The sequence below is a fragment of the Corvus moneduloides genome, chromosome 17, assembly GCF_009650955.1.
Source record: "Corvus moneduloides isolate bCorMon1 chromosome 17, bCorMon1.pri, whole genome shotgun sequence".
Lineage (NCBI taxonomy): Eukaryota > Metazoa > Chordata > Aves > Passeriformes > Corvidae > Corvus > Corvus moneduloides.
In genome coordinates this window covers 3,071,722-3,193,617 of record NC_045492.1, presented here as the reverse complement: position 1 = coordinate 3,193,617, position 121,896 = coordinate 3,071,722, and the positions used below count along the sequence as shown (strand labels likewise).

The following is a 121,896-nucleotide window of genomic DNA, read 5'->3' as shown; positions in this document are numbered from 1 at the left end:
CAGGGATAGGTTTTAGCTGAGTTTATCAAGGAAAGGGGTGTTACTGACAACCTCACCTAAAGTGGGAATGTGGATTTTGACACCAAAGCGATTCTGGCTCACCCAGCTGGGACTTCCATTGTGGGGATGACAGCAGCAGAAGGGAAAGTGTTCAGTAATTGTCTCATTAATATCATTTCTATCAGCTAGCAGTGTTGTCGCTGTCTTCTCTTGCTCCCTAAAATTAAAAGCTTGTTTGGTGTCCATGTTGCTTTTGGTTCTCAACCCCATGGTGAGCAGTTTCCCCATGCACTGACTCCTTGTCCTTCCCTCCTGTCAGCGCTCAAGTGTCCTTCACTCTTCCTTCGCTGCTGCCAAATCTCCCTCCAGCCGGACAAGATGTCTATGCTGGACATGAGCGAGTTTGGGGAGGCTGCTCAGTACCTCCGGAAAAGCTACACGGAGCAGCTGAAGCTGCAGACAATCCCGTTCGATGGTAAGAGCCCGAGGCTGCTCAGCACAGCCCTGTGTGTGTCCCCGGGCCAGCCCCTCTGCCATGGCTCTCTTAGGAGTCCTCCCTGCCCCTTTCCCTGTGCTGCTCCTCAAGGCATCACAGACACTGCAGAATTGCCCCAGCACCCTGGAGGGCAGGAAGATCTCAAAAGTGGGAAAAGCAGGTTTTGGAATTTCCCCTGGTTTGCTGAGGTGTGGGTAGAGGTGATCCTTCATCTCCCCCGACCCTGAGGGGCAGGGGGCTGAGGGAGATGGGCTGAGGGTCTGGTGTCAAAGCCTTCTGCAGCTTTGTTTCATTTCAGAGGTGTCCTCCCTGTCCCAGCCACCCCATTTTTCCACGGCTTCCTATGCTCAGGCTCCAGGGCCCAAGTTGCTCCTCTCAGTTGGGCAATCAAGGAGAATTTTGCTTCCTCACACTGTCCTTTTCTCATGACGGTCTGAGTGCAGGCACACATGAAGCAGCAGAATCCTGTCAGGCTAGAAGTTGACTCCAGCAGAGTAAACAGCTGCCAAACACGACAAGGGCAAAGAAATCCCAGCTCCTATGACTAAGAACGTAGGAAGGAATCACTGTCCTTCCACATTATCAAACTGCATTTATGTGGCTTTCAGTTGACAATTTCAAATGGTCTCCTGCATTTCAACCTATATTATGTCTCCTTTCCTTTCCTTTCCATTTCTCCTACAGGAAAGAAGCGAGCTTGGATCCCGGACGAGAAAGAGGCCTATATTGAAGTGGAAATAAAAGAAAGCTCTGGTGGCAAAGTCACTGTGGAAACCAAAGATAAGGAAGTAAGCAAATACCTTTCCTTTTCTGAGGGAGAGCAAATGTGTGCAGAGGGGGGATACGTGTGACAAGATCACGTCTGAAGCCATGAGCTCTTGCTGATAGCCCTGTCCCGCTGATCAGTCGTGCCCCGGGGGGACACACACAGCAGTGTCAGCACACGTAGGCCAGTTGCTTGCCAAGAGTGGCCCCAGTTCAGCATCTCCCATCGAGGGGTTGCTGCCACAGCCGGGGTATCCTTCGGGACACACTGAGGGCACGGTGGGGCTGGCCCAGCACAGCTCCTGGATGGGGAAGCACCCCCCAGAACAGCCCTTTGTGATGCTGAACCAGTGCCTGGCTCATCCCGAGGGCTGAAACAACAGGTAAGGGGCCAATTGGCCAATTCCTGCTCGTTTTAGCCCAGATTTGCAGTGGGGTGAGCAGTTGGGAGGACAGGCTGTGTTGGGTGGTGAGGCTCTAACTTTCTGGCAGCAGGAGGGAGGCAAAGCAAGCAGGGACCAGCTGGTATTTGTCAAGATAATATTCAGTGCAATTAGCTGCAAATGATCTTAATTAACATTCCTTTCTTGGCTATGAGAGTCTCATGGCCCTGCAACTCCACTGCAGAGCAGAGATTCACACTGGTATGAAACTGGGGAAAAAAAACAAGGACCTCACCAGGCAGTATTTCTATTTCTTCTCTAGTCAGAATGGCACTAAGAAGGGTTCGTGCCTGCCAAATGTGAAAAAAAAAAAAGATATGTAATTGTCTTTGAAAAGTGTCAAGGCTTTGAAAATATTTTTGTCTGAATTTTGGAAAGCAAGTAAAATTTATCATAGAGGAGTTATAAATTTTAAAAGTTAATTTTGATATTTAGAACACCTTCAGATTCTGAGAACAGTTTCCAAACCCTCTTTTGCTGTTACCTCTTGAAACTGTCTTTTTCATGATTTGTCATGGATTTACAAAATCAGAAACTGTATCAGCTTTCCCTGGATCAGCATTTCCAGCAGAAAGTTTCAAGAGACATAAAGCCCACCCTTATCCTGTGTACCCTCCTACTTTTGACACCTGATGCCTTTTAACACCATGCACTTCACCCGTAAAAAAGATAAACCTCTGAAAGATTTCATTTAATCTTTATTAACAAGACCATTTGCTAAATCCAGCTTCTCCCATCCAGGCCAGATACGTAATGTGATCGTTTCCCCGTGCTTGGTCTCGTGGGATTAAATAAATCCAGTTTTAAGTGATGGGGTACAGGCTTCAGCTGTTTGCCCAAATAACCAGGGATCTCTTGGAGCAAAAGGCTGCACTGCCACAGGCTTTTAGGCTGGGAAGAAGAGCACAGGATGGGGGTGTCAAACACATTGCAGGGGAACAACCTGGTGTTGCCCAGCTTGGACCTCCCCTGGCAGGCTCAGCCACAGCCCCTCTCGCTGAGGAGGGAACAAGCTGGGCTTGCTTGTCCCAGCTGGGCTTTGTGGCTGGGTGCTGGTGGGGCTGTCCTGGGCCTGTCACCCCAAAGCGGTGGGCAGCCCTGTCAGGATGACAGCAGGCACTGGGGCCAAGGTTGTCCCCAGCACGGGACTGTCAGGAGAACTGGGGTCCCTCTGACGTGTCCCCCCTCCTCTGACAGACGCGGGTGGTGAAGGAGGACGAGGTGCAGCCCATGAACCCCCCCAAGTTCGACATGATTGAGGACATGGCCATGCTGACACACCTCAACGAGGCCTCTGTGCTCTACAACCTGAAGCGCCGCTACTCCCACTGGATGATCTACGTAAGCCCGTGGCACGCGTGGGCTGGGGAGGTGAGGGGCCATTGGGACACCCCCTTCCCTCATCCACCCATTTTCCCCCCGCAGACCTACTCGGGGCTCTTCTGTGTCACCATCAACCCCTACAAGTGGCTGCCCGTGTACACGGCGCCCGTGGTGGCAGCCTACAAGGGCAAGCGGCGCACGGAGGCACCGCCGCACATCTACTCCATCGCCGACAACGCCTACAACGACATGCTGCGCAGTAAGCCCTGCCCTGGGGGACCCCAAACGGAGGAGTCCGGGCTCCTGGGACAGGGGTGGGGTGGGCAGCGCTGCCCTAATGCCGGCTCCTTCTCTTCCAGACCGTGAAAACCAGTCCATGCTCATCACGTAAGTGCCCCTCCATCCCCTCGCCCTGCCCAGCCCCGCTATGAGCAGTCGAGACCCCCGTGCCGCGCTCCCTGGATGGGCACCCTGTGCCCAGAGGAGCCCCCCCGGCAGTGTCCCGTCCCCCCCCCATGCCGGCAGCTGTCACCCTTCCCGCCCAGGCTGCCGCCGCCACCGTGCCAGGTGACAAAGCCCGCGCGGGCCGGGCTCCCCCGCACCCCGACAGCTGCGGGAGCTGCCGTGGGGCGCCCCGAGCACCGGCACCCTCCCGGGAGCGAGGGGAAAGCAGAGATGGAGGCCAAGGCCAGAGGGAGATGGTGGCCGGAGGGGCGGCGGCGGGGGAGGAGGGTGACGTGGGAGGGTGGAGGCCAGGTTGATTTCAAGTGACATATAGATAAGGGCTATATAAAGGACTCTAAAGGACCCTTCTCCGCTGCCAGGAGCCACGGACATTTTTAGCCTCGGCCATGGCCTAATTAGGAAAGGCAGGGGCTGCGGAGAGATGCTTGGCGCGTGTCCGGTGGCGGCTCCGCTGCCCGCTGCCCCCGGCTCTTTGTGATCTGGGATTACAATGGAGAGCGGCTCACTAACTATAGGGATGAGCTCAGCGGGGCCCGCCAGCTCCCCGCAGCCCACAGCGGGCACGATCCACCTCGGCGCGGTGCCGCTGCCATCTCCGAGATGCCCCAGCAGAGCCGGGCGTGCTGAAAGCGCCCGAGCGGCCGCGGGCGAGGCCGGTCCCCGCTGACCCCGGACAGCTGCAGCCCCGCGGCCAGGGCTGGCCCGCCTCGGTGGGCGCCTCGTGCCACGCCTGCAGTGGGCAGCTGAGCCCCCGCGGCACCTCCGGAAGCCGGGCAGAGCCCGGGCTGGCAGCCGGCAGGGACACGGGGAGCCTGGAGCTGGGTGTCGCTCCAAAGGCAAGCCCTAAAGACAAGCACGTAGCCCGCCAGGCTGCGGGATTGAGAGCTCCAGCCTCTCCATCCCTCTGAGACTTCAGGGTGGCTGCGATGAGTTGTGCCTGTTCTTTGCCTCATGCCCTTGATCTGTGTATTTCTGTTACTCTAAGCGGAGAATCTGGTGCTGGTAAGACTGTAAACACCAAGCGGGTCATTCAGTACTTTGCCATTGTCGCAGCCTTGGGCGACACACCGGGCAAGAAAGTAGTAAGACCTTCTTTTGAAACAAGTTCTTGTTGTTTTCTTCCTTTCTTTCTTTGTTTAAAAGTTTTTTCCCCCTCCTTCCCCTTTCTTCTTCTTACTTTTTCTTCCCCAACTTTTTGTGTTTGGAAACTAGTTTTGGTCTGACCCGCCCAGGGCTTGGCTTTTCCCTGACTTTTGAACAAGCAAGGCTTGAAATAATTCTGCTCAAGGGGAAATGGATTTTCTTTTTTTATGTGGCTGCTCAATCCGTGCAGCCTGGAAGAGGTGTTCTTTAGTTGTTCTCCTTCTCTTCCTCCTTCAACACCCCAGTGATGTTCTTAAGCAGCATTAAAGGGATGAAGTAAACCTTCCATTTCCCACCTTGCCTCTTTTAAGCCTTGCTTTTCAGCATTTTCTCCTTTTTTCCCCTCCATTTGTTAATTTTGACCCTTTTCTACCTTGTGCTTTTCTTGCTCTTGTTTTGATTCTTGCTTTTCTTTGGTGCTGGTTATTTTTGAGCTGCCCTTGCAATTGCTTATTTCTTCTGGATACCTTGAGGCTCCAGCCTGCTTTCCCCTCGTGGAAGCAAACTGGCTGCTTTAGGTATCTGACAAGCAACACTTCAGCATTATTTTCTTTCCCCTTCTTTGAGTTTGAATTTAACTGTTCTTGCTTTTTGATGCATTTCTTTATTTTTTTGAGCTAATCTATTTAACAACTTTTTGGCCTCTCCTATAAAGTTTAATCCTCCCAGGTTTTTTTTTTCTTGGACTTTTTTTGGCACTAAATGGTCATGCCCTGCTTTTCTGACCATGCTTCTTGTGGTTCTTGCCTGACTTTTCTGGATTTCTAAAGACAATTTTCTCTCCTTTCTCTAGGCAGCTCTTGCCACTAAAACTGGGGTAAGTGTTGTGGACTCTAATGCTGAGGACAGAGTTCTGCTGCACCACAGATCTATGATGGGGTGATGTGTGGGGCTTCTACCTTAGGTCTGGGAGCAGCACCTTGGCAGTGTTTAGTTCTCCACTTGGCTTTGTATCTCCCCTCTTCCCATAGTTGGAAGCTTTGCTGTTTCATCTCTTGGTGTCTTTCTGCCTTTATGACTCCAACTTCTCCGTCAAGGGAAAATTACTCCTCAAACATTCATTCCTATCCAGTGTTTGCCTGGGGGTGGTGTGGGCTCCTCCAAAGGTGAGGTGAAGCCTCCACTCTCTGAAGATCCTCCTCAGCCTCAAAGCCCAGCTGAGGGTGGTGGTGCTGAGGGGCAGGAGAAGACCCTTTTTGCCACAGGCAGCCCTGTGCTCTGGCTGCAGATCAGTGCCCTGCTGGTGCCTGGACTTGCCACCCTCTGCAAAGCCCCAGACTGGCTCTGCCCACCACTGCAGGCAGCTGATGTCCTTGTCTGGGGGACATTTCTGAGGTGTTTGCTCCAAGGAAATCCAGCAAAGGTTCAGCCCCTGGGGCTCCCAACACATCCTTGGCCCTTGATTTCTCTGAGCCTTTAGCTGGTGCACACCCTTGGCTGGGGGATGTTTATCATCACATGAGTGACCACCTGGACAAACTCAGAGTGACACAGCTCAGGGGCTGAATCCGTGGGTCTTGGGGCTGCCCTCACTGGACCTCATAGGCCAGGTAATTTTAGGTCAGGCTGAGTTTAAAGATAAGAGATCAAGGGATACTCAGGTGATAGTGTGTTGGTAACTGTGTGATTCACAGCTGCTCCCTGTCTCTCTTGCCCTTCACACACCTGGAGCTGCAGAACTGGGGAGCAGTTGTGGTTCCAGCATTGGAAAGAGAGGGTGGCTCTGGGTGGGCAGAGCCCAGAGTTGGTGTTCCCCACCTAAGGAAAGCCCTGTGGATTGTCATGTGTCAGAGCACAGGCAAAAACTCCCGTGAAAAATCCTGCAGGTGCCTTTGCCACCAAACTCTATTGCTGATGTCAAACCCCACCGTCCTTCATGTGGTTTGGCACCAGTCTCTTGCTGCTCTCCTCAAATCCCTGTCCTGCTTTACCTGCATTAGACAGAGGCTGTCTCTTTATCTTTGAGCAGAGAAACGCATGGAAAAACAAGGTTAGGAGAGGATTAATCTTAGGGCTTGCTCAGGAGAGCTCCAGTATTCCCAGCAGATCATGCCAGCTGGGACCTGTGGTGTATTCCCATCACACTGGGACCCCGCCATGCATGTTGTTGGTGTAGGGACCTCTTGTTTCACAATATGCTGTTGGTGTGAGCTGTCCTAGACATTTGGTTTGCTGGAAGAGGAAATGCCTGATGTCAGAGAGCCTGAAATGATTCAGACTGTTGTGGTGACAACACGAGCTTGCTCTTGGTTTGCATATTGTAGCTCCTAAGAGAGGACTTCTGTGTGCAGAGGGGACAGCAGCCTGGGTCTCCAGAGGGACCAGTTTAGGCAAGGAGAAGCCCACAGAGAGCACTGCTGCAAACCCCAGCTCTGCTGATCCCTGAACTGAGCTGCATTGCCTGGGCAGGCCAGGAGGTGCCTCAAGGACAGCTAAGGAGTGCAGCAAGGAGCCCCTGGCACTGCCCCGAGTTCTTGGTGACTGATCCCCTCTGGCTGTGTGGGACCTCACACATCCTTTGGTTTTGTTTTCCAGGGCACCCTCGAGGATCAAATCATCGAGGCTAACCCAGCCATGGAAGCTTTTGGCAATGCCAAAACCATAAGAAACGACAACTCCTCGCGTTTTGTGAGTGCCTCAGCAGGACGGGGAGCTGTGGGTGTTTGTGTGGGCTGGAGGCACGGCGAGTGGCACTGTGGGTTCGTGCAGTGTGAGCCACGGGCATGTAGCAGGGATCTGCTTCCTAGTGGGAATGCACTGCCAGGGCCAAGTTTTTTCTAGTTACATCAGTGCAGTAAATGGTGGCCAGCACGAATGGCCCTGGTGTCACAGCCTGTGGCTGGAGAGACATCCCTGGCAGGACCCGAGCTGAGAGGGACGGTGAGCACAGCCCAGAGTGCTCTGGAACAGATGAGTGTGTCCCTTCCAAGATGCAGCATTGTTTTTGCTAAGCCTAGCCTGGCTCTGCTGTGGCTGCAGAGCTCCTGTGCCTTGGAGGGGAGGGAGGCACTGCTAGGGCAGACCCTGAGCCCAGCACAGAGCAGGGGCTGTGGGCAGGCTCAGTGTCACAGCGCCCTGCAGAAGTGCTTCGTGGTAAGAATAGGCCTGAGGACAGGCATTTATCTGCTGTCAGTGAAATTTCTGCCTGCCTGGTATTTAAACCCCTGGGCAATGCTGTTTGAGCTTCTGCAGGTTACAAACCAGAGAACTTCACTCCTTTACAGAGCCCAGTAACTTGCCTGGCATCAGCAGAAGCGCAAGAAGCAGGAAATTAATTCAGTTTCTAGGGCCTGTTCAGAATTGTACCTATGTAGCCAAGCCCACACTTACCTCCCGTGTGTGTTTTCAGGGCAAGTTCATCCGGATCCACTTTGGTCCCTCAGGGAAACTGGCCTCTGCAGACATTGACATCTGTGAGTAACTGCACCGGGGAGGGAATTCATCCCACTATTTGGGCTCAGCTCTGGGAAGGAACAAGCCCTCCTCTGACCCCCTCTGCCCTATTTCATTCTAGATCTTCTGGAAAAATCCAGAGTGATTTTCCAGCAACCCAAAGAGCGAAGCTACCACATCTACTACCAAATCCTCTCTGGGAAGAAACCAGAGCTGCAAGGTAAGGCAGCCAAAGATGCAGACAGCCCTTAGAGCAGGATGGCCTGAGAACAACCCCAGAGAGCTCTGCTGTCAGCTTTGGCATCCACAGGAATGAGCAAAGCCAGCTCACCATGCAGGTTCTGCCCTTGAATGCTTTGCTAGCTGCACAGGATCATAGGATTGGGGCATAATTCAGGCTGGAAGGGATTTCAAGAGGCCATCTAGCCCAGCCTCCATTATCCTCACAGGCTGAGAAGTCAAACTAAAGCCCTTTCTGCCACTGTGTAGGAGCAGAGGTCACTCAGGGTCTTTTTGCAAGGTGGGAGTGTGCTTTGCAAAGCTGCCTTGCACAGTCCTCATGGGGTGGTGGGTACAGCACTGACCTCAGCGCTTGCAGGCTGGAGATTTACTCATTTTGGGATAGAGGGAAGTGTTTTGCAGCCTGCTCCAAACTCGTTCAGCCTCCCTAGTGAGATGACGTGTTTCAGGTGAGCTTGGGAACAGCTGCACAGCTCTCTCAGGGCCTTGGAGTAGATCCCCAGGACAGCCCCCCCACCTGATTCGAGTTTGTGCTGGGGCAGCTCTGTGCTCTGAGCAGCCTCCCGGTGCCACATCACACTCAGGAAGCCATTCCCCACGCAGAAGGATGGCTGGCACAGCCCCCTGGGGTGGTCAGCTCTTGGCTGTGGGCTCCTGAGCTTGGTGCTGAACAGCACCTTATTAGGCAGGTCTGAGAGAGCAGTAATCTTATCTGGAGTCACAAGGGCATGGTGGCCACTTCTAAATCAGTCTGCAGCCAGGCCATTTCCCAAGATAGCAAGCAGGAGGCAAGCACAGAAGAGGTGGACCCATGTGGGACCTGCCTGTGCTGGAAGAGGCCATTCCTTCCCCAGCTGGTGCCCTCTAGTTGAGGCTGGGGAAGCCTTCCTGCTGCCATCTGTGTGCAGGGATGTCCCTGCCAGGCTGGCCTAACCCTCTGCATGTCACCCCCCAACAGATATGCTGCTGCTGTCCCTCAACCCCTACGACTACCACTTCTGCTCCCAGGGGGTGACGACAGTGGACAACCTGGATGATGGCGAGGAGCTCATGGCCACGGATGTACGTGCACAGCCCGGGGGCCTGGGGAGGGCACAGCCTCCTTCTGGGCAGCTCTGGGGATGTGTCCTGGCTTTTGGTGTGTCCCTCTTTAAATCAGCTGGGAATTCCCTCTGGTTTGTTGGCGGTTGTAGTGAGCCTACAAGAAGGGGCAGAGTGACTCTGGTCTCCACCAACAGCCTCATCCAGGCAGGGAAGGGAGGGTAATTCCCTGCATCAGGAAGGGCCTGTGGCACGTGAGCACTTCCCACAGTGCCCATGAGAAAGAAGATCACAGAGTCATTAAATCTGGAAAAGACCCCTAAGATCACCAAGCCCAACCTGTGCCCGATCCCCACCATGTCCCCACCCAGAGCACTGAGTGCCACTCCAGTCCTTCCTTGGACACCTCCAGGGATGGGGACTCCAAACCTCCCTGGGCAGCCTCTTCCAATGCCTGACCACCCTTTCTGGGAAGAAATCCTTCCTGATGTCCAACCTGAGCCTCCCCTGGCACAGCTTGAGGTTGTTTCCTCCCATCCTGTCCCTGTTCCCCGGGAGCAGAGCCTGACCCCACGTGGCTGTACCCTCCTGTCAGGGAGCTGTAGAGATTGGTCAGGTCTCCTCCTGAGCCCTCAGCTTGGGAAACCTCCTGCTTGTGCATGCTAGGCTATTCCTTTTGCTTTCAAATAGGTCTTGTGGGAGCTGGAGCCACATTCAAACCCCACAGACAGGTTTCCTTGGTTAGGTGCCCACCAGACAGAGCACCCTGCCCAGCCCCAGGCCAGGGAGAGCACCTTAGGAGATGGTGGGAGAAGGAACCAGCCCTCACCTCAGCGTGGTGAATTTGTTCTATCTCTACTGCTTTGTGTCTCCTCAGCACGCCATGGACATCCTGGGCTTCAGCAATGACGAGAAATATGGCTGCTATAAAATAGTGGGGGCCATCATGCACTTTGGGAACATGAAGTTCAAGCAAAAGCAGCGGGAGGAGCAGGCAGAGGCTGATGGCACTGAAAGTGAGTTGGGCTCTGTGCTCCGGACCTGCCCAGCCTGGCTGGGTGCCCACGTTCCTGCAAGGCCAAGCTGGGGTAGCTCCCCATGCCTGGCCTGTGGAGGTCAGTGACCCTGATCCCAAACACCCACACGGTCTTAGGCCCTGCTGGGGGTGCACAAAGGGCTTGTCCTTGGGCAGGAATATTTAGGACAGTCTCTCTGCAAGATGGGCTCGTCTGCATCAGACTTATCTTGGCAGCATCACAGGGTGTCACACCCTGGCTGGGCTTCATCTTGTGCAGTCTCCTCCTGCTCCTCATCTCCTGCACTTCACTGGACACCATTCCAGGCAGGGCATCCACAGAGGGTGAGCCAGGCCATGAGCACGACCTGCTCAGCTCACAGCCTCCTGAAGAGCAGCTAGAGTAGGACACAGTCACTACTTTTCTAGGTTTGTTGCTCAGGAAAATCCAATGAAAAGCACAGATCTAAGATCAGTCAGGCTGCAGAGCAAACCTGAAGGGACAGGGTGACTTTCCAGCATGTGCAAGGGTGAGAGAGGGGAGCTCTAGCCCTTACTTGGAAGGCTTGAGCAGGGATCCAGCAGAAATGACTACCTGGATCAGTCTGTGTCATGTTAACATTCATGAAGGAAAAGTTCTCTTTGCCTCAGGAATGGCAGCACAGGCATTAGCTGCTACCTGGCAGTTAATGAAGGTTTTGATCTGGCAGTGATTTCCCTACAGAGGTGTTTTTCTAGCTACAGTCTGCTATTAAGAGTTTATGAAAGACAATCACCTCTCTTCTGGTCACTTCAAATTCACTGCATGGAAATTCAAACTTCCACTGGAAAATGCATCAAGATTCCCAGACCAAGAAGACTAAAACCTGATAAGCACTTGATAAGGCGCAGCAGGTATCCAAGCAGTAACTTCTCAGGCAGGAGGTTCAGACTTTAAAGCATCATAGACTATCAAAGATGGAAAATCACATTAGACACTGGAGGAGACTCTGGAGCAGGTGGAAAAACCAGTGTGGTTAGCACTGATCATCATAAGAGCTGGTCACTTTTTATTTTGGTTCCTTTTTCCCTTCCCAGACCTCCCTCCTGCCTTTGTGCTCCTCATTCCTTTGTGCTGCTTTCCAGGTGCTGACAAAGCTGCCTATCTCATGGGGATCAGCTCAGCTGACCTCATCAAGGGGCTGCTCCATCCTCGTGTCAAAGTGGGCAACGAGTACGTGACCAAAGGTCAGAACGTGGAGCAGGTGAGTGTGACAGGACAACAGGACACGTGTCCCCTGCTCGGGGGTGCTCAGGCCCACCGCCCACTGTGCTCTGCACAGCACCACTGGTGCCTCAGTTCACTCTCTTGGGTGTAGGAAGAGACTCCAGAGGAGCAGGAGAAGGTGTATCTGCAGTTCTTGGCTTTCAGCAGCAGGGAAAGTGGGTAGCAGAGCTGACTGATAGCTTTGCACATTAACCAAGGCTGGAGATTCAGTGCAGTGCCTTTGAAATGTGGGCTGGATCCCAGCCAGAGGAGCTCCAGGCTCTATGGATCTGCTTCAGAGACAGTCACACTCCTGCAAAGAGTTCAGCCCTGAAAAGTAAAAAACTCATCTGAACACTCATCTGAACTGGGAGACTCAAATGCACCAAAAATGTGTCCTGTCAGATTCCAGCCACACCCCAGTTAGGAACCCAGACCTGGCCTGGGTCGTGCAAGCCAGCCCTCAAGTACAGTTCAAGAGGACCTCAGGAGCTGGTGTCTTATCCAAAGTGGGCTGTAGGCTCCTGCCAGGCACAAGGCTTCTGAAAATACCCCTTTAAACTGAATTTATGTCCTAAGACCTTGGAGGCAAGATAGGCTAGGTAGGCAGGAACACACTTGTGAGGAATGTAAAACTAATTTTGGAGTTTGTACTGTAACCATGAACTTCTTGGATCAGTCTGTGTGCCAGGAGGAGCTCTCTCTCAGCCTCTGGCTCCTGCAGGAGCCAGGAGAAGCTCACTGTGTGCCCTGGGGTTTGCCTTGGCAGGTGGTCTACGCTGTGGGGGCCCTGGCTAAAGCCACCTACGATCGCATGTTCAAGTGGTTGGTGACCCGAATCAACAAGACCCTGGACACCAAGCTGGCCAGGCAGTTCTTCATCGGGGTACTGGACATTGCAGGCTTCGAGATCTTTGAGGTGAGTTCTGCAGGCCCCTGCAGTGGGTTCAGGGGAGTGTTGTAGGGACAACTCAGTCCCCTGGTGTTTGGGAGCTCTATCTCCTCTAACAAACTGCTGGCCTTGATGAGGAAACGAGCTCTTGTCTGATGTTTCTGGAGCAAATGGGCAGCTCTCAGGGAATGATTTAACACTGCTGTGGGCACCTCTCCAGTGAGTGCTGGCTACCTGCTCTGGTAGCAACACAGCTGAGCATGGCAGGGATCACCCCTCACACCCAGACAAAGCACAGGAGTGAATCCCTTCGCTTCTGGAGCTCCTCCTTCTGACCCAGGTCTGCTTTGTTCTTGCAGTTCAACAGCTTCGAGCAGCTGTGCATCAACTTCACCAATGAGAAACTGCAACAGTTCTTCAACCACCACATGTTTGTCCTGGAGCAGGAGGAGTACAAGAAGGAAGGCATCGAATGGGTCTTCATTGACTTTGGCCTGGACCTGCAGGCCTGCATCGACCTGATTGAGAAGGTAAAGTGTGAGGCAGGGCACAGGGCTGGTACTGCTGGGGGATGGTTTGTTTGCAGAGGCTGCAGCAGTGAGAGGTGCTCTGCTACCAAAATTAAATGATTCCCTCCCCAGTCAGTGGCAAGTGCCCAGCTTTATTTTCTCCACACTTACAGTTCAGAGCTTCCAGCCCACTGAGACCTTTTTGACACAAATTTTGACTTTATGAAAACATGGAAATTCTGTTCCTACCCACTGGTGAGCCACAAAACCTAGTGCAGCCTTTTCCTCCAGAGAGCAATCATCTCTTCCCCTTTTCTCCTACCCACTTGCCCCTCAGTGCCTCTTACTTGAAAATATTTCCACCATTGCATGAAGGAAACTTTCTTTTTTTTTGAAATGGAGCAATCCTGGAGAGGATCCCTCCTTCTCAACAATCTGTTGGACCAGGGCAGGCTCCTAGCTCCCATGGCTTGCAGGGCTGGCCAGTCCCACATGGGCCTGGGAGGTCAGATACAGCCTGGAATATGCCAGTGACAGCTTGGCCCTATGGCCAATGTCTTGCACCTGGATTAGGATGGGATCTCCCAGGTCAAGCCTGTACTCATTGGCACAGAGAATCCCATTTTGGGATGGGACGTGGCAATGCTGAGCACAGTCCTCTTTATCCCCCCCTCTCCCTGCAGCCCCTGGGAATCCTGTCCATCCTGGAAGAGGAGTGCATGTTCCCCAAAGCCTCTGACATGACCTTCAAGTCCAAGCTCTATGACAACCACATCGGGAAGTCGCCCAACTTCCAGAAGCCGCGGCCGGATAAGAAGCGGAAATACGAGGCCCACTTTGAGGTGGTGCACTACGCTGGTGTGGTACGTCCCTGGCAGCTCTTCCCAGCATCCACACCTTCCCCTGGCAGGGACAGGGCTGTCCTGACCTTTCCTCTCTGGGGACAGGTGCCGTACAACATTGTGGGGTGGCTGGACAAGAACAAGGACCCCCTGAACGAGACAGTGGTGTCCGTCTTCCAGAAATCCCAGAACAAGCTCCTGGCCTCTCTGTATGAGAACTATGTGGGCTCTGCTTCAGGTGAGGAACACCCTCACCCCGTTTTTAGCCTCAGTCTCTCCCCTCCTCTCCTCCATGCCCAGCTGTTGGTGCAGCATCCCTGTCCCTGGCAGCCCAGGCAAAGGGAAAATCCACATTGATCCCTAAAATCCTGCCTGGCCTGAGTAGGTGGGTGCTGGTCTGAGGGCTTGTAGGGCTGTTGTGGTGGCCCTGTGACTTTGTGGGTGAAGGGGTGTCTTGCTACCAGGAGCTGAGAAGCAACACCCAGAGCTGGGTACTGTGGGAGGTGTTTTTGGTGGTCAGTGCCTTTGTTCTGCAGCAGGGCACAACCACCTATGCTTTAGAAACAGCAAGGGCTGTGAGAATTTTAGAGGTGTTTGGGGGTGCCTCTGAGTCCCTCAAGCCAGGCAGATGTTTTGCTGATGTAAATAATCGATATTTCAACCCCACAGAGGAACCTCACAAGCCAGGGACCAAGGAGAAACGTAAAAAGGCAGCTTCTTTCCAAACAGTGTCACAGCTGCACAAGGTAAGAGCCAGCCCCTCATGCAGGGCTATGAGGGAAACATGCTCTGAGAGTCCCACTGGCAGTCCCACTTCCCTGCCAAGCTTCTTGGCTTCTTGCACCTCCTGGGGCCTGAGGGACCAGCAGAGCTCCTGAAGGAGCACCAGAGCTCCTGAAGGACCACCACTAAGCCAAAGCCCCCAGCTCCCTCTCATTCCTGGGCAAGGGGCCTGTGCCTGGCAGAGTCCACCCCTGTCCCCATGCTCCTAGGGCAGGACATGAGGCTCCAGGGTCCCTTGGAGCTGGGCTCGTGCTGCTCCTGCCCACGTGACGCTTGCAGCAGCTCCTCCGCCTTTGAGAGAGCGGCAGTTAAGACTTGTAGTGATGTTTAGATAATTAATTACATGAACATCACTTTAAGTCTGTGCTACTTCTCTCCTCATTCCTGTCAGCGGGAAGGACAAGCTTTGGGCAGAAGAAAATGGAGGAGGATCTTGCAGGTCTCTGAGCAGGCAGCTCCCTGTCCTGGGGGGTGACATGACCCATTTTACAGCTCAGGATGTCACACAGCTCCATCCCATGCTCAGCACAGGAGTTACTTGTCCAACCCAGAGCTCAACCAACTGGAAAGCAGCACAGAGGGATGTGTCCTGCCATCACAGCCTCTTGGTGACAGGGCAGTGGACACGGCCCTGAGGCTGCCAGAGCTCCGGGAGTGTTTGGACAATGCTCCCAGGCACTGTTGGGGTGTCTGTGCAGGGCCAGGAGCTGGACCTGGATGATCCTTGTGGATCCCTTCCAACTCAGAACATTCTGTGATTCTGTGCCGGGGTGCTTGAAGAGGGCAGCTCTGTGGCAGAGCTCCTGCTCAGGGAGAAGTGTGACTTTCCTCCTTCTGGACAAGTCTCAGGCCTTGGGGAAAGGTGCCTGCAGTGAGGAGTTGCCCCATGGTGATGTGGAGCTGTGGGAAGGTGTTCCCTTCCCTGAACTGGTCCTGGATAGGCTGAGCCTGTAAAAGCAGGGAAAGGGAGCTGGAAAGATCAAGGATGCAGATGCCTTTCCCACAAGCAAAGGCAGGGCTGAGCCTTGGAGAGACAAGGAGGTGCAGTCTGGATCAGCAGGGCCCTCTGGCACGGCCAAAGGGGGTGAAGCGCTGTGGAGGTGCAGGGAAATCCTGCATGTCCTAGCATCCTCTGCCTGCAGGCAGTGTGGACACCAGCACTGGAATTGCAGGGCGCTGAGCACAGAGCTCTGTACCAGGAATATGCTCAGTCCTGTGTCCCTGGCTCTCCTCTGCAGCAAAACTTTCCCTACAAGTACTTGGGAAGCATCAGGCACAGCAAACCCCTCTGGCACAGCAAAACCTGCCGGTGCCATTTGGCCTGTCTGCCAGCCCCGTGCCCTCTGCCATGGCTCCCACCCTGGCACTGATCCTGCCCTGGGGCTGGAGATGTCCACTGGCAGGACAGCAAGAGGAAATTTCCCCTTTCTCATGCCATAAGGGGCTCTCAGGGTCTGCTCCCTCCCTGCCTGTGGGGGGGAAGGGGCTGGAGAGAAAGAGGAGTGTTGTAGGGAAGCAGAGCTGTCCTCTCAGCCCCTCACCCTCTGTGTCTGCCCTGCAGGAGAACCTCAACAAGCTGATGACCAACCTGCGCTCCACCCAGCCCCACTTCGTCCGCTGCATCATCCCCAACGAGACAAAGACCCCAGGTATGGGAGAGCTGAGGCAGCAGCCTGGCAGTGCCCCTGGGGACAGCCACATATGGGAGCTGGCAGGCATTCTTGCACCCACCCTCTCCCCAACCCTCTTCATGCTGCCACCGAGCCCTGACCCCATCTCAGTGTTGAAACTCCTGCAAGCCAGGTCAATCTCTACTGGGGATAGTGAGCTTTGCCACGCTCCCAATTTGGCTGTGCACTTGGCACTTGTATAACAGCAGCCGTGGATGAGTCTTTCAGGCTGAGTTCCACCATCCAAGGCCCAGGCTGCAGCACTGGTGCTCAGCACAGACCTGCAGGACAGGCTGACACCTGTGTTCAAACCACGGGATGTTCCCAGGGTTCAGGCCCAGGCTACAGCTCCATTTCCTCTGCCTTGATGGGCTGAGCATCAGCTCCATGTCTGTCCTCCCCCACAGGAGCCATGGATTCCTTCCTGGTGCTGCACCAGCTGCGCTGTAACGGTGTCCTGGAAGGGATCCGCATCTGCCGCAAGGGATTCCCCAACAGGATCCTCTATGCAGACTTCAAGCAGCGGTAACTCCTTCTTTTTCCTTTTCAGCAACTCACACATGTTTTGAGGGCAGACAGGCTTGTCCTGGCTCCAGCCTGTTCCCCCACATACCTCCAAGTGCCTGTCCAGTTTGGGATAGCTTTGCTGCTGGCTCTGGGGTGCCAGCCATGGAGAGTTTGGGATGAGATCTTCACGTTTGAGGTGCTGAATGCAGGGCTGGTGCAGGGGGATGGTGGCAAGGCTCAAGCCCTCAGATCCGGGCTCGGATTTCTCTCTGCCCTTGGGATGGATCCTTGGGGTTCTCCAGCTGGTCCCACCCATGCTGTTTAGCCCAGGTCTAGTGAGGCCAGTGGCCTCCTTGCACAGCCCCCTTGATGTTCAGGGACTAAATTCTGGCAGGGTTCCTTGGTGCCTGCAATCCTGTGCTCTGGAGCAACTGGTTCACACACAGCTTCAGCCTGTGGTGCAGCCACATGGCTCCAGTGGGAACTGGCATGACTGGGGTTCTGGGATGATGGTGGTGCTGCAATCCTCCTGCATGGTCTCCCTCTGCTTTTTCCCCACAGCTACCGTATCCTCAATCCAGCAGCCATTCCAGAAGACAAGTTTGTGGACAGCAGGAAGGCCACAGAGAAGCTGCTGAGCTCCCTGGACCTGGACCATGCACAGTACAAGTTTGGTCACACCAAGGTGAGAGCGGGCAGATGGCCCTTGGGAGGGATGAATTGTCCCTCCTGTTGCTCTCCATGCCTGTGTCTGCCTGGCCACAGCCCTGCTGTAGCCCTGCACTCTGCAGGGTGTGTGTGGCCCTTGAAGGGACTCAAGCTGGGAAGAGAAAGAAGAGCTCTGAGCAGGTCACTGCTGCCTGACCTTGTCCCACCCACCACAGCAGCTTGTCCCTGCCAGGCAGCACGATGTGCTCAGGGCAGGAGATCTGGTGCCAGATGCCTGTGCCGTGCGTGGGTGCACCTCCAGCTCTCCCTGGCAGGCTGTATTACCCCTGAGCCCTCTGTCCTTCTGCTGGTGACTCTGCTCTCTTGCCCACAGGTGTTTTTCAAGGCTGGTTTGCTGGGCTTGCTGGAGGAGATGCGAGATGAGCGTCTGGCCAAGGTCCTGACAATGCTCCAGGCCAGGATCCGTGGGTACCTCATGCGTTTGGAGTACCAGAAGATCATCAGCAGGAGGTAGAGTTGTGGGGGCAAAAGGCAGAACTTTGTGTCTCCTTGTCTCTTGTGCACATGTCAGTGGGTTTGACCTGTGGGACTTGCCTGTGTCTGGCAGGGGTTGGTCCTGAGGGATGGAGGCAGACCTGGAAGAGATCTAGCATGGCCCTGGTAGGGAGGATCTAGGTGTGGGGAGCCTCTGGTTTCCTCTGGAAGATTCAGAGGGAGGCAGAGTGAGGAGAGCTGAAATCCAGGCCACCCCACCCATCCCAGCAGGGCCAGTACAGTGTGCAGACAATGTGCCACTCATTCACCATTGTGCCATTTGTCTGGCTGGTGGAGAATGGAGCCGTGTCCAGGCCTGCAGAAGCCAAGATGGGACATGGGGAATGTACACCCTTGGTGATGCTGTGCTTGTATTCCCCCAGGGAAGCCCTCTACACCATCCAGTGGAACATCCGGGCCTTCAATGCTGTCAAGAACTGGTCCTGGATGAAGCTGTTCTTCAAGATCAAGCCTTTACTCAAGTCTGCTCAGACTGAGAAGGAAATGTCCAACCTGAAGGAGGAATTCCAGAAGCTGAAGGAGGCTCTGGAGAAGTCTGAGGCAAAGAGGAAGGAGCTGGAAGAGAAGCAGGTCTCCATGATCCAGGAGAAGAATGACCTGGCTCTCCAGCTGCAGGCAGTAAGTGCTTCACCCTCTCTCTGGAAGTGTAAAAACAGTGCAGGGCCCATGGGTCGAAGAAGGAGCAGAATGTCCTGGAGCCCTCCTTCAGCCTCTTGCAGTTCTGAGGCTCCCTCATTGCCACAGTCAGTCTGAAACACAACCTAAGGCTGTGCAGAGCTGAGGTACCATCACATCCTGGGGCTGTCACAGGGATTTGTGAGCCCCTGGCTCTGGGAAGGGTGTTCTCCTCGCAACGGGGTGGGAGGGAATGGCAATGTTTGCTTGCCAAATTTTGTGCTGTTTTTTGTGCCGGCGTGTCCTTCCTCTGGAAAGATGGAGTTGCTCTTTGGCCCTGGTTGGTGTGAGTGGTTGTCCTGCACACCTTGATTACGGGCAGTGACTGGAGCTGTAGTTTTTGTACACCTGAGCACCTTGGGTTTGCTCTGTCCCTTCCACAAGGAGAAGACCAGGGCTGTGAGTAGAGTCTGGGGGCAGAGGGTGAGCCCTGGCTCTCCTGTGCCTCTCCCAGGAGCAAGACAACCTGGCAGATGCAGAAGAACGCTGTGACCTGCTCATCAAGTCCAAGATCCAGCTGGAGGCCAAGGTGAAGGAGCTGATGGAGCGTGTGGAGGATGAGGAGGAGATGAACTCAGAGCTCACTGCCAAGAAACGCAAGCTGGAGGATGAGTGTGCAGAGCTGAAGAAGGACATCGATGACCTGGAGATCACGCTGGCCAAGGTGGAGAAGGAGAAACACGCCACGGAGAACAAGGTAACCGACCTCCCTGCAGCACCCAGCCTCGCTGCCCTGGGGCCTCAGTGCTTGTGGGGACACCAGAGAAACATCTGGGATAAGGCTGCTGGTGTGGGGGTGCTGGGGCAGGGCAGAGGGAAGAGGGGAGTGAGAGAGGGCAGAACCTTCCATGTCCTGCCTCATTGCCCAGAGGGGTATGGGCAAATGGTTCTGTGCTGTGGCAAGTGATTTGGAGCATGGAAAACCCCTGGTGGGACCAGCCTGGCCAAGGGGAGAGGGGCTGGCTGCCGGTGGGGTGCCGAGCTGCTGCTGCCTGTGGATGGACTCCAGCCTTGCAAGGATCAGACTGCTGGAGTAGCTTTGCACCTCCTCCCTCTGAGAAGATTCTCTCTATGTTTGTCCTCGCTGATCCAGGTTAAAAACCTGATTGAGGAGATGGCTGCTCTGGATGAGATCATTGCCAAGCTGACGAAGGAGAAGAAAGCCCTGCAAGAGGCCCATCAGCAAGCCCTGGATGACCTGCAGGCTGAGGAAGACAAGGTCAACACACTGACCAAAGCCAAGGTCAAACTGGAGCAGCAAGTGGATGATGTGAGTCATGGGCCAGTGAGAATAAAGCAAGAGAGGTTTGAGTCGTATCTCCAGGAGAGCCCAAAGGCTGTCCCTGAGTGGGATCTGGAGTGTGGGATTGTTACCAGATCCCTGTTTAACATGGCCAGTTGATGCATAATCCCACTGACAAACTACCCCTGAAACAAGAGGTGGTCTAGAGCCCCTCCTGGAGAGCAGTCCTGGGCTGAGGGAATGGGACTGGAGACCGGCTGGGAAACACCTCTGGCTCCCAGGGCTGGGTGAAGTTCCCACATGGGTAGTGGACATGGGTAAGGGTGGGGCTGCAGAGGGTCCTTTCCCTCCCTACCCCACCTCCCTTCATCCTCCAGCTGGAAAGCTCTCTTGAACAAGAAAAGAAGATCCGCATGGACCTGGAGAGAGCAAAAAGGAAGCTTGAAGGAGACCTGAAGCTGTCACAAGAGTCTGTAATGGATCTGGAGAATGACAAACAGCAGCTGGAGGAGAAGCTCAAGAAGTGAGTGCGTGACACCTGCCTGGGCTCTGGGCTTGCTCTGCTCCTCTAAATTTAGTGGATGTGTGGCCTCTGCAGGGGCTCTGGGCACTGCTGTGTGACCAGTCCAGGCACGATGAGGGCTGGGTTTTCCTGGGCACTTTGCAGAGAGGCTGAGGAGCTTGTGACAGACTCACAGACCAGGGCACGATGGATCTTCCTTTGGGCATGGGGTTGGAGAGGAGGGGCTTGCCTGGCAGGATCCAACACTGCTGGGGCCTCAGCTGCAAGTAGAGAGACTTCAGTCATGTCTCATTCTCATTGGGGAACTGGAGAACACCTTGGGAGCTCAGAGGGAAACCCTCAGAGCCAGTTATCTGCCTATTTGGCTGCTCCAGCCCTCCCTGTGAGCTTTCCATGAGAGTCTTCTTACCCTGCAGTCCTTTCCTGTGTGGGCTTGATTGTCCTCTGGCCTGGGTGTAACAGTGCAGGGAAATTCAGGAGCCAGAAGAAGCTGTCAGAACAGTGTTTGTCTGACCAGAGGCTCTGCCTTCTGTCTGTACAGGAAAGAGTTTGAGATAAGTCAGCTGAACTCAAGGATTGAAGATGGGCAAGTGATGGAGGCCCAGCTGCAGAAGAAGATCAAGGAGGTCCAGGTATGGTGGGAAGAACTGTTCTTACAGCCTGGGAGCCTGAAATTTCCAATAGATGTGCTGGGGAATCTGCATGGGCCAGTCCCTCTCTGAGCACAAGGGCATCTCCTTGGAAAAAGCTGGCATGGCTGGCAGGAGCCAAGCCCTCTGCCAAAACATGGTGGGTTGAAAAAGAAAGAATGAGCTATTGAGGTGAACACTATCACCAGCCTGAGGAACAGCTTCCAGGACGTAGTTCTCTGTCCAAAATAAAAACTTTAATCCAGTGCCCAAACTCTGAAAACCCAAATCTAGGACATTGGGCTTCTTCCTATCAGAGACAGATCCCCACAATCATGGAAGATCCCATGAAAAGTAGCTCATGCCAGCTGGATCATGGCAGGGATAGAGAAGACCAGGAGCTCCAAACATGCTACCAAGGAGCACCTGCCCCCCGAAACAGCCCGAGACTGGTGGCTTCTTGCTTCCCATCATCAGCAGAGACACTGCTCTGCCTGCAGAGAGCAGAGATGCTGGAGCTTCACCCAGAGTTTGGAGCATCTGCCCTTTTCTGTGTGTCCAGGCACGCGTTGAGGAGCTGGAGGAGGAGCTGGAGGCCGAGCGAGCCGCCAGGGCCAAGGTGGAGAAGCAGCGGGCGGAGGTGTCGCGGGAGCTGGAGGAGCTGAGCGAGCGGCTGGAGGAGGCCGGCGGCACCACGGCCATGCAGCTGGAGCTGAACAAGAAGCGGGAGGCGGAATTCCTGAAGCTGCGGCGAGACCTGGAGGAGGCCACGCTGCATCACGAGGCGCTGGCGGCCGCCCTGCGCAAGAAGCACGCGGACAGCGTGGCCGAGCTGGGCGAGCAGATCGACAGCCTGCAGCGCGTCAAGCAGAAGCTGGAGAAGGAGAAGAGCGAGATGAAGATGGAGATTGATGACCTGTCGTCCAACGTCGAGTACATCACCAAGAACAAGGTGGGTGCTGGTTCTCCACGGGGCTGTTTTGTCGCTCCTGTGGATGTCAGTGGAACTGGGGGTGCAGCGTGACCAGCACAGCCATGTCCATGGGATGGTGTCTCAAATAGCTCTTTGCCATGGCCAAGTCCCTGTTTGACCCACAGCTTGTCCCTATGTCACTACAGGATGCTTTACTTGTCCTAGTCAAGTTTGGAGGCTCTGGGAAGACATTTCTGGGAGTCTGACTGCAGAGAGCCCCTGTTAGCTTAGCAGGGAGCTCTGGCAGGCTCCTGCTCTCTGCCTTGTGTGCCTATAGGATCCACTGAGCGGGACAGGGAGTCCCAGGGTGGGAGAAGGGTGCTCTGTGGCCAGAGCTTGGCTCAGCCGGGCTGTGTTGGTGCCTGCAGGCCAATGCTGAGAAGCTGTGCCGCACCTACGAGGACCAGCTGAACGAGGCCAAGGCCAAAGTGGACGAGCTGCAGCGACAGCTGACGGACGTGAACGCCCAGCGGGGCCGGCTGCAGACCGAGAACGGTGCGTGGGGCACGAGCCAGGGGCATACGGCTGCCTCGGGCATGCTCTGACTCTGGGGTGTCTGCCTGGGGGAGTGGGGTTCAGCCAGGCAGTCTGTCCTCTTTCTCCCATGGAGGGAGAAGCTAGTTGTGCCTCAGGAGGGATTCCTTGCTGGCATCCTTTGCCTTTAACTGGTTGCCCATGGCCCAGCTTGCCCTGGTGGGGATACAGCTGGGACAGCTGGAGGCCACAGGCTCTGGGGGAGTGTGGGCTAGTGCAGATTGCAGCCCTACAGCCCCAAAGGAGCTGGTTTGGCTCTGTTTGAACCCAGGGGAGCTTAGTCGGCTGCTGGAGGAGAAGGAGTCCTTCATCAACCAGCTGAGCCGTGGCAAGGTCTCGTTCACACAGAACATTGAGGAGCTCAAGAGGCAGCTGGAGGAAGAGACCAAGGTGAGGTTTCAGGGCATGGCTGTGTTGTAGTGCTAGGTTTGGTTTAGCTGGCTGCAGCTTTCCCTGAGAGCTCAGTGGGGCTGCTTAAGGCAGTGTGACTGTTTTCGCCCTCCCGTAGTCCTTTTCGGACGGCTCCGCGGTTTTGCTCCAGCAGCCATCAGCTCTACAACACAGTGACAGCGAAGGAGGCGAGAAGGGTCTCCCCATGAGGGTTTCAGAGGACTTTTAATAGTTTCATCTTGTCCTGGTGACCCCCAGAGGCAGAGAGAGCTCATGGTGCGGGCGCAGGGGGGTTTTGTCAGATTGCAGGGGTGGTCCCTGGGAGGAGTTGGGGTACAGGGACCGATAGGGAGAACCCGAGGGGGTGGCCAGGGCTAGGGCAAGGGAAAGCGGGGTGAGGGGGGAAGGATGAAATACGGGATCAGAAAAGCGGTGGGTAAACAGATCACCGCATGGCTGGTCTCTGGGTGGCACTGTGGCAGTGGCTCAGACTCTCGGGCAGGGGAGGTGGGCCGTACCCTGCACACAGGGCAGCTCTTCACCTGGGAAGGACAGAAGCTCCCTGCTGCTGCTCCCAGTCCTGGCCACGGCCTGTGTCCTGGAGCTGGGGTCAGCTGCTGCTCTCCCTTCCTCAGAGCAAGAACGCCCTGGCCCATGCCCTGCAAGCCTCCCGGCACGACTGTGACCTGCTGCGGGAGCAGTACGAGGAGGAGGTGGAGGCCAAGAGCGAGCTCCAGAGGAACTTGTCCAAAGCCAATGCCGAGGTGGCCCAGTGGAGAACCAAGTACGAGACTGATGCCATCCAGAGGACTGAGGAGCTGGAGGAAGCCAAGTAAGTCCCACGGCACGAGTCAGTTCCCTGTGGGTGGCAACTTTCTGTTCAACAGTGGGGCTCTCCCAGACCCAGGGGGACACAGCACGCTCCTGCCTGGATTTGAGGCTGTGGGGCGGGATGGCGCTGGGGCAGCGAGCGCTCACCCCCGTGCCATCGGCAGGAAGAAGTTGGCCACCCGGCTGCAGGAGGCAGAGGAGGCCGTGGAGTCCGCCCACGCCAAGTGCGCCTCGCTGGAGAAGACCAAGCACCGGTTGCAGACGGAGATCGAGGACCTCTCGGTGGACCTGGAACGCGCCAACTCGGCCTGCGCTGCCCTGGACAAGAAACAGCGCAACTTCGACAGGATCCTGGCCGAGTGGAAGCAGAAGTATGAGGAGACCCAGGTGGAGCTGGAGGCGTCGCAGAAGGAGTCGCGCAGCCTGAGCACGGAGCTCTTCAAGCTCAAGAACGCCTACGAGGAGTCCCTGGACAACCTGGAGACCCTCAAGAGGGAGAACAAGAACCTGCAGGGTAGGACTGGGCTCAAGTGCTCCCCTTGGGCTCTGCCCAGACTCGTGCTCCTGCCCTGTCCTCAGACATGTGGGATTGGGTCCCGTGTTGGCCAGGAGTGAACCTTGCTGCTCAGCCCATCCCTTGGAGGGATGCAGCAGCCCTGCTGGGATGCCAGTGCGTGTCTTGCCCTCATGCTGGGGACACTCTGGGAGGACAGGCAGAGCCACTTGGCTCCTGTCCCCAAATGGCTCCTGTGCCCAAATGGCACACGATTTGCTGTGTGGCACTGCCTTGGGGGTGTTGCTCTTGGACCAAACAGGTCCTTGATGCCTCTTCTATGCTCTCTCCCAGACTGCAGAAATGTCCCCAGGCACAGCCTTGGCTGCTCTCCAAGGGGCTGTGGGGCATCAGCTGAGCCTGGGCAGGGGGACGGGGACATCACTTGCACTGGGCTGGCCCCACAAATTCCTTCCTGACCAAATTCCTTCTGTCCATGGCAGAGGAAATTTCTGATCTGACTGACCAGATCAGTCTGGGTGGCAAAACCATCCATGAGCTGGAGAAGGTGAAGAAAATGCTGGAGAATGAGAAGAGCGATATCCAGGCAGCTCTGGAGGAGGCTGAGGTGAGTCCTTGTTTCCCATATGTTCCTGCTGCCCCCAAGAGCCACTGGCCCACCCTGCAGCTCTGGCTGGATGCTGCTGGGCAATGACAGTCCTGAGCCGGGCTGTGACCCCTGGGAATCCCATTCATGGGGGTCCTGCAACCACTGCAGGCACTGGGGTGGCTCCACCTGCTCTGCCCCCATAGCAATGGGCTGGGGGGGACAAGGCCAGGCTGGGGTGGGTGGCTGGGGAGAGCCCCCTTCCCAGGAACCACCTTCCCATGGCTGAGCTGTCTCTAGGGAGCCCTGGAGCACGAGGAGAGCAAGACCCTGCGCATTCAGCTGGAGCTGAACCAGATCAAGGCTGATATGGACAGGAAGCTGGCAGAGAAGGACGAGGAGTTTGAGAACCTGAGGTGTGTGGGGTGAGGGGACAGGCTGGGACGTCACTGCGGGGGCAGAGCTGGCACTGTGGCCCCGGCAGGGCTGCCCCAGGCTGGGTGTCCCCAGGGGCCATGGCTGACGCGGGGCCTCTCCTGCAGGCGCAACCACCAGCGCGCCATGGAGTCCATGCAGGCCTCGCTCGACGCGGAGGCCCGGGCCAAGAACGAGGCCGTGCGGCTGAGGAAGAAGATGGAGGGGGACCTGAACGAGATGGAGATCCAGCTGAACCACGCCAACCGCCAGGCTGCCGAGTTCCAGAAGCTGGGCCGCCAGCTCCAGGCCCAGATCAAGGTTGGGACAGACTCGGTGCTGTCCCTGCTGCCAGCCCGGCTCTGTGCTGTCCTCACTGACCCCACGCTGCCCCACAGGACCTGCAGATCGAGCTGGATGACACCCAGCGCCACAACGACGACCTGAAGGAGCAGGCGGGTGCCCTGGAGCGCCGCAACAACCTGCTGCTGGCAGAGGTGGAGGAGCTGCGGGCAGCGCTGGAGCAGTCGGAGAGGAGCAGGAAGCTGGCGGAGCAGGAGTTGCTGGAGACCACTGAGAGGGTCACCCTGCTCCATTCCCAGGTGAGGCACTGCCAAGTCCTGTGTCTCCACTGGTGGGAGAGTCAGGAGTCTGTGTAGCAGTGGTGAATGGCCAGCCCCGGTCACAGTGAACGTGCTCTGTGTGCAGAACACGGGTCTCATCAACCAAAAGAAGAAGCTGGAGGCAGACATCTCCCAGCTGAGCAACGAGGTGGAGGATGCAGTGCAGGAGTGTCGCAATGCTGAGGAGAAGGCAAAGAAGGCCATCACGGATGTAAGAGAGTGGTGGGAACTGTGCTGCGTGGCTGGGGAGAGTCTCACGACTTCTCCACTGAGCCCCTGGTCTGGCCTGGCCTTGTGATGATGTCCCCCTGCTCTTGGCCTCGCAGGCTGCCATGATGGCTGAGGAGCTGAAGAAGGAGCAGGACACCAGCGCACACCTGGAGCGCATGAAGAAGAACATGGAGCAGACCATCAAGGACCTGCAGATGCGCCTGGACGAGGCAGAGCAGATTGCTCTCAAGGGGGGCAAGAAGCAGATCCAGAAGCTGGAGGCCAGGGTGAGAAAGCAGGGGCAGATCCCTGGCTGTGTCCTCCAGGAGCAGGCTCCTGGGGCTGCCCCAGTCCCTGCCGCACCAGACTCTGCCCCAGCCCTCTGAGGCCAGGTGGTGCCTCTGGGGGAGCAGGGCCCAGCTCAGGATGGTATTAGCCTCTGCTGTGGCTTCTCTGAGCTGGGAAAGTGGCTTGGCCTCAGCTGGGCTGGTGTTGGTGCTTGGGAGCCAGGTGCTGAGCTGGCCTGTGCCTCCTGCAGGTGCGGGAGCTGGAGGGAGAGGTGGATGCGGAGCAGAAGAAGATGGCAGAGGCCCAGAAGGGCATTCGCAAGTACGAGCGCAGGATCAAGGAGCTGAGCTACCAGGTACAGCAGCTCTGGACACAGCTCCAGCCCTGGGCCAGCAGCACCTGCCACAACTCTTGCTGCTTGGCCTCTTGTGGTACTCAACAACCCACCCACCGAGCCCAGCCCAGCCTGGGCTTGTTCTGGGCTCTGTGTAGGGAATGACAACAGCTGGACAAGCTTCTCCCTGTCACAACATCCACTCTCTGCTCTGGGTCCTTCTGCCCATTCCCCAGCACCTCCTGAGCTGGGTGTTGGGACACAGGGGGGAACCAAGGGACAGGTGCTGTGACATGGGGCTGGGGGCTCGGTTGGTGCTGTCTGTCCTGGCACCACTGGGACAAAGGTGAGGGGCAGGTGAGGGGCTGCTGGGATCTGACTAAGGGGGCTGGGGCACTTGCAGGCTGAGGAAGACCGGAAGAACCTGGCTCGGATGCAGGACCTGATTGACAAGCTGCAGAGCAAGGTCAAGAGCTACAAGCGCCAGTTTGAGGAGGCAGTAAGTGCCCATCACTGCTCTGGGACAGGGGACAGGGCTGCCCCTCCCTGGGACTAGCTGCCATGGCTGCCAGCGGCCGCAAGAGCAATGTGGGGAGCTCGGAGCTTGCTGTCGCCTGTGCTCCATGCACCCACCTCTCCCCTCCCCCTGCCCAGGAGCAGCAGGCCAACTCCAACCTGGTGAAGTACCGCAAGGTGCAGCACGAGCTGGACGACGCCGAGGAACGCGCCGACATCGCCGAGACCCAGGTCAACAAACTGCGGGCACGGACCAGGGACGTCACCATCTCCAAGGTAGGCACTCGTGGATGGGAGCATGGGGAGGTGGGCAGGGGCTCCTGCCAGCCCTGGAGCCAGAGGAATGACCACACAGCCACAGTCCCAGCCTGCTGTGGCACTGACGCCTCGCTGAAGGGTGGCTGAGCACTCCCTGCCTCCAGACCCCAGCTCTCACCAAAGCCTTTTGGGGATTTCTTCCAGCATTAGGAGCCCTGGCTGCCTGCCCTGCCCTGTCCCAGATGCTGCTGTAGGTTGGAGGCAAGTGGCTGCAACAGTCACTGTCAGCTTTGCACTGCATGAATAAACGTAGATCTGCCAGGACTGGCTCTTTTGTGTGTCACAGGGTAACCCGGGCCTTGGTCTCTTCTCCTGGGGTCTTGAGGAACATTTTTCACAGGGAGGAACAGGCAGGAGAGAAGCTCAGTCCTCCCTCTCCCATCTCTATGGCCCTGGCGTGGAATGGGCTTTGGGAAAAGAGCCCTTTCCTCATCCCTCCCCACCAAACCACATCTCAGCTGCAGGGGACCGGAGCAGAGGCGTGAGGCAGGACAGACTTCAGCCACTACTCCTGAGGACATAAAGCCCTCCAGTGCAGCCCTGGATGGGGTTATGGCTTTGGCAAAGGCACTGCAAAGAAAGACATCTCCACTCATTTCTTTAAAATAGATTTCTTTAATAGTTTCCATTTAATGTTTATTTGCAGTTAGCAAATCGGCATTAATAGGGCAGCACAAACCTCAGCAACCCCTGGGGACAGTGCAGACTTCCAGAGGTATTTGTTAGTGCCGGGGGTCCCAGCTCCCTCCCATCCCAGCAGAGCCTGCTGCCACTTCCATGGGTCTGGTCCCTCTCACCATGAGATTCTTGAGGCATCCGGCATGGACAGACATCCCAAAGGAATGTGGCCCCAGCTGGGATTTGCCTGTGACCCTCTGTGCACTGGGGCGGAGCCCAGCACGCTCCACCCCTGGAGGAGCTGCCGGCGCTTTGTTCCCTGTGCCCTTCTCTGCCGAATCAGCCCAGAAGCAAAGCCCAGCCTGTGCTCCCAAGGCCTGGGAGGACCTCCAAGGATGGTGTGAGCTCAGCTCAGCTTCCCCCAGGACCATGGGCAATGCCAGAGGCACCTGAGCCCCAAACTGTCTTTAAAATACAGAGGGGAGTGAGACTGCAGGGTTACAGCAGCAATCAGTGGATGCACCAATTAACTACACTATGGAAAAGGCATCCCTTAACTTAAAAGCCTTTTAATTTGAAGCATTTATTTTAAGTGTACATCTATTACAGTTAAGAAGAAGCAAAGATACACCAAAAACACAAATACCCAAGAACAAAAAAAGTACAGATGAGAAAGAAATGAGCTGAAGGGAGGGAGGGGCAGGGTCAGGGTGACCTGGTAAGGAAGAGGTGAAGCTGCCATGGCAAAGAAGTTCCCCAGGGTACCCTCACCAGAGCCAGGATGCAGCTCCCAGGGAGGGACACTGGGATGCCCAGGAGCTCCTGCAAGGCTCCAGCTTTATGCACAAGCTCAGCAGCTCTGACCACCCTGTGAGCCCACAGCAGGACACTGAGGTGTGGGAGAAGAGAAAGGAGAAGGGAGATGTTCAGAGACAAATCCTGCCCCTGGGGCTGGAGCCTCCTTCACTCCTCCAGTCCCAGCACAGGGAGCCTCAGGGTGGGTTTCATGCTGCTGGCAACGACGAGACACAAAAGGCTGCAGCTCTGGGACATCCTCACCCCTTTGGAGCCTGGACAGAGCTGAAGTCATCAAATAAATTAGAAAATGTTAAAAAAATTCAGATGTGTGTTTCAAAACTGGTTTCTTTTAGCTGTAGCTGCAAGACATGTTTTTGACTTAAATGTAGTGGCTTAAGTGTAGTGTATCTCATTCCTGGGTATCTGAATGTGTTGGAGCAACATGGTGTTGGTGAGCAGGCAGGGCAGGTGCAGGTTTGGCAACTGGGACTGCCAAAACCCGATTCCCCCTTTCCCAACATATCCTACAAAGTTACTTTCAACCAGGAGTGTTTATTCCCAGCATTTAACACATTCTGATTAAAACAGATCCAGGAAGAAAAACGGACATCTCCAGTAAATATTGCACTTCAAGATTAACGTGTGTGTTGATATTAAGGACTGAAAGCAGAGACTGACATAAAGACTTCCAGGCATAGCAGGTTAACATCAAGAGCAATGGTCCTGAAAAGGATTTTAAAACCAGATTAGTTACCCAAGAAGGGACAAGCCGCAAGTTTAAAAAATTAGTACATTTTAATGCTAGTGCTCCGTGAAAAAGCCAACCCCTGTTGCAATTCCACCACTGCTGAAATGTCTCTGTTCTCCAGCACTGCGAAACGCCTCCGGATGGGAAGGATCTGCAGGAAGGACAGCAGGAGCAGAGGTTCTTTCCTAATGCACAGATAGTTTTAGTACCAAATGATCCAAAAGGAGATGGTAAAGAGGTGACTGGAGCTGGGGCTCTCAGGAATTAAAAGCACACACACGCACACACACTCATGCTCTAACCAACCCCAAAGCCCCGATTCCAAGCCCAGCGGAAGAGTTACACCTGCAGGGAGTCCTCGTGGTGGCTTTGCACACGGCTGGTGGCGGGGTCCTGCTCAGGTTGGCTCCTTGGACCTCACACTTGGAGGGCAATCGCTGTGCTTTTCAACTTGCTCATCCCAGCAGCCCTGAGAGAGCCACACCTCAATCGGCAAATACAGAGAACCCTCATGTCAGCAAAACCCCTTCTGCCAGCCCCGCCAGACTGGGAGAGAGGAAAAAAAATAGTACAGGCTGGTTTTTGCAGGTGATTATTTTTATCCCAGAATAACTGGAAGATACATCCCTGAATGTGTTGCCCAGAGAGCTGTCCGAGTCTCAGAGGTCAGAGCTGGGGCCGGCAGGGGTGGGGTGGGACGACGCTCCGCGGCTCCGAGCTGCACACACACACTACACAGCGTATCCCTGAAAACCCCCAGGTGCGAGGGACCCTCCGAGCTGTCCGTCAGAAGCTGGAGGCGGGAATTACTCCTCGGAAAAGTCTCTGTCAATGTCCATGTACGCCTCGTCGATGTAGCTGACTATGGCACAGGGGGACGTCCGGTCCGGACTGAGCAGTATCGAAACAGTCTCTTTCCAGTAGGTAAAACTAATACAGGAGCTCTGTGGGCACAGACAACAGGGGGGTCAGTGGGGGCCACAGTACCAACAAGAGCATGAGACACCTCCCAAAGCTGAAAATCACTTCCTCTTCAGCCCGAGCTGCCCAGCTCCACAGCGTGACCAACACTTTGGGTTCCCCATTCTGCCCTCCCTCCCTGGGGCCTGCACCAGAAGGGCTGGGTGTTGAACACCTACACCCTCTACAACCAGCTTCGCACTCTCCAGCTCCAGACAAGGACTGCCAGCGCCTCTGGCAGCTGCTAAGAGCAGCACAGGGTGACCCCAGCCTGCCTACCTGGGCCAGTACATCCACAATCCCAAACTTCCCCTTTGCTGTCCACTCCAAACACAAACGGGGACCCTGTGGTGCCGCAGATAAGCCAATGCTGGAAGCGGCCCCCACTCCTGAGATGACACAAAAACCAACACACGCCCCCTGCCCACACCCCTCCTGCATTATTCCCTCAAAGCCAAAAGGCCACTCCAGCAGCCCAACACCAGACCATGTGTCACCCACATAACTGGATAATTGGTTCTTTCTACCCACTAGTGGCCCAGGACAAACCAGCTCTGGCGCAGAAACCTGCAGGCTGCTCCCTTGGCTTACATCAGGTATTTTTCCTGCACTGTTTGCCACACCAGGAAGAGGGAACAGTCTGGCTAAGGTGCTGACTAGTCTGGGAGCTAGATTCTGCTCTGCCTTCCCCTCCCTGGCCATCCTGCCAGCCCTGCCTCTCTACCCCACTCAGCACTAGGAAGTGTCACTTCTGTGTGCCAGAGCCAAAGCCTCAGGCTCTGTTTACTGGGAAACCCAGCACCTGACTGGGAGAAGGTGTGAAAAACACCACAGGAGTTACACTGGGGGCAGACCTTCCTCCCTTCTTTCCCTCCCCAACCTCCCACCCCCCGTTTTTGCCAGCGGACCGGCAGACAGGTGTTGCTGTGATCCGACTCCTGCCATGGTAAGAGGGTCACATACATTTTCTAAGCAGGTGCTGTCTTTATCCTTGTTGAGGTAATGCTGCTGCCAGAATCGCAGGAGACTGTGGAAGTTGTTCAGGATGAAGCCAGGGTATTTTTCCGTGTATTCCATCTGTTGCAAGGTGCGCAGATAAAAAGGGAGCTTTTCTTTCCTTCGGGCCAGCATTAGGATAACTAAACTTGTGTTCAAACAACTGACATTTTCCTGGAAGTAAAAACGACACAGCAAAAAAAAAAAATCTAAATACCAAGATACCTGTTGTATACATGCCCTTGTAAAGCAAGCCTGTGGAAAGCACAATGGAGGTGTTCCTGCACACAGCAAGGAAAAGGGACATGGGTGTCCACCAGGGAAACCAGGCTCCTCCCTGCTCCCAGCCCTGCTCACCATTCCAGTCCCAGAAAGGCAACTGCCAAGTCACTGCCAGCTCTTTACCTGTGTAAGTGTCTGTACATGGATAATATTAATGAGACGGAAAAGGAAGGACATCCTCATGGACATCTGGGACATGTAGGACAACAGGCGGCACTCGGACAGGACTTCTGCAACTGCAGCAAGAGGAGAACCAATCACCAGCTGCTGAAGGTTCAGACACGCTGATCCAAGCACCAGGGCAGTAAGAACTGGTGCTCAAACTTTCAGGGTGGCATTTCCTTTTCTAAGCCCCCAAGTGTCAAAGCCCAGATTTAAATTAACCATTATCACCACCAGACACCCCCCAATCCCACCCCATTGCTTCCTGTTCACCTTTAGCATCAGACTGATTCTCAAACCGGTCCAGGGACAGCGTGATGCAGCGAACGAGCATGTTTGAGTCCACCAAAGAGCTGTTGATCTGATTTAAAAATATCTGGAACTGAACACAAACACTTATTAGTGTTGAATTAAATAAGTTTAAATATATTAATATTCAGGGTCATTACCTTTTAGTTACCTCTAACAAGTGTAAGAGGGGACATCACCCATGGCCCTGCCTCATCCAGCCCAAGCCAACACTGGCACTGAGGGATGACCAAACACTACAGAATGGAAAAATGTCAGTCCTGGCATCCCCAAGATCTCTTTTGAAGATGTGTCACTCCAATGAAAGTGAGATTTCATACACTATTTGTTTTGAAAGAGGGAGAATTCCTGCAGCTCCATGTTGTCCTACAGTGATTCTGTACAAGCAGACAGTGCTAGGGAGGAATACAGTGAGGGAGTCACACAGAGTGAGAACTAAACCCGGTTACAGATCAATAAATAGGAAGCAAATAGGAAGTATAAAGACATTCTCTAGAATGTTTGAGTTAATTTACTAGAGAAAAAACTCCGAAAGAGTTTTCTTTTAAATGCACTTATACTTCCATTCTCCAAGGTCTGCCAGACCTAAGAGCAATGACAGAAGCATTACAGAAACAAAGTTCAGAGGATGAGGCCATTCAGAACCTACCCAACCAGCTGATGTTATATGTACAAAGTGCACAAAAGCATGAAACCATTCTTTGCTGCCCATTCTTTATTTACATGGGAAACTCAATTTTATAGGTAATTACCTAAGCCATGACTTCTTAAAATATCTCTAAGTTCAAATAAGATCAAAATATCTACGTCTGTTTGCAGTATCAAGTATTTTAAGCAATATTCATGAAGGACTTCCCACTGCAAGCTCCAGTAAAAGACTTTTTGGAGCTGTCTCAATGTCCACAGCTATCACTTAACCCCAAATGTGGTGACTTCACAGAAATGTTCTGCCACTCTTGAGCCTCATCCTGGAACAGGGCAATGTTTGCTGACCAGCTCAGCACCCACTGACTCAGGACAGATGGAGCACTGCTGAAAACACTGAGGGACTTTGGCAACTCATCCCTTAATGTTTATTGTGCCCCAAGCTCTAAAACCAAACCAAGACCAAATGAATCTGAGTTCTACTGCTGTGTCTGGTTATGAAAGGGTGTAATTTGAGCCACAGGGGGCAGCTTTTACAAATATTTACCTTCTCATCTGTGTTGATGTACTTGTTGAACCTCTTAAATGCATCAATGTTGAATTTCATCAGCTCTCCCAGAAGGTCAAAGTAACTCTGAAGCACATCCCGTGACTTGCACTCACTATCAACAATGCAGTAGAGAATATGCTGGCAGGGGAGGAAAACATGTTATTGCCACAGCTTCATCCAAGCCAGCAGCACAACACAGACTCTGATTTCATCAGTATTTAAAGCATTTATCTGCAGGTTCTTGGGTGACTGAATATCATAGTATCACAGAACTAAAGACAGTTCAGATGAGTCTCCTGTTAAAACAACTTCCCAGTGATGCAGGTTATACAAACAGCCACAAGCAGAATTCACAGGTATATTTTTAGAGGTGTTCCCAGTATTTGTCATAGTTATACAGGAATAAGGGGCAGTTTTTCATTTATTATTATTATTGTTGCATCTATTGTGATTTCTCCAGTAAACTGTGATCCTGATTTATCTCCCTTAGTGTTTATTCCCTCACTATCAAACGGGGGCAGCTTGAGTGGCCTCAATTTCCCCACTGAGTTTTAAACCCAGCATAATACTTAACACTGCATTTTTATCCACTTTTGGATTTACTACAGATAAATCCTTCTTGATTGCTATGGAGGATACCTGACATAAACTTATTTACCTCCAGGAGTCCTCTCTTGAGCAGGAACATCTGGTCTGCATAGGAGGTGGTGCCTCGCAGAAAACTTTCAACTGCCCTTGCTTGCCAAAACCTGAGAAACAGAAGAAAGGAGGTGTTAGTTTTGAAGCAAGGGAAGTACTTGATCACAATTCTAATTTAAATCCAGTTTCCTAATCTGTTTCATTCCAATCTGAAGCTGGGGTCAGACCTGTTGATCACGCAGAAAATCACTGGCTGTGATTTATTCTCACCTGCACTGCCACCTCAGCACAACAAAGCCAGACCTTTCCACAGCTGATTCTCAAACATTCTTAGCTGCTCTAAGATGGATGACACCAAAGCTACATCCCAGGGGTCTCAAACAGCACATCAGAGGCAAAGTGAACCCACCTGAAGGAGGATTCTGCTGGTTCCTTCTTCATGACCTGAAGCAATCTGGTCAACAAACCTCTCTTCCCATCACAGACAAGACTCCTGCAGCAGGTGGAGAAATGACAGCGTGAGTGGAAGGGCTGGGCAAGCACTGAACACTGAATCCAGTCACTGCTCCAGAGCTTTTGATAATCAAAATCTCAGTATTGAAGTACACAGTACAAATATTGTGCTGGTTCTACCAGCAGAAGAGTTCTCCTCCCTGCCCTTGGTAAATATCTGCAGTACCTGCAACACGACTTCCAAGTAAGTCCAAAAGAAAATTTTTCTCTCAAAATTTTAATGATTTCAGAAATACCAGTTCACATCTTGTGGGAATCAAGAGATAAAAAAAAAACAACAAAAAAACCCCCTACATTTGAGCTTAGGAATGAAAGAAACCCCTCAAGAAATGTAAAGGAAAGTCTGAATTCCATTCAGGAGGCACAGCAGAGTATGGAAAGCTGGATGCTACACGAGGTTGTAGTAAAAGCAGAGAGGCTGTACAACTGCAGGACTACTTGTATTGAACAGCACCTTCAGTGGAGTATCTACCTGCATTAGGCTCATGCAGAAATAATACCTTGATCTCACAGATCAAGAAAAGCAAAAAGAAAACTAGATGCTAAGGGTAAAAAACACCCCCAAGTTCTTCCCAATTAGACACAGTATTATAATTGTAATCTTGAAATCCTCTTAGAGATTCCCTTTTGGAGTGAGGTAAATCTGCTCTGTGCAGATTTGTCCATGCTGATACCCTGGGAGTATTCTGCCAAACTAAATTCTGCAAGTAATGTTCCATCTGCTGAGGTTTATACACCAGAATCGTGTATTAAAGAGCTTATTAGATCAAAATCTATCTAACAGATACTCAAATGTAACACAAGAGATTCTGTAAGTGGTTTAACATGTTAATCTAATTTAGCTTATTCTGGTTATTAGCTGCTCTTAAAATACTCTGACACTTGGATGTATTCATGCAGCCTGGAAATGGACATTATGTGTGCACAGGCTGCTCCTGAATGCCAGAACTAACACTTATTAGCAGGAGCAAGTAATGATTTGAGGGATCACAGTTCACTTTCCAGGTCTGTCTGCAATGGCTGACGTGAGGAAGGCCAGACAGGCAGAGCCAGCACATCACAGTGAAGTCTGAGCCATGAACTCAAACCCCTCATTTTAGGGTTTTTTAAAGTTGCTTTTGTTTTTAAAGCACCTTACTCTGAGCATGAGCACACCTGAGATTTGCTAATGACCATCAACATCCCACAAACCTGCACACTTCCCACTGAAAGGAGTCACTGAAATCAAAGTGTGGTGGACAGACAGAGCTCAGACAAAACAGGTGATGTCAAACTTCCAGTCTAAGTGCTTCCAAAACTCTGAAATCCGTGACTACCAACTCAATCCCCTCTCACCTGTCAGTGTTGACCACTGCATCCACTTCAGGGATGTTGGCTTTATGGGAGATTGCACTCAGCTCGTTCAGTTCCTGGCTGTTCAGAAGGAGATACTTGTTCCTAAAGCAAGACAGTGGGACAGGAAGGGAGAAAACCAGGATGAATTCAAGAGGCAAAAATGCAATTCCATGAAAAGCAGAGCCACAGGCCAACAAGGGCTGCAGGACTGGGCAAGCTGCTTTCTCCTGGCTGCTCTTCACAGTGTTCACACTCTGCTCCCTCCACCAGGCCAGCCAGCTGCTGCTGCTTGGGAAAACATCCTCCAAAATTTACCAAACGCCACTTCCAACGCTGACCAGCTTTGAGATGATGGTTCTTTGCTGACTTGTTTAGGATCTTGTGGTTTGTAAATATTTTCTTCAGGATAACACCCATTTTTAAAAAAATCTCAGCAATGTTTTGCTGAATTTCAGAGCAAAATAACTATTAAATAGCAAACTTTTTCACTGCTTCCTGAAGTTTTTCTCTACCCTATAGTGATTGCTCTTTTTAAGTAATAAATCTCAGACAGAAAGCAGAAACTGCAAAAAAAGGGCTCAGTCATCCTGGTATTTTATTATCTGAACAAACTTTACCCTGGAAATATTTAAAAACATCAGGAAATATAGAGATCCAAATAAAAATGGATCTAAACCGCAGGAATGTACATGAATTCTTTATCAAATACTGAACTTTTCATAATGAAAATCAATTATTTTGTCTGTAAAGTGAACTAAATGCAGAACAAGTCTGCCAGAGTGGAAATGTAGTCCAGGGGTTCCCTTTGCCAGACTCCCTGCCCAATGCCAGTGTGCTCCCTGAGAGTCTTTCTGCTTCCAAGTGCTCAAAATCAGGCAGCAAACATTTCTTTTCAGGAAAGCTCAGGGAGCAGAGCACAGTGATGACTGTGAGGTTCCTTCTTGCTTCCAACACTGTCATCCAGATTAGTGCCCACTGAGCCTCTCATGCAAAGCTTCCTTTGATGTGGATCAAACAGGTGTCCGCAATGAGAACAGAGCCTTTCTCTCCCTGCAATAAACAGCTCTGCAAGTTCGGTTTGGACACAATTTCACTGCATCAATATCAGCATACAAGTACTTTGCTCTCATCTTGTCCTCAGTTAACCCAGCTTATCTGTGATTTCACAGAAAGCTCATGTAATTATTTAAAACCCCCAACCAGATCCCACACATTCCACTTGCTCAAATGTTAAAGAGTTGGGAGCTGTTTTCTGCTCAAACAAGCCTGAGATCTTTGTAGCAGCCACTTAAGTAGTAACATCACCTGTAGAGATTTTACTGGAAAACCTGGAGCGATTGCCAGGCAAACAATGTCTTGCATAAAGGATTTACAATAGGTCAGCATTCCCCCCTTGTCTATGTCTAGCAGCTCCCCATTCTCAAAGCTAATATTCCACAGTGAAAAAGGCTGATATTTGAAATCTATCCAACGGGACAAAAAAGCTGCACAGAAATAGCAGCCTGGCCCTAGGAATGAGCAGCACCTGAAGTGCAACATGCCTCTAACACAGGTGTTTGTAAGGAAGTGGACACCATCTCCCAGGACTGAATTAGAGCAACAGGACACTGATGGAATGCAGGATGCAATTCCACAAGTCACAACTAACACCTCTGTAGCAGCAGCACAGCATTAAAAAAAACCCCAAGCAAACTGCATCACCCCTCCAACTGCTCCAGCAGATCCAAGTTTCCTAAGGATGCCTTTTGAAAGCAGACAGAAGCTTTCCTCCTATTTCCCTGGCTCACTGTCCGCTCTCAGTGAGAAGGCAGAGAAAGAGGAAAGCTGCCTCCTTATTCCTTCAGCCAGGAAGTGTTAACTCATCCTATACATGTTTCAGCTCATTTCAACACGAGACAAAATGGGCTGGGTTTAACCACACCAGGCATATTCAGACATGCCCACTGCAGAGCAAATTCTTAGGCTGTTCCAGCAAGAGCTGAAAGGCACATGAAGTGTAGGGACAGTGCAACATTCCCTTCACGTGGAGCCTGCCCCATGCCCATGACACCTGGAACCACAACCAGGCAAACACCACCAAGCCACAACCCACCACAGCTTCTCATACTCACTCATGGTGGTCACTGAAACTCTGAAGAAGCCTCAAGAATTGTATCTTTAAAGTAATGTCCTAAAAGGAGACAAGAAAAGTAAAAAAAAAAAAGTACTGCTTTAGTATTTCTCATCAGTTACCAAGCTGACATGAAACAGCTGAATGGAAAACCTTTCCAAATCAAACCCCTTTGGACAGCAGAGCAAGGGACTTGCATAAATGGAGAAGGCTGCACTTCTCAAAATAGAAGTGGAGATTGCCTCCAAGCCTATGCACATAAGAGGTAATCATTTCTTTTCACTGCAAAGGCAAAAAAGCTTATAATTGTACTGATCAATTCTGAATGTCTAGGTTTGGAAGGAAAAAAATAAAGAGTCCAACACAAAACCCAACCCTCCCCCTCCACCCCCTAAACCTGACTGTGGCACAATTTGTACTCTGTGTCTCTCCCAGGCAGCTTTTCTTTGAATTTTGGTTGTCTTCTACCTCTGGCTTCCAGGGTCCAGAAATTTACTCCTTTCGCAGTTCCCAAACTAGGAGAGAGGGGAGAGACTAAATTGGCCCTGCTAAATTGCTAGCACGAGCCAAGGATAGACTTCAGTGAAGACAGTAATTCCTCAAAACCTGAATGCTACCACTTCTCAAGTCATTGATTATACAAACACCCAGTTGCTCAGCACAGCTCCTCAGGGGTGTATGACAGGAAAAAAACCCAACACAGAATTCCAGAAGTCCCTCACCGGGCTGCAATCACAATTCTGGTTGTGTCCGTGCAGAACCAGGGCTGAGGCCGAGTGCTTCCTCCAGATGAGTTTGTCAAACAGGTTATTGAGGCCAGGAATGAGTCTGAACTCTGCTATCATTTTATGAACCTGGGGAACAAGAGAGGAACAAACACGTCTGCTCCAGCCTCAGACACAGATTTAATGTAGTCTGGAAACAGAAGGGCACAACGATGTTATTCTCTGACAAAACATGTGAATTCTTGTCTCAAACAGCAAGTGTTTGTGTTAACACACTAACCACAGTGCAGTAGTTTCCATTTGGTGGACATGGATGGAGAACAGACATTTTGGGATAAAGCTCTTCACCAGTGCTTCAATTAACCACTGTGTCTCTAGAAGCAGCTTTGGGCATCAGGACATCACTTCCAGCACACTGAAAATGCATCTACACCAAACAGCTGAGCTGGGGATATTCTGCTGCCACTCATCCCCTGAGTGTCCTTTCCCTTTCCAGACACACAGCTGGAGCTCAGGTAGGCCTCTGATGGCAACAAAACCCATCAATATTGGTTTTGTTCAGGGGACCTGGGCAGGAGTCCTGAGCAGAGTCCAGCAGTAACACAACCACACCACACTGCTCCTTCAGGTTAAAGGGAAGCTGAACTTAAGAGAAAAAAAATGCCAAATTGCTCAGGTTTATTTATCAGTCTGCCTGGTACATCTTTTTTATTCATATAAAAAAAGCTAATAATTTTGGTGTGAACAGATGTTCAATACCTTTCATCCAAGCTGGGATACTTTTGACATAAGGGATTTGGAAGATGAGGACTAAGGGAAATACAAAGTGGGATTCTTATCAGCTGTAGGCCTAGGACAAGCATTATTCCTTGAGATGTGGTTGCAAATGAAAACCACATGACTGGAATGTCCAACATGCTGCAAAAATTAAGTGCCCAAGTAATTGACATGTTCCTTAAAACCAACAAACGAAATCACTTAAAAATACCCCAAGTTGTCCCAAGACACAGAACTGTAACCAGCAGCATTTCAAGCAGATCATCTACTTCGTTTTGTTTACTCGGATACCTGAATGAATCAAAATATCCGAAGCTGATGCTCTTTTACAGATTTTAGTCCTAGTTTGCAGCACAGCTGATGGCTTTTTGCACTTGGCTGTAGCAACCAGCTGTGCCATCTTTATGGAAATCACATTCCTGGTGCTGGACATTTCAAGTATCACACCTGAAGAAAGCATCCAGCTCCTTCCCACCCCACCCATGCTGCCCTGACAGATTGCTCAGCTTGGAGTCCTCTGGTGCTCCATTATTTTAAAACACTCTTGGACACTGGTTTAGTCACAACAGCAGCTCTGAGGAATCTCTCTGAACAAAGTGCTCCCTATAGTGCCCCTGTCCCTCCATGGCACAGGCACAACAGGAGGAAGCCAAGCGTGTGAGCTGCCTGCAAGAGCCTCAACCCTCAGTAAAGGAAGAGCTTCTACACTCACAGTTTTAACTCCTCAATCTGCTCCTTTCCAAATGACTCCGATTTCAAATGTGTGCAGTTTAGCTTGCTCAGCTCTGAAGCTCTCACCTGACAGAGCTCCTCAGTCACATCACTGCCTTTGTATCACACTCTCTCCCAAACTCATTACAGTTCCTCTGCCTGAGGATGCCAAGACAATCCCTGCTCTATAGTCACCCTTCAAATGACTTTGGCTTTTTCCTGCTGCCATCCAGCTTCACAGGAATTGCTCTGTTGCTTTCTCAACACTAAAACTGTCTCTGCTGAGTTTCTGTGTGTGCAGTGTGGCTCCCTACAGCAGGAGCACGGAAATCAGCTGATAGCTCTTCACCATGACACAGACATGCAAGACAGCCTAGAAAAATACATAAGGAGAGTAATTTAGGGTGTGACGATAATGAGAAGGCAGCAAAGGCCCAGATCTGCAGAGAAACACCACATATCCCCAAGGGTGAGATCATCCCCAAAGTGGCAGCAGGAGGAGCCAAGTCACAGTTACCAATTAATGCAAATTAGCCAGCAATCAAGTTTAAACCAAGGATTCAGAGTAAACATTTGGGGACAGGTTGAGTTTGGGAGGCTGCACCTTGCTTCAGGCAAACACCACACCATTATGTCAATTGTTGCAGTGGACTGAAGCAGGTCTGTGATGCCCTTAATAAAATTCTATGCAAAATGAATCCAATCTAAAACCAGCAAGTCCTTTGGCTGCTCAGACTGGTACCACAGATCCTGTGCTTTTATTCCTTCACAGAAAAGAGAAACCAAAAGGCAGCTGAAATGCTTGTCTGAGTGTGCTGCTGCAGACACTGCTGTGCCTGCATTCCAGAGCTTCCCACTGAGAACAGCTCAGCTCCAGTCCTCCATCTCCCTGGCTCTCAGGAAGGGCAGTGGATTCACATCTGCCATGCAAGTCTTATGCACATTAAGGAATGAAGAATGTATCATGTGTTTCAAAGGCAGAGGATTTCATAAAACAAAACCAAAAAAACAAACAAAACCAAACAAAAAACCCCAAAAAACCAACCAACAGCAAACAAAAAACAAAAGAACAAACAACAACAACCAAAAAAAACTGGCTCTGGACAAGAAGTGTTTGGGAATGTAGTAAATCCTTCAATTCCCTCCAGTCCTGAATGAGTCCTGGGAAGAAGTGAACTGCAGGCCAGCTTTATCCTTACCTTCCCCATCTGCACAGGGGCAGAAACAGCAGATGAAGGATAAAGAGCTGTTTTCCCAGGAAATTAAAAAGTGAATTCAAATCTAGCTGTCTCAGCAGCAGAGTTTTTGCCTTGTCACATTTGACAGGAGCACACCAGAAGTGACCCAGGGAGGGAAGGAATCCAGCAGCTCCAGCTCCCTCCAGCAGCAGCAGGATGAGTGCAGGCTGCAAGCAGTTCCTGCAGTATCTATAAAAGTGCATTCAGGTGGGGCACTCAGGCAGGGATGAATTATCTGTCTTGATACAATGGAAAAAGAAGTCCCCCTAATAGATCCATGTTCTGGTAGTTTCAGTTACGTTTTGGGCTTTGTTTACATTTTATTTCATGCCTAACAGAAACAGCACTTCTAAAAGGAATGCCAACATGATTAGGAGTTGTTTATGGTAGTGACTGTGGTTTCTGAAAGAATTGCTGGTTCCCTCTGCTTCCTCTCATGCAGAATCTGATTCTTTTAATGCCAAGTGTCTGTTTAGAATCACAAAATCCCAGGATGGTTTGGGTTGGAAGGGATCTTAAAGCCCATCTCACTCCCCTGCCATGGGCAGGGACACCTTCCAGTATCCCAGGTTGCTCCAAGTCCCAGCCTTGAACACTTCCAGGGATGGGAAGCCCACAGACTCTGCTGTATGTTCAGGGTGAACAGGTCAGTTATGTTTGGGACTGAACTACAACTGCACTTGTATTCAGATCAAGAGATTTAGGAAAAGGCCCTCGGGAGTGTTTGTGACTGACACACTCAGAGGTTAATACTCAAAATAAATGTGCTCAGGCTCCTGCCCCACAACACAGCCTCTCTTGCCTAATACAACAGCCCTTCAATAACTCACACCAATTTGGCCCTGCCAGTGTCCAGGACATCTGAATGCCCCTGCCACCCCATGGTGCTCTGCTGAGCTGAGCAGACTGCCAAAGCTGGAAACCTGTCAAAATTGCACCAAGATTGCTTTACTTTTCCCTTCACAACCTGCTTTTGACCCATTTAAATGAAACCACAGCTGAGCTGCAGTGACTGGTTCTTCATCACCCTGTGTGAGGCAGGGAACAATTTTTTTTTTTCATTTCAAAAGGAAGAAAGGCAAAGGAACAGATGAGTGGGATTTCCAGGCAGTGACCAGTGCAGACAGCACTGAAGTGCATCTTCCCAGCTGCGAGTTTGACAGCACACTCACACTTTGCCAAGTCATGGCACATGCTACAAAAATCATCCTGAGGGTTTCCAAAGCAGCCAAAGAAGGGTAAGGCCTGAAGGGGCTCCATCCAAACTCATCACTCATCAGGAGAGGGGAGAACACTGACTGCAGCTCCTGCAGCATCCAGGTACACCCACACACTTCCTCCCACAGGAGGCATCCTCCTGCATCCCTCCTGCACCAGAGCAGAGGCTCTGCAGAGCACAGTGTATGCCCAGCCCTGGCCTCGTGGTTCCCAGTGGAAAGCTCCCAGTTTTCTGGGCAGGGCTGCTGGGATGGGATTGCCCAGCTTTGTACCTTGAGCTTTGCCCTGTTGTTTCAGTGTCCATGACCTCATTCATGAGCACTCAGGTTTAAAGAGATGCCAACTGTGAGCGTGACCATCCTTTGGGGCTCACCTGATTCCTCTGTCTGCCCATGAGCAGCACGCAGAGAACATAGAGCACCTCCAGCTTGTACATGATCTCGTGCATGATCTTCATGGACTGGGGCAGCTGTGTTCTTGTAGAGGTGTTGGCCAGTCCACTCTCATCTGAAGACTCTGAAAAAGATGGTGAAGCTGTGAGACTGAGGCAGCTTCAACAGGAAAGGATTTGTTACAGTTGTTACTTTTATACTGAACACTGCAGATGCAGGAGCAGCACATCTGCTGGAATTTTCTTCTCAAGTAAAAAAATAGTGATGTACAGCAAATAACCAATCTGAATTACAGGCTAGAGAAAAAATATAGCTGAAAATTTAGAGGAGATAAAATCTGATTTTTTAAAATTATTTTTCCATAATGAGCTAAATGGCAGCATCTCCCTAAAATGAGTAGGCTCACCTAAATGAATTAATAGACTACTGCACCAGGGCATGGCATAAAAGGTAATAAAAGTAGATTGGAGTTTATGAGAAGCACTTACTATTAAATCTACTTTCATTTCATACCTCAAAACCAGTATACTTAGGCCACAGTTAAATAAATTTCATAACCTTATAGAGAATTACCCTGCTAAGAGCAGAAACAGGAGTACTAAGTACTTTTGAGTTCTACCAGACATACACGGCATTTTTGTCATACCAAAGGATGAAGAAACAAACCACACACGTGCTTCAAAGCATTTTCCTAAGGTTGTATTAACACTTCCACTGGAACAATTTTTTTTCCCCAATTAACTTCTTTAATTTAGCTGGAATTACCTTTCCTTTTTAAAGGAGGGACCACGTGCTTGGTGCGAAGCATTTGAACCCAAAGTCATCAGCCAAAGTTTTACAGTAAAATGCTGGTGAAGGCACTTACCTCAGGAGGGTTATTTTAATCACTCTTTAACCTCACAGGTTAGGGCTGAGGATGCACAGCATTTCAGTGTTAGCCAGGCATGCAAAGGGCACAGATTGCTGTAGGATGGCTCCTTTTGCTAATTTCAATTCATTAAAAAAATCAGTGCTACATGAGAACAAAACAGGAGTCAGACCTAAATGTTGATATGTGAGCCCTCCATGCAAGAAAAGGGGGATCTGGACCAGATGCAAGGAAAAGCAACACGTGGCAAACCCTGAAGAAGGTTAAGACATGCATCAGCTGCTGGTGGGTGGAGCAATGCAAGCCAGGTACCTGTACTGCTCTGCTCTGCCTCCTCATTTGCCACTCTCATCAGTGCATCCAGCACGAGTGCATTGTCCAGCCAGGTGTACCACTCTTCCAGCTCCTGCAGGAAGCTGGAAGTCCCTGTAGTTTCAGACACCTTCCGTGTGGCCAGCTTGCACAATCGCTCAATGAAGCCTGGAATATTCAGAAGTGTTGCTGGGAAAAAAAAAAAAAAAAAGAAATAATTTTATTACAATTTAAGATCACCACAAGGTACCAGAACATCTACTTTAGGGAAACAGAAGCGTATGGTTAAAAAGATCTGGTTAAAAAGATCAGAAGATGGAAGAATTCAGTGCACTCTCCTGTTAAGGACTGGAAGAGAGCATCCATACCTCAGGAATAACTCAGTGTTGTTCTCCAGTCATATCAAGGAACTGATCTGGCTGAAAATTAAGCTGGCAGAAATAAAGCAGCAGCCCTTGGAAGAGGCAGCTCCACCTCCTCTCTCCTCCTTTTTCCCTCCTGTGGGGTTGGTCTGTAGTAACTGAACTGGCTCCCTGCAGCAGCTGGGAGGAAAGCTGTCAGCTTTTCCAGTACTAGGTTCCTGAATTAGTTCCTTATGGAGCAAAACAGATGGAGAGCACAGCAGCCCCAGGTGAGAGGGTTTGAACTGTGGAACTGCACCTTTAGACAGAGCAGTGCAATGACAGAAGTCAGGGCTCTGCAAAATGTTTGAGGAGGTGCATTTTGCTCTCAAGAGTAACTTAATTACAGGACCTGTCTGCTAAAGATACATGGCTAAAGCTTCACTTCACACTTGCAGGGGCAAGGAAAAAAGGACACAGAATTTGGCCATGAACGTTACATGAAAGAGTTTCTTCTCTGCAAGTATAAGCTCCCTGATAAAGTTTTTAAAATAGAATATACTGTACAGCCTTAGAATCAGTCTCTGATTGTGCCCATAAAAAATGATTAGCTCAACATTTGCTTGGCAGGGGCCTATGCAATTATCTGCTTCAGAAGCCCAGAAGCTTTTCAGCACAGTAAGAACTGAAAGCAGCAGATTCTACATTTGATGGTACTTCAACTTTTTCAATTCCTACTCATCCTTCTAGGCAAGACTTCTGCACCTGAGAAGTACTCAGCAAAGTAAGGAAAGCTGCACTGTGCCCAAAGTTAAGGCTGAGATCAAATCCACAGATTTCCAAGGCTGGTTTGGTAACACTAGGCAACATAATTAATGTTGAACATACTTCTCTTTTGATAAAGACAGACATCCTGGTCAGGACAACATCAGATAAAATCAAAGAAGGACCTGCTGCAACAGCAAGCACACTGCAGGCAGTTTTAGTTCAGGAATTCATATTTTATGGATGACACAGAATTACTGAGAGCTGCTAATGGGAAGTCCATGGCTGTGGCTGAGGCACAGAAAACAAATCCAGTTATTTTAAGCCACTCAGTTCATCAGAGAGTGCTGAAATGACAGAAATTAACCCACCTAATTAGCAACACCACATGAAACCAAAAGCTACAAAGTTTCATTAACAGGAAAGATGGTTTCCAGGAAACTAAGGGGAGTGAATAAAGAAAAATACTTTGTAAGACACAACACTTTCAGTATCCTCCAGAAACGTAACACTATATGACATTGAGAGAGGAAAACTTTATACATTGCTGAGATTATTCTGGCTTGTTCACAGCATAACAATTACCTTGATTAATTTCAGCTCGGGAAGGGCCCAAGTTTTTTTTCTGCTGGGCATTTTTGGCCAGAAGAGTGTGCTTGTCATCACTGCCCGTGTCGAGCTCTGAGATGGTGACAGCCAGGATCCTGCAGAAGTTGGCCAGCTGCTGCTGGTCAAAGCTGGATACCAGGCTTGCCAGGTTGGGAATATCATCCAGCTGGATCATTTCCTGGAGGAGGCAACACCAGCTGAGTCACATGTGATGGTCAACAAGTGAACACAAGCAGATATTCCCTGGGGAGCCCTCTGGGTTATTCCAATGTTAGCAAAGGAGCAGCAACAGTCTGAAGGCAGCTGGGATTTCCAACTGCTGTCAGGCTTAGCAATTCCAAAAGTACAGATATCCATATTTTAAATACTATTTTTACATTCGCAAAACATTTGGGGGCCTTTTTTAACTAAAAAACCCACAAAACCACAACCTAATTTAATACATAAATTATGTTTAGGTATTAGAAGTTTCAATTCTGTTTTCCAATCCTGTCTTTTCTTTGAAACTCACAGGTAAGAACTTGTGAATTATCTCTCAGTCTTTTCATCAGAAGTTCTTTTTAACAAAAAGGTGTTTTGAAAACAGCTTTCAGAAAAAAGAACCATTTTTGTTCAGATAAACTAAGCTTGTTTTTTATTTCAGGAAGTACATCAACCTCAACCTTATTCTAAACAATGAAGTATCAAGTTACAGACTCCTGACCTCCACAAAATGTACACAGACACTTCCCATTCAAGGTCTTCCCAAGGTTACACCTCTAATATTTTACTTGCATCACATCAGGGCACTGAGCTGCAGTGATGCTGGCAAGTAAGTTCAATAACCAGGTTTGTGCAGAAGATTTAAGTGCCATGTCCCAGCCTACAACTTCTTAGAGAGGTGAAAAATGCTAAGGGATACACAGGAAGCCTTCCAGATGTCAGGAAAACAAGTAAGGTATGTGAAACACAATCAGCAGGCAAGGATGAAAACTCAATTTATATGAGGTTCATTTTTTTATTGGAATTATTGGCTGTTCTTTAATGACAGTGAGGTACTCAGACCATGGGGACTCAGCTCCCATCATTCTCTGAGATGGGTAAAAGCACCACAAGTATGACACCACAGGAATAGTTTGGCTTCTGTATGAGAAGTGATTGAAGTTAACTATTTGTGTGAACAGGTGGGTTTCACATAAGCTACAAGAAGTGAGAATGGCACTTTAGAGGATTATCCTCAGCAACTCTTCAACGAAACAGCTGTCTTTCCCCTACCGGGCTGGAGAGCCATACAAATAATACTAAGAAACCAGTAACGAACCTTTTTAACTCCCAGGATATCTTCAATGAGCGTTGCAGTTTGTAGGAATGTCTTTTTGTTTGTCATCAGTGTAAACAGGAACAACACAAAGTCGTTTCTCTCCGCCAGTCGCCTCGTGACTCCTTCCGTCTAGAAAGGAGCACACACAGAGCCACTGAGAGCCCACCCTGAGCAGCCACATGGCACAGCACATGCAGGACAGCCCTACAGATGATGTGGTACTGAGTCAGCTGCTCCTGAGACCAGGAAATGCTGTGTTTATGGCAACCCAAACCATCTGCAGTCCTTGTTTGGAGTCAACGTGGCGCCTGCAACAATGCCAGGATGAGAGGCTTCACCTCAAGGCAGTTGTTTTCTTGTCTGAATCTAAAGCCAACCCTGCCTGCCTGGGCACACACCGGAGGGGCTTGGCTCTGCTTTGCCATACAAACTGTGGCCAGCTCCATGCCAGGGTCTGCAAACACAGCAGCTCCTAAACCCTCAGCACTGCCCTGTCTGAGCGACCCGGATCAAGCACTGCCCTAAATGAACTGGGTGGTGAACCCCAAAGTCAGGCTGAGGCATGCAAACCCAACTTTAAGGCTGCCTTTCATGCTCTGAGCTCTCCTGAGAGCACAGCCAGGCTTTCCTGAACTCACAACTACATCCTCACTGCTGTGCCTTATCCATGACTGACAAATTCCCAGTGCTCACAGAACCAGACTAGCTCAGATAATTCCCCAGTATTTACACTAAGCATAAGAACAGTTCATGGTGCCCACAGACCCACACCATTTCTGCCATCCTGGACACTTCTCATCCAATCCCAGCAGTAATACCAAAGTGAATTAAAACAGCAGCTAGTCTAGAAATTGCAAACTTGTTTTTTAGCATATTCATGCTACTCTCAGTTTGCAAAAGTTGCATTACCTGCAGTTAAAAAAATAAATCATCCAAGCCAACAAAAGAAGTGTTCCCTCTCTTCCCCCTCCCACGTGTACACAGATCCTTATCAGTGAGACATGATCTAGTAAGACTCAAACTCTGCAGATCAGACTGATGGTTTTGGAACAGCTCCAAGCCACTAAGTGACTCTTTTCTAAATTTTTGTTAAACAGTGTTCCCTAGGTTATGGCATAATGAGGTGTTGATGAAATAAACAATCCTGAGGATGTCCCCTTCATGCATAATCTGAGGCCTTTGTTTTTAGGCTCAGGATTTTAATGACGAGATATTTCCAGAGTCCTTTAACCCAGCACCCTCCTTTGCACTGATCTGCCACAACTGAACTGAACTAAAATCCAGCACATGGAGTTGCAGGATCCAACTCAAAACCCTTTGCCAGCCCCAGTTCTGAATAAGACCAGCTGTAGCTGGGTTTAATAGGGATACATTCCCAGCTTCAAATTTTAAGCTGGAACGTGACAAAGGCTGGCACAGCTTTCCTATGGAAACACAGAGACAGGAAGATCCAAACAAAGGAACTTAAGCTTGACAATGTGGCTAAGAAAACACATTATTTGAGTAACACATCAAAATACAGAGTGATCCTGTATTTAACTGAAGGAATTTTAATGTAAAGCTTCAGAGTAAGTTTAATTTACACTTAAAGAGTCTGTTTGTTGTCTTATCGAGCAGCACATGTAAAAAGTGACCAGGAGAAGAGTTGTACTTACACATATACAGGTGTTGTACAGTATGCTTAAACAGTCCTTGATGAGGTCATCACTTACTGCAAAGGAGAGAGGAGAGCAGTCAGCCAGCAGCCACTCCCTGCCAAGGAACACCAGCGTCCATGGGAGGGACATGGAGAGCTATGGAATGGGTGACAATTTCAGGCTGCTAGCTCAGAGCACACATGCGAACACCTTACAGGATAGAAACCACAAGAAACACTCTATACTTGAGCTGTTCACATGCTAAATTATTTTTGTACGGGGGGGGAAAAAACTACCCTTCATGCCATTTTCTCCACTGGCAACTCACACTGTTTTCTCAGCACCTAGACTTCATAAAAAACTTTCAATCTGTTTTACTGCAGCACTTTAATATTTAAAATACGTTTTCAGCACAGGCCTACAATTGTCTACAGCTCAAGTTCAAATCATTTCACCTTTGAAGTTCCCTGGCTGGCGGGCACAGGGTGCACCATGACATTCCCTTCCCTCAGAAGGGCTTCAGCAGAATCCCAAACAGGGGAAATAAAACACTGCAGCCAAGCTGCTCCAGCAGGAAAGTTGAGCTGAAGCCACTGCACTCCCTCTCCTTACAGCAATGTGGAAATGAGTAGTCACATAACAAAAAGCGTGCTGTTTTCCTGAGCTACTCATCTCCCAGGCTCTGCAGCTCCCATTACATAAACAATGTTTTGTGGCTTTTTATTGATAATTTTTCACTGTAGCTGTAGGCACAGTAACCATAACAGTTTCCACTGATTGCAGATTAATGCTTTGAATCAAGTATGTTGTGCTGAGTGCGTGACTCTCCGGAACCATGCCCAGAAACAGGTGACTCTCCCAAATCCCAGCACGGATCAGTACCACGGAGAACAAAGACACCAATGATTCATTCTTAAATGAATCAACAGGAAATTGCTGGGATGGAAAGAGAATAACAGAAAAATAGAATGATTTCTGTCTGAAACAGAAACATAAGGCAAAACTGGGGAAAAGAAAAAGATAAACCACCTATTTACTCACTTTTCTGCTTCTTTTTCTGTGTAATAAGAGTTGGTCTCATGAGAATTTCTACTAAAAGCTGTAAAAATAAGACAAAGAATTAAGGGAATGATCACTGAGATACAAATAACCAATTAATTTGTCAGTGACAAACCCAAACCTGTCTCTGCTGAAGTCACAGAGGTGAATAATGAAGGCTCTACAATCAAACCCCCACTGGTGTCAAAATCACACTGACAAATAATAGTTGCATTTACTCTGAAGAAACAGTAAGAGCTGTGCAAAATAATCTCCCACGAGCAAGTTTTAAAGAATTTGAGCTTGCAAAGAATGTAATTTCACATGCCTACAGATAACATCAAGGATGGTGATCACACATCTCTTAAAATAAGGAATCTTCAGCAATAATCTGCAAAGAGATGCAAATCTTGCCAAGGCTTTCCTTAAATCTTGCTGGGCTTCAAAAACATTTCAGGTCCAGACAAAATTTAGCAGCTCCAGATTTTATCTTAGCACCAAAAAGACACTACTTGTGTACAGGACCCTGTAGGTATATTTACATTTATATTTATATTAAAGGAATGTAACAATCAGCTTTCCAAGACCAGGACTGTGCTTCTGACTGATGCAGAACTGATCTTTAGCTGCTCTAGTCTATACCACTGGTTTAGCTTAAAACATTTGAAAAAACAGCTGTTTATTTAAAAATGAAAGTTGGCTACCAGAAGGAACTGGTGACTTCTGCAAGAACTACTGCAAATGCCCCTGGGTTTAAAACTCAGTTTAAAATCGTTGGCATCACCCTGTCAATGCCAACTCACAAGATACTTACAAGTTTACAGCTTGATCTATTTGTCCCATCTTAACTTTACTCTTCTTTTAATGAACTACTGACCCAGACACAGAGGAAACCACCTGGCATCACTGGAGGCCACATTTATAAGCACTGACATAAATAAATAGGCAACTTTTAAGAGGAATATACATTTTCGAGCAATATTTGTAGTAGCAGCTGTAGCATTAATAGGGTAGAGAAAATGACAGCATTTTTCTCTACCCTATTAATTATTACACTGCAGATCTCGTATTAATGGCTTGTGTTTTAGGAGGACAATGCACACCTCAAAGTCTGGGGTTTATGCTTTAATTCTTGGGTTTTCTGCCTCTCACCAGAGGCAGAAGGAGCAAAAAGGGAATTATGAGATCGTGCTTCTTGGAATGGGGATGCATTCAGGTATAAAATCCATGAGGTTTGTGTATCACCTCATGTGTTTGCACTCTCAGGTCTTCTTTTACATGGATTCATATAAAGGGAGGAGCCAACCAAGGTGGTTTTGTTCTTCCTCAATGTAAAGGCAGTCAGAATCCAAAAATATTTTAACTATCACACATTGTAGCCTAGGGAGTACACTGCAAACTGAGTGTCCTTCAAAGTTACTCATGTTCCACAGCTCAAAATATTGCAAAATAAAATCAGCACATGGCACACACAGCACCAGCAGATCAAACTTCTTCCCTTCAAATCCTAGAGCAGGATTTTTGAAAACACATAGCACTGGTTTCTATCACTGCCTTCAATCCCACTAAACCCACCTCTATCAGCCAAATCTCTGCGCACAGCACCAGGTAATTGCAGTGTATCTGACATTCACCATCTCCAGCCCAAGGGGGAAAAAACCAACCAAGCCCCAACCAACCAAACCCAACAAAACAAGCTGTCCCCAACACACAGAGATGCTGTGCATTATGTTAAAATCATTTCTTCAGGGAGTACCACAATTTCCCTTTAAAAACAAAGGAAATTGAAAACATTTTCATAGTGTTCTCATTTGCTTGAGTAGTTGAAAGCTTTTGCCCTCAATTGACAGGAACAACTAAACCAGTGCTCATTTCAAAACAACATAAACAGAAGCTTTAAGTAAAAGCAAGCTAAGTGTAACAAGAAATAAATAGCAAAATCTGTTTAGTTAAACTAAATAAAAAGAGACTGTCAATTAGTTCACTGGAAAATACAAATCATACATTTCTAATGAAAGCCAAGCCAGAGCCAGGCACCATAAAACTGAGCAAATGGGTATTTGTGCAATGTAGAATTAAAGCAAATAAACAAAATGGTAAATTGCCAAAATGTCCACAGAAACCTTCCAGTTCTGTTTAAAAAACTTTGCCATAGATGAAGCAATAAACAGACAACCTGGCTAAGACACAGCCCTGGTGTGCTCAAACTGCCCCAGATCCCCCAATGTTAAGTGAAATTCTCACTGCTCCAAGGCCAATTGTGTTATTTTATCTCACAACTAGGAAGCATTTGAAACTGTCTTCATTCAGAACTGAAGGTCTAATCTTTTTCAAGGCAAAAACAGAGTGACTAAAGAAATAGCCAGGTATTCTAGATTGTATAAGAAAAAAACACCTCACTTTGGATGTAATACCTTGAAAAAGACACCCTTTTCCTATTTTGATTAACAGAAAGAGGCAAAATTCTAATGCTTAACATCAAATTGGTAAAGTCATTCTGTAGCTTGAATTTTAGAAGCTTCAAAGACCTCACTGAAGGATTTCTCAGTGGGATGATTATCATACAGATCTTTTGATACTGTTGAAAAAACACACTTACATCGACTCCTCCAAACAAGTCAAATGTGTATGTGTTTGGGAAACTGGACTCTTGAGCAGCTTTTCTGTCTTCTGTGACATAAACCATGGCTTCCATCGAAAGGAGTGGAGAAATTTCCTGCATGTAGGGAATAAATACAGAGATGGTTCAAAAACAAAACTGTTCATCAGTATAAACACAATTATATTCCACTGTCTGTGCGATCCACTGACTCATCATCACCTGCAACCCCAGCTCTCACTTACCAGCCAGTTTTTGACAGATACCACCATGCAGACAGCTTAAATAATTAACAGAGTATGGAGTATGATCACAGTAGACTTTAAAGAAACCCACAACAAAAGTATCTCAAGCTTTAGGAAGAAGTGTGCAGGCAGTACCTTTAGGATGCTTTGGCACTGGGAGAAGTCGCTGTTTGGGTGGCTGTGCTCGTACAGCTTCTGCAACAGCAGGGGGATCCCATTCCATTTTGCTTGTTTATCTCTTTCCTTCAACAAGGCCTCTGTGATCTGCAATGAAGGAAGAACGTAATTCCCATGTGTCCAACGCTTCATAACCAGGAAAATAACCTTATCACCTTCCTGGAAAAAGAGCTTACAAAATCCAGTACGTCTTCCCATGCAGCAATTTATCCAGGACAGGTAACTGCAGAATTTTACAGATGTAAAGTATCTTAAGCAGCACAGACAAATATTAATCTGCTTAAAGCAGATGTCATTTAGAGTACATAATCTCATCCTGTATTTTTCTATTGATTGTGTATTTTAAAATGGGAACACATTAGTCTCTAAACAATTCCATTAGCAGAACTCCAATTGACAGGTCAGTGAAGGAGGAAATGGGTGCCCAGCCACTGTCTCAAATTACACTGGTCCAAGGTGAAGAATGCTGAGGATGGAAAGTCTTCATTACTTGATGCATTCAGCTAGAAAGGAGTATTCCCTCAGCCAAGTCCCTGAAGTCATTATTGGTCACAGTAATGACCCAAACCATGAAGATTTACAAGCAGGAACATATCAAAGACAGAGAGAAAATTCCCTCTGTAGTCTTGGGCTTGGGTTGTAGATGGAGACCACCAACTAAATCAGTAGATTTAGTGGATAAGTGTCATTATCAGTGGATAAGTGGCATTATCCTGAGAAACAGGCTGCAACCACAAAAAAGAACACCTTGGCATTTGCTACTCATATTCATCACTGTGTTTAACACCTAAAAAAAAGAAGTAGCACCACAAGACTGAAATATTCTGCTTAAAATCCATGAAAGATGTTTTGAAGTCTGAATACTTCCAGGTTAACACCAGGAGAATCTGTCAAGGAGGAGCGTAGGACCTTAAAATTAAAATTCACCATCCAGCCAATGACAACCAAGCTTTAACTCCTTTCCTCTCTGATACTTCAGAGGTACCTACACCAGCCCCAACACAGGGACTTATCACTGTACACAGGATAAGGTAAAGCACACAACAATTCCAGCAGCATTTTTGGCTGGGTTTACAAACATTTTATACGCCCTCCAAATAAAAACAACAAAATAAAGAAAACCCCAATCCTCTGGTCAGCACTTCAAAGCAAACCTTAGAAAACAGAATGTCCTGAGCTGGAAGGGACACAAGGATCACCCAGCCCAGCTCTGGGCCCTGCACAGACACCCCAACAATCCCACCCTGGGCATCCCTGGCAGCGCTGTCCAAACGCTCCTGGAGCTCTGGCAGCCTCGGGGCCGGGACCATTCCCTGGGGAGCCTGGGCAGTGCCCAGCACCCTCTGGGGGAAGAACCTTTTCCTGATATCCACCCTAAACCCCACTGACACATTTGTGGGTTTGCTCTTACTCCTAGGCCTAAACCCCTAAGCTGCTCTCATTCTGCACCTTTCTGTGGTTAAGTGACATTCCCCTCCCACCTGCTTAAATCTCGCTTCTTATTCTTTCAGCCAAGCCATCGTTCTCAGACACAGCTCAGTGCACAATTCCAAAGGGCCATTCAATTCCTGATTAGGCAATTATATGCAAATATACTCCAATTTCTGACTGAGATTTTAACCCTCTTCACTGCTTGTTATACAGGAAGACCAGAAAACTGATGGAAGCTGAGAACTCAGCCTGGTAATGTATCTAATGTGGGTCCTCACCCTCATTGTAAGATCCCCACGTACTTAGGATTCTTTTGCTGATGAAATACTTAAAATTTTAGGTAAATAAGAATTTTGAGGGTCTTGAAGTACCAGGTTTTCTTACTACAAGCAGTGATTGAAACAGCATGAGCACACTTGGGACATAAAAAGTTTTTAACTTTTCCCTGCTTTCTGATTTCTGAATCAGAGAAATCAACCAGCACTGCTGGAGAATGATACCATTTCCTTCCAAGACTGAGAAATAGCAAAGGACCAAACCAGAAAGCCAAAATGATCTCTCATCATTTGGGGTCTGGGTCAGCTCCTTGGAAGTCACAGATTCCATCTCTCCTTGAGATACCGAGCACAGAATGAGCCAAAGGAGCTCTACCACTGCCCCATCCCAGGTGTGGGAGGAGTACAAACCCCACAGGCAGTGGGAAGAACTGGATGAATTGCTGGGCAAAGTGCAAAGAACACACAGCAAAATGCCAGGGAAAGAGTCCAACTCCCCAGTCCCAGCTGATGTGGAAGATACCACAGGCAGGGATGACATGCACAGGCTGCAATCTCAGGTTCCAGTAGCACAGAACAGAATTCAGCACTTAAATGCTCTCAGGAAAGGCCAAAAACCTTTAATTAACATTAAAACCTTGTCCTGGGTTTTAACACCACATTTTTAATCACATGTATGCCTCTTGGTTTGGGGCAGGATCCATCTGAGCCATCTCTGCTCCCATTTCTGTACTAGCAGGGCTTCCTCTCCCTGCCCCAGGCTCTGAGAGGAAGCCACAGGAACCTTTCAGAACTGCAATTCTAAAAGAGCGAAGCAAATGTTTCCTTGCTCTCATCATCTTTTAACTGCTTTCAAAAGAAAAATAAAAAATAATAAAAAAAAGGTTTTCTTTCTCTTGATTTAACACATCTTTGGTTTTACTGCAAGCTCTGGCTTGTGGTCCCTGCTCTGGATTTGAGGATATTCTGGCTCGGGATATTTCCATTGTGGCCAGGTGGTATTTGCCAATGCAAAGACTTTGGATTCTGTGAAGGGATTAAAATTCAATCAGACTTTGTGGAGCTGTCTTTCTTTTGGTTCAAAAGTGCATCTCCTGTTTTCTGTAACAGCAGCTAGTCAATGCTTTTCATTTATAAGCAAAACTGATTTTCTTTTGGGGGAAATTGTACTGAATAGTCATCAAAATCAGCCCTGGGTCTTTTGGGGCTCCTTTCCTCTGTAGAATTTTTTTACCTCAATCAAGCATGAAAAGTGTAATCCAACACTGATTTTCTTCTTTTACTGAAAAGCTCTGGATAAAATGCTTGAAATCTTGCACACAAAACTTGAGAAGTTAGGTATTATCTAGCAAGAAGGAGAGGCTGTAGCAGCCCAGCTGGAAGAGGCATCCATTAAAAGCCAGGACCTCCCCAAGCGCTGGCAGCTGTCACACCTTGCTGGCGTTAGGACATGCCAGAATAAGGATCAATTACTGGGAAAACAAGAGCAGCAGCATCAAAGCCTCCCTAAGACGCAGATTCAGCAAACCAAACTGGCACAAACACCAGGACTCCACACGGTCACTTCCCAGATTGCTGCAACATATCCCAGTTCTGGCTCACAGAGAAACCCAAGGACAGCACACTGGAACTCTCTGGAGTGGTTCTGTTCCAGGCAGATCCCTGAAAACACAGTGGCACACAGCAGCTCATGCAGAGCTCCCAAGCCATGTCCCAATCCAAATTTGTCCATACAACCCCGGTTTTACACCTGTGGTTTCCTGAATGCTGTTCCCCAGCCAGGCGATCACCACCTCACCAGAACCATCCACGTCCCCCTGCTCCAGCTGTGCCAGGAAGCTGTGGCAGCGTGGATTTGCTGGAAGGGGCAATGAGAGACCTTTGAGAGGATTCAAATTCAGAGATAAAAATGTGTCACCCATGACTGTAAGGTAGAACAGACTGAGTGGTTTTCTCTTTGAAGACTCCCAAGGAACTGGAGCTCAGGATTTCCCAGAAGATTACTCCAAAGACTGTTAACTACCATAGGAACACTTTCTGACTACACAGTTTAAATAAGTTTTGTGCATAATTTTCCTTGACAGTATACAAAGGGCTGAATAAAGACACTGCATACAACTCTGCATATTTCTTTTAATTTTCTTTCTAATCCTCCTATCTTTTAAATCCTTTCAAAAATGACAGAATAAACAGCACAGAATCTCCTGAGTTGGCAGGGACACACAAGGACTGTCAAGCCCAGCTCCTGGCCTTGCACAGACACCCCAACAACCCCACCCTGGGCATCCCTGGCAGCGCTGTCCAAACGCTCCTGGAGCTCTGGCAGCCTCGGGGCCGGGACCATTCCCTGGGGAGCCTGGGCAGTGCCCAGCACCCTCTGGGGGAAGAACCTTTCCCTGATATCCAGCCTAAATCTGCCCTGACAACACCAATTTTCATGATGGTCAATAAATAATTATACCTGCATCTTCCTGAAGTTATATGTTAATACTTGCCTAAATCCACCCCTTGATCAGTCTAGTTTCCCTTTCACTTCTCCCCCTCCACTTTGCTCATCCTCCAGGAACAGCCTCTCCAGCAGCACAGGAGCAGCTCTTCCCCCCTGCTCCATGTCCATGCCCTGGCACATGCTCAGCATTGTGTTACCAGCATTGCCAAAACACTTCTTACTGCCCTGAAATCTCTTGGGAGCTGAAGTTGCTTCCAAATCCCTTCTTCCCCTTCCAGTGAGGATTTTCCTTCTTACCTGTGCTCCTGCACTGTGATAATTCTCCTTGCTCTACAAAGCAAATCTCTGATTTCCTAACCTTGCCTCCACCCCTGTGCTGAGCTGTGGTCAGTGACACCTCTGTGTCTTCCCAAAACTGCCAACGAACCGAAGGCCCAGGAGTGGTGACAGCAGCAGAAACACCACGAGCTAATCCTGCCCCCTTTGCTCTCCAAAACAGGGCAAACAGTTTCCTGAAAATTGTGTCTCTATTTCACATTTTACCCTTCAAACATTTCACTGTCTTGCTGAGCCCTACAGGAGGGCATTTGCTGTTACCTTTCAGAAAGCAAAACCAGTGACTCAGGTGTCCAGGAATCCTTCACAGCACAGAAGGATTGCTGCTGTGACAGACTTCACAGCTATGACACATTGCTCAGAAGCTTTTTAAATTCAATTTCTCATTGCAACCATACATTAAGACTGGATGTGCTTTTAAAAAAAAGCAGAATTTCCATTCTTGGTATTTTCCATGACCACTTCTGGAGTATATATTCAAATGTCCTGAAAGTTTAAAAAGAAACAGGCACTAGATTATGGATCTTGATAAAGAGATGCAAGCACACGGTCTCTATGTATTTTTAATAATATCAAAGCCTTTCCATATCCTTTCCTTCAAGCCTTTTAGGCTGTACCTTTAAAAAAAAACAGGAAAACTAATATTTGTGCAATTAAAAAATTATTTTTCCTCTGAACAGTAATAATTCAAGAAGTCCTCTCTGACAGACTGCCAGGAGAATGATTGTCCAGTATCTTGGGGAGTGCCCCACCATCCCAGCTTTTTACTGCATTTTCCTTTCCAGTTGCTAACAACCATCCATCAGCCTGGCTAAGCTCTCTCCCTCCTCACACAACTTTTCCCACAAAAGCCTGTGACCAAGGCAAATGACCCTGCAAGTTTTGGTTTTAACACAACAGCTTCTGCAGGAACACAGCTGCTGGCCCATGGAGCGATTCTGGAAAGCATTCCAAGGGAGAAACTGAGAACTGCAGCCCTGCAGCTCCCGGGCAGAACACACTGTGGTCAGTCACCAGCTGATCAAACACAGGGCACAGCCCCACAAATATTATTCCTAAAAGGAAACTCTGCCGGAAGAAGTCCGTGTAAGAGCACCTATGTCCAGCCTCTTTCCAGCTCCTTCATTCTTCAAGTGCAGATAAAGATTCCCTTAACTAGATTCCCTGTTTCTCCATCCTCCCCAGCCCTGGCTGGGGCCCCCCATCCCTTCTCCTGCCAACCCAAAAGCCAGGCATGAACCCAGGGACACATTGTCCTAGGAGAAAACATGCCATAGCTTGCAGCCAGGCCTAACCATTCCCACAGCTCCCAGACCACAGCTCTACTCATCAGAATTGGAAGCAGAGCTGGTCTACCCAGGCAAGGAACGGGTCTCCTGAATCTCCAATCCCCACAGCACTTCCCAGAAAAAGACAATTCCAACCCAGACCTCTGACACCAGCAGCTCGCCAAACCCACTACAGGATCTACCAGATCAGAACAGAGCTACTAGTGTTTGCTTTGCTGATCTTACTCTCAGAGAAAAATAAATCAACTAATAAGTATAATTATATTAAAATTGTATTACTTCTCAGTTGTTACTTTTCCTTGGAACTTCCTAAGTTTCTTCTTTAATTCATTTTGAAAGAAAACAAAATCTGTAGGGTTAGCTAAGAAAAAGCAGAGGGATAAAGAGTACCATGTCTACATTTTTCTTCTCACTCATCTTCAGTCACACAAAAAAAACAGACACCAACACAACTAAAGTCCAACACAGTCACTTTTTGAGCATTTCTAGTGCATGACAGAGCTCTGGTCCCGTTACATAATAAAAGCATGTCCAGGATTTCCAACATTCACTCACTGTCCTCCCCTGAAGAGGCCTAAGCCTGCTAACACCCACACAATTAAAGCTACTCAAGTGGATTATATTCACGTGAATGTTGGTTTGTTGGTGCTGTTGTAAGGAGGAAACAAAAAACTGACTCGAAAACAAAACCTTTTCTCAGGGTTAGGAAGCCACTCCTGCTGATAACCTGCAATGGCAGGAGGTTTTGGAAATCTGGATGTCTGAGAAAGAAAAAGTTCTCCTTCCACAGAGCTTTTTTTAGAGTGGATAGGGACTATCCTGCTAAGGGAAGTGTCTGCTCCTAGGGATAGCAAAGCATGAAATACAGCTGGAAAAATAGACTCTTTTTTTCCATTCTGATTGTTTCAGCTAAGCCTTGGCAATCGTGTGAGGGTGAGACCAGTGCTGACGTTCAGCTCTTGGGACTGCACCAGGAGCACGTAAATTTGCCAACAAATCCCTGTTAGTCCATTATTACACTGCTCTGTCTACAGGGATTCCCAGAGCTGCACCTAAAATCTTCTGGTTTCAAGCCATATCCACATTGTTCACAGCTGGCTTGCAGCAGATGAAGTGTGTACCCTCTTGCTAAGGGGATTTGAGTTGATCAGCTGAGCCAGAGTGTTCTTGGCTTTCAAGGAACAGCAGCACAAACCCTGTTCCAGAGCCTGTGATCCATGGCACAGCTGTGCCCCGAGAAGGACAACACACCAGGCCCCTCACAACCAATATTCTTCCTTATTAGAAATGTGTTGCTTCTGGAAAGCTGTTCCTGCTGCTGGCTCACCAGCACCTGCAAAAGCCCCTTGCACTGGCTCTGTGCTCAGGGCAGGGGCAAATCCTGATCCAAGGTTATGCAATCTGATACCAACACCGAGGCCTGTGTGCAGGGCAGCAGCTGATGCCAGCAATGTGGATAAAACGGATATAGGAACAAATAATGGCAGTATCTACTGTAATCTGCTTTAGCTAATCAACGTCTTATCACAGAATCATTTAGATTGGAAAAGACCTCCAAGACCATAGAGTCCAACCTGTGACCAATCCCCACCTTGTCAGCCAGCCCAGAGCACTGAGTGCCACGTCCAGTTGTTTCTTGGACATCTCCAGACACGGGGACTCCACCATCTCCCTGGCAGCCCTTTCCAATGTCTGACAACCCTTTCAAGGAAGAAATTCCTGCTGATGTCCAGCCTGAACCTCCCCTGGCACAGCCTGAGGCCATTTCCTCTCATCCTGTCCCTGTTCCCTGGGAGCAGAGCCTGACCCTCATCTGGCTGCGCGCTCCTGTCAGGGACTTGTGCAGAGCCAGAAGTTCCCTCTGGAGCCTCCTTTGCTCCAGGCTGAGCCCCTTTCCCAGCTCCCTCTGCCACTCCTCATATGACTGACTCTCCAGCTCTGTTGCCTTTCTCTGAATAATTTATTATTAATAATAAAGCAAGACACCAAATGGCAAGGAAGCCAAGGGCTCAGGGTAGGTGAGCACAGCAGGAACAAGCAGCGATCCAGATTTCAGAGCCTCAGATGACCTCAAAACTGCCAGATATTCAGGGGGCTATTGCTGTCAAAAATGCTTTTATGTCCCTGCAAGATCAGAGCTACAAACTTTCAGATGCAGGCCTGTCAGGAGTGATCCATCCCAGCTCACAGCTAAGCCCCAGCTTTCCTCATACAAAAATGGATCTTGAGATCACCTAAGAATAGTACACAAAGCTTTGTTCGAGGATAAATGCCACTGCTGCCCACGGCAGGTACCCCAGCACGAAACTGTGTTCCCCCATCACCCTGAATTAACATCTTGTGAAGGGTTTCCCCTCCCCACAGGACACCAGCAGTGCAGTCCAGGCAGCACATGACCCAAAACTTCCTTCCAAAAGACAGCTAGAAAGAGCTTCAAGGACACTCTCATGACTTGCTCTAGACCTCAACACAGCAACTTGACCTGCTCTCAGGCTTTTCAGGAGCAAATCTGTCGAGAAATGTAAGCAAGGGCTCCCACGCTGCCACTGAGGAGTCAACTGCAGGAAAACTGGGAATGTTTTGCTAAAAAATAGAACTTAAAAAAAAAAAAAAGCAGCCAAAACTGCCTTGTGCTTCTTTAAAAGTTACATCAAAGTGTTTTGTATTTAGATCATCTACAAACAAAAAAACTGATTCAGGGTAAAAGCACAGAAACATGGATATAAAGTTCAAAACCATTCAGGGAGTTGTTTTTCCCCGTCTTAGTCCAAGGGAATCACAGAATGGGTTGGATTGGGAGGGACCTTAGAGCTCATGCAGTGCCACCCCTCTGGCCATGGGCAGGGACACCTTCCACTAGCCCAGGTTGCTCCAAGCCCCGTCCAGCCTGGCCTTGGACACTTCCAGGGATCCAGGGGCAGCCACAGCTTCTCTGGGCACCCTGTGCCAGGGCCTCCCCACCCTCCCAGGGAAGAATTCCTTCCAATATCCCATCCATCCCTGCTCTCGGGCAGTGGGAAGCCATTTACCCTTGTACTGTCACCCCATGCTCTCATACAAAGTGATTTAAAACATCCTCCTACAGCATTTATGAAGTGCTGGGAGCTTTATGTGTCCAAGCTTTAACTCTCAGGGCAGCACAAGGATGCCAAAATTTTTCAAGTGAAACAGAACAAAACAAAATAAAGCCACAGCAACAAAAACCCCACCTCATTTTCTGGGCATTATAAGGAGGAGGCAACCAGCAGAAGTTTCCTTGATTGCTGTAAAAGCTTAAAAGCCTGAAATGAAAGCAGTACCACTGAGTTTTTCAAGCAAACCAAAGCACAGAGGTGGAAGCACCATCCTACAGACAACAGAGGTGCGTAAGGTTGGTACAGGTTTACCTGACTGAAATTGCAGTGGTTGAGGAGGTGCATGAAAGAAAGAGTGCAGAGGTGGACAGGTAAGGCAGTGAGACAAAGTTTGTCCACATGTCATAGGAAATCCACTCCTAAAACAATCCCAAGGAAATAAGTTCCTTCAAAAGAGTCACTACAGGTTTATATTCACGCAAATTACTGGCTCTTCTTAAGGATTAACCAAACTAGTAGCTGAGGAAGCAGCAAAATAAGGACAAAAGAGCTGTAAAAAATCACCTGCTCTTTTACCTCTCTGCTACAGAATGAGGCACAGGAACTCATGATGAACAAATCTTCTCTTAATAATTGCTCAGAATCCTTGTTTATCAAGGCAAATGCTGTTGTCTGCACTAGTAAATTAGAGAAATGCCAAATTTTATTCCATCTGACCTCTCTTAAGATACTTCAGCTCAATAAATCAGCACGTGAATGCGAGTTCTTTATCTCATGTTTCATTTTCTCAGTCTTTGCTCCATTTTGCATTTAATCTGCAAGAAAAATCCCAATTATTCTCCATAAAAAAGAAATTAATTATCCTTGAGCAGCTTCTCAAAAAAAGCCAACATCAGCACGCGACAGGCACAGGCCCGGGGTAAGGAGCTGATTTCATTCCTTGGTATTTCCCAGCATCATCAACTGGGAAAGATGACAAACAAGAAGCAGACCTAGAGCAGCTTCTCATGAAACCACCTGCATTACAGAGCTAAAATGTCTCCTAAGCCCTAATACCACGAGGCTGCCTTTGTCCAGGAAATACGTTTAAATTTCGATGCTGCATTGTTACAGTCCCAGGCAGAGCTTCCTTTCTCTGCAGGGAAGGCCACACCGACCGAAGAGGCGGAGAACGGCTCGGCAAACGCCTGTGCTGCTCCGCGGTGCTGCTGCAGCCCGGCTGAGGCCGGGGAGGCGGGATACGGAGCACGAAAGCACCGGGACACCCTTGTGAACGCCCCTCCAGCACCGGGGCAAAGCCCGAGCACGTCCGGGGAGCTCCGGAGCGCCGAGCCCGGGCTGGGAGCGGCCGTTCTCTCGAGCAGGCCCCGCTAGGCCAGCCGGGCTCTCCTCGGCCATGCAGCTCGGCGAGAGGCCCGGCCAGGAGGCGCTGCACCCCCAGCCCCAAACCCCACGGCTCCCCCAGGCCCCGCGGCCCTCCCCGGTTCGCTCCCCCCCCGGCCCAGGTCCCACGGGCGGCCCGCAGCGCGTTACCTGCGCCCCGCGAGTCAGCCCGCGGCCGCTGAGCTGCCCGTGCCGCAGCTGCGCCAAGATGTTGGTGGTCGCGGCGCGGGCCCCGCCGGAGCCGGAGCCGGAGCCGGAGCCGGGCGCGGTGCCGCCCCCCGCCACGGCCGCCATGGCCTCCGCGCTGGGGACACAAACAGCGAGCCCTCCCCGCGGCCCGCTCCGCCTTGTGCGCAGCCGCGGGGAACGGAGCCCGGCCAACATGGCGGGCGGAAGGGACACCCGCCGGGGGGGAGGGACGGACGGACGGACGGACGGGGACGGACAGCGCGGCCCCTCCGCGCTGCTGCTCCCCGCGGCTCTGCCTCCCGCCGGGCCCCGCCGTGTGTCCGTCGGGGTGCCTTTATGTCCGCTGCGATACCTTTATTTCTCTCAGCAAGGCCCAGCCACACGGTTTTTCGTGTAAGGAAAAGCTCACCGAGAACTGCGCTCAGAGTTCGTTTTTGTTAAAATAAAGGGTTTGTAAGATGGAGCAACACTGGAACAAGGCACAGCTGAGGCTGTCCTGTGTTATTCTGAGTCACCCGGACCATAGCACTAAACTGAGATTAGCTCAGTTGGTCAAAATACCAACGTTTCAGTTCCTGTCTGGGCCATTGGCTTAGAGTTGGACTCGATCATCCACGTGGGTGCCTTCCAACTGAGAAGAATCTGTGAATCTAATCAAGATCCATCCAATTACTCACAGTAGCCATGGACAGATGAGTGAGTTCTCTCAGCTCCAGCGGTGCTGAGGGACAATCTCACTCCCAAGGCTACGGCGCCTTGGTTCTGCTGCTGAAGTTCTTGGATGAGGGTACCAAACTGCCTGGTCACACGAGGGATCTAATGGAGATCTGCTCCCTGCCCCATTATGTCCTTTATTTTCCTCTACCTCACAGGTAGGACAATGCCAAGAGAGATTCAGGACCTGACCCAGCACTGAGCAAAGCTGTTGGAGAAGGCCTGGGGTTTGTTTTCCACAGATTAAACAATGAAGAGCGTGTGAAATGTGAATGGCTGGAAAATAAAAAGATAACCTGTGGTGACAACAAGGAGCCACTAAGAAGAGCTCCATCGTTGTCCAACAATGCCTGTTTTAGGGGCTCCTCTCTCTCAGTAGGGCTGCAAGAGCTGCATCAATGCAGAATACCTGGTCAGCAGCTGTCCCAGCTGCCTTGGGAAAGGAGGATACAACTAGAACCTCTGTAGGTTACCAGTCCTTCCAATATGCCTGTCCAACATTGCAAGCATCTCTCACCATAGTTCATTCACAACTGGAACAGGATTTCTACCCCAAAGGATAAAATGGAAATTTAATTTAACTTTACAGCACTAGTACAGGTCAAAACAATTAAAAAGAAATACTTTCTCAAGGCAACCACACAGCAGCACAGACTGGGCACTGGTTCAGTTGTATTTAAGTATTTCCCTGGCCACAGGGATTTATTTATCCTGTACCTCCAGCACACTCAAATGACTGTAGCTTATGTGTAGCTTGCTCCAGCCCCCTCACTTTCCAGCGGGCTTGAAGAAAGTCCATCACTTTTCTGCCTGGCTCTTTTTGTTTTCCCTTTTAGAAAGAAAACCTCTTGGTCACACTACTGATTCCTCCTTTTCTGGTCACTGCACACACCTGTTGCAAAGACACTAATAATGTATTTAAAGGTTTGGATTTTCCCAGTCAGCTGAACACAGCGAGGTTTGTGAACATCTGTTCAGCTGCCTCCTGCACCAAGGCAGAGCTGCAGTTTCAGCCTGGGCTGAGTCCCCTTCCACCCAAGGGGGCTTGTGTTCAGCTCAGCTGGGGCACCCCGGGGGTGGCTGCACTGACTGAGGTGCAGTGAAATAAGTGGGGCCCAAGGGGAAGTTAAAAAGAAGAAGGAAATGGGGAAATAAGAGATAAGCATGTTAGATTTTTTAAAAAGAAAGCAAGCTACATTGTAGAATCAATCAAACACTTCCTTGTCCACCCTCCAGCTCAGTTTTTTGTCCAGACATTACGTAGACATTTACTGAAGTGGTTTTCAAGCAGGAGGTACTGACCCACACTCATCTGAAAACAGGGGGACTGAGCACTTTTCCATGTTCCAAGTGCTCCTCTCCCCCCACGCCACCCTTCATGCCCAAAAGACCTGCCAGAGGTACAAATCTGAGCCTTCACCTCAAAATAAACAGGTTTTCTCCACTGGCCAACAATTTTTCAACATGAACTACATGCTTATAAAGTGGCCAGAGGTAACAGATGGAGCACAGAGACAGCTGTAGTGAAGCTACAGTCATTCCTGCTTTTTCCCTTATGACAAGAAACTCAGGGTCATTTTTATAGACCAAAATAAGCTGGAGTCTTTCTGTAAGCCTGTAAAACTCACAAAATGCAATAAAAAAGGTACATTTAACATGTAGACCTTTCTTTGTCTTTCTGGACACCTGCTTGATATTCAGGCAACCAACCGCTTTGAGATCAGCAGCTCAACAGCATTACCAGCTGGTATCTGAGTCATGGCTTGTAAAGGAGCAGTAGCAGAATTTAATGAGAAGTTGTTTCACTTCATAATACAATTCACATTGTGAGATACCACACTTTCCATTATGAAACTATAAAAATATATTCCCAGAATCTGAAACAAGTTCAATAATTTAAACGGATGGTGCAAAGGGGATCAGGTGTTATCTAGGAAGACCTGTCCAAGTACTGCAAGCTTGGAGTTAAAAGATTGACTGGGGCAGCTCAGGAGGGAGTGTGAGCTTTTCTTAGAGTTTCTCTTCTCTCCAGCTTTCTCTGAAGAGGCATCTCCAGGGTCTTTTGCATTTTCCCCTTCACCGTGGTCAGGAGCTCTTTTTAAAGTGAATTTCTTGGTTTTCTTCTGTGAGTAGAACTCCCTCATCAAGTCTTCCACCTCCCACTGCTCCTCCTTGCGCCTCCTACAGCAGTGCAGGGCAGCAGGGTCGATGGGATGAGCCTCAGTGTTGAAGATGTACCCTCCAGCATTCAGGACACATTCCCCATACGGTGTAACCACCACATCGAAGTCTGAGCCATCATTGTGGATGAAGTTGTCTGGGTCAAAGAGCAGGTACAAGTATTTGACTGTTTCAGCCAAGAAGAAGGATTCCATGCGATTATCCAGCCTGTGGTCCCTCAAGTCTTTAATCTACAAGAGAAGAAATAGAGTGGGTTACAGTTACATCAAATTCAGTTAGTTATGAATTTAGGGAGAAAAATAAAAACAACTTGGAATTAATTTCAGTTAAACAGCACAGTATGACACCAACTCACCCTGTATCTTATCATAGAATGCTTTGGGTTGGAAGAGACCTTAAAGCCCATCTCATTCCACCCCGTCATGGACAGGGACACCTTCCACTGTCCCAGGCTGCTCCAAGCCCTGTCCAACCTGGCCTTGAACACTCCCAAAGATGGGGCAGCCACAGCTTCTCTGCACAACCTGTACCAGCACCTCACCACCCTCACAGGGAAGAATTTCTTCGTAACATTTAAACCTGCCCTCAGTTCAGTCTGGCCAAGGAGAAGAGCTTCCCATCATTTCCCTGCTAAAGAAAAATATCTTAAGGCTTTTACCTACTTACTCCCAATATTTTAAAAGACTTTTTTGTAAAATAGAGCTTGATAGTTTGTTTGAAATCCTCTATTATAGAAATCACTCACTGCACTTCTTGTGTGTTTGACCAGATTTTCAAGGCATTAGTGGGAAAGCAGAATCACACACCTGGCAGGAGGAGCCTGCACAAGAGCGTTCCTGCTCAGCTGCAACACCTACTAGAAACGCAGGAGAAGCTTGTGGTGCTTTCCCATGTTTTGGGCTCTGGTGCAACAGCCCATGACAGAATTTGGCCCACTGTGAGGGAAGCTACGACCAGAAACAAGACCAGCAGTCACCAGAGCAGCTTCACAGAGAAATACAAGGGGCTTGTTGGAAAAAAGTCATGTTTTGCCCACAGCGACCGCTTGACTCAATGGCAAAACATCACTCATGAGAACACCTTCTGAAAGCTGATGTTTAGCAGCCCTTTTTAGCTGACATGGCAGATGATTTAGCACTCACAGTTGCAAACCCACAGTCCACCTTGCTGATCTTCTCTATGGACTCCACTGCGTCTCTCCCCAGCTCCAGGAGCGTGGGGTCTCTCGTGGCACGGTACAAGTACATCGCGCTCTCAATCAGCTCTGCAAAACACCCAGACATTTGCCAGCACAAAGATTATCAAACCATACACACAGGAAGATGAGCTATTCCCTGAACTAATTTAAAAATACTTCAGCATGATCAGGTGAACAGCCTGGCTTGCCTTGTGTTTCCTCTGGCTCCAAGCACAGATTTGCTTTTCCTAAGGATGTGCGACAAAGAAATTCCCTCTAACCAGCCTGCAGCAGCTCAGGTAAGAGTGACTAATGTTCTCTCCTACATTCAGCGAGTGGGAGAGGAGCAAGAGACAAAAAGATTAATAATCACTTGTCAAAGTTAAAAAGAAAAGCTTCTGGAAATGATTACAAACAAGAAATTCAACCCTCAAAATATAGTTTTTAAACAACACAGTGGAAATACTCTATAGAGACAACATAAGCACCATGCTGTGTTTATTTACTAAAGAAACAGGTCTTTATCCTGTAATACCTTAATGCTGATGAGTATTCTTGGTAGATTTGTCCAGTGTGGATGTGGACTGAACACTCAGTCCAAAAGGAAATTAATTATTCTCATTTACATTTATGGACCCAATAATCCAGTTAAAATTTTTTTTGGTCAGGGTTGTAAAAACTCAGAAAAAAAGAGAGATTATTTCATTACAGTATCACAGACAACACAGAATCCCTCCTAGATGTTGAGCTTTACTAGTGCAACTAGAAGGAGTTTATTTCTGGAACTCAAGCAGAACTGGAGTGGTCTATTCACACTCACTTTCACTTCCTAGATTTAAAGGACACGAGCAGTCCCTTTAGCATTTCACGACTGAAACACCCCCTGCCAGACAATCTAACACTTAAACATGTCAAATCTCACACAGTGAACAAAATTCATTACCAGGCCACCTTTCTATACTAACACTATGGTTTGCTTCCTGTTTCCTTCCTGCCTTTGTGAGTGGGGGAAAACAAAATGTGCCGCTCTGACTCTGGAAATCCCTGCTAAAATCCGTGCAGGAACTGAGTCAGGGCAAAACTGGGGAGGAAATTGTGGAGGGCAGATATTGCTAACATTTGGTCTCCCTACCAGAGCTAAAGCAAGAGCCCATGTCCATTTAATTTCAGTTCTGTTTACCAGGCCTGAGTGGATATCCTTCCCTCTTGTCCACCGTGTATCCCTGGGGAATGTTGTAGAACTCGGGCAGGCCCCCAAACTGCTTCCAGACCGTGTAATAGTTGAGGAAGGTCCTCATGGCATTATCTACATCCCCAATGAGGCTCTGAGAGACAGGAAACAATCAGCAAAAAAACATGGGAGTGAGGAAAAACCAGCACAGGAATTGATGCAATAACATTCCTACAGGCAAAGAAATACCCAGTGACAGAAATGGGTATTTCAGCAGGTCTGGATGGTGTAACTGATACTGGGGCAGGATACCTTAAGAACAGGTAAGACTCAAAATGCTGCTTTTCTGTTGGATCACATTCCCACACCTGAAATAATATGAAGTCTCTGATTTTTTTTAAAGAAGGCTGTGTTTCTTCAAATGTTTAGTCAATCCCAGCATGCAGTCTCTTAGGGAAGATAATAAAGCCTCAGCCCAAACCTGAAGACTGATGAGAAAGCAAAGCTCTTGATGGGAAAAAATCCACACAAATGAAACATTTGTGAGGTGACAGAAAAGAGAGGTGAGTTTCCTTTTCCTTGCATTCCCATCTGGATTATGGGACCACTGTCAGAGGAGTTTGCTACAACAAAACTGCCCTCCCATCATGCTGAATGGGAGACTTTTTTGTAGACTTTAAATAAAATCAACATTTTCTTCAGCATCATCTTCTATAGGCTGAGGCTACGGTAGATTTCACCAGAGATCAACACAAACTTTTAAACCTGCACAGATGAGGGTTATATTTGTAACTTTCTTCCTGAAGACCAAGCCCTGACAGATGAACAGAATCACCAGATGCTGCTGCTGTGACAGCTCTTACCTGCAGGCCTGGCCAATAGGCCTCCAGGGACTGGAACACAGGCATGGACACCGTTCCTTTGTACATCTGAACCCACAGGTACCAGTCATCAAACTTGGTGTAATTTTTGATAGCTTTGTTATATTCTGTAAAGAAACAGATGAGTAGGTAAGCCATGTGTAACAAAAAGAAAGAAAGAAAAAAAAAAGCTGATTTTCAAGAATGAAAGAAGCCCCTTTTTCACTTGAGCCATGCTGAATGACTTCTCAGGGCGCTCACTTTGGTAACTGTTACCACAGACTGTTCAAAAGTATTACAGCAAAGGCTTCAGGAACAGTCATGAATGTGCCCCATTAGATCCTTCATCTCCTCCTGCCACAGGTGCTGGGCCCCTTCTCACAGAAAACAAACCACTCACCTAAAAACATGGACATCAGCTCCTTGTCCTGCAGGAGGATGGCTCCTTTAACCAGGTATTCAAAGTAGGAGTCCACCCCGGCCCCAATCCCAGCATCCTGGGCCACCCACTTGGCAGTGATCACATCAATGTGGTTCCCCACCTGGAAGGAGTGAAGGAGAAGGAGAGAGTGAGTTGAAGTGACACAAGGAATCCTGGTCCTTTTATCAGACCATCAGTTTCACAGCTAGACAATGTCCAGTCCAACCGATTTTCTCCATTACACAACACATTTATCAGCATCAGAGAAATACAAACTGTAGAAAATACCATTTTTATGCTGATAATGTATTTTATATATATAATAAACATTTTATTCTTCCACTATCAATGCTTCACTGGCCAAAACAACACACTATAATGTACTGTAAAAATGCACAATTTCAACATGAAGTGTCTGGTCCTAATTCTGAACTTACAAAAGAGTACAGAAGGATGGAGAGGTGCAGAGACAGAGATAGAGACCAAGAATGTCAAAGGCACAAGAGCTGCCATGTTAATATTTAAATAGATGCTGGCACTCTTCAGCCTGTGAACAAACCCAGCTGATGAAGAATTAAATACATGATCACGTCTTTCTTAGCAAACATGAAAAAAAGCCAGCAATGACTGAGGATTTGGAGTATAAATCAAAAATAAACAAATCCCAAAGCAAACAAAGGGAACCATTTCTTCACACAGCCTGTGTGAATAATTTGTTGCAATAAACACAGGGTATAAATAAATCTGTTTCACTTCACATATGCAACACCAAGAGTTCACAGAAGTTAAAAAAGCAACAGTAGAAAAGAGCAGGAGACAGTGAACACGGAGATAATGCTCCCAGCTCTGGATATTCCTGAACCCCAGAGCTGTACAGGCTGGTAGTATCTCAGTGCACTTGCCATGCTCTTGTTCACTTCCCTAGGCCTTTGTCCCATCAGGCATCAGACAGACCTCTCATTTAATCTGCTACAGCTGCTCTCACAAAAGCTGCAGCACCCAGCAGGAGGCATTTGTCTCCCAGCCACATCTGGTGTGGGCCAGAACAATGGGATAATGTTGGGCTGCTGCAGTAAAGCAGAGATGTGGATGCTGCAGGTGTCAGGAACAATGTCAAGCACGAGCCTTCAGCCCAGTTGTGAGCACTGTGGTTATTTATCTAATTCTGTCTCCTCTCTGTTGAGGTTTTTTTATGCCTAGCATTGCACCCACAAAACTACACAAAAAGCAGCCCAGCACGTTCCAAGTCCATTCCTCACTCACCAGCCCAATATCTGAGCGATTTTTCCACAGTGCCTTCAAAGCCTTCCTGGCAACATCCTCGAACACTGGGTCACCAGTAAGGTGGCTTAAGGTGGCAAACTCCACTATAAAGGTGCCAATTCCAGCAGTACAGGTGACTGGGGTCTCCCCAGGGTTTACTCCATGCAGCAGGTTCACTGTGCCATAGGGCATCCCAGTTGGGGTCTGGAAAGCTGAAACACAGAATTTTGGGGTCACAGAAGTGCTCAGTGTTGTGTTTAACAGACTCTCAAGCAAACATGTGCCTCACATCCCACTGCACATGGGCAGGAAGTGGGTCCGGAGTAACTGCAGAGAACAAAAGGAGAAGCAGAGTGTGATCCTGGGAAGGGCAGAGAGGGTGTCCCAAGGTACACCCATTCCCGGAAAGGTCCTGGGATCTCCCACCTTGCCAGAGCAGCAGTCTGCAGCCCCACATTTTTTACAGCACAGGTAAGGTAGTCACTAACCACACTGGACAGCAAAGTGCAAACACTGAGGCTGTGATCACTCCATGGGTGCACACAAGGGAACAGTGCCATGCCACGAGGGCACATAGCCCAGCTGCAGCCCACAAGGAGCATATAAGGCAGCATCTTCTTGTCTTTACAAGCTGCTGTCTCACAGCCTTAATTTATTATTTATATTAAATACAGTTCCTCTCAACAAGCAACAAACACACTGATGTGTGCACATATACAGCCACATCTTCCCTGCAAACTAAACTTGCTTGGAGCTCAGGGCTGGTTTATGAGCTGGCTCATCAAGCAGTGCATCTCCCATCACAGGCAGCAGCCAGCTCAGGACCCCCAGCACCGTGACACAAAGCAGACAGGGGCTCACCTGGCAGCAGTTTGCGAGCTGCTTCCTCAGCCATCCTCAGGAGAGGCCCCGAGCACGGCCAGCCTGCCTCGACTTCAACTCCAGCCTTCCTGGAGAGCAGGTGAGCAGAGAGGAGCCCTCCCACCACTGCAAGGGCACATCAGACTCCATTACACCATGTGGGGAGGAAGGAAATCTCACACCAGTTACGCTCATCGTTATCAGAGGCATGGTTTAGGGGGGAAAAAAGTGAGATGGCTCACCCTTACCAGCCTAATTCAAATGTCACAAAAGAAGAGAGATTTGTTTCTCTCTGCTTGTTTGCAGGACAGCAGAAACGTGTGGAGTGATGGCTTCAAACTGACCCTCTGACAGGGTTAAATTGGATATTGGGAAGAAATTGTTCCCTGGGAGGGTGGGGAGGCCCTGGCACAGGGTGCCCAGAGAAGCTGTGGCTGCCCCAACCCTGGAAGTGTCCAAGGCCAGGCTGGATGGGGCTTGGAGCAACCTGGGATAGTGGAAGGTGTCCCTGCCGGTGGCAGGGGGTGGAATGGATGATCTTTAAGGTGTTTTCCCACCCAAACCACTCTCAGATTCTATATCTTTCTTCTGTTACTTTAGAAGCATCAGGCCCTACTTGCCCTACTATGCCTGCACTGCCCTGAAGACTATCAGAATCAATTATATATGATATTATGCACCAGTATAATGAACACAAACCTTTATGAGGGGAATTCTGTTTCATTTCTTCCAGACAATACATTTATTTGTGTAAAGTTCTTAAGCCCCTTGGAGAAAACTGTCTAGGCCAGAGTCAAGAATTTTCATATGACTAACAGCAGCTGTGAGTTATTAGCTATACTTAGCTATTAGTTATTACTTATATAGCTAATACAGCTATATTAGCTAATATTAGCTATTTCACAGGCTTGTCTATGGTCACATAACAACCACAGAGAAATTACACTGCTGCAAAAATTAGCTCAGCAATTATTTGGCAGGAGAAACAACAAAAGCACAAGTAACAGTTCTGTGCCCTGACAGTGTCTTTTAGTTGGATGGCACTGAAGCAGTCCAGCATCCAACCCAGTGCAAGATTCCAAAGGCCTTTGTGATTTTCAAAAAAAAAAAAAAAAAAAAAAAAGAATAACCCTAGAAATTAATAATCTCTAATCCAAAACAGTATGCAAAAGATGACAGGATAAAATCTGTATTCTTTCAGTGAAAAATATGTTTACTACAATGCTGAAAACCTCACGCCAGAATACTGAAAGTGCCACGTCTACTTCTGCTTGTGTTGAGACAGGAAGCAAAAAGGGACGTGCAAAGACTAAAAGGAAGTGACATTTGTTTGGGATTTTTCTCTCTGTTTATGTGTCCTGTTACTCCGCATCCCAAATTCCCTCTGACCACCTCCTCACCACTATCTCTGAGACTCGTACAGAAGGGAAACCCAAGCAAAACCCTACAGAAAACCCCACCTCACCTCGAATGTTTGTTTCAAAGACAGATGCGTTGACATCAATATCGAAGTCCACTCCCTCCTGCAGCACATTGACAACTCGCTGGAACTCGGAGACATTTCCCAAGATCTGCAGGGAAACAGAGAATCAGGCTTAAGAGTTCACAGGAAAACAAAGAGCAGTTCAATACTTGGGGCTGATTTTAGTTTGGTTTTACTATTTTGTGAAATCATTAGTAACAGATATTACTAAAAAACTGACTGACAGTTTCATCTTGCTTCAAAATGCTTTCTTCACACACCTTAGTTCTTTATTCCAGAGGGCAATGGGACACTGCCACCTGCCTCCCAGGGGTGACACAAAAGGAAATGCAAAGCTCCCAGGTCAATGAATAACTGACTTTTGACACCACCACGTAAAATCCAGGCGTACAGGTGGCTCACAGGGGCCTTGAGCAGGCTGTGAGCACTCAGGGCTGGCTCCTACTCACCAGCAGAGTGTCCAGGGCGTCGATCAGAGTCAGGGAGAAGCTGCGGAAGAGAGAAGCAAGGTGAGACCCGGCGGAGGGGGGCGGCGCATCCCCCATCCCAGGGACAGCCCTTACCTGCCCCAGGTGTCCTGCCCGTCGCACGTCAGCGGCCGCAGCTCGTCGTAGGGAAAGGCGCTCTCCAGGTAGTGCTCGTAGGCGTGGTAGAACATGGCACGCACCCGCTCCCTGCGGCACAAGCACGGCGCGCTCAGCCCCGGCCCGGATGGGCCCCGCACCGCCCGCTCCGTACTCACCGGTAGGAAGCGACATCCAGCCCGCGGGCGGCCGTGCTGGTGCCCGCTGGCAGCCGCAGCGCCCAGAGGCACAGCAGCGGGCAGAGGAAGCGCTGCATGGCCGCGCCGGGGCCTCGCATGGCCGCGTCCCGCACCCGGGTCCCGCACCCGGGTCCCTCACGGGACGCGCTCCCCGCTCCCTCCCGGTGCCCCTGCCCCGAGCGCCCTCAGGGCCGCCCCGCGCCTGGCCCCGCCCCCGCGCCTGGCAGCCAATGGGAAAACTCTCCGCCCCCAGGCCCCGCCCCCTCCGCCCCCTCCAGCCAATAGGAGCGGCGAGAGCTCGGCGCACGCGCTGGCGGAAGCGCTCGGCGCGGCGGGGCCGCATCCGGGGCGGTGCGGGGTGCGCGGGGCGAGCGGCGGGGCTTCGGTGGCTTGTGGGGTGTTGCTGCCGCCTGGGCGCGGCTGTGGGGCTCTCACTACGGGAATTATCACCGGAACCGCTCGCGGAGAAGCGGGAGGTTCCTGCGGTACCTCCCAGGAGGCTGTAACTCGCCGTCTTAATGACAGGAAAGAGACTCCGGAGTGGGCAGAGCAGTGGCGGAGCGGGCAGCGCTTTAGGTGCTGCTCTCAAGCCCCAAAATAAAGACGACGAGTGCTGTGACATTCCCATAAAACGAGGTCTTGGCACCCGGGAAGGTGCTTGCCCCATGTGGGACGAGGGCGTGGTGCCTGGCACCGCTCCTGTGCGTTTCCTGTCGGTATCCTGTCCAGAATACTCGTGAAGCAATTGGGGGGTTGCTGGCCTGTAGCATCTCTCTTGACAAGCCCTCCTCATGCTGTTTCTCCCCGTAATTCAAACCCAGCTCCGGGTGAGGTTTGTGTGATGCAGCAGCACCTGCTTTGGAAACCAGGGCCCGAATCCATCTGTGCAGTCCTGGAGTGGTGCCACCCTCCCGCACTGGAACTGGGCTTCAAATCCGGTGTGTTCCCCTGTCTCAGAGCAGAGGTGGACAAGACACCGGGACTCAAAGCAGCCTGGTTCCCTGGGAGGGGACTGAGTCCCCTGGGGTTATTTGCAACTTCCCAGAGAAGCTGTGGCTGTCCCTGGATCCCTGGCAGTGTCCAGGCCGGGTTGGACGGGGCTTGGAGCAGCCTGGGATGGTGGAAGGTGTCCCTGCCCATGGCAGGGGGTGGGATGAGAGGAGCTTTAAGGTCCCTTCCACCCCAAACCGGTCTGTGATTCTGTGGTCAGTGCTGTGGCTCCCACCAGGAAAGACTCCCAAGCCTGCAGTCCCAGCATGGTTACACTATTTTGGCACCCTGCAGTTCAACCAGAATGGTGAATTTTAACACCAGAGCGATTGGCTGAGCTCTCCCTACACCTCCATCTTTAGACTTGGATTCATCCACACCAAATCCCAGCTGTTCTTCCTACCTATGCCCGTAGATGAGGAGGGGGTGACCGGAGCAGGGAGAGCAGAAACGAGAAGTGATGAATTAACCCTTTGGGTGGCAGAGGTGCAGCATTTAGAAATCAAAACTGGATCACTTTGCTTGAAGGAGAGGGAGGGGCAGAAATAACCCAACACTTTATAATCTCACGGCAGCCAAAGACTCATAGAATGATTTGCGTTGGGAAAGACCCCAAAGGTCATTTACTTCCAACCACCCCACCATGGACAAGGAGGTTTAGCATCAGGGAGGGCTGGCTGTTTACGTTTTTTTAATAAAATAACCCCAGTTCACCCTCTGCTCGCAGCCTGTGTCTCACTAGGTGTCAGTGTACACTCAGGTAACTGCACGGTGGCTCAGACAGAAAGCCACCGAGTAATTTCAACGTACTGTTCATTTGCTGCAGCTGTAATTTGGGTTTCTGGGGCCATTTATCATAAAAGTGTCTGCTTGCTGATCCCATGGCTCAAAGCTGCTGGAGTATCTCGCCGTGTTCGTGGGAGAATCAAACTGGTGGAGCCGATTTCACTAAAAGCTGTCACAGTGTGTGACTGGAATGCTTTTTATTAAAGCTCATTTTCCAGACTCTGATTTAACAGTGTTCTAGAGCACTGCCACTTACTGTATACTGGAACAGTAATTTTCCTATCAAAGTCAGTAACTCAGTTCTCAAAGTTGACTGCAATCTTTTTGAAATAGATTTAAGAGAAGCAGGACAAAACACAGGCAGAGCCGTGCAGTGTCCCCCTCCTGGCATCAGAGGGAGAAGAAGTGTCCCTGCCCTGGCATCAGGGAAGGTGGGAATGCTCTGCCCCTGAGGCCACGGAGGAGGTGGCCTCGGGGAGGCAACATCAGAGGTATTAATTGCAGTAATCAAAGACCAAAAGAAGGGATGAACAGAGGGTGGTGTAAGCGGGACTGAATCCAGTGATTGATGGGCAAGAAACCAACGGCTGGGAGAGCCAGCTGGACCAAAGCTGGTTGGGAAGAACTTGAAAAAAAACGGCTTGGTGCAGTGGTCATCACCCTCCTTACCACTTCTTTAGGCAGCCTAGCCCCCCGTGGGTGCATCTTGGGGGCAAACGGGGCTGCCTCCTCCCAGGCACCTCCTGAGAGCCACAGGTTGATTACAAACCCCACTGGAGCAAGGTGACTCTTGTGGCCACCACGAACCCCACCACAGCTGGGCTGAGAAAAGTCTGTGGGAAGCCAGATGGGAGCTGGAGGGGACACCACTGTGCTCAGGGTGCCACACAGCCCAGGCTGCTGGTGCTGCACAGCCCCTGAGCACTGGGGAAACAGCAGCTTCCAGCTGGTGGCGTGGAAATGAGCTGTGTGCTCATTAATAAATAGAGCTGCTGGGATGGAGATTATTTGGAGGAAGGGATGGCTTTCACTGTGGCTGTGGCATATTCTGGAGGATATTAAATGTGGTGTGCACATTATATCATACAAGTAACATAGGCTGGGCTGCAGTAAATCAAAGAAGATGTAGGGAGTGGTGCTTCCAAATGGGCAGAGCATGTTGCTAAAATATTTAGGCTGCATCAGAGTGAAGTGCTTCTTCAGATGCCCCACTCCAGGCTTTCTGTCTTTATGGAAAGGCTACTGGCAAAATCATCTGAACTTTGGTTTGGATATGGGAGAGGCTGCAATTACAGGGGTGTTTAACATAGGTTTATGACCTCTTTAGTCTGGGGACATGTTTACTACTTGCTATTACCATAAGTGGTGCTGTTGCCCTGCTTGCAATTTTGATGCCCATTAAGATGGAAACGGTATGTAAATCAGGATCCCTCATTAATATTTATAATTCATGGTGGGATGTAGGAGTTCATCTGCTGTGAGAAGAGCCGTAAACAGGAGGTTTATGAACACTGAAAACTGGTGCTAAGGTGGTTCTCTTGAAATAATTTCCCTTTGCAGCCAAACATCAATTCTTAATTTTAGTAGCGCACGTAGCAGGATGGAAATGATGATTGATTTTTCTCCAAGATCTGTGGGCTGATTCAGTCAAGATTTCACTATAAAAGACTAGACATTTCCAATTGCTTTTTATAAGTTCAGAATTGATTTTATTTGTTTAGCACCTGACTAACACAATAAAAGAGAAAAATACAGTCGGACAGAAAACACAGAAAACTGATGGGCTGCCTGGTTTCTGGCCTTCCTTTAGGTGATGTGGTTTTAAGCCATGCTCCTGCTCCAGGTCTCTTCCAAACTGGGCCATGCAGAAGTTTTTGCACTGTGTTCACAAAGAACTGAGGCTCTGTGTAGAGTTTGAATGTTTTATGCAAGTCTGGCTCACTGCTGGGATCTTGACAAGTGGGAAAGCAAAAATAAAACTGAGTTAGCATCAGCGTGTCTTGGTTTTTAGTATGGGGACTAGTGGCACCCACATTACCTGGCATCGATAAAGTCCAAAACTGCCTCACTTGTGTGAATGAGGCTTAATTTTCTTTACCCAAGAGAGGATTTTCCCATGGAGAATGTGGCTTTGATATTTTTGTGCCAGGCAGATTTGGAGGTGTTCAGGTGAGTGGTGCCTGTAGGCAAAGAGAGGACAGGCAGAACTTCTGTGACATAAATTCATTTTGTCCCCACAGCCAAGGAGCAGATCCTCACAGGAGAGGTGAGGGTCTGTCTGCTGTCAGCCCCTTGCACCACGAGGGTCAGGGGTGTCTGCACAGGGTTCTTCTGCATCATTTACTGTTCTTGTAAAGAAAAAAAAAACAACAGACAAGAAGGGTTATTTACCCTTACACATAGTGGGAAAGGGCTGGGAATTTTGGTTAGTGGCTCCAGCTCAGCCAGGATTTGGACTCTGAAGCTCACAATAGTTATTAGGTCTGGGAGGATCCCTCACCTTTCACATGAGCACGGTGAGTGTGGTAAGAAGGGCTGAGTTTGGATAGAAAGGCTGAGTTTGATAAGAAGGGCTGAGTTTACAAGTGGGGAGAAGCAATGAGAAAAAATTCCCATGGCTCTCTGGAAACATAGGTGGCAGAGACATTTTATTCCCTAGTTTATGGTCACATAAAACAAATTCACTGCAACTTGTCAGTGAACAAGGATCTCCTGTTGTTAGGTAAAGGTCAGGGCAGGGGTGAGTTTGTTTCTCTGCTGAAGACAAGGACTGTGTGCAGGAGTGTCTGACTCCACACTGGGCTGCAGGACTGGGGGAGGCGGTTTGGAGCTGCTGGGAGATTTCCCTGGCATTTGGGAAAAGGGAATTTTGTCCTGAGGTTTTGAGGAGGGACAGGGGAGGAAGTGGGGCACCACCAGCAGCCACTCTGGGACAGTCTGGGCTCAGGCTGGGGTTTACTCAGGAGCCTGAGTGGCAGAATCTGACACCGTTCTGTGGTGTGGTGTGAACAGCACAGAGCCACACCAGAGCACATCTGGAGGAGGCACTTCTCCAGCATTCACCTTGGTTTTGCCTTTTAAAATACCCTAAAACCACTTGGAGCACTGGCACAGGCTGCCCAGAGAAGCTGTGGCTGCCTCATCCCTGGAAGTGTCCAAGGCCAGGCTGGAGCAACCTGGACTAGTGGAAGGTGTCCCTGCCCATGGCAGAGGTTTGGAACAAGAGGAGCTTTAAGGTCAGTTCCAACCCAAACCATCCTAGGATTTCATGATTAGGGCTGCTACACAGTGTGTGTCACATCTTGAGGCATTTGAGTGACAACCCTGATGGCTGCCTCTGTCTCCAGATTTATTTAGTGACAGGGTGTCGAGGTTTGATGCTGGTTTTTGCTAAACCAGCACACGGGGTAAAGAGTAAGTTCCTCACTGAGAGTGCTGTTTCGACCTGCTTGGGGTAATAATCTGGAAAACCCTGAAAGGCATTGTTCTCTGTGAAAATTACCGTGATGTTTGACCATTGCCAGCTTTGTGAAGTAGGAATTTCCATGAAAACAGCACAACTGATCTCTGGAAATGGTCACTAATGGAAGTGACGGCCAAGTGATGGTGCTTGGGAAGGGGATGGTTTGGAGTGGGAAGGCAGAGCAGAGGGAAGCCCCAGCCCAGCTAGTTTTGGTGATGTCTCCCATGGGGATGCCTGCTCAGCTGGGCTGGCTCACAGGAGCTCTGCACAGGAGCCAGAGCCACCTGAGGAGCACCACTGTCTGGTCCTGGCAGGATTTGGGTGGGATCCATGTGCTGGCCACACCTCACTCCTCCCTGCAAGAGGTGTGATGATCTGGGCAATGAAATACAGCCCAAATGCAGCTCAGGCTCTGTGACCTGTCTGTCCTCCATTGGTTGGCTGTGAGAGAATTCCCAGCTGGATTTTCTGCAATGAACACCTGCTTTTTTTGTCCATGCTGCTGGCACTCAGTGCCTTCAAAACTTACATCCCCCTTTCTGCACTCACACACTGAATAACTCCCTCCTGGTGAGGTCCTGGCCTCCTTTCCTGGGGATCTACATAATGGCATTTTCCGTGTCTCATCCATGTTTGATGAGAAGGATTCCAGCAGCAAGCTGATTTCCTTAAAACCTTCACTCTGCAGGTGAGGGGGTGGGTCCTGACCCTGTCCTTCCTGACACTCATTCCCACAGAGCTGTTCTTCCCCTCCTGCAGTGTGGAAGGAGATGGAGGGGACCTCCTTCCTGTCCTCTCCACATCCCTCTCTCCAGGGACTGCGATATCCAGACTCCTCTAAGACCTCAGCTATGCAGCTCCTCCCAGCAGGACCACAGGGACATTTTGATGTCCCCTTTTGCTTCCTGGCAGAAGCCATGGACAAAGACAGCTTTCAATGGAGAGAACCAACCCCACACTGGCCACTTCTGGGGCAGCCTGGACAGATATTCCACCCAGAACATGCTTGGTGGTTTAGAAAATGAAGTGCTGGTCAAGGTATTTGTGTTGAAACCTCTCTGGCAAATGTTTGGTGCTTTGTCAAGAACCGAAACAATGACAACTTTGCTTTAAAAGCAAAACTTTCAGTTTTCAGTTGTTAGTTTGGGATTATTGATAAAAATCAAGAATGTTTTCACTGGCGGTGGCTTTTCAGAGCAGGATTTGGTGGCTAACCACCTGCTGCCTCCACTGTCAACCAGAACTGTTTTGAATGCAGTTTTGCTTCCCTGAGTTCCTGCTCTGTGTGCCCAGAGAGCTCCTGTCCCTCTGGACAGGGCTGTGAGACACAACCCCACCACTGTGACAGCATCACGGATGTCCATCCATGTCCGGCACAGGAAGAGATGTCACATCTCTCTGCTGCTGCCTGTGTCCGTCTCTGGTCAGCCCCCCCAGGTACTTCTGGGGCCCTGGGAAGGCTGCTGCTTTTGCTTCAGCCCTTAAGGGATGTGATCCTGCCCCTCTCCTCAGCCCTGGGGGCACCTCTGGGGTGCCGTGTCCAGCTCTGGCTCCTCAGCCCAGCAGGGCCAGGGAGCTCCTGGAGCGGGGCCGGCGGAGGCTGCGCAGCTGAGGAAGGGCCTGGAGCAGCTCCGTGCCCAGCACAGGCTGAGGGAGCCGGGGCTGCTCAGCCTCGAGAGGAGCCCCAGCTGAGAGGGGCCCTCAGCCCTGGCTGTCCCTGGCTGCAGGGAGGGCTCAGGGCAGGGCCCGGGCTCTGCTCCGGGGCCCAGCAGCGGCACCAGAGCCACGGGCAGGGCCTGAGCCCGGCAATTGCCCTGCCCAGGAGGCAGAACTGCTGCCCTGGGCAGGGCCAGCCCTGAGCAGAGCCCAGAGAGGGGCTGGAGTCTCCCTCACTGGAGTTATTCAGGAACTGACTGGACACAATCCTGTGCCCTGTGCTCTGGGATGGCCCTGCTGGAGCAGGGAGGTGGAACAGATGAGCCCACTGTGGTCCCTTCCAACCTGACCCATTCTGGGATTGTGTGGTTCTGTGGTGCTCTGGTCTCCTCTCCTCCCAGGGAAAAGCCCATTCTGCTGCTGGCTGCAGGCGCAGGAATGACCACAGGGCTGCAGCTGACTCAGCTGCCAACATGGAAATAAGTTTTAAGGAAATCTGTGTGTCTTTATTAACAATTACTGCGAGTGGTCCAATAGCGTCCGTGTCATGAGAGGACAGTTTTCATGGCAGTTCTGCTCCTGCTGTGTGAATCCTCAAATGTCAGTGGGCTGGAGTGCTCCTTGAGCTCTTACTTGAAGAAGATGTTTATTTCTCCTCTGCTAATGTTATTTAGAGCCTTCTAGAGAGCCTTGAAGGTGAGTGCTGGCTCTGTTTTCATGCCAGACAAAATGCATATGTTGAAGCATTTGTCACCACTCCAGCTGTGGAGCTCCTCCAGGGCAGTGAGGTGACAGGGTGGCAGTGGATTCCAAAAGGACAGGCTCCCAGATGGGAAAAGGACAGGCTGGCAGTGCAAAACTCCCTGCAGTGACCTCCCAGCTCTGCTAAAACAGGTTTCTGATAACATTGGTGTGCCAGGAGAGCTCCTGAGCTCTGAAGGTTGATGATGTCCACTCTGGGAATGACTGAGCACAGGACAAAGCCAGCTCCTGAGCCCAACCCCTTTTTTTTTTTTAATGGGGTGCAAAGAAGAAACCAGCAGTGTTACAAAGGGACACCCAGGCACCAATTGTGGCACCATTATCTGCAGCTCAGAGTGGGTAGAGGATACCATGGTCAGTGGGGGCACAGAGCCTTCTCTTGGACCTTTCCTACAGTGTTTTGAGGATAAAATGCATTTCTAATTTGTATATCATTTATCACTGATCAGCTGTAACCTCATCAGTCCTCATTCTAGCCTGTGTCACCTCTGTTTGTCTGTGTCAGACATTTCAGGGCTGTGGCTTGTGCATCTCAACTTTTCAGTTGTGATTTCTCATAAATTGGATGAGCCCCACCAGGCAAATAACAATAACAAGGTACCACCCTACCACAACAATGCTCTGCACTTTTGGGACCAAGCTCGATAGGATTCTTGCCAACTAGCCTGAGTTGAATTTTGCTCATTTTGAGACCTGGTTGGTTGGGCTCATTTCCTGTCTTTCCCCTTTTCTTGTTTTTTGTTTGTTTTTTGATGGGTTTTTTTGGATTTTTTATTTTTTGTGGTGTAACAAAACTCAATGAAGGTTAACAGTAGAAATGGGTTAGAAGTTTACAGGACCATGCTTGGGTGTTTTAAAGGCATCTTGGAGAACATCTTCATGTATCATTCACTCAAAAAATGTAGTGAATCAAGTGAAATGCAGTTAAAATTCAGATGATGCTTATCTATGTTTTAATCTAATGAGTCTTTGTGGGTAATACCTTGTACCAACACACATTTTCTGAATTTTTGCACATGTATGCAGCTGAAAGAGCTGCTTTCATAGCTGAAAGGGAAAAATATGACCTTTTGGAAATTATGGAACTTCCCCTTGCTCTCTGAAAATAGAAAAGAGAATCAAATGAAAAGCACTCTGAGAGATTTCTTTTGCAGATTAGGGAGGAATCTTTTAACCTGCAGTCAAGGAAAACTCAAATTGTCCTCTGCAAGGGTCCTCACTTGTCCGTGCAGCAGATGATCAATAATCCCTGTGTTAGGTTTGAGGGCCCAGCAGGACACAGCGATCAGCATTTGGGCTGCAAAATTACAAGGTTTTAAAACTCTGCCTGTTTTCCTCCTTGTTTCAGAGACTTAAAGGGTCCAAGATCTTTTCAAACTTCCCCTTCCTGCACTTGGTTTGGAAACATAACATTTTTCTTAGTGACAGCTGAGATCTTTAACTGAATGGCATCACCTGGGCTGAGATAGAATCACAGAGTTACGGAATATCCTGAGCTGGGAGGGACCCACAGGGATCACCCAGTCCCACCCCTGGCCCTGCACAGACACCCCAACAACCCCACCCTGGGCATCCCTGGCAGCGCTGTCCAAATGCTCCTGGAGCTCTGGCAGCCTCGGGGCCGTGCCCATTCCCTGGGGAGCCTGGGCAGTGCCCAGCACCCTCTGGGGGAAGAACCTTTCCCTAATATCCACCCTAAGCACACAGCTTCATGCCACTCCCTTGGATCCTGTCACTGGGTTTAGGAAACAAAACAAAACTCCTGGAAGCCACTGGTGCTTGGCCAAAGCCATGGAAGTTCATGGTACATCAGTGCCTTCTCCAGGCACTGCCACATATCTTGAGATTTGGGGCGAGTTTGGCTGTGGTTGGGTGGCATCTGGGCATCATGGACGTGGGTGCCCGTGCTGCCTGCACTGGCTGCTGTGGGGCCTGTGCAGTGGCTGTGGAGAACCGGCCGAGAGATGCAGCAGCCCGTCCTGAGGTTTGCCATGTGCTGTGGGGCTGATCACCTCACAGAGGCTGGAGCTGTGGCTTTTTAGGGTCTGCTGGTGTCACCTGAACTGCCCAGTTTGCCCCAGAAGCACCCCGTGGCCTCCAGCCGTGCTGCCAGCAGAGGTGCAGCGGGTGCTGTGAGGTGAATGGCCAGCTCATCTCACAACTGCTGTCACTGCTGGGCTGTCGGGAAACGCCGGCACCGCCACCAAGATCAGAGGTGTCTGCGCTCCAGAGGCGGGTGAGCAGCAGTCATCCCGCTCTGCAGGGCTGGCTGTGGGTACAAACACGCTCCTGCTCTGGGCTGCGGTGGAAACGTGGCTTTCTGAAGTTTCTCATGAGAAGCAGGACTTGTCCTTCCCAGCCACGCTGGCTCTTGCCTTCTCACCCGTGCTGTCTCCTGTTCCAAACCCACTTGGGAGCTGATGCTCCTTGTGTGGTGTTTCCCCACATTCCCTGGGAGACTCACTGCCATCCCCCCTCTCTGAAGTGAGAGTCTCCCAGTCTCCACTTACCACTCCCCATTTGAATAACTAAGGAGGGTAAATGCTCATTTACTGGCTCCTGCCTGCGTGTTTCCCCACCTGAGGGGCAGGGATGGATGTGCAGCCAGTGTAGGACGTGGGAACACTGTACCCATGTGTCTCCTGGCTGGGATGCTGGTGCAGGCCCTGTGGAAAGGCCTTTCTCCATAAGAACAGCCATGCAGTGCCTCTACCTGAGTGATTTGGAGGCTGATGACCTACTCAGCCAATGTCCAGGTGGGAAACCCCTACTGCTCACTCAGGAGAAGGGCTTCTCCATAGCTCCATGCAGACTTTTTCCCTTCCAGTCTTTGTCTTGAGTCTTAGAATCACAAATGGTTTGGGTTGAAAGGGACCTTAAAGCTCATCCAGTTCCACCCCCTGCCATGGGCAGGGACACTTTCCACTATCCCAGCTTGTTCCAAGCCCCGTCCAACCTGGCCTGGAACACTTCCAGGGATCCAGGGGCAGCCACAACTTCTGTGGGCACCCTGTGCCAGGGCCTCCCCACCCTCACAGGGAAGAATTTCTTTCTGATACCCCATCCTGCCCTGCCCTCTGGCAGTGGGAAGCCGTCGCCCCTTGTGCTCTCCAGCACAACAAGACCTTTTCCTTCACTGCCACAGCCCGACGCTGGGAAATGCAGTCATACATCAAAGCCAGCAAATAGGAAATGAAAAATGGGGTTTAAAAAAGGCTCCTGAGGAAACAAAGATTCCAAACCTTGTATAACCCCTCTTGTCCAGGCTGGCAGCAGCATGTGAGCTTTGGACCCTTTGACTGCTGTTTTTAAGGTGTGAACAAGTAAGATGTATTACAAAGTCATCATGATATAGTGGTCCTTTCTTTGGGAAGGCAGAGCAAGGTTTTGGAGCTGGGAATGGATGGCCATTTTGCTATGGGGATAATATGCCCCAAATCTGGCTCTACCACAAACCTTTGGAGAAATCTCATCTAGCAAGCACGCCATATGGAAGTCACAAGTTGTTTTGCATCTCCCATCTACACCAGCCAAGGCTGGGAAATGGATTCCCCTGCATGTACTTTGGCTCTTTCCCAAGTACTGGGTGAGCTGGGCTGCAGTGAGGCAGAGGGAATAAGACAAAGATCCCAAAGCACTTCCCATCACTGGAAGTGTCTAAGGCCAGGTTGGACAGAGATGGGAGCAACCTGGTCTAGTGGAAGGTGTCCCTGCCCATGGCAGGGGGTTGGAACAAGGTGGTCTGGAAGGTTCCTTCCAACCCAAACCATTCTGTGATTCTTGTGGGGAGCTGGGGCTGGGCAGCTGGGAAATCACCTGGCGAAGGGAGCTGCGGTTGGGGTGGGAGCAGTGCCGGCAGGGTTTGCTGAGACCCACAGCTTCCTTGGCAGAGCTCTGTGAAGTTTCCATCCCTGCTAATAAATCACATGAGCATGATCATAATGACAAAGGAAATAATTACTTCTTCTTAAGAAACTCGTCTCCTCGCACCCCAGGACCTGTGCGTGGAGCAGTGAGGAGTTTGCAAGTCCGGAGCGTGGGAGGGAGTTGAGACTGACAGAACTCAGGACGTGTGTGCCAGGAGTGAGTGCAGGGGAGCTGCAGCAGCCAGGCCTGCAGTGCTGCAGTTCAACAAGGTCATTCAGAAGTCACCCGAGGGCAAAACCCTGTGAGCCAAACCCTGCAAGGCAGCTCTTCGTTAAGCAGCTAATTCTAAATCACCCTCAGGTCAGCCAGCTCCCTGTGACTATCTGCTGAGCGCCCAAAATCAGCAGAGTTTGACCATGAACACCATGGTGGGACAGCAGCTTCAGAGAGCTGATCTGTGCCTGGCCACTGTATGAGCAATGACTTTGCTTCCTATGTGTTCATCTCAGCCCACCATTAGCATTTTAAATCATTCCTTACTGAGAGGAAACGAAACACAGCTTTGAAAAAATATCTATCGTGGTGATGGGCTTTGTTTTGCATTTCTTTGTGACAAAAGTGATTAAACTGCTAAATCACAGCTGCTTTTCTCATAAAAAAGACAAAGCATCTTTCAATCCCTCCATCATTTCAAGACTTGCAGAAAGCTCTAGGTAAATGGGAGTGATTTGATCTATCTTGGCTTTATCACTGTATCTCCTACCCACAGGCTCCCAAGCAGGATGCATTTGCTGTCTCATGGCCTAAAAGCTTCCCGTGTTACTCATAACTTAAACACCGAGAGAGAGATAAGGGATTGGGTTTGGTTTGTTTCCTTTCAGAAGAAATGAACATTAATAAATATCTCATTACCAGAAAGTGTCATAGTGAAAGTACAGCGCTTTCTCCTGTTCCACGGTTGGCTCTTTAATTTTCACCATGGTTGAAGAGCAACATGAAAACCCTGAAAAATGATCCCAGTCACACTCAGCTGAGTTTTCAATAACTGCTGGATCAGATAGGGCTGAGCTCCTATCGCAGGAGATGATCAGATATGGGGCAGCAACTGCTGCAGACTTTGCTCGGCACAAATTATTCCCCCCTAATATCCACTGAAAGGTGAAAATTTGCTGTTGCAGCACCCATGATCTTCAGTATTTCAGAAAATTCCTCAGGCCTTGAGGTTGGTTGCAAAGAGCCCTGGTCCTGCTGTGAGCCATTTCCCGTTACATCTCCTGTCACAACCATTGCTCCAGAGAGAGTTGCCGGAGAGGGTCTCCTCCACCAGCCTTGTTTTGAGGAGAGGTGGATGTTGATGGCCCAAAATCATGGGCTGGCCATGGAGGTGGCCAAAGGATCTGCTGCACTGGAGGGCACTGATGGAGGCTCGGGCTGATGTCTGGTCATCAGGTTCATGGTTGTCTCCAAGGCAGGAATAAAGGTGCCTCTGGTGTGGTGGCTAAAAGGGCACCAAGGAAGGGTGCTCAGAAATCATGGAATCGCAATATCCTGAGTTGGAAGGGACTCACGAGGATCATCAAGTCCAACTCAATGAATGTCCAACTCCAAATGAAGCTCCAAGAGGCAGAAAGAGAGGAGAGCATCAAGCTGGAGTGAGAGGGAGCAGTGGGAAAGCATCAGTGAGTCAGGATTGTCCCCAGGCAGAGGATGGACAAGACCCCCAGCGAGGAAACTGTCTGCTGTCCTTCAGCCATGCTTGGGACACGAGTTTCTCTACATCCATTCCCTGGAGTGGAGAACAGGGAGTGGAATCATTGCCAAAATCACCCCACAGAGCCTCAAAACATGGCTTTAGCCAAAGAGACAACACAGCCTGTCCTGGATAACCCCCAGCAAATCCACTGCTGACTGGGAAAAGCCAGCGGCAGAGAGCTGCCACAGGGCATGTGCTTCTGTGCTTCTGGTTCCCCACCAGGGAAAATCCCTGCATTCCAAATCCCACCAGCAGCTCTTTGCTGGCACTGGTGGTGGAAGTGATTCCATGCCTGGGTTGGGATGGCAGATGCTTTTGGGCAAATCGTGTCCTCCAGCAGCACGAGACCAGGAGAAGTGAATACGTAACACACAGGCAGGTGTGGGGAGTGAGAGGGAAGCATGGAAAATGGGTGAGTGAACAAATAAAGGTCAGAAAGCAGTGAAAGGTCCATCTCCTGAAACTGGTAGAAGGGAAAGATCTCATGGCTTTTAGGGCAGTCCAGATTTGAGAACATGTAGGGTTGGCAATGCTGTGGTTTATTTGCTACAAATGATTTACAAGGCCCTTCACTGGGAAATAAATTTCACAGGACAATGCCTCCAGGGAAAATAATATGTGTTTGGATGGGTGATTCATCATTCTGCATTAAGCCCATAAGCTCAGCTGACATCGAGGTATACCTGATAATCTCTTATCTAAATAATTTCCCCTTGAAATCCTCCATCTGTGCAGCTTTGTGTTGCTGATGTGAGGATAAACTGTTGGGCCAAAACTTCTGCTGGGAAAACTGGCCTTGTAGTGGTATGGTCAAGATGGGGAGATGCTGAGTCCTGCCCAGAAGACCCCACACCATGCTGGGTTATGTGGAAGGCGCCAGTGGTGCCAGGCAGCTCCGGAGAGGTGGTGGAGGGTAGGGGTGGAGGGCTGCTCTGCTTCTTTTTTTAAATATGGGTCCTTTTAAAACTTCTGAGAATGTCCCACCTGGTGATGTCTTGGCTCCTGATCAGTACCAGAAGAAGGCTAAGAGCAGAGCCTTCATCTAGCTTGGCCAATCTGGAATTCCCTTCATGCTGAGACATTTCACCAGAATTCTCCAGATCTCTTCTTTTCTGCTCCCAGTTTGGGTCACCCTCAGTAGCCACCCTGGCATGAGGTCAGGCCCCAATGCTGAGCTCCAAAACATCTCCCACCAGTGGGATACTGAAAACATCAAACAAACCCCATCCCTCCACAGTCTCCCTCAAACTCCATTTTTTTGCCTTCCTCTCAGCATCCCCTTTTTTCCTGCTGTTGCAATCACAGGGGTTCTTCCATCACAGGGCTCCAGGGGCTGTTTTTTGGGGGGATGCTGATGATGTGTAGATCATCATCACTGCATGCTGTGTGTTGGGGCAGGACAGCTCCAGAGGATGGCACTAGATCTTGGGGTGGCTGTTGTGGGTCTGGACATGGGTCCTACAGCACCTTGTCTTTACAGCTGTGCTGCAAACCCGGGACACACGTGGGGAACGGTGGCCAACCTGCCACTGAGGCCTGCTCATGGCTGGCTGGCACCTAGTGTGCCAGGGTGACGTGAGGCTTGTGCTGCTGAATTCACAAAATTAGTCACTAATTATAGCAGCCGCCCACAGTGTCCCCAACACCCAAGAATCTGCGGAGGTCACAAACCCCGTGATTCAGCTGTGAGTCCGCATGTAACTCGGGTGAAATAACAGGAAATATGGGCATAACGAGACGTCAGCCCATTGCTGATCGTGCCGATAGCATGTTCCGTGCTTCTCCCTTTGCCATGGAAACAGGCTTGGATGGCACTCAGAAGGGTAAATTCTCTGCAGCTGCCTCTCTCCTGAATCCAGGCGGTGGGTTTGCCTCCTCCCCTGGCTGGCAGGGATAGCTGAGCCCCACAGCAGCTGCCCCACAGCTCCCAGTGCACCTCTGCCAGCCCTGAGAGGTGGAGAGGATTTGTGCAGGAAACATCCTTCCAGCCCAAATGACACCTCCATCCAGTCCTGGCCAGCCTGGAGAGGAGGACGAGATGGAATGCATGGTGCCCATCCCTTTGCCTCACACGGCGTCCCAGGGCCCCATCCACCCTGGACCAGCTCCAGGATGGAGAGGTGGGAGCAGCTGCCCATTGTGCCAGTGCCAGGGTTCTTTCCACTGGTGCTGGCACAGTTTCTGGGCGGCAGAAGGGCAGGGCTGCCAGTAAACAGCATAGCTGGAGCCTCTCAGATGTGGGTATTTTGTGTTCCTCCCGTTTCTCCACAGGGGAAAGCTGCGAGCAGAGTTCTCCCCCTGTAGTTTTGGTGTGTCAGGAGGAAGGGGCTCACAGCCCAGGGGGCACATCCGAGTGTCTGCATGGCCCAGTAGGGAGCAAAGATGGGTCTTCCTCTTCTCCTCAGCTGCTGCAGCACAGGTGGTGGGCACAAAAGTTGTGTCTGGCCCTGTTTTGGGCAGGTTTCTCTGCCCGTAAGCCACCTCATGAACCTCATCACCCCCACCCGTGGAGCTGCTCAGCCCCCTCTTTCCATCTCTGTGAGCTGCTCGTCCTCTCCCAGCTTCTTCCATCTCCTCCTGGCACCCCAAAAGCTGCTGCCTCCCTCATTTTTCCCCCTCTGACTCCTCAAAGCCCATCTCAGTTCCCCCCATGCTCCCTGCCCCTCACTCAGCCTCTGTGGCTGCAGGATTATCTCTCCATTAACATGCAGTTCAGCAAACCCAGAGCATTTTGGAAGGGCTGAAGGGATCTGTGAATTTGCTTTGAATATAGCAACGTGTTTTGGCTAAAGGGAACAGGAGAACATTTTGAAAATGTCAAAATATTTTGTTTAGGCGTTTTTTGAACAAAATGTTTCACTTGGTAGTTGACAAAAAAGAAAAAAGAAGAAAAAAATCAGTTCAAAATCTCCAAAACAAAACCTTCCCACTTTTGTTTTGAGATGGCACCTGCCTTGGAGAACTCAAACTATAAAGGCACAAAAGCTGTTTTCAATGGTAAATAATGTCCAGGCACCCAAGGGAGTTTCTTCAGTGGAAGTCAAAATGTTTCAAAGAGAGTCAAAACATTTTCTGATTTTATTTTTTGCCCTATTTCCCTTAGTGGGGGGGGGTGGGGGGGGGGGGGAAAGCCCTGTCCTTGCTGGGCCTCCTGATCAAGGACTCGTGTTCATTTTTATGTTGGCTGCTAAGCAGAAATATTTGTGACAACAATTTGATAGGGGAGCTCAGGTCTACTTCTTGTGCTAGAGAGGGAATTAATGCTGGGTCAGGTTGTCCGTGGTGATCCTTCCTCTCTGCCCCTCCACTTTGGCTTCTCATCCTGTAGGGGGAAGAGTCCAGAGCAAATCTCTTTTCTCCATGTCTAAGTTTGCTCCAACCCCTGCTTTGCCCTGGAGATCCTGGAGCTGTTTCTGAAGTGAGGCTGCAATTCCTTGGGGTTTTTCAGAGCCTTTCTTATTTCACAGAATCCCAGACTGGTTTGGGTTGGAAGGGACCACAAAAACTCATCCTGCAGCGGGCAGGAATATCTTCAACCGGACCAGGTCGCTCTGAGCCCCGTCCAACCTGACCTTGAATGTTCCCAGGAATGGGTCATCCACAGCTTCTCTGAGCAACCAGGTACATTTCCTGATGGATCTCTCTGGCCTTGTCCTCCTGTCCTGGTAGGATCAAAGCCTGGGGTCATGATCTCCCCCTATGCAGCACTGGGGGCATTGAGCTCCTGCTGAAAACAACACACATCCCATTTTCTGCTTGCTTTTCTGTATGCTCCAGCCATGCCAGCTGCCTGTTTGCTTTTTTGTCTTTCTAACATCTGCCTGGGAGTCCCCCACAGCTTTCACAGCTGATGATTAATTTCAAGTAAATTTGCCCAAAGACTTGAAGGTGGGAAGTTCCTACCAGGACAGTCACAACAGGGAGTGGGGAGGACCAAGTGGGAATGGGTGATCTCATAGTGTTTTGCCTCCTGGTGGCACCTCCAAGGCTTGGGTGACTCTTCTGGTCCTTCTCACCATGAGCTGTAATGTGAAATGCACCGTTGAAATAAACTATTTAAAGACAAGTATTTTTGGTTAAGCAAACATAGGAGGAGCGATTGAGGGAGCTGGGAGAGCTCAGCTGCAGAAAAGGAGGCTCAGGGGGGACCTTGTGGCTCTGCACAACTCCCTGTCAGGAGGGGGCAGCTGGGGGGATCAGGCTCTGCTCCCAGGGAACAAGAGATAGGTTGAGACGAAACAGCCTTAAGTTGATGTAGGAGAGGTTTATATTGGAGATTAGGAGAAAATTCTCCACAGAGAGGGTGGTCAAGCACTGGAACAGGCTGCTCCGGGCAGTGGTGGAGTCCCCATCCCTGCAGGGATTCAAAAGCCCTGTGGATGTGGCCCCTGGGGACATGGGTTAGTGGTGGCCTTGGCAGTGCTGGGGGAATGGTTGGGCTGGATGATCTTAGAGGCCTTTCCCACCTAAATGATTCCATAATTGTCTGACAATCCAACCCTTCCAGTGAATCCCCCAGCCCTCCTTGCACGGCACCCTGGTGGGGTGGTTGGAAGGAGACCTTTGTGTTGGGCTGAGCAACAGCTGAGTTTGCCAGAGCATATTTTCACTGTAAGAATGACAAACATTTTGATCAACATTTATTAGTCATCAGATAATAGACACCCACAGATTTTCATCTGCTGTCTCTTGTGGGCTTTTAGGAGGTTTGCAGCAGTTTTGCAGACCCCTGTCTGATGTATCACAGCTTGACCTGGGACCAATATTTTTCTTATAGCTGAAGCTCCTGAAGCTCCACTTGTGCCAAAAATTCATGTGTACAGTTGGAAAAAGTTCTTCCAGTGGAGCTTGGTGAATGTTTTTGTACAAAACTCTCAGATGGGGAAATTTTCAATTCATCTGAAGTGCAGCTGGTTTGTGAACCAGCTAAAGTCTCAGAGCTGACATGCACCACAAAGATTCAGTTTTTATTCTGCATCACCTTTGTGTCCTGGTGTTTGCAGGGAAAAGCACAAAGTGATGTGGATGTAGTTTAAAGGAAGACAACCAGAGGAAACCCAAAGGATCCACAAGTGTGAGAAATATTAATATATATAACCTCCAAGCAGCATTCAGAATTCCCTTCCCCTTCCCCTTCCCCTTCCCCTTCCCCTTCCCCTTCCCCTTGCCCTTCCCCTTCCCCTTCCCCTTCCCTTCCCTTCCCTTCCCTTCCCCTCCCTTCCCTTCCCCTCCCTTCCCCTCCCTTCCCCTCCCTTCTCTCCTTCACTCTCCTTCCCTCTTTTCTCTCTCACCCTGCAGTCAGTAAATCTCCCATTTCCCACTGCCCAGCAGATAAGATGGTTTGATTAGATGCTAAAGCTGCTGTGATTCCTCAGTTCACCAGTGGCTCGTTTCCTCCCTGTGGGAGCTGCCCTATGTAAAGCTGCCTATGGATCTCATGGCATAAATGCATTTATGCCCAGAGCAGCCTGGAGATGTAAGGACCAGTGGGGTTTTGGGTCTGTCTGTGGCCATTTCCTCACTCACTCCAGGGTGATGGATCTGATGGTTTTGCCATCAGATGCTCTGCAGAGCTGCCCCAGCAGCTCCAGGTGGGCTCTGCCAGGAGACCCATTCTAGCTGGGCTCTTCCCAGTGCAGGTAACTGTGGCTGGTCAGATGGGTGCTGAATGTGGCAGCTGCCCAGCGAGAGGGCAGAGGGTGCCAAAAAGCGTATTTGAAAGTGTGGCACATTTATTATTCACCAGGATCAGGAAAGGAAGAGGAATGAAGGATCAGATCCCCTTGGGAAGGAGGCAGTCCCTTGGGGGTTGAGCAGGAGGGCAGGAGCTAATGAAGGAGCCCAGCAGAGCAGAGGGCAGTGCTGGGGGGCTCTGCCTTTGTCGTGGCTCTCCAGAAGGTGCTGTGTCCTGGCCCTGGGGATTAAATACCTTAAAGGATCATCTCCATTAACAAATACAAGCAACAGCAGCGCTGGATCCATGGGCAGAGAGATGTCTCTGGAGGCTGGACTGGGAGACCTTTAGCAGTCCCTTCCAATCCAAATTATCCTCACAGCCCCTGAGATGGGGCTCAGTCAGCTGCTGGGCCATCAGATTCCCCAAGACTGGTTCTCAGGAGTTTCTTCCCAGTGAGCCTCACCAGCAGCTTCCCCTGCTCCCCTCCTGCCTGAGTGCAGTGAGAGGCTCTGCAGGCAGGGTGGGATCTGGCTGTTCTCCCCTTCAGATCTGCCAGTGAACCAAGCAAAACTACTCATGCACTACTTATTTCAGGAGAAACAAGCCCAGGCCTTTGATTTTCACTCAGAGTCCTAGTCCAGGAAGTCCTTGCTCCTCAGGCTCAGCAGAGCTCCCACTTTTGGGATCTGCTCAGTCAGACAGCTCTGATGGACCAAATGGTCCCACCTGCCCTGTGTGCCCAAACCAACTTTTCTCCCTCCTGAATTTTCTTAGAGCAGCTGGTTTTCATCTCAAAGCGTCAAGCCGATTTTTCTCCCAGTTTTGTCAGTCTTCTTTCCAGATTCCAGCCCGTTTGAACCCAGCAGGAGCCATCGTCAACGTGCAGTGTCTGTAGAGTCCCCAAAACATCACGAAGCCCCAGAGTTCTGCTGGATTTTAATTCCATGGCTCAACTTCACAGAGAGCTGGTTTGGTTCTGCCAGAAAGGGACAACACAGAAACTCATGGAGTTTGAGATGAGAGAGAAATCAAGTGCAAGGCAGCGCTGGGGTTAGGTATAACATCCACAGAACAGCAGGTCATATATATGTGTGAATATATAAATACATGAGCAAATAGACCTTTTTTTGTGTGTATAGAAATGCATGAAAAAACCAGACATATATGTGTGTGTATATATAAATGCACGAACGAACAGACATTTATGACTGTGTGCATATATACATATATATTGAAATTTTATTTTTTATGTAACTGATGTCATTTTTGCCGTCCCCCATTGCTGTGACAGCTCCGGAGTTGCCATCACACAGGATTTGCCTGTGCCCACTAGAGGCCAGTGTGCACCTTGAATTAAGATGCCAGCGCGCTAATCAATCCCCAGCCATCGGGAGGACCGTGTTTCCTGTGGGATGAAGCCCTGTTGCGCAGGAGATGGTGGCCAGGGCACGGACGGATGGGTAAACTCTTCCAGCTATGAGCACTGTGCACTCCTGGCAAAGCTTGGAAAACCCTGCTGTGCTGTCATGGCTTGAGCATGGGACCTGCTCAGATCCTCTTCTCCTGCCCTGCAGAGCCAGGCAGGCACATCCACTGGGTGCCAGCCCTGTCCTTGGGGACAGCTGGGACACTGTAGTGACAGAGCAGGTCCCACAGATTCCTGTCCCTGTGCCACGGGCACCTGGACACCAGGCTGGTGCAGCAACAGAGCCCTGGCTTGGAGCTGGGCAAACAGACCCTCTGTGGCCAAGCTGCAAACGGCGAGCTTTGGATGGCCCTGAACAGTGAAACCAATCCCTGAGGAAAAATAGAAGCCCATTGCAACTGAAGATGGAGTGTTTCATGTTGTTTCACACAAGTTTTCACCTCAATGTGGGCAGCAGCAGCAGCAAATTGAGACACCTTTCTCCATACGAAATCGTTTCGACGTGATAACAGCAGAACCTTTGGTTAGTGCATGTCAAAATGAAACATGCAGCTTTTAAACTCTGGCCTGAAATGGGTGCATTTAGCCCAAATTTGCCAGCCCCAGATCCATCTGGGGAGCCTCTTTAGCAATGGGAGATGAGGGCAGAGAGGAGGATGAGCCAGGGAGGGTGGCACTGGTGTGAGTGGGGCTGAAGGGCAGCGAGGGGGGAGTGTTTTGCTGTGTGAGCTCCTCGAGAGTGCAGCTGTATTTTGGGAACTCTTCACCTACAATTGGTGTTTTTTAAAACCTTGTTTATTGCTTGGCTGCTTTTATCTTTAGGAGACAGAATAGGAGACCAGCGTTGCTCCTGTGGGTAACAGCTTCTGTCTTTGGCCAGCCTGGGGAAAACAGGGATGTCCTGGAGTATGACTTCATGTTCTGTTAGAAGCCCAAACCCAAATGCTCAGTCCTAAGTAGTTTGGTTTTTTTTTTTCCCCAGCTGTGGAGTACAAATAAAGACAAGACAAAAAATCAAGGTGATATTTTTCCCAGAATCCTCCCAAAATATGTTCTTTCTGCCTCTTGGGTACTTGCACTCCCATTCACAACTTGGACGAGCTGAGATTTACTTCAGCGTGACCTGAACCAGGTTAAAGTCCCAGGAGGGACCCCAAGGATTGGGATGGAGGGTCCATGTTAGTGGTCAGAGGCAGACACCAAAAAAAAGGGAGAATGGTATGTGTGTACATCATATCTCATGTCAATCTTCCTCCTGTCCTCAGGTCAGGGGAGTTCTTCTGCCTGCTTAAAAATGGGCATCTTCCCTTGGCCCATGCCCCAGAGCAGCTACTGGCAGAGAGGACCAAAGATTTGCTACTGCTCAGTGCCAGCACCCTCAGGCAGGATGCCCCTGAGGGACTGGGACCAGAGGAACTGCCAAAAACCAGAAAAACTTATTGCTTTTTACAGAAAATCCATGTGAGCAAAAGCCTTCAGGGGAGGGTCTGGGGTCACTGTGTCAGGGCCAGAACAAGTGGGGAGCAGCCCTGAGGAGAAACAACATTATTAGACCCACTTTGCTCTCACCCCCACATCCCAAAGCACAGCCTGTGGTTTAGAGGGCTCTGATGGAGGGTGGAGATTCCAGGGCTGCATCCCAAGGCACTCATTCCCCAGCCCAGGAGTGTCTCAAAGGAGTACAGCCACCAAGGGGTTAACTAGGATCCTCTTTCCATGCACAGCTTTCCTGCCAGCCTGCTGAAATCCACTAACAGAATTAGCACTGGAAATTTGTGCACTGTGCTATGCAGGGGGAAGGAAAAAAAAAAAGGAAAGAAAAGCACAAAATATATTTAATCTCTCATTTCAGAATTGCATTTGACATCTAAGTTAAATAGAATGTTCCTGAGGTCATTAAAAATCAGAAATAGTACAAGATTTGGGTTTACCATAGTTTCAGAATGAATCAGGTTTCTGAACTTGTTTTAATCTCTGTATAATTGCTTTTCTGTATACGGTAACCTTTAGAAAATGAGTTTAATAATTAGTCATCTCAAACTAGTTAAGGACAACATCCTGCCCTCAGTTCAGTTTTATTTTCAACAGAAAACCAATGCCAAAGTAAATTCTTCACTGTAGTTGGAAACATAGATTCAGGCTACATGTTCAGCAGGTGAAACAGCTTGCATTAAGCCCCCTAAAAGTTTGAAAGTTCAGCAACTTTCATCTTGATGGCTTTTCACTTTCCCTCTCCAATAAAAATGGGAAGAGAAGAGGAAAATATGAAGAAGCAGAATCAGCCATGGCTGGTCCCTTGGCTCTGCCCCTCCTGGGCACAGAGCCCCAGAACAGAGCAAGGAGAGGGTTTTACTGGACGGTAAAAGGACCTCATGTCTGGAACCTGCTTTTCCCAGGATGGCAGGCCTGAGCAGCACCCAGGAAGTTTCCAGCTCCTTTGGACCCATTCCTGGTGCCTGCACTGCCAGTCTGGAGATCACCATGGCTGGGTCATGCTCAGGGCCCTCATCCTGCTCTCACCAGCATCTCCCCCTTTCCTTTAGCACCTCTCTCACTTATATCAAAGTCTCATCTCTTTCTCTCTCCCCATCCCACTCCAGACCCCCATGCAGGTGTGCATCTCTCATGTTTTTTAGTTTCCCAGTGCCCACAGATTATCCCCCCTGGTGGGTCCATATCCTGCAGGTCAGTGGCTCAGACCATCACTGTGTCCCACAGAGCTGCCCTTGCCCTCGGGAGGCAGAGCTGTATCCCAGCACTGCCATCCATCAGCTATCCCCATCCTCTTCTGTCTTGATCTCTGGCAGTCTGGTGCAAATCTGGACCACAGGTTTGCCTCAATATCCTCCTGCACACTTCCTTTCTCATCACACTGGAAAAGACACTGCAAATACATTCCTCTCCATTGTCTTGTGCTTTATTCAGTTTAAATTTCTAAAGGGTGGGCCTGCCACCATTTCCCTGGAGGGATTATTCCAGAATCTGACAGATCTCAGTCTGGGAATCACTCAAGCTTCTTGCTGCCCACCTTATATTCCCATTTCATCTCATTATGACAAAGCCTCTGGTTGGATTTGTAGGAGCTCCTGGTTTGCTGACCAGGTCCTTCTTGCTGAAGCCAATGGTTTCCATGGTGAAATAGTTCAATGGTTCAATAGTTTTCCAATGGCTGATGGCAAGTGCTCCTGACTTGGAGTGGCCTTCCTGGCCATCCTGTTCCCCTTGGAGGGACAGTGCTACCATCCTCTTCACCTGGTGTCTGCGGAAGGGGTTAACCCACCCTGGGAACTCCAGGCTCCTGATCCGGCTCCCAGCCCTGGAGTGCCCGCTGAAGCCAGCGCAAAGCTCACATCAGTGGTGGGCTGAAGCTGTAATCCCACAAATGTGCTAATATTTGGATCAGGAGCACTCAGTGCTTAAATGTCTCTTGCAGACGGCTGAGAGTGTGTTTTGCTAAAGCAAACTGCAATTACATTTAGTATCTTCAATTTAGCTTGACATGTTGCCTCTAGAAAGAAGAGATGTGTTGTATTCCGAGCTCTGCAGCACAGGCAGTGTCTCTGACCCTCTCTTCTCTCCTCTGGAGCCCCCTCCCAGACCCTCTCCTGGGCTGCCTGGCCAGGAGAACAGAGCTGAGGGCAGCAGGGAGGAGCTGCTGATGCACGGCTCTTTCTGTCACAGCACGGAGCATCGCCCAGCACTGACAAGGAAATTAAACCAGAGCCCGTGTGGAGACCAGAGCAAATCCAGGAGCAAAGGCTGGCTGGGAACAGCCACTTGAGTGCAGGAGCCAGAGGAGGCAGCTCACCAGAGCGCAGTGACAGCTCCAGTCTGGGGCACCGGGATGAGGGAGTTTTTCCCAAGCTGAGACCTCACCTAGGATTTGGACTTGGATTTGCTTTCACGGAATAAAGGTGTAATTAACACATCCTCTCTATTGTCCATGCAAAGGTGAGGGTCTCCTCCCCCTTCTCAGGGACGAGCAACAGACTGGAGACAAGATGATGAACTAGATCAACTTTTCCTTCCTTCAGAAAGTTGTTTTCAGCTCAGAAATCTTAGATGAGCTGATAACTCCTGGTAAAAGTAGCAGTCAAGTTCCCTGCCCAGTCTCCCACACTGATACTCATGGTTTCCTTTTTGCCCCACCTTCCCCTCTTCCTTTCTTGTTGCAGTTCTCAGCTTTTACGGTGCATGAGGCCATGAAGTTTCTCATCAGTCCGCTGTTATACTGGACTTTGAAAACAGCCATACCAGAAGCAAAGATCCCCTTGGGCTCATGGCGAGGAGCAGAGCCCCCCATGGGTCAGTCAATAGTCCCCTAATACACCCTCATCCTGTCAGTCCAGGTTACTTGCAGGAATAGTTCTGTTGCCAGTTTTCTATGATATTTTTTCAAACCACTCATGTCTTAGGCCAGTTTTTGACCACACTTCTACCCCAGGGTCCTCATACACAGCACCCACCACACGTGGGGTGCAGGCATGCAGAAGATCCTGGACCACCCATTCAAACATTCTCACTGGAAGCCAAAAAGAAAACAGGGGTTTGTGAATAAAGTGCCTTAAGACAGAAATCTAAGGTGCCTCAGCATGTCAAGAGGGTGTGAGTCTCCCACAGTTCCCACTGCATCCATGAGGAATTCTCAGCTACCCTGTATCATTTCTGTGGTAAAACATACCTGTGTTTAGATCTCCAGTGTGCCCCTGGGTTTCTGGAGCTCCAGGGCTCCTCAGGAGCTGCAATTCTGTGTGTTTGTACAGAGCTCAAAGACAGAGCACCTCTGAGTTTTTCCAGGGAATTTAAGTGGTGGGAATGCTGATACCTGGAAAAACCAATGGCTGGCAGCTGGAGTTTTCTGGGTGCTTGGTCTGAAATGTGTTTTCAAGTCCAGGGCGAATGCTGAACATGAGGAAGAACAAAGCATTCCAAGAAAATAGGCAATAGGCAAGGCAGCACTGGAGCGTGGCTGGATCTGGATCACACAACCCCTGACACTGCAGAGAGTTGTGAAGGGGAGATAACTGCAGTGGCTGCTGTCCAACATGGGCTTCCCACAAACCAGGGCTGAAAGCACTCTCTGCTTGGTGCCCATGGTGCTCTGGTACTTGCTCATGCCTGCCTAACTGGTTCCTAAGGCTGCACATTTTGAACCTGCTCCTCTTCTTAAGGTCCGGGGGCACAGCTACTGCCTGAAAGCACCACATCTCCCTGGGGCTGTCAGAGATCCTGCTGGCAAAGCACCCCTCCATCCCATTCCCCATGCTTTACATCGTTCCGCTCAGCAAGGCTCAAAGGCACCTGGGTGCGGAGGGTCCAGGTGTCCCACCTAGTGGCAAAATCACCGTGGGCTTGGATGGCCTGTGCGAGTGGTGGGGAAGGAAGTGTGGGAGGTGGGAGGGCGAGGCAGGAATGCCGCTGTCCTTGGCCTGTCATCACTCTGTCATGGTGGGTGTCTAAATAAACGCCGACAAACTCCAAGCGGTGGCTGGGGTACGCCCAGAGGAATTCACCAAAGTCAGCATCTAAATAAGGAAACATGGGACTTGGGAAGCTCGTCCGTGGTGTGTGTGTGTGTGGAAGCAACGTCAGCACAAGAAGGTCCCTTCCCCCTCCCCTCCCTGCACGAACGTTTGCGTTCGCTTCGCTCCCAAACAAATGAAGACAACAGCTGTGTTATTTAACAGCGTGCGTTTTACTACCAACAAAGAATGGGCTTTTAAAACAGGCAAAATGCTCTGTGCCCTTCCAGGGAAACATGGAATTGCAGGTTTGGCCAGGATGACCCAAGCAATAAAAGTGCAGCTGGAGCATTAAAAACAGAGTTGGTGGTGAGGATGGTTGGGTTTGGCTGGACTAACCAGAATGGGGATTAAAAAGACTATGATGCTGCTTTGGGAGCAGAGCCATTTGCCACATATTACTATAATGGCAAACCTTAAGGATTGCTGGATATTCACAGAAGTGATCCAATGTAAAAAAAAAAAGAAAAAAGTCTCTCTATTGCTACTATTTTTCTAAAGGTCACTGAGATACCGTAACTGTTGCTTCCCAATGAAAACCTTGGATGCCGTCCATGAGCAGAGGTTATCTGGTGCTGAGCGAAGGAGATGAGAGCAGCTCTGCAGGCCAAATTTGAGCTGACCTGGAAACGGCCACCGTGGGTTCCAGAAGGGATTAAACCACATCGGTGCACAACTCCACACGTGCTCAGCCAAAATATTTCCCCTTCTCTCAGCTGACTGCTGGCATTTACCTCTTTGAGCTGCCTTGACCCCAAAGCGTAGGCAAACTCTGAGACTGGGGAAAAAAAGAGTGAGATGAATATTCACGCTGCAGTTTCAAGGAGAGTTGTGTGGAGAATAACTCTGACATGAATGACACAACACATCCAACATCTTGTCTGAAGCACTCAGCAAGGAAACTTGAGCGTGCAAGGCATTTTGAAACCTAAATGGGAACGTTTGCGTCAGCTCAGGTGGCAGTCAAAGGAGAGCTGATGCATCTTTGGGGTTAGTTTGATGCAAATGGGCACTTGAGAAGAAATGTGATGGTTGGTTAGCCAAAGGCGAGCGGTAATGTGTGCTAAAAAGGCCATTGTATTGATTGAAACACATCTAGAAAACATCAGGCTGATGTAAAACATGAGTAATCAGCACAAGCTAAAGGCTGTTTCATGGAGCTCACCAGCATGTGTTTGTGAGCACCCTTCATTAATAAATCAATACGATGTCCCTGCTGGCAGAGGGTTCAAAGCAGCTCTCGGGGAGCTGCTGGAGGAGGTGGCTCTGCCTCCAAAGGGCTGGTGACTGCCAGGGTGCTCAAAGACACCAAGGGAGAGCGACCACTGGCCATGGAGGTGGGTGGTCCTGGGATCTGTCAGGGACAAGATGTCACAGGGAGGGATCTGCCCTGCAGCACTGGGGCTTGCTCAGGACCAGCAGCCAGTTCCTGCTGTGCTGTCAGAGCCCGGGCTGGAAGACCCCTGCACCCCACCAGTGCAAAGGAAGTTTGATTTCACAGAGTACATCCCTCTCTCTCGTCCTGTATCCGTTGCAGAGGAGATCTCCAGTGGCTCTTACAGAGGTCTGCAGTCCCCAGGTAGTCAGAGAGATGCTGTGGGTGATGTGAGCCAGAAATGCAGAAGATTCTGGCAGAAGCTGCAGGTCAGAGAGAGCTGTGATGCGGCCCTTAAAAAGAGCATGTTTTCTGGTGAATGACTGAATTTTCTCTGCCTCCACCCCTGCTCCCTCAACATTTCTGCTGCTGGTTACCTGATGGACTCAGACATTTCTCTCTATGGGACCTTCTGCACATCCTGGTCACCAGGTGGGCTCCCTGACTCCTGAAGGACAGGTCCCCTCCCTCTCTCCCATTCTGGGACCACACAAACCCCTTGACATTCTTCACGACAGAACCGTCCCAGTCACATGTGGGGTGCAGACCCCTGTCCTGATGCACACCCCATGAGAAATCTTTTGCATACAGAGTGCTCCTGCTGCAGCTACTCTGCATTTTTTGGTCCTGGAACTTAAATTTTGCTCTCCCCCAGCCTTCAGAACTGACCTGGAGTTCTGACTTCCCCCCCAGTCTCTTTCTCATGACGTAATTTGTGTAAAATCCAGCATTGCTGTCCAGAGCTGGTTTTGGAAGGAGAGGCCACGAATGAGTGATTGGTCCAACTTCTTCCCCAGGGTGTGGGGCACCAATTCATGGATCTTTTCCTCTCACAGCTGGATGCAAGACCAGATAATGTGAAAAATAAAGGTGTTTTCTGACTGCTCTCCCCTCCCCAGCACCCACCACTTGCAGAGCAAGGCACTTTTCCGAGCTGCTGAGGAACTCCTGTCCTGGCAGCATTTTTAGCTACCACATCCTTCCACTCCTGGGCTTCTCAGCCTTTAAATGTGAGTTAAATATGCACTGGTGTGAACTGCAGATCCAGATTCCTGCTCCCAGCCTGCATCTCCTGGCTGCTCCAAGGCTGGAAGCAGGCTGTGCTCGTGGCTAGGGAGGGATTTTGGTGCAAGAGTGAGCTAAACGGCTTTGGGATCTTGGGGAATGTTGCCGGCTCCATGCTGTTGGGTCCTCAAGCTTTCCCTCTGCTGATGGTAATGCAGGCTGATGGCCCTGTCAGGGCGAGGGGCTGTGACAACGGCTGACTCTGACGTGGCCCTGGGGTGTCACCGTGCCGTGGGCGTGCACCGGAGCGGGGGTGTCACTGCCGCCTGTGACAGTGATGCCGTGGGACGCGGGGTCACCACGGAGAGACGGAGATGGGCTCTGGTGGCTCCTGTGCAGGGACAGGAGGGCTGGGACAGATCCTGTGCAGGGACAGGAGGTCTGTGACAGCTTCTGAGTGAGGATGAGCAGCAGGGATGAGAGGGCTGGGATGGCTCCTGTGCAGGGACAGGCGGCAGGGACAGGAAGGCTGTGATGGCTCTGACGCTGACACAGGAGGAGCGTGGTGTCTGTCACCCATGGTGGGTGAAGGAATGGAGCTAACAGGGGTATGGGGTTGTGAGGAGCAGCCTCCTCCATCCCAGAATCACAGGATGGTTTGGAAGGGACCTTACAGCCCATCTCATACCACCTTCCACCGGACCAGGATGCTCAGAGCTCCATCCATGCTGGCCTTGGGCTCTTAGGGTTGTGATCTCCCTGAGTTTGCAATCCAAAGCCTGGCTTTCCTAAGGATCCTAGAAATGAATGTATAAATCCAAATTCACCTCGGTGCTCATGGCTTCGTGCCCCTGTGGTGAGCAAACCACGGGACTCGTGTTTAAGCAGCACATTGGAGCACAGAATGGCCTGGGTAGGAAGGGACCTTAAAGATCATCGCATTCCAAACTCTGTTTTTCTGACACTTCAGACATAGAACAGTTTTTTGGGGCATTTTTTGGGAAGAACTTGCACATGCAATGCTCCTTGCAGAGACCACCAAAAGCAAGATACTAAAAAACGAAGCAACCTATTTTCGGCCCTTTCCCTCCTTCCACCATCACTTCATGCAGGAAAATTGAGGTTTTACTTCAAGAACTATGCATTTTTAATGGATTTTATTTACATAATTTTTCTGTCTAATAAGATGGGTTTTATATGCATTAACTGCAGCATAGTTCTCTCAGACCTTTGGAGAAAAGAAACTACAATAAAGATTCTTGTCTCCTAATATTCTGGGTTTCAGGCAAAAAATTATACTATGAGATAGGAATGCTTAAAAACCCCATAGTTTCACTGAACAAGAAAATCCAGTTAGGAAAGAAGAAAAAAAACTGTATTGGAAAACATCTATTTGCCCACAAAATAATGTAAAAATAATGAGTCCATATTCCTCTTTGATGTGTGTGGCACATGCTCCTTTAAGGAGAAATTCTGTATTTCAGAGATAGTGTGCATATCGTGGAATGAAACGGTTGTTATGGCAACAACTCTCAAAAGCAAGTACTTAACTGAGAAATGTGTTCCACATAGCCATAGAAAAATGAAAACATGAAAACAGAGACAGGAAGAATGGACAAACAGAAGCAGTATGAGATGGCAAAGCCATTTCTGATTTTCAGGCGCGCAGAGAAGCAGCACTGAACCAGCTTTGGGGATTTTTTTATTTTAATTTAAAGCCAAAGTTTAAAGCTGCATCTCTTCCTGGAAGGTTTAATATGTCTTTTATTTGATGTTGGTGATCTAATAATTAAGAAGTGCCATATCATGTTAGCCCACCCTTATTGCTGTGGACCAAAGGAGGGGATGGTGTTTATTTGCTGCTGTGTTCAAACACACCCGCAGCCCAGGGCACAGGGAGCCAGCACTCCAGGGAATCTGCTCCTCCAGGATCCCTCGGATGGCTGGATCCAGTCTCCTGTGGCTCAGAGCTGTGTGTCTGGGCCCTGGAGGTCAGAGGAGGGTGGTGTAACCATCTGCTCCCAACCACCTCTGGTACCTGAAGGAGCCTACAAGAAAGATGGAGAAAGTATTTACAAGAGCCTGGAGTGACAGGACAAGGGGGAATGGCTTCACACTGGCAGAGAGTACATTTGGATCAGAGATTGGGAAGAAATTCTTCCCTGTGAGGGTGGGCAGGCCCTGGCACAGGGTGCCCAGAGAAGCTGTGGCTGCCCCTGGATCCCTGGCAGTGCCCAAGGCCAGGTTGGACATTGGGGCTGGGAGCAAGCTGGGATAGTGGAAGGTGTCCCTGCCCATGGCAGGGGTGGGATGGGATGATCTCTGATGACCCTTCCAACCCAAACCATTGCATGATTCTCAGAGTCTCTGACCTCCAGCCAGGTTGAGCTCCAGCCCCACAGGCCCAGCCTGGTCTGTGCAGCCCCGGCCACCTCCCAGATCAGCCCAAAGCCCTGTGGGACAGAGGGACAGAGAAGCACTGGCTGCCCTTGGCATTGCTGGTGTCTTCTCCCATCACAGCCACATCACATGGACACCAGACCACTTCCCATCCTACAGAGAAAACCCCGCTGGTCATTCTCTTCCTGAGCCCCAATCTACTCCTGGGCTCAGCCTAGGACAAGCAAATGTGGCAGAAGTTGTTGTGGCCAGACCCTGTTTTGGTTTGGGATCCATTTCAACATTTCTAGTCTGGCAACCCAGGCTCCTTCAGCACTGGCACTAACTTCATAATCTCCCCCATTTCGTAAGCACAAGCCTGATTTTTGCATGAAGACCCCAGGCTGGTCCCTGAACAGCTCCTTTTGGCTCTGCCCTCCTGGCTGGTAACTTCATTCTGCACAGCCTTCCCTTCAGCTGGACCCACATCCCCTTTGTAACTCCTGTAACTCCTTCCACAGAGATTCTGGGAAGAATCTCCATTGAAAGACTGATTTCCCACCAGGCTCTGTATGCAATATTTTGTTTAAACCCAGACAGATTAGCTCCTCTGCTCCTCTCCATTTTCCTATTAAAATGATATTAAATTAGTTTTATGTGATCTACTTTTGATAAAACGTTCCTGATTTTTTCATCTCATTTTGTATTTACCTCCATGTCCTCAGAGGTCCATGTCTCAGTAAAATTTTCTAAGGTGAATGGAAGGGCCTGAAACCAGAAAGCAAAGCAGCAAAGTAAAAAATAAATGATTTTAAAAAGTCAAATATTTGACATTACCCAAATTGATCTTCCCAATTCCTTTAACTACTCTATTCCATACTGGTTATGGAAACACCTACAGAGGTGACAGAGCTGTGGGAACTGGCTCAGAGGCAGAATGAGAGGTGCTGGAAGTTTCACTCTGCAGCCAAGGTGGGCTAATGCTCGAGGCATCACCAGGTGGGTGCTGCAGCTCAGCTGCCTTCCCTCCACATCCATATCCATCCTCATTTTTGCAGCATGACAGTCTCTTCCTGGCAAGAAACAAACATGCTGGAAGCCTAAGTTGCTGAGGGGAGACCTGAGTGTGTGGTGGCACTACTGTGCCCAGCCTTGCTCTGGCTTTGCTGGGCCCCAGCTGGGTGTGGGCAGGATCTGGGATGGGATCCTGTGCTGTGACTGCCCACCCTGAAGCACTCAGAGCCATCACTGGTGGGTGTCACCCTGTTTAGCAGTGCCAGGTGTTCCCGTGGCTGCTCAGACCCCATGAGATCCATCTCTGTGGAGGAAAAACAGCAAAAAGCCTGGAATAAGTGGGGATGGCACCCGGCTCCAGCACTCCTACCCCTCACTGACCTCCTCCAACCAAACTCCTGAGGATGCTGGTGATCCTCAGGTCCACATTTAGGGCAGGTGCATCACACCCAAGCTCTCTCCCTATGAAGCCTTTCCTGTGAGCTGTGTGTCCCTCTGGGAGCAGTGGGGAGAGGAGGCATCTTCAGAGCCCAGGAATCCCAAGGCTGTGCCTGACCCAGGAGGCTGACACCCCTCCAGAGCATCCATCCCTCTGCACTGACTTTTCTGGCTCTCCCTGCAAACCCCAAACTTCATTTGGGAGGCAGATACAGACTGGCTGATACAGACTGAGGATTTATCCAGCATTGTGTGTGATGAGCGAAGGGAAGGATTTCTCAATCTAACCCAGGTCTGCCGAATCCTCCCTGGCAAATAAGTCACTTACACATCCCAGAGGCAAAGCAAGAATTTGTAAATGAAAACTTTTTCAAACAAATCTTTTGTAGGATTTACAAACCTTCTGATCGGATTTGTAACTCCAGACACAGATTTGTATACTTGCTGCAAGATGTGAAGGATTTAAAAATCCATCTCTTGACTTGTGAAACAATCCAACGTTTTAGAAAGCAGGTAGCTAAAGCTAAGACTAAAAGCACACAGCACTTGGGCCTGAAGGTTTAGTGACAGGATTTATACATTAGAACAGGGAGATAATGTAACTCAGGTGTATTAAATCCTGATTTATTAACAAACTCAGAAGTAATAGCTTTACAAATAACTCCCAAGACATTTAAAAGCGCTTAACCCTTGGAGTACTTGCATTTGTCAGGCTGCCATCTCTGGGAACATCAAGAAATATGTCTAAATATATCAGGGAAAATTCAGCTGCACTGCAGACAAGCCCTGCAGCCTCTCTCACCAGTGTTCCTTCTTCCACAGGAGCCAAGAGCAGCTCCTGAGGGTCTGGGAAGAGGTTTCTCCAGGTTAAACAGACACTCCTGGCACATTTCTGGTCCCATTGTGCTCAGACAGTTGCCTTGTCTGCCTGCTTGGTGGCATGGGCCCATGTCACAGCCCTCTCCTGACATGTCCCAGTGCCACCACAGTCTCTCTGCCTTTAGGGGGTGAGGGTTGGGCTCAGAAACCTCTGTTGGGGAAGGTGTTTTGGTGGGCTGAGGTGTTGGGGAGAGAGCTGGGAGCACTCACGGATCAGGACAAGCTGTTTCCATCACTGAGGGCTCCATGAGAAAAGACTTTCTGGGGATGTTCTCATGCATCGTCTCTGTCCTCTCCAGCAGCCTCAGGCTTTTCCCAGTTACCTCCCATGCAGACTACCCGGCTTTGAGCTCCTTGGTGGATGGAGATGGGGAACCTCTGCTTTGGGATGATGAGGAAGGATTTCATCCAGCTCTTGTGTGCTGTGTGCTCTTGTATCTTTAAATCCCTTGGATTCAGCAACAACCAGAAGCTGATTTCTTCCTGGTCACAACCAATTCTGCAGCAATTTCACCTTTGACAAACCTGTTGGAAGACAAAGCTTTCCCCTGCAGAACCACCTCCTCTCCATTCACACTTATCCCAAACACACCAGCGTAATAAAGTGGCATTTCCAGAGCAGTTGTAATTTTTAGATAGAAAAACCATAATTACCTGAAGGAGTCTGTCAAAGCTGCTAATTCTTTGCTAATTTCCTCTTCCCTCTGTGCCCCATTAGCTTCTGTTTAGCATAAACGAGTTCTCAGAGCAGTGGCACAGCCCAGGGAGCAGTGTGGCACTTGACAGGCTCCAAACTCTCGGGCAGGGACAGAAGCCCAGGGTGTTTTCAGCTGGTGAAAGAGCTCCACGCTGTTTGTGTCCAAACTTGCCTGGAAGCAAAATGACCATTCACAACAGCTTGCTCGGTTAATGGTATAAAGAGCACTAGAAAATGATTGTGAAAATAAGAGCTACTTCTTGATGAGAGAGCCAAGAGCAGCGGCAAGGGCCGGAAGGCCGCATGCAGGAGGAGCTGGAAGGGAAAAGGCACTTGACACCTCTCGTGGGTTCAGCTTGCACGAACAATTAGACAGTTTTCAAAACTCTGCTGAGCTTTTCTCCTTTCTATTTGGCTTTTCCACAAATGGCTGCTCATTATTTTCGGAATGTTTTTCTACCCTGCTTTGATCAGAACTTGTTCCACATAGCATGGGAGCACCCAGGATCCAGCCGCTGAGGATGTGTGCGTGAAGCCCTCCTCCTGCTGAGGGACATGGGCCACTGTCCCAACTCAGTCACTGCAGCAGCTCCAAGGGGCTCTCCCTGACCTCTCCACTTGTTTTGTTCAGCTGGAGAAGAGGAGACTGAGGTCAGACCTCACCATGGGCTGCAGCTCCTCCCAAGAGGCAGCTCTGATCTCTGCTCCCTGTGACAGGGACAGCACCCAGGGAACGGCTGGAGCTGTGTCCAAGGGGTTCAGACTGGATATCAGGGAAAGGTTCTTCCCCCAGAGGGTGCTGGGCACTGCCCAGGCTCCCCAGGGAATGGTCCCGGCCCCGAGGCTGCCAGAGCTCCAGGAGCGTTTGGACAGCGCTGCCAGGGATGCCCAGGGTGGGGTTGTTGGGGTGTCTGTGCAGGGCCCAGAGCTGGACTGGGCGATCCCTTCCAGCTCAGGACGATCTATGATTCCATGTTTTTACAAATGTATTTAAGATTTGAGGTGATTTAGGGATGAGGTTTCTGCTGTGCTTCCCTTTATGTGTTCAGCTTCTGCATTTTTCACTTTAGACACAGAGGTTTCCAGTTTCTCTCCTGAGCTGGCTCAGGTTTGGGGTGGACCAAAGCCCTGATTCAAGAAAACATTCAGTCACCTGCTGAGTTTTAATCATATACTCAAGCTCAACTTTATTCAGGAAAGCTTTTAAGCATGAGATAAAATCCCGAATGTTTGCAATGGTTTGGTAAATTTTGAGTGAGGAGATGGGCTCTGTTGTCCGGCCAAAAGGCTCAGCAAAGCTCTCACTGAAGGCAGGGCTGCGATTGGGGTCTCTCTGTGAGCATATTTTCTGTGGTGCTGGACCTGAGTGAAGCTCCCAAGGGCTTCTGATGCCTTGCAGTGAGAGAGGAAAGAGTCTGCCCATCCATCCCTCCATCCCTCCATCCATCCCTCCATCCCCCATCCCTCCATCCATCCCTCCCTCCATCCATCCCTCCATCCATCCATCCATCCATCCATCCATCCATCCCTCCATCCATCCCTCCATCCCTCCATCCATCCATCCATCCCTCCATCCCTCCCTCCATCCATCCATCCCTCCATCCATCCATCCCTCCATCCATCCATCCATCCATCCCTCCATCCATCCATCCCTCCATCCCTCCATCCCTCCATCCATCCATCCATCCCTCCATCCATCCATCCGTCCATCCATCCCTCCCTCCATCCATCCCTCCATCCCTCCATCCATCCCTCCATCCATCCCTCCATCCATCCCTCCATCTATCCCATCCCTCCATCCATCCATCCATCCATCCCTCCATCCCTCCATCCATCCCCCATCCATCCATCCCTCCATCCATCCCTCCATCCCTCCATCCATCCCTCCCTCCATCCATCCCTCCATCCCTCCATCCATCCATCCATCCCCCATCCCCCCATCCATCCCTCCATCCCTCCATCCCTCCATCCCTCCATCCCTCCATCCATCCATCCCTCCATCCATCCATCCATCCATCCATCCATCCCTCCATCCATCCCTCCATCCATCCCTCCATCTATCCCATCCCTCCATCCATCCATCCATCCATCCATCCCTCCATCCCTCCATCCATCCCCCATCCATCCATCCCTCCACCCATCCCTGCACCCATCCATCCCTCCATCCATCCATCCCTCCCTCCATCCATCCATCCATCCATCCCTCCCTCCCTCCCCCCATCCATCCATCCATCCCTCCCTCCCTCCATCCATCCATCCATCCCTCCATCCCTCCCTCCATCCCGGACACTCTCTGTCATCTCTCTGGGACTCTCACAGGTTTGAGCACCACAGGGCAGGCAGGGGGCAGCTCCTTTGAACACTTCAGCAGGCAGGGAAGAAGAAAAACAGGTGACAATGGCACTAAGTGATTTAACCCGGAGCAGCCAAGGAGACTTTGGGTCATCCAGGCACTCTCTGCTCCGTCAGGAACTCTGCAAACTCTTGGATGAACACAGCAGCTTCAGCACTGCCTCTGCCTCCTTCCTCCTTCTCATGATTTCGGTGACCAGAAGGGAAAGGGTTAAACCCCAAGTAATTAATACAAGAAGACTGTTCATTATTATAGGACGTCTGTGTGTCGTTAAATTTCATTTCAGCTTTAATTAGACAATTTTTTTTTCATATAAAAGTCTTTGTTGTGTCAATTAGTTGATTGACTATCATCTGGTTTCTGGGTTAGTGAAACTCAATCCGTTGTGAAAGAATTTGTTTATCAGGGAAAAAGGACCAGGGATGGGAAAAAAAGTCAATTAAATGTCGATGTGTGGAGTGACAAGAAGTATTTGATAGGGCTTTTAGCTTAATTGCTTGTATTTCATTAAGAGATGCATTTATCAAGAGAATTCTTCATTTTCAAAAGATCTTGGATGTCTTCTTGTTCACTTCTGGCTTTTTAGGTAGTCTTGTAGCATTCAAAAAACACAGGGGGCTACTTTTTTAATTAGGAAAAGCACTTTATTGTGACATAACCTGAGACTGTTACATCACTGATGGTGGTGACAGCCTTTTGGTGACATCCACATGCAAATTGCTGGGGACAGGGTGTGCCCCTACATCCTTTGACAGACTGCCACCGAAGATCCACCTCTCTCTTTGCTGCTCCCTGGCCTTGGCCACTCTGAAAACAGCGTGTGAATGCCCAAAGTTTGTGTGAGGAGCAAACCGTCCAGCTCCAAGCCCTGGGAACATTTTGGAAGGCCTGCCTTAAATCTTTTAAAGGCTGTAAATCCCTTTGGGAGGAACGGTTTTCACTTGTGTTGTCTTTGGATTCCAGCTCATCGCTTGTGGTTGACAAATAAAAATGAAATGGGCTTTGGGAGGGTCTGGCAGGAGCTGTCCAAACACAGAGCGGTTGTAACTCCAGGGCTGGTGTATTTACACAGGGCATCCCTGAGTAGGTACAGCCACCCTGGAGTAATGTGCTGAGAAACAGGTTTATTTCTATAACTTTCTGTTTGTTTCTAATCCAGCTTTTCTAAAACCTGTGAGTAGATAAGCCTGCAGCTGGGGTTGCTTGGGAGATGGCAACAGGATTCCAACAAAGCCTCCAAAAGGTTAAATAGTTATTTTTCTGGATGTCCAGGATCAGGGAGCCCTGAATGCAGAGCGTGGTGATGGGGGCTCACCTGCAGGGTGGTGGGACACGGGTGCCCCGTTAGTGTGGGACCTCCAGCATCACTGCTCCAGTGGGGAGATAGCAGAGCCCAGTTTTGGATGTGTATTGGATGTATATTCCTTGGGAAAAGGAATATCTTTTAGCCTGGGTGTAGGAAAACACCTGGCCAAGTGATCAATCTGTTGGGTACTAAGTGCTCTGGTCTGGGTGACGAGGTGGGGGATCAGTCACAGCTTGGACTCAGTGATCTTGGAGGTCTCTTCCAGCCCCAGTGATTCTGTGATTCTCTATGGAAGAGAACTGGAGCAGAGGAGCCCCTGTGACACCAGGTCCTGCCCTCCACATATGCAGGAAACTCCACTGTGCCTCCCTTGGGCGAGGTAATCAATCTGCACCTCAGAGCTAATTTAATTCCTTGTCCTTTAGAGATTTGCTTCCAGATATTGAGGCTTGGGAGCAGGGAGCTTCTCTCCATGGATTTGCTCAGTGCCCAGCAGAAACCCTGGCAGGGCCTCTGTGTAATAAGTAGCTCTAATGAGTGCTAATTACACCCAGCACATGGGTGAGGAAGTTCTTTCCTGAAAGCCATCAGCGCAGTTCAGCATTTTCTGCCTTGCCTGTACTCTGTGCTCCCGTTTGCTTGGGAATTACAGCCAGGACATGGCCTGTCCTCAGAAAGTCATTATTTCTCCTATCCTGTGATGACAATTCACATTCAAAGAGTTCAGGTAAGATGCTGGGAGGCAACTCATGAAGCAACTGGCAATTATATCCTCCCTAAAGATTTTGTCTGTGATATTACACCAGCATTATGAGAGTGACTGTGAAGCTGGGACTTTTACATGAGCAAAACAGAATAGCAAGGAGAGATCCTCCAGGTTGTTCCCTCTGGGGGCAAACTATCACTGTACAAATGGAAAGACTCAAGATTTGGGCAGAGCAGCACTGATATGGTTGAAGAGTCTCTATTTTACCTGAACCTACTGAAGGAGGATAAAAACTAAAAAGAAAAGGGGGAAAAGAAAGGATAAATACCAGACCAGCCTTTCCAAGAAGGCTTCAGCAGAAGCAGCAGCAGAAGGTGAAGGGTGGTGAGGCTCTGGCACAGGCTGCCCAGAGAAGCTGTGGCTGCCCCTGGATCCCTGGCAGTGTCCAAGGCCAGGTTGGATGGGGCTTGGAGCAGCCTGGGATAGTGGAAGGTGTCCCTGCCCATGGCAGGGGCTGCAATGAGATGCTCTTTAAGGTCCCTCCAATCCAAAGCAGGCTGTGATTCTCAGATTCCTCTGCTGCAGAGCCCACGAGCTGTTCCTGAGGTCCTGGCAGTGAGCCTGTGGAGAGGACTGCCAGGAGATGCTGCAGGAAGCTGGATCAGTGTGCCCAGCAGCTCCAGCCCATCAGCCACCAGCGTTTTGTTCTCGTCCCTAAGTAGCTGTGGAAGTTGTGCCTATCAGTAAATCTCCCTCATCCCCACGGCGGCGTGCTCGCTCCGATAAGGGCGCTGTGTAATGGCAATTATGTTTTCATTTGTTGTGAGAAAACTTAATACGCAGAGTGGCAGAAATGTTATTCATCCGCTGTTAATTATGAGCTACTTACTGCAGGGAATCATGCAAAAACAAAAAAGCGTAATCAAATGCAATAAAGGGACGCAGCTCGTGCTCCTGCCTTCGTGCCGGCTGCGATTAGCGCCTGCCACCAATTATCACCAATGATGCAGCGTGGCCCTGTGGGTGACCTTGCCTGGGGCTCTGCAGCAGTGCTGGGGACACGAGTGCCAGGGCACAGGGGTGGGCAGGTCCTTGGGACCACGATCCTTAATGCAGCAAACCCGTGGGACTGGCTTGTGTGGTCTCTGCCTGTGCCACCGTGGGCTCGGAGGGAGCATCCCAGCAGAGCCCACCTGGATCGAGGAGCTCGAGCCACTGCCTTTTTCACGTGGCTGTGCTCCCCCGCTCCAGGCTGTGGGAAGCACCAGGAAGGGCTGGGGGAATGCTGGGGCTGTTGTCAGTCTCTGATCCCAGGAGCAGGTCCGGAGGCAGGCCGGTGTTGGAGGTGTCTGTGCTCCCACCTGGCCAGCATTCCTGGTTTTCACCCAGACAGCCCTAGTCGGAGTCCCAGTGTGGGAAAACAGCTGTATTTCCTATTGTGCCTGGTTTGGGATTCCCTAGGACGAGGAGGGTGCTGTCCTTGGACAGGGTCTGGTGAGACATGCCAAGGTGTCCAGGGCTGGAGCACGGGACAGGTGGAGGGAGGCTGAGGGGCAGAGCTGGGTCTGTTCAGCCCAGAGAGAGGGCGAGGGGAGGTTTCATTGCTGACAGCTGAGAAGGTACATGGAAGATGGGTCAGGCTCTTCCCAAAGGCACACAGTGGGAGGATGAGAGGCACCAGGGAAGTCCTGCTTAGCTATAGAAGTAATTATGTCAGTCCATGGTGGTGAAACACTGAAACCAAGGCTCAGAGAAACTGGGGGGGTCTCTGTTTCCAGAGGTCTTTGGGACTGCAGTGAGGAAGGTCCTGAGGAACTTGCTGCAGTTGGACCTACTGGAGTGTATGGGCTGGGCTGGAGGCCTCCAGAGCAGACTTTTGACCTGTAAAATTTGTTCTTGGAAGGCATTAGGATGGTTTTAATTTCCCTGGACACAGGATAGTTGGTGGTTCCTCATCCCACTGAGCTCCTGAGCTCTCCTTGCCTCTCTGCTGACCCAGGGAATGTCCCCACTGCGATGCTGAGTTACATCAGAAGTCAGTGAGACACAAAAGCTGCCTTGGGAGGAGTGAGAATGACACAAAAACATTTATTTGACATGGCAGGAAACAGACTACTGAAGAAGCAAGGCTGGGATGCTCCTTCCCTGAGGGAGCTGCTGCCTGGACAGCGCACACCCTGCCCCTGCAGCCGGGATGTCACCTGCACCAGGCCCGGAAACATCCTTCCGTGGGCAGAAATCTGTCCTGCAGGTAAGAAAAGAAGGAAATAACCAGGGTGTGATCTGCACAACAGCTCAGGCACTGATGAGGATTGTCTCTAATGCGTTTTTGAGCACTGTGAGCTTAGCAGCCTGACATAATGTAGGAAGCACTTTAATTCTCAAAGAAAGATTTTTTTCTTTCCCTAGAAAGTAATAAATAGCAACTGTAACTTCTTTGAGGCACATTTCACTGCAGATCTGTGCCATATCTACTGAGAAACTTCCTTCTGAGTGTATCCATTAAGGATCTAACAGGAGGAATGTTACCTGTGTTTGCATCCCCTGTAAGTATCTCTGCATTGGGACTTTACAGGGGTTTCCACCTGAAATTGCTCCCTGGTGTCACAAGACTTGGATTTTGCAGGGTTCAGTGCTACCCCTTCGCCTTTGTCACACAAACATTCCAGTTGAGTTCCTCAGACAGAACAGGGGTTCACCAGACCCAAAACCCCACCAACACATTCAAGCCTTAAAATGGACACAGGTGCAAACATTATTCAGTATTTGAATAACAACTCAATTCTTGATTACTTGGATCTGTCTAGGAACGACAAGGAACAAAAGAAAAAAAAAAAAGAAGTGAGATTCATCTTCTCAGCCCTCAGCTGCGAATTTTCTGCTCAGCTCTGCTGCTGATACCGAGAGAGCAGATGCTTCCTTACTCTGCAGAAACACAGCGTGTGAAACAGTATTTTAACAGCTTTATCTGATATTTTATATCTCACTGTCAAACATAGCAATGATTCCACTTCTATTTGGGTAAGTAATCTGAAAAGAAGGCAGCAATAATCTCTCAGGAGAGCCAGGCACGGGACTAATTACTCCAGCTAGAGATTTGTAAAGACACATTTTCAGTGCTGGGATTTTATCATTCCACAGGGTAATTAAAAGACAACCCTGTCAAAAGAAGTTTTGCAGTCTTAAATATTCTTTTTCCTCTATGAAGAATAACCCTTTCCAAGCTCAGCACTGGGATGGCTTTATTTCCAAGAACGAGTGAGGGGTACCCGTGGTACTTGCCCACCTGCCAGCTCAGTGTCACACTTGGGCAGAGCAGTGGCTGTTTCTGTGTCACAGAATAACCGAATGGTTTGGGTTGGAAAGGACCTTAAAGCTCATCTCATTCCAACCCCCTGCCATGGGTAGGGACACCTTCCACTATCCCAGGGTGCTCCAAGCCCCGTCCAACCTGGCCTTGGACATGGAGTGTTGGCAAGGAGGGACGCTTGGTCAGGTTGTCAAATGCTCTAAGTTGGAGTCGTGCGTCAGTGACCAACCAGAGGAAGAATCCCTGCTTGGAATTTGTTTCTTCAGGGAAGCACTTGATGAAATCAGAACAATTCAAACTGAAAGAGGGGGAATTTAATTAGATATGCAGAAGGAATCCTTCCCTGTGAGGCTGGGGAGGCCCTGGCACAGGGTGCCCAGAGAAGCCGTGGCTGCCCCTGGATCCCTGGCAGTGTCCAAGGCCAGGCTGGATGGGGCTGGCTCAGTGGAAGCAGCAATGATCAAAGCGGGGGTACAAAAGCTGACTGGCTGCCAGAGGAAATTCAGGCCCAGCTTAGCAGATACGTGGAGAGACAAGTGACATTCAGGGCATACTCTTTGGTTTCCTGGGGTACTTCAGATCTCTGGTCAAAGAGTTGGACTTCTTCACATCCACAGTCTCCTCCAAGGCTGGTGCTGGGTTTTCCAGAAGCTGTCACTGAGCCATTTACTTTTCTGGATAACTTGGCAATGTGGACAGTTTGAAAATCCAAGTGTGGGCACTGCCTGCACATCCTCCTGGCTCCCCCAAGCAGGGGGGATTCAGCACAGTGTGGCAACGACAGGGGATGGTCCATGCAGGTGAAAGGAGCACATCTGCACTGCCTCATCCATGAGATGCCAGGTCAGCCTGAGACCTCTGCCTCCTGCCTGTTGTCCCACGCAGCCCCTTTCTGCACCTTCCTCCTTGAATCTCCCTGTTTTTAAGCTGGATTTTTAGCCCAAGAAAGGATTTGAAAGTCAAGGAGTTAATTCCTAGAGAAACAAAAATCTTTGGAGCTGATTTTAGTGTCCTTGGGTAGAAAAGGAAACCGGTGGCCACAGCCTGAGAGCAAAGCACTGCACCTGCACCGTGCCAGCTTTTTTTCCTCCTCTCTGCTTGTGCCTTTTGATGCACGCGGGGAGCAGGGATATGGCAGCCCAGTGACACTGATGTGACACATGTAATGAGAAGAGATTAGTGTAAAATGCAATGTATCACCAAATCAGCATCACCCAACTGCCTGCTCCTTGGCATCGTGCCGCTTTCCATCCTGATCTGGGCATTGTTTAATTGCCTAATGGTTATACTTAATATATTTGCTTTTAACTTGCCGTGAGCATGCAGAAATGGAAATCCAGCATTAGGAGATCACTTAACAAGGGAGTCCTTTTCAGAGAGGTTGACTTCTCACGGTTTTTTCCCCCACAGAAGGAATCTGTGAAGATTTCAAGCTCCAGCTGTGCCCAATCCTGGCAGATGGCAGCCAAAGCCCCGTGGCAAGACTGGTGGATCCAGTGCTGCATCACCCAGCTTGATTTTCCCTTCCAGCAGCAGCATCCTTTACTCAGGATCCTCTCTTCCCTGCGTGGAACACTCCTCAGCTGCAGGCTTCTTGGAGATGCAACAGTGGGAAAACCTGAGCATCAAAGACCTGCTTGGGCTCTGCAGGTGGCTGCTGGGCCATGAGCGAGTTGAATTGGTAAAAACTGTAAAAAAGGGGCCTAAAGGAACATGCAATCCCTCCAGCTGAGTTCAGCACTCATGGAATAACAGTCTCTGACCATGGAAATGCACCTGGGGAGGGCCCAATCAGCCCTGTTCATGTCCCAGCAGTCTCCAGATTTCCAGTCTGGTTTTAGGACTAGTGAAAGTGGAGACATTCTACATTCCCATGGGCAAGTCAGACCCTCTGGAGGAAGAGTAAAACAGCAAATTTAGAGGAGTTTCCCATATTCTCCATCCCACCCAGGCAATGCGGCCTGGCTGCAAACGTTAATCAATTCAGCCATTTACTGAATTTTTCCCCAGATCTCTATTTAGAAACTTTCTCATATTCCTATGAAGACAATTCCCTATCACCATCTTTATCTGGTAGGGAGCACTCTGATCAACAGGAACTCTATGCTAGAAACAGCTGAATTAAGCAAAATTAACATTTTATCCTCCAATACTAACATTTAATCCCGTATTCATGCAGCCTGCTTTAAATGTACTCCCTGCACATCCCTTCTTGTAAGTCTCTCGTGCTCTGCCAGCTCCACTCTGTTTTTATCCATAAGGAATTGAGCTCGTACCTGTGACAGGTGCAGAGTGTGTTGAATCTTTTGATCATCACACAAACCACTCATCCTGATGTCCTTTAATCTAAGCAATGCAAAGAAAATCCTATGCACTCGCTTTATGCTCCTTCCATTTCCCCAAGTTTAAACAGGAGGCTCCGCAGCTACAGATCAATGGACCTAAATTGTTTGTCTTTAACTTAGGTGGGTTTAAAGGAAAGCTGCTCAGCCCAGCTGTCTGGAAGTTCACAGGATGGGAAGGGCTCTGTGCTGTTTAGTGATGGGGGAATTTGAGTTACCTTTGAAACTTGGTTTGCTTTTTACAGCAGTCAAGTAATTAAACAGGAGAGAAAAATCACAGCACATCACTTACTGCTACATCCCCCACGTCCTCCCTGTTGCGCTGAAGCTCAGAGTGAAATCCTTTAATTTATCAATTATTAAGAATTTCTATAATTCAAAAATGGGGGTTGGATTTTTTTTTCCTCCCTCTGGGAATTGTTCCTGAATAATTTGTGTGAAATAGCCGATGTTCCCATCTTGCTAATCGTTCACATGGGTGGGGTGAGCTGTATGTGTGTTCCTGCCTCTTGCCTGGCTGGTTCTGGTTCCCAGCCAGGGAGGCAAGAATATTGGGATGGAGGATCCCACTTTGTGGTGAAACACAGCTCTGCTTTTGGAGAAGTGTCCACTCACACTTTTCCCCTCCATTAAGAACATTGTGGGAAGAGAAGAGGAAAGGGGCAATGGAAGATCTGGGCCTCGTCATGGTGCTCACATAGCTTGGATGCAATCCCTGTGAACCAGACAGGTTCTGCAGGTTAAATCCCAACCAGCATTTTTTGCTCTTGGGCACTTCCCTACAGCCTCAAGCCCACTGGCTCCAAAAAAAGCTTGAATGGACCCCAAAAAAGAGTGGTACCATGAGGGAGCTCCATAAAATCTTCCTATTTCAGCTGCCCAAAGAGGTGTGAGGAGAGCCTAGGAGACCCCCCCGCTGAAAATGCAGCCGGCTGTTTTACCTCCTAGATAACCTAAAAGTTCACTTCAAATATAAATATTCTGCCATGAGTGGGGAGAAAATTTCTCACCGTGGGGCCCCAAATTCTTTATTTAGAAAAAGCAGGTGCTGTTCCCTTTAATGCTGCCACCAGGAGGTTACAAGCCAAAAAAAAACCCCAACCCCAAACACAAAGCTCCCTCCGTGCTATGCAAAATACCACGGAAAGCTTTTTTCCATTACAGTGGTCACAGGCCATTTTGCTCTTCACTGGTGACAGGGGACCATTAGAATACAATCCCTGATGCCTGCGTATCGTAATGAAAATCATATTTCTTCCTGAACTGCTACATCATTTGTCTTTTTAGTAACATGGGAAGTGCAGCTCTATGCAAACCAGGGAATGGTCCTTCACTCTTAATCTGTTCCCCTGCAAGATAAGTGATAACTTCTTAATGTAACTTTCCAGTCTGGTAAATAAGAAGTAGCTACAACATGATCCTGTGGTTTAAATAGAATCATCTTTCTGAGACTGAGTAGCTGCTTTCCATCCTCCCCTGGGCAGGAAAACTGATTTTGATAAAATCAGAGCATCCCTCTCTGTCTCTCTCCTTCCCTGGCACCTGCCTGAAAATCTGCAGGCAGGCCCATTTGCATTTCTGAAATCGTGTGCTGCGGGAACTCGGCCTAAAAAAACAAGTACTGGTGTCCCAGCTCCTTGGTGCTGCACTGCACGGAGCAGGGATGGAGTGAGGAGCTTGGGGCTGGCCTGGGAGCCAAGGGGCAGGAGGAGTGGGGACAGTGGGGGAGGAAAGAGACAGGAGTGGGGACCCACACTGCCATCCCTGCCACCAGGCACCGGTGCCACCACTCTGGCAGCACCGATTTCTTTGCCTGTGACCCGTTTGCTAAACCCTGTGTGACACCCTGTGGCCACCAAGCCACTGGCTGTAGCTGCTCCCAGGGCATCTGGTGCATCCCAAATGGGAGTGGGCACTGGGATAGGGCTGGGGGGTCCCTGGGAGGGCAGCTGGGACCTGGGATAGGCAGCAGGCACATCGTGACCCCCTTTGGAGGTATCCCACCACCACTGCAGAGGTGCCCAACTCTTTGCATGGATTGCAGGCTCCAGTGCTGCCTTTCACTTGTGTGAAAGAACGACTCAACCAACAGGAGGAAATGTAGAATCACAGGGTTGTTAAGCTTGGAAAAGACCACCAACATCATCAAGTCCAACCATCGACCCAGCACTGCCAAGCCCACCACTAGCCCATGTCAGTAAGTCCCACACCTCCCTGGTTTTTGAACACCTACAGGGATGGTGACTCCACCACTTCCCTGGGCAGCCTGTCCCAGGGAATTCCTGCTGATGACAGATACTTGGGTGTGCTGTGTGGAAGTGGCTCCCAGTCCAATCCCTGCAGCATCTCCTGGGGGTTGGGAACACCTGCCCAGCTGAGTGACAGGACCTGGTTTTCCTCCTGAAGGTTTGACTTGTTTCTATTTCTACTTAGTGTACTGCCCCAAGCCTGCATCTTTGTGATAGAAACTAAGATTTCTATTTGCAAAGACTTCCTTGGCTCCAGGCAACAAGCCCTCGGGAGCTGCCACACCCTCCCTGGGGAAGGAGCCAGCACAGGAAAGGCGCCAGCACCAAACACCCTCCTGGCTACCCCTCGCCACTGCAGGCAGCTCCCAGGGGGCCCCCATTCCTCGAAATCCCTTTTCCAGGCATCCCAACCGGGAAAAGAGAGGATGAACCCTGGCTCCAGCTTGGTCAAGACAGGAGCACAGTGCTCTCTTCCCTTTGCTGTCTTTTCCCCTTCTCATTCATGTGCACCTTGAGGGACAAATAATTCAATCTGCTGGTGGATTGGCAAAGACTTTAATGAAAACACTATTTATTTGTTGCTGCCTGATACATCACCGGAGACAAGGCGAGGGACTGAGTAATAACAGGTCTGCAAGGGCCGAGCAGAGCAGAGCGTGCCACCAGCATAGGGGTGTTCCAAAAATGTATGATTTCAGTTTCTGGTTTAATTAGAATTTATTTTAAGTGGATTTGCATCAACTAATGAAACAACTGTCATTGATGAACTGCTGCTGGGCAGGCTTGAGTAGATTTTAATCTCTAACCAGCAGCTCAGGCAGCTCATGTGAGGGGAGACTGAGGAAGTCTATTAGAGAGAGACATCAATTTAAAATCACTCATCTGAAGGAGTATCGACGCAGAGGGGAAACCATTAGAGATTTGTCATTGGGTAACTGAGCCAAACCCAGGGCTCACCTTAGGAAAAAAATGCTGTTGAAGGCAGCTTGCTGTGTTACCTGCTGGAAGGGGACAGGTTCTTATCAGAGCATCATGACCTGAAAGATCACGGTGTGTGTGGGGAAGAGTTTGGGAGGCTGATGGCCAACAGATGTGCACCCCCAGGCTCCCCACAGCTGCTTTTGCAGGCGACCCAGGGACGTGGAACCTCAGGGATCATTGGAAATGCCATTCTGCTCATGGGGAAACCGAGGCACGGAAAAGCCATGCAAATTAACTTATGGGACACCACAGGAATAAACTCGGTTTTCCTGAGGATTGCTCCTGCAGTCCAACACCTGTGTTATCCTTCACCCTTCCAGAGCCTTAGATCCTCAATCCAGGTTAATTCCAAACAGCTGGATACTCCTGTGCCCTGCAAAGGGCCCTGAGGTTCATTTGCCAGACCTGCAGGGAGCAGTGCCCTG

General features: G+C 49.8%; 3 protein-coding genes across 4 annotated transcripts; 1 reads left to right on the top strand and 2 right to left on the bottom strand.

The window, feature by feature from the left end:
- The first annotated feature begins 297 nt into the window (after nt 1-297).
- Nucleotides 298-27,881, top strand: LOC116452784 (myosin-7B-like). 2 transcript variants are annotated; one of them, XM_032127487.1, is made up of 42 exons: nt 298-475; nt 1,181-1,284; nt 2,902-3,045; nt 3,130-3,286; nt 3,387-3,414; nt 4,478-4,574; nt 5,429-5,452; nt 7,171-7,263; nt 7,985-8,048; nt 8,150-8,248; nt 9,227-9,330; nt 10,187-10,325; nt 11,450-11,568; nt 12,340-12,489; nt 12,822-12,992; nt 13,655-13,834; nt 13,919-14,051; nt 14,483-14,559; nt 16,158-16,245; nt 16,674-16,791; nt 17,335-17,458; nt 17,816-17,952; nt 18,360-18,615; nt 19,127-19,369; nt 19,766-19,942; nt 20,293-20,438; nt 20,980-21,070; nt 21,630-22,019; nt 22,409-22,535; nt 22,846-22,964; nt 23,600-23,796; nt 23,960-24,309; nt 24,792-24,916; nt 25,196-25,311; nt 25,438-25,630; nt 25,708-25,911; nt 26,018-26,143; nt 26,259-26,429; nt 26,681-26,785; nt 27,168-27,263; nt 27,419-27,556; nt 27,743-27,881. In XM_032127487.1, the coding sequence occupies exons 1-42, from the start codon at nt 379-381 to the stop codon at nt 27,746-27,748; spliced, it is 5,823 nt and encodes a 1,940-aa protein (XP_031983378.1). In that variant the 5' UTR covers nt 298-378; the 3' UTR covers nt 27,749-27,881. The 2 variants fall into 2 exon arrangements, with proteins under 2 accessions (XP_031983378.1, XP_031983379.1); XM_032127488.1 differs by lacking the exons at nt 298-475; nt 1,181-1,284; nt 2,902-3,045; nt 4,478-4,574; nt 5,429-5,452 and having other exon boundaries at nt 3,227-3,286.
- A 334-nt stretch (nt 27,882-28,215) lies between these two features.
- Nucleotides 28,216-63,851, bottom strand: TRPC4AP (transient receptor potential cation channel subfamily C member 4 associated protein). Its single transcript, XM_032127489.1, has 19 exons — nt 63,603-63,851; nt 53,174-53,302; nt 52,794-52,910; nt 50,198-50,255; nt 49,175-49,230; nt 47,520-47,648; nt 46,196-46,397; nt 44,505-44,693; nt 43,306-43,448; nt 38,986-39,117; nt 38,265-38,323; nt 36,154-36,255; nt 34,715-34,798; nt 34,325-34,415; nt 33,664-33,804; nt 32,436-32,544; nt 32,124-32,236; nt 31,686-31,892; nt 28,216-30,706 (listed from the first exon to the last, which is right to left on the bottom strand). Exons 1-19 carry the CDS (start codon nt 63,834-63,836, stop codon nt 30,569-30,571), a joined length of 2,433 nt encoding a protein of 810 aa, XP_031983380.1. The 5' UTR covers nt 63,837-63,851; the 3' UTR covers nt 28,216-30,568.
- A 1,648-nt stretch (nt 63,852-65,499) lies between these two features.
- LOC116452786 (ER degradation-enhancing alpha-mannosidase-like protein 2) lies at nt 65,500-74,719 on the bottom strand. Its single transcript, XM_032127490.1, has 11 exons — nt 74,515-74,719; nt 74,336-74,446; nt 74,222-74,261; nt 73,755-73,860; nt 72,290-72,415; nt 71,429-71,640; nt 70,145-70,286; nt 69,748-69,872; nt 68,894-69,038; nt 67,679-67,800; nt 65,500-66,766 (listed from the first exon to the last, which is right to left on the bottom strand). Exons 1-11 carry the CDS (start codon nt 74,631-74,633, stop codon nt 66,275-66,277), a joined length of 1,740 nt encoding a protein of 579 aa, XP_031983381.1. The 5' UTR covers nt 74,634-74,719; the 3' UTR covers nt 65,500-66,274.
- Nucleotides 74,720-121,896: the final 47,177 nt, after the last annotated feature.

Bases quoted from the DNA above. Each gene is read 5' to 3' on its own strand.
- LOC116452784 (XM_032127487.1), top strand. From the start codon at position 379: ATGTCTATGCTGGACATGAGCGAGTTTGGGGAGGCTGCTCAGTACCTC. The intron at 3,287-3,386 runs GTAAGCCCTGCC...CTTCTCTTCCAG, and splicing joins CTACAACGACATGCTGCGCA to ACCGTGAAAACCAGTCCATG. The intron at 22,965-23,599 runs GTGAGGTTTCAG...TCCCTTCCTCAG, and splicing joins AGCTGGAGGAAGAGACCAAG to AGCAAGAACGCCCTGGCCCA.
- TRPC4AP (XM_032127489.1), bottom strand. From the start codon at position 63,836: ATGTTGGCCGGGCTCCGTTCCCCGCGGCTGCGCACAAGGCGGAGCGGG. The intron at 49,231-50,197 runs GTGAGTAAATAG...TCTCCTTTGCAG, and splicing joins ACAGAAAAAGAAGCAGAAAA to TAAGTGATGACCTCATCAAG. The intron at 34,416-34,714 runs GTGGGTTCACTT...TCTGTTTCTCAG, and splicing joins CCAGCAGAATCCTCCTTCAG to GTTTTGGCAAGCAAGGGCAG.
- LOC116452786 (XM_032127490.1), bottom strand. From the start codon at position 74,633: ATGCGAGGCCCCGGCGCGGCCATGCAGCGCTTCCTCTGCCCGCTGCTG. The intron at 73,861-74,221 runs GTGAGTAGGAGC...GTTTCCCTGCAG, and splicing joins ACGCCCTGGACACTCTGCTG to ATCTTGGGAAATGTCTCCGA. The intron at 67,801-68,893 runs GTAAACAGAACT...GGTGTTTTGCAG, and splicing joins AGGATATCCACTCAGGCCTG to AGCTGATTGAGAGCGCGATG.